Source organism: Spermophilus citellus, assembly GCF_964194105.1.
Source record: "Spermophilus citellus genome assembly, chromosome: 18".
NCBI lineage: Eukaryota > Metazoa > Chordata > Mammalia > Rodentia > Sciuridae > Spermophilus > Spermophilus citellus.
The window spans coordinates 67,535,738-67,647,106 of record NC_138200.1 but is presented as its reverse complement, the minus strand read 5'-3'; the positions used below and the strand labels follow the sequence as shown (position 1 = coordinate 67,647,106).

Genomic DNA, 111,369 nt, shown 5'->3' with positions numbered 1-111,369 from the left:
TGTCCAGCTCTGGGCCTAACCTTGACCTCAGCAGGCAGAGGTCTTTCCCCGGAGGCCTGGCCACACCCCAGGGCTTGGGGCCAAGCCTGGGCTCCTCCTCTCCCTTAGAACCGCTTACTTCCCATCTTTCCACAGAAATGGAAGGTAGAGATTTCTTCTCGTCTCCCAGGAAGGGCGTGGGTGTGGGGGACAAAACTGCCACGGCTTCTGGCGCTTCGAGGAAACCTCAGGTCGGGGTCTTCGGGCCCAGGGTCCCAGTTCACGTTGCCACAGCGCTCGGGGCTGCTGGGGTCGCTGCAGTTCGTGTGGCTGAGGCAAGAAAGAAGGCGAATGCAGATTCCTGTAGGAATCAGGACCTGAGGAGGCTGGTCAAATGAAGTGTTCCTGGATTGGGGCCTTAGAGTCTGCGCTGACTTGTGCTCCCGGACGGTAAAACATGAACGTGTGGGCTGGGGAATCGCTTTTCTTGGTAAATACACAATTAACAAATCCTGTGCTGGGGGGTGGGGGGGGGAGAAACAGAGTGTACAAATGGAGCGTGGGGAAGTGTACAGTGTCCACTCTGTGCTTTGGGTGTGGCCCAGGCTGCTCGGCCACGGCACCTGAGTTTTAAAATGGACGTGTTTCACCTCTTCCTCTCTCCTGCTCCTCCCGAGTCTCAGGGAAACAGGTCGCCCTTTTCCTTTTTCTAGTAAAGAGAACGCTTACCTTCTGTCCACCTTGGCAGCCCACCCCATCTCCAGTGGTCAGTCCCACCCCCCACTTCTGCCTTCCTCTTACTCCCGTGTTGGTCACTCATTGCACTTAGAACCCCAGGGCCCTGAGGTCTCTGGGTGACCCCTCGGGGCTTTGAGAAAAAGGAAAGAGCAGGTTTGTGGCTTTGCCAGCAAAGGAGACCCACAGGGGCTCCTGTCCCAGAGGCTGATTCCGCCCATCAGCAGGACCCGGGGCTGTTAAGGAGGTGGCTCAAAGGCCACATTCCCGGGTCCACTGTTGGAATGTGATTCCCCTGTTAATGTGGGGGACAGTCTTTCTGAGATCTTCTGGTGCCAAACCCAAAGTCTGGATCACTGGGTCCTGGGGTGGGTGTGTGCTCAGGGACAGAGCTCCGCCGACGTGGGGAAGAAAGGCGACCTGTTTCCCTGAGACTCGGGAGGAGCAGGGGGAGAGGAAGAGGTGAAACACGTCCATTTTAAAACTCAGGTGCCGTGGCCGAGCAGCCTGGGCCACACCAAAGCACAGAGTGGACACTGCGGCTCTCCCCACTGTGACTGACAGGGGCAGCCTCACCCCACGCACCTGTGCGCCTGCCCCACTGCCGTGTCTCCCCTTGGAGCCCTCCTGCCACCCCAGGCTGCCCCTCACAGTCCCGAGAGCCCGGGTGGATGGTGCACGGCGATCACTAGTTTTCATGGCACCTTCTCTTAATCCTCGATTTAGGCCAGAATGTTGCTGCGTCCACCCCGTAGGAGAGGAGAGGGCGGGCCTTTTGTGTCACTGTCCCCTGGGCTCCCCACTTGGGGCTTGCTGGTGGGGAGAGTGCATAAAACGAGGCCAGCAAAGGAGAAAGAGGCCAAGAGAATCACCCGTTTCCACAGCAACAGGAAGGATGCAGTCCTACGGGGGAGGGAGGGAGGGACCCTAAATGTCCCTATCTTAGATGTCCAGCCAGGGCAGGCCTTCCCAGGGGACACTTGGTAATGACGGCTGCTGCTTTGGGTTGTCATTTTGGTTGCAGGGAGTGGACGTGCATTCGGGACCTAGCGGTCGAGACCAGGAACACTGCAAAACGTCCCACAGAGCACAGGACAGCCCCAGGGTTACAGCCCAGACGTCAAGGCGCCATGTTGAGAGACCTGATGTCACTCAGGCCCTGCTCTGACTTTGACCCCTTTCTGTACGCTTTCCTGTCCCCACTGCGGCCTGTCTCAGTCTTTGCTTGGCCACTTCCAGTGACGGGGAGCTGGCCACCTCTGGGAGCAGCTGGCCCAAGGTGCCGAGCTTGGCCCTGGGGACACAGCCCACGGTGACTCCCCAGCCAGGGGCGCACGCAGGCTCCCTGGAGGGCTCTGACAGGAGAGGACCTGGAGACCCCAGCTCCACTCTGTCCCCGACCCTCCTCCACAGAGGGGCCTTCAGCATCCAGGCCGGGGAAGAGGTCAGCCTTGCAGCTGTTGGCCTGGGAGCCCGCAGCCTGGAGCTGCAGGTGGGAGTGGGCAGAGGCCAGGAGGCAGGACTTGGTCATCCAAGTTTCCAGAAGTGAACTCGTGCTTTCTGAACTATTAAAATCTCGTCGTTAATGATATGCATGCTGAACTATTTAAGGGGATGGTTATGGTTTGGAAAAAGATAAACCATAAGATGGGTGGGTGGATGTATGAATGGGTAGATGGTGGAGGGACGGATGGGTGGGATGGAGGGAGAGATGGTGGGCGGTGGATGATGGAGGGCTGGAGGGCTGGGAGGATGGTGGGTCGGTGGACAGGTAGGTGGTGGAGGACGGATGGGTTGGCGGATGACGGATGGGTGGGTGGGTGGCTGGGTGGGAGGATCCACAGATCTGTGGTCAAGCAAGCTCTGTGGTTACATCTGTCTGCAGTTAGGGAGGCAAGGGCCAGAGCAGTTGGGGAACCACTTGGGGTCATCCTGTCAGAATATCACGGGGCCAGGATTGGAGCCCAGACTTGGTCACACTGCAACCCACCCTCTAGGGCCATGGCTGCTCCAGGATTTAAGTGAGAGAGGTGACCGGGTAGCAATCTTACCAGAAGTGGGGGCTTGTCTTGAGCTGCGTTGGCAGGACACTCAATCCAACAGCCTTGACGGTGCTGACCAAGGCAGTGGGGTGGGGCCAGTTGTGAGGACGCGTTTCCTGTGGCCCTGTTGGGGAGTCAGGTTCTGCCCGGCAGAGCTCACTTGGGTGCCGGTGCAGCCTGGGTGTTCGAGAGAGCTGGGGCAGCCTCTGGTCTGCTCACCATGGCTGCTGTTTTCTGGCGCCCTGTGAAGCAGGGTCCTGGCATTCTGGTGAAGCGGATCCTTTCTCAGAACAATGTTTTCGGTGCACCCACAAAATGTGAGTAGGGCCGCTGCCTAAGGGGGAGCCATCTGCACCAAGACCGAGTGACCCCACGTCTGCATCAGCAAGCCCCGGCACCTCGAGCAGGGTGCCAGCACCTGCCTGGCGGGCTGGGGTCGGATGTTCTAGGGAGCTCCCTGCCCGACTGGCCAACACAGCCCCATCTCGGTCTGTGAGCCGCAGCGCCACGGCCTGGCCAGTCCCTGAGCCCGGAGCCTCCCTCACCCTAACGGCAGCCCCAGGGTTGGTGAAGACAGGGTGGAGGGTGGAGTTCTGCTGTGTCTGAGGTCGCCGCCTGTGACCTCACGCCTGGCCAGGCAGGAGGCTCTGGCAGGGACTCGGGGCCCGTCCTCGTCCTCCTCTGAGCAGGGGGAGCTTTGAGGCTCTTCAGGCCACATGGCTTCCAGAATTCCCGCCTGTGGGAGGCCATGGCTCTGCCCGACCCTGGGGGCCAGTGGGCTGGCGTTCTGCTTTCTGCCCCTCTGGAGGGGAAACAGGCCAGTGCTGAGCTGGGAGGGGTCGGCAGGGTCACTGAGGCCGCGGCCCACAGCTGGGCAGTCCTGAAGCTGAAGAGCAGCTGGGCTTCCTCTGAGCCTGCAGAACCCGGGGCCCAGCTGGCCAGGACGGCCACGCAGGGCAGGGCCCGGGAATCACCAGCCGTCCAGCTGTTTTCCTGAAAGTCCTGGCAGGGTGGGGAATGCTGGCCATCAGCTGTGGATAATCACAGCTGTGGCCAGAGACCTAGGGCTGGGCAGTCTGCACGGGGAGGACCTCTGCCCATGGCCTCCCTGCCCTGGGCCTGCCCCCTGTCCTCCATACCCACCTCCTGGGCAGGCAGTGAGGGTGCTCTGGCAAGGAGCAGCCAGGGCAAAGACCTAGGAGGCCTCTGACCAGGTCTGCCGTGCGCTGGACAGCAGGGTCTGGCTTCGTCCTCACGGATGCCCTGGGAGCCAGGTGTGTCTCCCCAGCCCCGAGCACAGAGCAGGAAACGGGGCCCGGAGGTGAAGTCAGCTGAGCACTTGTGAGGGGCCACGACGGGATTCCAGCGCTGGCCACTGCCTCAAAGCCAGTCTCACAGCACGGCTGGCTTGGAGCACCACGCAGGCACATCACAGAGCCAGGCCGGAAGGACAGGCGCGCTGTGTGCACCCAGCGCCCACCCGGAGGTCTGCAGGCAGCACCTGTTCCCCAGCCCAGAGGCGCCCACCTGGCCCAGGCCAACACACCTGCCCAGCTGGGCCTCAGAGGACACGGGAGCCGGGGAGCCGGCCCTCAGTTCCTGGCTGTGACAAGGAACCAGAGCTGGGAGGCTTCAGAGCCAGAGATGGGTGTTTACAGTGTGGAGACGAGTCCAGGGTCAAGGTGCCATGGCGCCCTGCTCCCGCTCAGGCTCTGGGCTCCCTTCCTGCCTCCCCCAGCTCTTGGGGCTCTGCGTGTCCCTCGGATTGTGGTCACTTCACTCTAACCCTTGGTCTCTCTTCAGGTGGCCTTCTGTGTCTCCATGTCTCACTCCTCTTGTAAGGACACCGGCCGTGGGGTCAGGGCAGAGCCACCCTGCTGCAGTGTGACCCCCTCTCCACTGGCCCTTCTGCAGGGACCCTACTCCCTAATAAGGTCACGTGGGTTCTGGGGTTTGCCCTGAACATCTTTTGGGGGAATGCAACTTAAACACTGTCACCCTCAAAAAAGAAAAAAGAAAACCAGGGATAGGCCCGTCGAGGCCCTGAGTGGAGGGGACCAGCACCCCTGCAGAGTGTCTGACACCTACATTTTGGTGAACTGTGACAATCATGGCCACACCTCGTAGTGAAGGAGAAGAGGCACTCGCCCAGGGCCACACGGCTGGAGCAGGGTGGAGCTGTGGACGAGCTGTGCAGACCCCATGCCCCACACTCTGTCCACGCAGAAGGACCTTGCCCACTCAGCTGGAAGAGGCTGGACTCTCAAGAGGGTTGTGGTATGGGAGGATCGAGAGACACATGGAGGTAAGGGCGCAGCCTCAGGGGACACAGGTGGCCAAGCAGGGGTCCTACGGCAGACTGAGTGGGGTGTGGGGTGAGCAGCAGTGTTTCAGGGTCAGGTGACCCCATGGAGCGTGTCCCTCTTCCCTCGAGATGAACGAGCTTGGGAGAGTCCATCAGATTGGCTCACTTGGTTCCCAGCCCCCAGCACAGAGCAAGGGCCCCCAGACATGGGACCTGGAAAGAATTCCCCTGTGTGCAAGGGGAAGGGGAACCAGCCTCAGTTTCCCCACCTGCACCAAGGGGGGTCGGCCAGACCTCCTGTCGCAACCTGCCCAGGCCACGCCCCCTGCTGGACATCCAGAGTAGTGCACCAGGTGGACTCCCTTGGGCAGAGGGCAGCGCAGCGCAGGGTGCTCACATTGCCTGCACCCCGAATGTGTCCTTCCCTTGGGGTCAGTAAGCTCAGGCAAAAGAGGCTGGGACCCCACTGCCCCTGCCCACCCAGGCCTGGGTCCCGTGGCAGAGCTTTCTGATGCTGTGACAGGGAGAAGCCCCGGGCGGGGAGCCACCTGGCAGTGGCCTGCACGTGGGGACCCTGAGTACCGGGCTCACACACAGGCACTCACCTTCACTGTCACCACACACCCCTGCACACCCACAGCTCACACCACAGCCCCACACCCCCACATGCTCACACACGCGTGCACGCCTGTCTCCCACCTGGCACACGACCCCCTCGTATGCTGGGTCCGACCCGCTCTCCCATCCAGCACCGCATTCTGGCTCCTCCCCAGGGGGCCCCAGCCCCTCTGCACACCGGGACCCCAGGTGGCCCCGCAGTCCCTCAGCCCAGTGGTGGCAGCAGCCCAGTGGCACCCTCCTCAGGTCCCTGCCCGCCCACACCTGGGGTTGTGCTCGAGGGAGCTGCGTGGGCCACCTTTCTCCGGCAAGCCCCGTCCCTGTGAGTGGGGTGGCGATGTCCCAGGAAAAGCCTGACAAAGCATCGTAGCACATGTCCTAGCAGGTGCCGGGGACACTTCCAGTAGTGACAGCTGTGTCTTGTGGTTGGACCGTTGTTCTCAAAATAGGGTGTCATCAAGATTTACAAGCGTGTCTGCAGCTGGGGCCAACCTGGGAGGTCACCCTGCCCCACCCTCTGGCTCCACATGGCTCTGATGGAAGCAGCAGGGGGCATGGCCAAGGCAGGGTCCAGGGCCCTCGCCAAAGTCCTGCAGCCCTTCACCAGGTCAGAGGAGGCCACCTCCTCCTGCGGCCCCAAAGTCCAGCTCCAGGAGAGCCGGGCAGCGCCAGCGCAGGGACGGGCGTGGCCTGAGCCACCTGGAAGGGTCTGACCCTCAGTCCCCAGGGGGCCTCGGAGCCAGGTGCCCTCGTCCATAAAGTGAGGACAGCGCCTTCCAGACGGTGCTTGTGCTACGGTGGACAGGTGCCAGCTCTCAGCCAGGGTCAGCTCTTACAGCTACAGCTGGGCAAGTTCCTTGATCCCAAGAACCAGGGCTGAGCGTGTCCTTTGAACCCAGGGAAACAGCTCCACGCAGAAGCTAAGGAGCCATCGCAATCTCCACTGCTCTGCTGCACAGAGAAGGTGGGGGGCTTGCCCAGGGTCACACAGCAGGAGCAGAAACAGACGTGGCCACAGGCATCTGAGTCTTGTCACACATGGGGTGTGGCATGCATCCCTGGGCTGGGCCTGAGGTGTCCCTCTGGCCAAAAGAAACAGCACCCACGACCATCTCGCCATGTAAGACTCCGACTTAGTGGCTGGGGCCAGAGGGGCCCTTCTGCTGGCCTTAATGTAGACAGTGGCACTGCGGATGCCTGGAGGGGCCATGCAGCAGGGACCTGAGGGTGGCCTCCAGCTGACAGTCAGTAATAAAACCAGGCCCTCCGCCCCATGTCTGCAGGAAGTGAGTTCCACCAGCAACCCCAGTGGACCTGGAGGCAGACCCTTCCCATTGTCCTGCAGCTGGCCAGCCTCTGAGGCCCCAGCAGGAGGCCCCCCAAGGTGACGTCCACTTCCCTGCCCCACAGACCAGTCACCAGCCTCCACTCACCACCACCCTCCACTAACTACCTCCCTCTGTTCTCCACCGCCCTCCACTCACCACCACCCTCCACTCTCCTCCGCCCTCCACTCACCACCGCCCCACACCCCGGCTGCCTGGGTGGGCACCAGCCGGCAAGGTTTTCCCTTGGCCGTCCTGAAAGGGCTTCTAAGCAGCAGGGCTCACCACGCACGGACTGGGTGTCCTGACCCAGCGGCCCTGTGGGTGTGGCAGAAAGAGCCTGGGGAGCACAGGGAGCCCCAGGTCAGGAGCTCCGCCAGCACCGGGACTCCCTTGTCTGAAGGCCTGAGCTCTGCAGCATGGACGCCAGGAATTGGCTGCCCAGTTACTGCCCAACACACGCTTTACGCTGGACTCACACACTCGGGGGTTAAGCTCACGGGCAGCTGGAGCTGTGTGCACCCCTGCAGACGACCTGCCAGGCGCACACCAGGCTGGGGGGGATGGGTCCTGTCTGTGGGTGGCCGGGGACGCAGGCCTGCGCCACCTGGGTCTGGTGCAGCGTGGTCCCCCCCACCCCCCGCGGTGTGTTCCTCTGCCGGAAGGGGCTGCACTCTGCACTTCAGGACCCCAGACGGCCCAGAGTGTGGGGGCATTTGGTGAATAGATGACAATCTGCAGATGCACCGTCCCTCAAATTCCCAGCTAGGGAGCTGCTCTCCCCGTGAGCCAATTGGAGCAGAATCGATTTGAACCGCGCGGCTGATGCTGCCTGGCTCCTCCCAGGCTCCTGGATCCCTTTCCCCATTTCTCTGTCCCAAGGCTCTGGTGTGTCTGCACCTACCACGGCCAGCACTAGCAGCCTGCCCTGGCTCTTGGCCACCCTCACGAGTGGAGACATGTGGGGGCCTTAGCCCAAAGCCAAGGGCCGTGGGGGCAGGGAAGCCCAGCTGTGACCTCCGGTTGGGACACCCTGGGCGTGACGCACACAGCAGTTCCCTGCGGTCAGGCACACCTCACACCCCAGGCTCCCACAGGCAGCACCAGCCTGTCATCCCCAGGCCTCTGACGGCCAGAGCGACCCAGGGCTCCTGCTGGGAGCTGCCCCTCACGGCCTCCGCTGGCCCCGAAAAGCTGGGAGCCTGCTGCATACCCCGTTGCCACAGCAACAGCACAGAGTCTCAGTGCAGTTCAGGTCTATAAATAATTTTTAGATCAGTCAAACCACGTGAGTGGGGTGGGCTCGGCAGGGCGGTTCGCGGTCGGTCGCCGTGGCCAGGCTCGGAAGTGACAGCTGGCTCAGGCCCCAGCTCCCGAGTCTGGCTGGGCTCTGGCCCGGCCGACTGGGCACAGTGGCCTTGCCTGGGAGGCAGGTTCTGCTCTGGACAAAGTACCTGTGACGTCCCATCTCGTCTGTGGATCTCAGGGACAATGACGAGAGCTGGCTCCCTGGCTGGGGTGGGAGAGTGGAGGGGACACAACTCCTCCTGGTGACCTGGGGACTGAGCAAGGCCAGGGCTCATGACAACCGCTGCTGCTTCGGGTCGGAGGAGCCAGCTCTTGGTCTCTGGCTCCCTCTGCCCCTCCCTGCCATGTTTGAAGGGTTGTCTAACAGTGTCTCTAGAAAAGGGCTCAAGTCCCAGGGCCAGGGGCTGAGAAAGCCGGATTCTGAAGCCAACTGGAGCCAAGTGGACTCAACGTCTCTCATTCCCCTGGGGCCCCCTGCAGGCACTGTCCCCTGGAGGCAGTCAGATGACACCTCTGGCCTGGGAGCAGGTGTCCTCCCTCAGGGGATTCTGCATGCCCAGGGCACTGACAAGTGGGCAAAGGCACAGGGCAGCGTGTCCACCGTGTGCACTGGAGGCTGAGAGCCGACGGCTCTGGTCAAGAAGACGGGACAGTGCAGCTCTAGGCTCAGGCAAAGCAGAAGCTCTTCGGAGGAGCGCACAGTCTCCAAAGGCTGTCGGAGGCAGGAGCGAGGGCAGGCCAGGGCCTGGGCTGCTGCCTGGGGTCTAGGAGGAGCTGGTCGGAAGAGACCAGGGTCTTGCACGCACTCCAGGACCGGGCTCGCTCCCAGCACGGCTGGCTTCGCCTCTGGAAAGGAGGGCCCGGTCCCTGCAGTGAGAGAGGCCGGCCTGGGCAGCTGTCTGCACTGTCCTCTGCCTTTGCTCCCCATCTGCAGGTTTTGGATTTCAAATATGAATTTGTGAATGGAAGACAGGAGCCAGGATGGAGAGGGAGGGAACGGGCAGCAGGAGTGAGCCGGGCACCCAGGAGCGCGGGCAGCAGGCCCTGGCCAAACCCACTCTGCGGCTCCCTGATGCGCAGGTCACTGGACCTCCCCACATGCCACCTCCTGCCCGCTGAGGGGCTCAGGAACAAGTGTCCTAAGTGGGGAACCCTTGGCAGCCCGCTCTGCTCCCCACAAACGCCCCTGGCTCACGCTCGCGGCTTGAGCCACGCGGCAGCCCAGATCCTGGTCTTCAGTTATTTGAGTCCTGAAGCTGCTGGATCTGGCTCTCGGGGCGCCCGGCCGGCAGATCAGAGCGCTGCCCGGCCCTGGGGCTGCGTCCAGGCACCTGCGAAGGCCCACGCGGTGCAGCCAGATGTCCCTGGCCTCCTGGGAACCTCTGGTTCCGGATCAGTGCTCAGGCTGTTGGGAAATGGTTCTTGGGCAAAGGGCGGCAGGGGACCCTGTGCTCCCTGACGAGGGGGTGAGAGAGCAGCTGGAGGCGGGAGCCCGCCTGCTGGCCGAGGGGAGGGACAGAGAAATGGCTCCAGCGGGGTGAGACCCTCCTGTTCCTCACAGAGGAGCGAAGGCAGGCGGCGGACCCTTTGGCCTGGAGAACTTTGGTGGGTGACCGTGGCTGTGTGACAGTGGAGCAGGCCCAGCCTCAGGGGCGAAGGTCAAATGTCAAGTGTCATCACATGCAACAGAGAGGCAGCAGAGGTGGCCTGGGCGACCCTCATCTCACACGCTGGACGTTTCTGCATCTCCGGCAGAGAGGACGGGGTCCAGTCTGAGGAGGTGCTCGCCAGCCCCTGGGGACGACCTGGCCAGGGTCTGTGGTTAGCCTGACCCTGAGCTGATGAGAAGTTTCCCAGATTCCAGGGACATTGCCCCGAGCACTCCAGGCTCCCCACCGCGAGGCTGCCCCGGCAGGCCTGGGTGGGCGCAGGGACAGGCCCAGCCAAGGCAGGAGGACGCCCAGGCGGGCAGCAGGGCTCATGTGCCCCAGGGGCAACAGGACGGTGCGTGGAAAGGCCAAGTGCGGAAGAAACTGACCCGGCCTCGCGTTGTGCTTGGAGTCCTCTGCCACCTCCGGGTGTCGTGAGCCTCCGCAGAGGGTGCACACCACGTCTGCTGCGCATTTGTGGCCGCACTCACACTGCGTGTCTGTCCCTGTTCCCAGCTTTTCTCGGCTACCCACCACTGACCCCTGCCGCCGCGGGCTGCACCGTGGGCCCCCAGGTGACTCACCTGGAAACACCCTCGTTTTGATTGAATTTTGAGGTGGCCCTGTGACAGTCCCTATAAGAGGAAGCACCTCAGCTCTCGCTGTCCCATCTCCCTCTCTCCCTTCCTCTCGGCCAGGACAGAACCTGTTGGTCACTTTTCGTTGCTGTGACCGACACCTGCATAAACGACTTGGGGGAGGTCAGGTTAATTCTGCTCATGGCTCCAGAGGTCCAGCCCAGGTCAGCGACGCCCTGGCTTTAGACCTGAGGGGAGGCAGGACGTCAAGGGTGTGGCCGAGGAAGCTCATGGCGGCTGGAAGAGGAGAGAGAGGAGGAAGGGCAGGGACCAGACCTGGACCAAGAGCACACCCAGTGACCTGCTCCCTACAGCCACACCCTGCAGCGTCCACTCAGCCACCCGCTGATGTGGTCAGAGCCCTGTGGCCCAGGCACTGCCCAGGCCTCACCTCTGGGCACTGCTGCCCTGGGGACCAGGCCTTCAGCATGTGACCCTGGGGGGGGACAGTGCAGATGGCACCACATCAGGACCCAAAGGGGGACAGAGTGCCAGCCAGGAAGGAGCCCCAGAAGTGCCACGTGCGCCAGCCTCGTGAGGCAGAGCCCCTGCTGGACTGGGTGGCCCTGTCCCTCCCAGGCCCCATCACCAGGCTGGTGCTCCGTGGCCAACCTGGCCGAGGCCCGGGCTTTCCTGCAGTGGAGGACGAGGCTGCTGCTGAACTGGGGGAGGCTGGGTGCGGGAGGCTGAGGCCGCGTCCGTGGGAGCGGTTCCCTCACGGCGGTGAGACCCTGGGTACTTCCTGAAGGAGGAAGCTAGTATTTCGTGAAGACTCGGAGCCCTTGGTCCAGGGTCACCTGGCTCTGATGTTCCCGGGCCTGCAAAGACGAGGGACATCATGGCAGGAGTGGGTGGTGGAGCCAAGCTGTGGGCTCCTGGCAATGGGCAGCAGAGAGGAGGGGGCGGGACAAAGAGCACCCAGCCAGCCCGCGAGGCCCCTTCCCAAGCCCACCCCTGGGGCCGTCCAGTCCTGGTCCTCGCCCTACCCCCCCACCGAAGGCCTGGTACAGCAGCTCCAGGGACATCGCAGACCCACACCTGACAGGTCCCCCCTGTGATCTCACAACGGGGTCTCACCTCTCCTCCCGTCCATCATGGGGTCTCATTTCCTTCCCTTGAACCTGAGAGCGTTGTGACAGTGGCCCACGTGACCCCGTGAGAGCTGGACACAGCGGCCACAACTCTAGTCCCAGAAACAGGGGAGGCTGAGGCAGGAGGAGGCAGCCTCACGGCCAGCCTGGGCAACTTACAGAGACCCTGTCCCACAGTGAGAAATAAACAGGGCTGGGGACGTGGCTTGGTGGCCCTGGGCTCATCCTCCTGCACCAAAACCAGCAAGAAGACCATCCGGAGCCAGCGCCAGGCGGACGTTGAAAGGGGCATCTCAGCCAACGGCCGCAGCCGAGGTGTCCCCAGGCCTGGGCGGGAGAGGACCCTCAGGCCCACCTGGCTCCCAGCTGCCGACTCATCCTGACCCAAGGAGCAAGGCAGAGCCGAGCCTTCCCGCCAGCCCTGCTGAGTTTCCCACGGGCTCAGGGGCTGCAGGCAGCGGGCGTGTCTGGAAGGAGAGGGGCTGGCTGTAGGTGCTTCCAGAAGCTTCCTCTGGGGGGCGAGACCGAGGAGCAGCCACGTTGCACGGAAACGCTAACCTGTTGTCACCGGGGCCAGGCGGGCGGCCCCTGGTGTCCAGCCGACTGGTTGCACACTAGGTTGCTTAGAAGGGACTCGGGAGAGGCACCGGGAGAGGCCCACCAGGAGCGTGAAGCTGAGGCTTGCAGGGGACACCAGGCAGAGGTGGCTCCCTGCCAGGTGGCACCTCTGCACCACGTTGAGGCTCAAATGCCCCACATTCTTGAGCCGACGCTGGCCTTGGGCACGGCTGTGCTGTGGCCACTCTGAGGTGGCTTAGCTCTGGTCTAAGTCGAACTCCTACAGTCCCTCCCCTGGCTCTTAGGGACAGGACCCTGTGAGACACTTTAAAGCTTTTTTTTTTTTTTGAAGATTCAGGGCTTCGGGTGGACGGCTTCTCTGGGAATAACGCAGTGCTGTTTCTCCAGCCCCGAGGCCTCTGCAGGAAGCTCTCTGGGCAGTGTTGGGCCACACGGTCACTCTCCTTCGTTTCTGCTTGCAGAGAGGCTGCAGGCTAAAGAGGCTCTCAGGGCTGGGGTGCCTTACGCCCAGAGGAGGCCTGATTTTGTTCCTACCTTGCCAGGCTCTTCTCTAGGAGAAAGGGGGTCCCAGCCACTTCTCTCTGCTCTGCAAGGACGGCCCCCGTGGGCACCAGGCCCTTCTCCTTCACAGCTGCCAACGCCGTGAGCCGCAGGACCGTCCCTGAGGTCAGAAGCCCTTGCCTTCCTGGGTCAGGAGCAGCTGCGTGTCACTGGGGGCTCTGCACCTGGCCTGCAGGGCGCTCTGGCCTGGCACCGTCGGGTTTGGACCTCAGGGGCCCCTGGCCTCGTGGAACGAGGTGAGGATGCCCCTGCTCGTCCCCTCCGTTCCTGGGAGGGTCTGCGTTGTGCTGTGGGCTCTGCGAGGCTCCCTGGCCCTGGAGTTTCCTCCTGGGGTGACCTTAAGCCCCGTGCAGCCTCGTTAGTCCTTTCAGGATCCTTAGACTTTCATGTTCTCTTGCTTTGCCCATCCCCTGCCACCCGCTGACCTGGAGCCTTTTCCTGGCTCACCTCTGAGCTGCCCTCTGCCCTCTCTGGAAGCTCAAGCCTCCCTGGCCTCCCTGCCCACGCGGGTGTTGCCCAGGGTCAGCGGGGCTGTGAGGAACAGGAAATTGGATTAAAGTGTCCGCGATCTCACGAGGCATCCAGAAGCAGGCGGCCCCGACGTGGTTCCCAGAGCAACGTTGCCACCTGCCACCGGGAACCCAGACTCTGCCCTCGGGCTTGGCTCCACCCAGTGGCGTGACAGCGCTGCAGTTCCAGGTGGGGTGTGTGGGAGACAGAGACTGAGACCGAGAACACCCAGGAAGAGGGCATCGTCCAGGGTGTGGCTTCCACTGGGAAGGACGTCCCCCCTCCCAGCAGATCCCAGGGTCTATTGGCTGTGGCCTCAGGAGAGGCCGGGATGGGGAGGGTAGGCTGCTTCTGAATCCATGTGGGTGGCAGCCTTGCCACCCAGGACTGAGCTGCGGCTGGTGGCAGCACCTTGGGTTGATCTCCTGGACCGTCCTGCGTGAGCCTCTCCCCATGTCTCTGGCCTGTGGCCACTCAGGCCCGCTGACAGCGCACACTGCCCTGTGGTGTGCTGGACAGGTCACCCGGGCTTCCTGGGTGCAGGTCGGGATGAGCCCCAGTGTTACTCAGCTTCTCATTGCTGGGACCCAAAAGGTCTCTTCAAGGCTCACGGTTTCCGAGGTCCGGTCCATGGCTGGTCAGCTCCCTTGCTCTGGCTCGTGCGGAGGCAGCGAGGGCTCCGCTCCTGACCAGAGGACGGCTGCTTGGCTGGTGGCAGCCAGGAAGCAGAGAGACAGAGCGAGAGAAGTGCCAGGGACCAAACACGGTCCCCAAGGGCACACCGCTGTCCCCAAGGGCACACGGCCTTTGCCAGCCAGACCCCCCCCCGGCCTCAGTCACCGCCCAGGACAGGAGTCCTTCAGGTTACTAACCATCAGAAGGATCGGCCTGCAGGTTAGGCCACAGCCCCCACGTCCCATGGCCGCCCGGGGATGCTCCTGCATTGTCTCCCATGAGCTTGGGGGACCTCCTGGTCACCACAGCAGCTCCCAGTGGGAACCCTCATGCTTCCGTTGAAGTGGAGGACGGACCTGTCCACCCACCGGGGAGGCCTAGGCCCACCGAGCGCTGCAGGACAATGCAGTCAAGGAGACAGCGCGTGCTGATCCTGCTATGCATCATGACCTCGGGGACAGGGCCCGGGGGAGAAGCTGGACTCGGAACACCGTGTTGTGGGGTTCCACTCACAGGACAGGCCCAGGGGAGGCAGGTCTCGGGGACAGAACAGTGGCTGGGGCTGCCCGGGGCTGGCAGGGGAGGGGAAGGGCAGGTTCTTGGGAATGTCCTGGCGCTGGACAGAGGTGAGGGCTGCACAACTGGAGTGGACTTGAAGCCACCGAGTTGCAAAGCCAACCCACCAACAGGAGGAGACGGGAAAGCGTCTCCCTGGCCGAGCGCCTCCCTCCAGGCTGGGACATGTACGTGAGCCTCTCGCGCTCTGTGCGTGGGAATGTCCACCGCCGGGATTGTGCCAAGGAGTGTTTTATGTGCATCTTTCGCACTGAGGACTCCCACCCTGTGAGTTGGGGGGATATATTAGGCCCCCCTGACAGAGAAGAGCCCTGAGGCTCCGAGAGAAGGTGAGTAAGTGGCCCAGGGGCACACAGCCTGGGCAGCTGGGACTTGGCCGGGCCCACCCGATGCTCAAGACATTTCTGTCGCCACCTGCAATGGGGTCTCTTCAGGTCCATGTTTCCCTCGTCCCCCCTCTTCAAACTTAACTTTCCGCGGCGGGGCGGAGCGGGGAGAGGCGGCCCGGCCTGCGCGGCAAGCGCCGTCGGAGGGGGTCTGCTCGCGGCAGCGGCCAGCAGCGCGGTCCCGTGCGGCGGGCGGGCGAGCGGAGCCCCCGGAGCCACGTTACTCGCGGGAGCGGAGAGAAACCCTGGAGGGAAAAGGGGGCTGGAGCGCAGCGTGGGCCTCACTACCGCCGCCCCCGGCCGCAGCCCCGCACTGCGCTTAAACCGGCGACGCGGCGCGGCGCCGCTCGGCCCCATTTCTTCCTCTTCCCCAGGCTCATCCACAGGCCACTACCTAGAAGCTTCTCTGGTCTAGAGGTAGCCCCGCTCAGCAGGACGCAGGGACTGAGTCACGGAGGGAACAGGCTGTGCTGAAGTGGCCGCCTCCTGTGCCTTCAAGTCCCCGCCCGGCCAGGACGCCAGGTTCTGCCGCGCAGCTGGTGCTGGCACTGCACCGCACCCTCTCTGAGCCCTAAACCACCGGAGGGCCGGTCGCTGGTCCCAACAGGGGCAGAGCTGCCCCCAGGGGGCGCTCTGCAGACTCGCAGGGGTTCCGAGAGCTGACAGCCCCCGAGCCCAGGACTTCCGGCTTCCTGATGTCCAGAACTTGACGCCAACAAACATCCCCTGAGGACTGTGGTCTGCAGCGAACCCCATTTCTTTGTTTGCTCTTTGCATAGTTACACTTTGGCTATTCCGGGAAAGCAGCCTCCGCGTGAAGAAGTCGGTTTTCCATCCGGGCGGCCACTGCCCCGCTCTGCATCGTGGAAAATGAGGGGCAGCTGCAAGGCTGCGGGGTCGCCAAGGCCCTGGAGGACGTAGCGGCGACTCGGGAGCCTCCCTTGGCACGGCAACCCGCCATGCCACCGGCCTCTGAAGTGGTCAGCTCCTCGCCTCCCTCCTGGCATCTGGCCGTTTGCTGTGGCCGACTCTCCTGGTCACTTTCTATTCACAGGAGGGCGTTATATCATTATTAATTCATTATTATTATGATGATGATTATCATGTGTGCAGGGTCATGCTTTCTACGAAATTGATTTTAGATCGATAAAACGAGCATCACAAATGCTATAGAAGACAGTGTTGGCCTGGTGAGGTCCGGATCCTTCCAGCCTCAGCTAACGCTTCCCCGGGTCTCAGAAAACCACGCACAGGCACCTTTTAAACAACCCCATGCAGCCTCCCGCCCTGTAGCCGCTGGGTCAGAGGCTGCCCAGAGCCTGGCCTGGGGCCTCCCCTCCGTTCCTCTGTCCACGGGTCTGGACTCTCAGCAACAAGAGACCTGCCGTGTTCATTGCTTCCCCCTCAAAAGAGCGAGACATGCGGGCGGCCTGACTCTGTGCCCGCAGTCTTCGAGCCTCGACCTGCCAACGTGCCCCGGGGACGTTTCCTCCTTGTGGAAAAAGTGACCCGTGATCAGCCCCCGGAGGCTCCGGCGCTGATCTCGGTGCGCTCCAGTGAGATCCTGTTAATCATGGCTCCCGGGCTGATCTCTCTCTCCTCCCCAGGCTCTTCCAAGAGCAGCTCGGGACATTCCAGGCAGGCACCGCCCTCCCATCCCAGTGGGGACACTGTTCACAATGGCTGGTGTAGAGACCCTGGCAGAGCGGACAGGAGGAGGACAGGGCAGGAGTGTGAGGTGAGGGTCAGACTCCACCTGGGCAGGATGGGGACCTGCAGCCAGAGGTGCTCAGAGCCCAGCCCTGTCCCCGAAGAGCCACACACACCCAGGGCCCCGGACATGCCCCTGCCAGGGAGTGAGGTGTGGAGGGGGTGGCCTGGGACACAGTGGGAGGGACTCTTCACAGCAGAGAGGGCACCAGAGGCAGGCAGGGAGGAGCCGTCAGAAGACCCAGGCCGCGAGCCACCGGGCGCCAAGGACTGCCGGAGCCCCAGGAGCAGAGGGGCAGAGCGGGACACTTCTCTGGAACCCTCGGAGGCACGTGGCCCTGCCCCAGGGTCACAGCGGTCCTCTGGCCTCAGCGTGGGGGAGGGGGACACGCTCTTCTTGTCTTCAGGTCCAGGCCTGTGGCGGCCACAGGAAGCTCACAGAGGCATGCGACACAGAGCGGATGAGTGAGCTGCTCCCCCTCTGGGCACCCCCACTGTCCCCAGAAAGGCCGAGCAGGGGTTGGGAGCTTGAGCATCTTGTGACAGGGGGAAGGCCCGCTGCTTCTGCGCCTTGCCCACGGTGGGGAGGGGGGTTGGACGGCACCCGGGCGTCTTTTAGCACCACTCCACAGTCCCCTCCCCACGGGCACACTGGTGACTGCAGCGGTGGCTGCGTGGAGCTGTCCCGCAGTCCTGGCCCTGCTTGGGTGCACAAGGGCCAGCACACATGTCCTCCGCTGCACCGATGAGCTCACTCACTCTGTAAGGGCGCTGTCCTTCCCACTTGTCTCTCACTGAACAACGGGCGCCGTTCAGCTGCAAGAGGCTCCTTGACGTCACGTGGCTTCCGCACGACGTCAACTAGAACCTCGTCACTTAAACCATCGGCTCTGGAGAGCTATGTTACCAGCCCAGAAACAGAAGTGTGCTCGGTGGTGAGGAGTTCCAGCTAACCCAGGGACAGCCAAGGTCACACCTCCCGGAAATGTGACTGTGGGGCCCAAACGCCCACCACTGCACCGTGCTGCCTCTCGTGTCACCGTCCCTCCAGCCTCAGGTTCGATCGTCTCAGGCCACGTCTGCCCCTGTCGTTCGGTTCCAGCCTCCCCTTCTTTCTTCCTTTTATTTTGGTTGGTGGCCCTGGGAATAGAATGCCAGGCCCTGCACCTGCCAGGCAGGTGCCCTACCACTGAGCCACATCCCCAGCCCACTACCCCGTCTTTCTTCAGCTTTAGAACCCTTGGAGTGCATGACCACTGGCCGAGAACTATTTTCCTGCCTCCCTTGCAGCTAGACATGGCCATGTGGTACAGTACCACCAACTGGATGTAAGCAGAAAGCTGAGTGAAACTTCCTGGCCTTGTCCTTATATCCCGTCTACCTGGATGGAATGCAGATGTGCTGGCAGGAGCTGGAGCAGCCAGCTTAGATCTCATGATGGAAACCACATACTGAAGTTGGCAGACCAACAAGATAAAAGTAAAAGAGCACCCAGAGTATCCTGCTAGCTTGAATTGCTTAATCGAGGGTGTTTCACAAGAAAGGAACGAAATTCTACATTGTTTAAGCCACTGTTGGTTTGGCCTTTGTTCCAGCAGTCAGAATGTCACTCTCGTGAATGTCTCCATCAGGTGCCCCTGTGGCCCTGGGGCCTGGTCCCTGCCCTCCGAGGGGCTCACTCCCACTAAATGGAGTGCATGTTGAGCACTGATGCGGCGGAGTGGGGCGGGTCCTCCAGGAGCACCGGGCACCACATAGTGCCCACATCTTCTCCCCTGTCTCCACTCCTACCCACGCGTGCCAGGGAAGGGAGCCGCTCCTGTCCCCTGGGCTCCCCAACCCCTCATCACCTGTGCCCACCAAGGCAGTCTTCTTGAGGGCAGCTCTCAGGAAGCCCCAGACCTGCCCGTCTGCACCAAGTGGGCCTGGACGTGTCCTTCCCCGAGGCCCGCCTTTCCCTGGTGACTCCCCACAGCTCCCACTGGGCCTGACGAGGAAGACTCTCTGTCCCCCACTGTCTCCCAGCTCCCCAGCCAGCCAGAGCTCTCCCCAGCATGGTGAGTGGTTTAGGGCTGTGACTGTCACCGAGACTGAATGCCTTGTAAGGACTGATGGGTGGGGGAGGGGAGGGGAGGGACACTTCCTCTGCCACCCTGTGGTGCAGGGATGTGGCTGCATGACCAGTCACCCAGCGGGAGTCTCAGAAGAAAACGGCAGCCCTGCTGGGGGGCTCCGTGGTCAGCACCAGGCGCACCCAGATGACCTTTCTGCTCTGCCTGGTCTGGGGCCACACCTGGGGGACGCCATGCCAGAGGCTGGGGGTCATCGGAAGGCTCAGGGTCTCTCTCCTCAGGCAGCTGACGCTCGGTGCCTCGAGATGCAGGCCTGTCCTTGCAGGTTCTCCGCAGAGGTTGGCTGGGTTTCCTCACAGCATGGCTGCTGGCTCCCCAGGGCCAGCAGGCCCACACAGCACACCAGGTAGCAGCTGTGCTGTCCCTTAAGATCCATCTTGGAAGTCACATAATGTCACTTTTCCCCAGCAACACACACACACACACACACACACACACACACACACACACACACGGTTTTTCTTCAGTGATCAGGGCTGAATTTTTGCTGTCCACAGCCAAGAGTCCTGAGCTCCTCAAGTGCTCGACTGAGCCAGGACTGGACTGGACACTCTGTTTGCAGCACTAACTGATGCATGGAAGCCACCGTCCTCCTCTGCCCTGGCTGGCGAGAGCAGCTGGGCCAGCAGCACCCTGGGTGAGCTGTGCCCTGCCCTGGAAGGCCAGGTCAAGGTCAGTTTTTTGTTTGGTTTAATTTTAAGTAGCCAAAACACTTCCTTCCCACCACGAGGGAAGCATCCATTTTACAGCATCTGGGAAATGGCCGAGATCCAGGGAAGGGCAGGGGAGGGGACCAGCCCTCAGGACTGAAACGTTCCTGGCTGGGTCCGGGACGCAGCACAGCCGCGTGGCTGGGCGCGGTGTCATGCCAGGCTCTGACACGCCGGGCGGGCACCGTTTCAATAACCCTGCGAGGGAGGCTCCGTCCGGAGAACAAAGGAGGAAGCCATGGCTTTCCGGGTCCTCCGGGAAGTCTGGAAGGGACTTGTGGCTTCTGGCTGCAGAATCTGAATTCTTTCAGGCCCAGCTGGAGCCTGGAGGAGCCCAGAGAAGGGCGTTCCTCCAGGCGGAGCCCACAGCCCGGGGCTGTGTGGGGCTGGATTCCTGGGGCCGAGGGGCAGGGAGCCACTTGGCCTCTGGTGGGCCGAGGTTCGGCTGCTGGTGGATGGCTGCTGCCCGACTGCCTGCCAGCCTCTCCCTGGCCTGGCTGGGAGACTTGGTGACTCACACTCCCCACTCTGCTGAGCACCCTCCCTGTGCCTGGGGCTCAAGCTGCCCAGAGCCCTGTGTAACCAAAGTCAGCAGCGCATAGCCCGAGGGCAGGATCTGGAAAGGAGAGTGAGACGCTCCGGTTGTGAGGACCTGGTCCCTTTGCACGGAGGACCCTGGTGGCCTGAGCCTGTCCAGAGCACCCCACAACCAGAGGTCTGAGTGCCTCCGTGAGGGGGAGACACTGGTCCCAGCAGAACCCCCCCCCCAGGCTGGCGTTAGCTCTTGCCCCACCCCTGTCCCCTGCAGCCCTCCCGGGGTCTGGTGGTCACCTTTCTATTCTGTGAGCCCTCAGATCTGTTCAGCCAGCCCTGCCTCTGCCCCGTCATGGTCACCAGAGCCTTCGCCACTCCAAAAGCCCTAGCTGTGCCGTGGCTGAGGCCTGCGCTGTGACGCCCCACCCCTGTCTGCTGCCACTTCACGGCGGCGTTCCAAAGCGGGCAGTGTCGCTAGCCATCCAGCCTGCTGTGGAAGGGTTCCCCGTCGTGGTGGCCGGAGCCACCCCTGAGCCAGCACCAGCCCCTGGCAGGGACCCAGAACGGGAGGCGGTGCTCAGGGTCACACTGTGCTGCTGGAGGAGGAGCTGGGGATGTGTGTGGCCACAATGTCAGAGCTGCTGGGGGTGCCAGGCAGGGTGCAAGGCGGTGGGCGTGACAGCGCCCGCCCTCACCTCCCTGCCGGAGTGGCAGGCAGCCCCTTCTTTTTGCTGCAGCCATGTCGCCTGTCCTCCCCTCAGGAGTGCTGACCTGCAGGGCCCACCACCTGCAGCCGCCCGAAATGCAGGCCTGAGGCGGAACTCGGGAGAAGGACGAGGCACCCTCTTGTGCTTCGGAGCACGTGGTTTGTGGGAAATCTGTCCCTGGCGCTAGGAAGGCCTCTCCTGGTGCCTTCTGCTCCGTGACGGAGGGGACAGCCAAAGCTTCCACTCTGCAGCCCTGCTCAGCAGGCCTCAGTGCTGGACATCATGATGCCCGCAGGGCCTCCCTCCCCTCCCCAGACTGAGCTGAGAAAGCACCCTCCCTGGACCTCAGGTTCAGCCTGGCCTGAAACCGGAAGGAGGGAGGCTGGCCGTGGTCTTGACCAAAGGCCCCTCGTCCCTCCTGCGACTGAGTCCAGGATCCCAGTGACCGTGCTTCCTGCCAGGCCAAGCAGGCAGCGGTCAGTGGTGAAGGACTGGGAGGAGCCGAAGAGTCCCAGCTCCAGACCTCAGGGAGCCCAGGTGGCCTCTGCAGACATCTCCTGGGACCTACCCCTCGTCCCCTAGGCTGGTACCTCGGACCGTGCGGCCCTGGTTCAGGGGAAGGCGACCAGATGCCTCTCTCGACATTGGTTCTAAAACACGTTCCTGTTTCAGAAACACTGGAAAATTATACACTGTGGCCAAGTATGGGGCTCAGAGGGGACGTTCTGGACGTAGGTTTCAGCTGGAGGGAAGTGGGCTAAGAGAAAAGGCGCCACTCTCCCCAGAAGGGGCGCTTGGGCGCAGGGAGGGACAGCCAGGAACCCCGGGAAGGCCGCAAGTGCGGGCACGGGTCCTGGGGTTCTGAGCACCTCGGGTTTTCTTCTTGGTGTTGTTCTGCTTCTGATTTCCTGAGGTTGTACCCGGACAACTAACAAACAGGAGCTGCCAGCATCTTCCCACATCAGCACTTCACACTTTGAGCCTCCCAAGAGCCTACTGGGACAGGAAAGCTGGGGATCGCTATTTGCAGATTAGAAGTCTGAGGCTCAGAGAGATGGACCAATTTTCCCAGGGCCACACAGCTATTTCTGGTGGAGCTAGGATCAAACCCTTCATTCTGACCCCAGAACAGAGGTCCCAGCCGTCCCGTGACAGACGACACCCGAGGGGCTGATTTTTAAGACCACAGGTGAGTTTAACTCAAAGGAGCAAGAGAGCATCCAAGGGAGGTGCTGCTGTTGGTCGTGTTGACCACAGTGCCTGCCCCAGCCCTCTCCCCACTCCAGAGACCTAGGGCTGGAGGCAGGACCTCCAGGGAGTCCCAAAGAAGCACCGTGTCTCGTGACCTGAGCACCATGACGGGGCTGGGAAGGCCAGTGGGGAGTGCTGGGCCACCAGCCCTGCCCCGAGGTGTGCCCGGGTGGTGCTCAGCCCCTGGAGGCCGGGGAGGAGCGCCAAGGCCAGGCACCTGGTGCTGCGCAGGGCTGGGTGCCTGGCCTTGGGGCTGGGTCTTGTTTTGTCAGCGTCCTCGGAGGTCACCCTGCAGCATCGCTTCTCGGCTGGAAAGCCACGGGAGCTGGGAGCCCCCCACACACAGGGAGGGCAGGGCCACCTCCTGGGGCCGAGCTGACCCTCTTTCTCCAGGAGACCCCAAGAAACCACCCCAAATAAACAAAGAGGCTGCTGGGACACTGAAGCAGGAGCTCAAGAATCCCGGGCCCCAGGGAGGAGTCATGGTCCTGGGCACAGCTACCCCAGCAGGCTCCTCGAGGCCGGGTACTGCACACCCCACCTGTGCATTGGCAGGACTGTCCCCAAGGTACAGATTGGGGAGGCTGAGGCTCGGAAGCAGGTGTCTCGGCCCAGGCAAGAACCCTGTCCAAGCTTGGGTCACACCGTGGCTCCGGTAAACTGCCAAGCCTCGGAACCCTTCAGGATCTGATAAAAGTACAGACTTCCCTGTAAAGACATGGTCCCTGGCATTTATGGGTGGAACGTACGGAAATTCAGGGAGTCCCTGCGAATCGCTCACCAGACGCTCAGAAGAGCCCCTGCCTGGGGCTGTCCAGTCCTCGGGACCAACACTCCCCACGGGGTTGGGAGGCCCCGGCTGCGCCCACGGCCTGGCTGCTGGAAGCTCCTTGGCCAACTCAACCGTGCAGGACCCGGGCTCTGGGGAGGATGGAACCCTTCTGATTACAGTGCACCTGCCGGGCAGCCCCCTCCTGTTACAGAGGTTGTCCCCATCTCTGCACCGTAGCAGTCCCTTCCTGCACTCCTCGGTGGCAGGAAACACTGAGCACCCAGCACGTGCAGTGCTCCTGCCTGTAATTTCAACCTCACGAGGGTGCGGAAGCCACACCATTCTATTCTGAATTACCTTTCCCTGGGCCAGGCTGTCTTTTGTCCCCGGGCAGAAGCAGTGAGCCCAGCCTGCCTCAGCTGCGTCACCTGGAGGCTGACAGCCTGTCCACACTCTCTGGTGGACAGTGGTGCTCATTAAATGCACTTTCTGCTTAGGGTGCCTTCCACGTGGAATGGGTTTGCCCGTGTGCCCAGTGTGTCTGCGTTGCCATCAGAGCCGCGGATCCTCAGGCTGCCTCTCCAGAGCGTTTTGATCATGGACCCTCAGAAACTTCCCGAGGACTGCATGTGAAGTATGTGCACTTATTTTTACTTTTTAGTTGTAGGTGGACACAATATCTTTATTTTATTCGTGTTTTTATGTGGTGCTGAGGACCGAACCCAGTGCCTCGCACGTGCAAGGCAAGCGCTCTGCCCTGAGCCCCTGCCCAGCCCTGCAGTGCAACGTGCGGACACATCACGGGTCTCATATTCTAGGCACAACAGGAAGCTCCTATCAAAGCGTGAATTCTTCCCATTTTTTAACTTGGTGCATCACAGTGGTGCGCACTGGAGGGGCTCGGTGCTGCGTGACTGTACCTGCGCCCAGTGTGACAATGTGACCTGGCAGCGTCCCTCCCCCAGGCCCTCCCCCCAGGCCCTCTCCTCCCTGATCTCCCTTGGTTCCAGGAGACCCACCCCCACTTTCCTTCCCCTTTTCCTCTCCAGGTTCCGCATACAGGAGAGGTCCCGTGTCCCCGACCTTCTGAGTCTGGCCAACTTTGCAAACACGACAGTCGCCAGTTCCATCCATTTCCCTGCAAATGCCACGATTCCATTCTCTTTATGGCTGAGAACACGCCACTGTGTATTACCCCGTTTCCTCTGTCCACTCACCCAGTGAGGGCACCTAGGCTGGGGCCGCAGCTCGGCTACTGCCCTCTGTGCTGCTGGGACCCAGGTGGGCTGTCTCCCTGTCCCACGTAGGATGTCCTTGATCCTTCAGCGTGAACACTGAGGCGTGTGCCCCGGGTCCTGGGGTGGAGCCTCCACACTGATGTCCGTGGTGGCTGTGCTCACTGACAGTCCACCCACCGTGTCCAGTGCTCCTACCCCCCGCTGCCCCCCAGCATTTAGAGTTACTCGTGTTCTTGGTGCAGCCTCTGACTGGAGTAAGATGAAATCTCAGTGTGGTTTTGATTTGCATTTCCTTAACTGCATTTCTCCTTTTGAGAAGCCTTTTAATTCGTTTGCCCATATATTAATCGGGGTTATCTGATTTTTTGGTGTGAAGTTTTCTGAGTTCTTTATATATTCCAGACACTGCCTGTGTCTAAAAGTGGAGTGGTGACCCTACGTTTTCTTCTAGGAGTTGCCTAGTTTCTCGTCTATTTGAGTTGATTTTCGTGCCGGGTGAGAGGTGAGGATCCAGGCTCCGTCATCTGCCTGTGGACAACCAGTTGTCCATGTATTCAAAAGGCTGCCTTCTCTCCAGGTCAGTGTGTGGCTCCTTCGTCAGGGGTCAGATGGCGGAGGTGTGTGGGCTTGTCCCTGGACCTCCTGTCCTGTACCAGTGGCCTGTGTGTCTGTTTTTATGCTGGTACCATGTACTTTTGTTATCAACGCGGGGATTTTTAAAATGCTGAGTAAAAGATGGAGCCACTCTTGTTAGTGCTAATTGTGATGGTTTCCATCATTACCGGCTCGTATCTGAAGACGGGACAGGAACGTGGGGTGAGGAATAGGTGTACAACGCTGCACCCTCCACCTGGGTTATGGAAGACTCCTTGGGCGCGTGCGGGTGCGGGTGCTGACCCCTTTGCTGGTCCACTGAATGGCAGGCTCTGTTTAAGTGTCTGATGAGGAGCACAGCTCAGGAAGAAGATGGTTGGTTCTGCCATTTTCTTGGCCTCCACTTGCGTGTGATTTGTGGTGTTTTGGCCTTTGCACTGTTTCTTTGCAGGAGTCTGTGTAAGGCATGCGTCCAACTCAGGGTCAGCCAGGCAGACCCACTTTGCTAAAGTGATACTTAACATCTGCGTGTCGCCGTATTCCAAGGGCCAGCAGCCGGCTGACAGGACTCAGGTGTGAAACTCCCTCTCTTCCCACAGGACTTGCTGGGTGACTGGTGAGCAGTGGCCATCCACAGCACGGCCAAGCCTGGGGCAACAGGGCTCCCTGCTGCCCTTTGAGTCCCTGGGCACTGGCTAGTGCCCCGTGTTAAGTCCTCTCTGCCAAGTCGGCCACTGTGTTTTCTGGTTCCTGCCTGGACTGTCCATGTAGAGAGAGCCAGCGTCCACCCAGAGGCAGGGTGAGTGAAGCCCAATCTCATTCCTTAGTCTTAAGTAATAATCTAGCAGTGGACACAGCCCAGTTGGTAGAGTGCTTGCCTCACAGGCACGAGGCCATGGGTTCAATCCCCAGCACCACACACACACACACACACACACACACACACACACACAAAATACAACCAGAGATATGAAAAATTGTGCAACATGAATCGAAATGCATTCTCTGTCAATATAACAAAGCAGAATAAAAAGAAAAGAAATAATCTACTCCTTCTCCCTGGGCAGCACAGTCCTCAGCCCATCAGCTGCCTGGTGCCACCCTGGAGTGTGGAGAGCAGGGGGCGTCTAATGCAGGTTTGGTCACTTCCAGGCAGGCTTGCTCTGAGCCCACTGTTGCAGGCGGAAGGTGTCCCCGGAGATGTCCCCGTCCTACTTCCCAGAATCTGTGGACGTGACCCTCACTTGGTAAAGGGGACACGGCAGGTGTAATCAAATTAAGGATCTTCAGGTGAGGGGACTGTCCTGGCTGTCTAGGCCTGCCCGATCAAAGCATAGGAGTCCTTAAAAGAGGGACACAGTCCAGTGGAGGCAGGGCTGAGCATGTGCATCGGACGCTGGGTGGACTCTGGCTCTCTGAACATGACAGTCTAGGCAGGGACCAGAAAACACACTGGAACCAGGAGCCAGGAGCCAGGAATGCAGTCCAGAAGAAGGAAACACAGGACCCAGCCTGTCCTCCCCTCCGGAGCTCCAAGGAGAGCTGCCCTGCCCACACCTTGGTTTTCAGTTCATGGAAATCACTCGGGACCCTTGACCTCCAAGAGGTAGAGAGTTTGTGTTGTTAGACAACGAAGGCTTACGCACTTGTTATGGTGACAGTAAGGAGCCGTACACCCAGCCGGGGGACACGTAAATCCCTCAGACTTTCATTTCCAGTCCTGGACAAGTGGGAGCGCTCAGAGGACTTCAGAGCCGCTCCCATGGGGATCACAAGTCGCGCTGCAGAGGACCCGCAGGCGCCAGGCTGTGGGAGAGCCAGGTCACCACTCCAGGCCGACGCAGGCCACACGCCAAGGCGTGAGAAGTGGGCAGAGATGGCCAAACCCAAGAGCTTCACCAAGGAGCCTGGACTTGGCCCCGTTGTCCTGGCCCAAGTCCAGGGGTAATGACAGTGGAGTCACCCTCTCTGGAGCCAGCTGCATGTCAGGTGCTCCGAGTACCTCCTGGTCCTCGAGGTGCCCAGCCGTGTGGTCCCATTCCACAGAACAGGGCGAGCCAGGCAGGAGAGCACCAGCGGCACCCGGTCACACAGAGGGGGGACGCGGACACAGGTCTTCAGGGCCCTGGGCTTTCCTCGCTGCCCCTTACTCACATCCTCAAGCCCCTGCTGGAGAGGGTCAGCGTGTTCTGGCACACCCTCCTCGTCCCAGGCCAGGCGGTGCCAAGGCCATGGTGAGAGGACAGTGCTGCCCCTGGCGACGTGCCTGGTCCTTGGGTGTCCTTGTCCTGGGCCAGCTGTGGTCAGTTTGCAGCCTGCCCCAAACTTCCTCCGATGATGCTGGGCCATGCTGGCTCCTCACTCCCTCAGCCTCACACCGCGGATGAAGGGGAGAGGAGCCAGGAGAGGCTGCCCGACCCGCCACCCACTGGCCACCTTTCATCTGCTGGGCGTGGCGGGCAGCCCATGGTGCTGGAACAAGCTGGAGGCCCTGGGCCACTGTCGGCCCTGCCTGGAAGAAGTGATCGGGGCCCTCAGCACCGCATGGCAAGTGGCCCATGGAGCAGCTGGTGACAGGGAGGGGTGGTGACACCTGTGGTGTCAGCCCTGCCCCGTCGGCTGCGGGGGGACCCAGAGGACAGGGATTTGGGGTCAGAAACCTGACACTGTCGCTTCCCTCATGCCACAGTGCCCTCGCTTGTGGGCAGGACCTTGGCCTGTGGGCACCCAGCCCCTTGCACAGCCACAGCCTTCAGGAGAGGCTGGCTCAGGTAGCCTGAGGGGTCAGGGGTGGTCCAACGACCCTGTTCCTCTAGTCCGTGGTGGGCTTAAGCATACCCAGGTGACATAATCCAGCCAGTGACACATGAGGGCTTCTGAAGAGGGGGCTCGGGGAGAGTCGCCTCTCAAAATTGATGCCCAAGAGAGACAGGCTTTCTGCTGCTGCTGGATGTTGGGTGAGACCTGGAAGACCCTGGTCACTTGAGAGCATGAGGAGGCCAGCAGGGCTGAGGTGGCACCCCAAGGAGGCAGCACAGCAGGACAGGCAGAGCGGGCTCCGTGGCGGCGTCCTGGATGAGTTCCGACTCAGGACCTCCTGGGAACGGGTTCCTTGTCGTCTCGTCTGAGCCTTGGAGTTGGACTACCTGCCATGTGGCCAGAAGCATCCTCTGCGATAAGGGCTGTGACAGGGACTAAGTCTCTCTGAGTCCTAGACGCCCACCAAACTGCTGGGGCTCCGGGGTTCCCCTTTGAGAAGCAAACACAGCAAACCATGGCGTCTCCGGTTACCTTGGTGCGCACACTGCATGCTCTGCCTGGAGGCCTGAGCTCTATGCAGGGGCACGATGTCCTACAGCTCTCGGCCACACCCCGGTCAGCCTTATGAGCACTCTGCAGCTGACCCAGGTGAGCATGACCCTGCTCTGTCAGTCACCCATGCTGCAAAGCACTGGACTGAAGACTCTGAGCCTCACGCCTGTGCAGGGGGGCTGCAGGTCAGGCGAGCCCGTCTGGAGGCCCGACTCCTCCAGCTGGGACCTGCCAGACGTCCCCGTCAGGCTGGGCTCTGCTGGGATGGCTCTGCTCTGCACGTCTCCTTCTCCTCTTGGGGCCAGTGGAGAGCGGGGCAGGTTCCCTGGGGTGATGGCCGAGGCACAGAGCTCTAGGATCGCACAGACCATCAGCTCCAGCCCACTCTCTTTCCTCTTCCTTGCAGCCGTGGATGGCCACTGATTAGTGTTGGCAAATTAGATCACAGTGGGAATCTGTAGAGGGCTCAGGGGGAAGGAAAGCATTTGCCTTTCCTTGTATGAGGAGCAACCACTAGTATTATTCCATCCTCCCCTATTCCTACACTGAATACACAGTGTGATGTCTGAAGCTGTAGCCACCATATTGCTCCTATAAGGTAAAGTCAAGAGACTCACGCACAGTTTTCCTGTTGCTGGAGGAGCAACGTGTCTCTGGATTTCTTGTCCTGTGAGGAAAAATAAACCCTATATGTTTATGTTACTGTTAATTGCAGCCAAGAACTTTTCTCACTAAAACCCTGAAGCAACTCATCAGCATAATTCTGTATCTGCCCTAAGTGGATTATCAGAATTGATGAGAAAGTAAGATACTGCATTTCAATTCAGGTCTCATGGATCACTCATTAACAAATATGTGCTGTTCACCTTCCACGTACTGGTCACCAACAGCAAGCACCCCTGCCCTGCCCTCTGAGAGCCTCTCCTAGCAGGTGCAAGATGTTACCAGAACGGCAGCACAGAGTATCTTTGTCAAACACACACTTGATCCCAAACTGAAACGTTGAGGATCACATCAATGATTTTCTGCACCAGCGGCCAGTTCCCAGAACAGGCCAAGGAGTGGGCTAGCTGGATGGCCCTGACAGTCCCTTCTCTTTTTAAATTTGCTGTTTCATTTGCTAACTAAAGAGTTGACCCCGATGACCACTAAATTCTCTTCCAGGTCAAGGCTTCCCTGTCCTGGGATAATTGCCATGGGATAAGGAAATATTAACGACATTTTGGAAAAACTCCACTTTGCAAGCATTGGGGTAAAAGCATAGTTATACGTGACAAGTCAAAATCAGGAGAGGAGTGGTGCAGAAGTTAACAGAACACCCTGATCCTTCTTGCTTGGGGGAAGCGTTGCAGAGTGGGATTGGCAATTGTTTAATAAGCTCCAACTGATGCTGTACATAGCATCTCTCGAGCAGGAATCCAGATGACAGCACCCCACTGGCCTGCACTTGAAGAGCGTGGAATTCACCAGGCCCCATGTGTGTGTGCACTGGGCTGGCCTTCTGCGGGGACACACCACTGTGACTTTATGGTGTTTTACAGCCAGTGACGGTCCCAGTGGCCCCCGCAGGAGCCCTGGGGAATGACACCCTACAGGAAAGCACGTGGGCAGGGGGCAGAGAGCTGAAGGTGTGCAGGGCACACAGAGCCATTCGGGGCAGTGGGCGAGGAGATGTCAGGGCAGCAGTCCTCCCAAGGACTTGAGCTGAGGCCAGACTCGTCTCACACAGACATCCACACAGGTGTCCCAGAGCCACGATGGCACGAGGGTCAGTGGGTGCGGGGGCCACAGACTGTGTAATGGGGCGCTCTGGCTCTCTGCCCTGGGCAGTGGGCTCTCCCAGGCTCACTTCCTCCGCTGTGGACGGGTAAGGGGAGGTTCTACTTGCAGATGGCGGCAGGGACTACTGCAGTGTGGCTGGAGGGGCCTGCAGCTGGCAGAGGCTCTCGCCCCAGTGCCAGATTCACCTGCATGGCCAGTGCCACGGCCATATGCTTGCCGACCGGCGCCAGGGGCCAGGAGCCCTTGGTCTGAGGTCCAGCCCATCAATATCCAGGAGCCTTCCCCACGGGCCATCGCCTTCTGCGCGGTGAGGACAATGATCTATTGATTTCAAAGCATGTCACGGGGTGAAATGAGGCGTGAAAGGACGTTGTGCCCTGCGCTTCCACACTTCCTGCTCTCGGTGCCAAAAAACGCGCCCAGGCCCCGCTGGGCAAAAGGAGCAGCCAGGGGCCACCTCCAGCCCAGCCTCGCCGCTGCTTGCTGTCCGTCCTCTGCCAGGGACTCCTGGCTCCACGCCCCGTGCTGTCACCCGCCCATGAGGATGAGACCCTCCTTTGTCACCGGAGTGCGCCCCAGAGGAGCGAGACCCCGCGAGCTCAGACTCCCCGGATGTGCGCGACCCACTCGGCAGCGGGGGACCATGACGCGTTCTCTCTGGAGAGTGGAGCCAACTCAGGGGGCGGGTCCGCACGCACTCGAGGTGGGAGGTGCCTGCTGGGCATCGCGAGAGCGATGCAGGCGCGGGGACTGCCTCCCCCTCACACGGGCTGCGTGAGTGCCCAGTGCGGGGGTCCCTGCTGCCCAGGGCAGAGCATCAACGGGCAGTCAGGCCCTCTGCCCTGCTCTCCAGCCCTCTGCGAGGCGGGTACTTCTTATCTCCTCTCCACACAGCAAGGCTCAGGGGCCGAGATCCTGGGCCTGGGCGATTTGGAGGCAGCCAGGTGAGGACAGAGGTGGAGGCCACTGCAGTGACACATCTGCAAGCCGAGGGCCACCAAAGATGGCCAGTGTGCCCGAGCCGAGGAGGCTGGGATGGGTGCCCCCAGACCCTCAGCAGGGCCAGCCTGGTGTCAGACACAGTGGCCAGAGCCGGAGCTGGTGTCCACCATTTTAAGTCCCAGTTTGTGATCACTTGTTCACAGCAGCCTGGAGAACTACTGAAGAAAAAAAAAAAAAAGATTTTGGGGCTGGGGATGTGGCTGAAGCGGTAGCCCGCTGGCCTAGCATGTGTGAGGCACTGGGTTCGATTCTCAGCACCACATAAAAATAAAGAAATAAAGATATATTTAAAAGGCCTCTCAGGGCCTTTAAAAAAAAAAAAGGTTTTAACCTGTGATGGACCCCAGGCCTCCTCACCTACTGCCTCCTGCCCCCAGCACCTGGCTGGCTCTACAGCATTCTAATTGGCAATGCCTGGTTCAGTCAACGAACTTAAATAAGATGGATTCTGAAAGCAGATATCTATAAGAGTGAACGTCAGAATGTAGAAAAGGGAACCAACAGAAGAAAGTCCGGGCTAATTCCTCTACCACCTGAGTGTAGAGAAAGACTGTCTGACTGTGACTCCAGATCCCGATGTAATAAAAGAAAAGATGAACACATGTAATGACATTAAAGTTCATCGTTTTCGTGGTACAAACACCATCAACAGAATCAAAAGACAATCGGTGGATGGGGAAAGAACATTTCCAATGTAAATGTAGATAAAGGGATAATGTGACTTAATACCTAAATGATGAAAAATCAAAAATTTGAGGGAAACGGGACAAAAACCTGATTGAAAAATGGGTAGGAAGTGGGGTATATGGTGCATGCCTACAATCCCAGCAACTTGGGAGGCTGAGGCAGGAGAATCACGGGTTTGCAGTCAACCTCAGCAATTTAGCCAGGCTCTAAGCAACTTAGTGAGGCCTTGTTTCAATATATAAAGGGCTGGGGGTGCAACTCAGTGGTGAAACTACCCTGGGTTCAATTTCAATCCCCAGTACCAAAAAAAAAAAAAAAAATAGCCAACCATGCACAGGCAACTTAAAGATACAAAGTGACATTCCCTCTGTTTCTCTGACCCTGTTAGAGACCCCAGATCCTGTTATCATTTGATAATTGTTTCTGCTCAAAGTAGATCTGCTGCAATGTGCAGGTGGTGTGGGCTATTTCCAGATATCCGCCCACCTATAGGGACAAGGGCTCTGCAGCCTACAGTGCACACCAGCCTCGCTCACACAGCTTCTGGAGACCGCCTTAGAGGACCTCATGGGACGCGTTTCATTGTAACAAGAGTATCAGCTTCTGCTTAGCTACTTGGAAGGAGGGAGCCTGGCCGGTTGGCTGAGCTCTGGTGTGCTTGTTTAAAGAGAGACCTCGGTATTCCGGAGTCATACCTTGCTGCCCAAACAGTGCATTATCTGCCTTTGGAATGTGTTTTTCACCCACAGTGAATCTGCATGTGTCTCCTCTGGACACTTCCAGCAAGGCCTGTGGCTTCGCGGGAGGGCATACCGCTCTGAGACTCGATGCTACTCTGACCCCTGCAAGCCAGCAGAGGGGGCAGATGTGGTTCAGCCTGGATGCGCACCACCAGGGGATGGTCAGTAGGCCGTGGTTTACACAGACTAGATTCCAAGCTGTCCTCCAGCCATGATGTAGAGTCACTGACATAGAAGGACATTTGAGAATTCACAAATACGGAGCACTGTCTTACTTTCATAGAGTAACCCGGATTCTTACCATTTTTTTTTTTTTTTGGTAAAAGTATGTACACATAAATATATAATTGTCTAGAAGAACATTTTTACGTTGGTGGTGACTGAGAAGGTGTTTTTGTGACTTTCTATTACTTCTCAGTGAGGTATGATATCTTTACAAGGAGCATGTATTCCCTCGAGAACAGACAAAATGACAATATATAGGTTTTTAAACCCCTTATTTACTTGAAAATACTTCAGAAAGAAAATGTGTGATACAAGTAGGAGCAGGACCACAGGTGGAGGGGACTGTCCTCTGGGTCTGCTGGAGCTCACACTTGCGGCCCCAGCGCGCCCAGTGGACGTAGGAGGACGGTCAGGGCAGGGCTTGGGCCAACTGGGCTGCCTTGCTCGGTCTGGGCTCTAAAACCGATCTTGTCCCTGCTGAAGCTGCCCTGTGGTGAGGGGTCACTATGCTGCTCCTTACCGTTGGGGCATGTTTGGAATTTTCTATAATAAAAAGGAAAGTGAAATGGACCACTCGACGCGGAGCACAGTGGATCGCCTGTTGACTGTCAGAGGACACCTTTGCTGTGGTGCAAGAGGCAGGGACATATGAGAAGCCACAAGCACCCACCACAGCTGGGTCTGCCGCATGCCGTGGTGAGAGCCAGAGCCACCGGCTGGTGGCCCCGGGTTGGTGGTTTACCCTTGCTCAGCCTCCACTCCCCATCTGTAACCAGGCCTCCATGTATACAGGAAACTCTAATTACTATCATGATTGCTGTTGTTAATCAAAGCAGCCTAGGGGGGCTGGAAGCAGCAGAGCCATGCCCCAAGAGCTGCTGTCACACGTGTGTGTCGGGACCACCAGGTTGCTAGCACAAATGCAGATTCCAAGGCTCTCACTGCAGGGAGTGCCCCTCCTTCTCTGGAATCAGCTTAGGATTCTCGATTCTAAAGAGCCCAGATGATGCCCTGGATGTTGGCATCCAGCCCAACACTAGACACCCCAGACTGCTGTGGATAAAACTGTCACTGGTGGAAACCAGGGCTTGGCATCACTTGGGGACAATTGCCCAATTATGACTGCAGGTGGACTTTGTCAGTAATCATGGCTAGAAAAACTGGCACCAATAAGACACCTTTGGAGTCTCCAGTTTGCAGAAATAGCAAATGAACCATGTGTCCTGTTTGTGATTTCCTTCGGGAGGGACAGAGTCTGTGGATCATTGACCTAGGTCAGGCTCCAGTTCCAACGTGAGCGGACAGCATGGCCTGAGCAAATTCCTTGACCGCTCCACACCCATAAAATGGGAATAAGGATGGAGGCAACAGGACCTGCTGTATGTCACGGCAGTGACCCCACGAGGGGCCAGGAGCCCAGGCAGGGAACGAGAATCGTCGCAGGAGAGCAGGGTGTAGGCCGTGGGAAAGAGGGATCCCGAGAGGTCACACCCTGAGGATGCACCCCAGGAAAATTCAGTAGCAATCTGTGCAGGGAGCTTCCCCAGGTCCTCCAGGGAACATGATGGACACCATGTTCACAGGGCACTGATCTCAACTCTGCCTCTCTTGTCCCAGTCCCCACTGGGCCTCCCCAGGTTTCCTCCTGGGCTGGACTCTGAGTTAGAGGAGAAACAAGGTGTTGGAGTCAGGGAAGGACTCTGCACTTTGGAACAATGGGCTGATTGATTTATAGTCCCTCCTGGTCATCACCTGCAACCATCGGAGTAAGAACTGTCAGTTCAGACACCAGAAGCAACCCCATGCATATGTGTCATGCCTTTGTTATAAAATAATCATCTGGGTGGACTTGTGGCTTCTGATCTCAAAAATCAAGCAAGTTATATTGCATTCCAGCCTGTGGAAGGGACAGTCCCCCTTCTCCCCACAGTCTTGTGCCCAGAGGTCGCCAAGGACTAAAGATGCAGACAGGGGCTGGGGATGTGGCTCAAGCGGTAGGTAGTGCGCTCGCCTGGCATGCGCGGGGCGCTGGGTTCGATCCTCAGCACCACATAAAAATAAGGTGAAGATATCGTGTCCACCTAAAACTTAAAAAATAAATATTAAAAAAAAAGATGCAGACAGACTGGCTGCCCTAGATTAGATCATGCTAATGTCAGCACAGCCCCCTGCCCAGTCAGGCCCAGGGCAGCTGGGGCCCGAATGCCCAATGAACTCAACGCAGTGTGCTCCCTTCTGCACACCCAGCCCCCTCCCTCTCCTTGCAGCCCTGCTTTCCCAGAACTGGCTTGGAGGTGTGCACAACTTCTGACCTGGCCCGAGCCCAGGGCCCTCTGTCTCTGCCCAGGATCCCCAAGCCCTCCACCACGCCAGTGGCTTCTGCAGAAGGCGCAGCAGGTGGGGAAATGCTGAAACAGTCAGGGGTCACCTGGTGCGTGTGCAGAGCTGGGTGAGAGAGTCCCGGAGCCCCAGTGGCAGGGGCTGTTGGGGATGGAGCCCTGGGCTTCAGGGCTAGCACTTGGCACCTGGCACCAGCATCCAGAGCCTCAAGGCCATCCACCCTTTTCCCGAGGAGAAGCTGATGGACGAATGGTCTCAGGCAAGGAGTCGAGGTGGTCAACTCCCATCGGTGTGCAACCTACCTTCCAAGACCCCCAAACCTGAAATAGAGAGGTCTGATCTTGGAGGGTAAGGATGTAATATCCATTATGAGCTGAATTAAGTGGAGCCGAACTGAAGTTTAGGGGGATATGACACTGAATTGGTTTCCTGTGGGTGCTCTAAAGAAAGATGGCAAAGAAGTGGGGGGGAGCTTAAAATAATGGATTCACCCTTCCACACAGCTCTGGAGGCCAGGAGTCCAAAGCCAAGGTGTGAGCAGGCTGAGTTCCCCTTGAAGGTTCTGCAAGACCCTTCCTGCCTCTTGGGGTGCACGGTGGCCTGGGCATCGACCCCTTGGCTCCAATCTCTGCCTCTGTCTTCAAGTGGCCTTCCCCCTAAATCTCTGCAGGCTCTTTTCTGTCTCTTGTAAGAAGAGTCCCATTGAATCTCCAGCCTTTGCTAATCCACTGTATTCCTGATCCTTACCTTAATTACATTCGCACAGACCTTGTTTCCAAACAAGGTCAGGTCCCAGGTTCCAGGTGGACATAGAATTCGGGGGGGTGCTATTCATCTCAGTTTGACATTAAATATCAAACGGCACATCAAGAATTAACAAGAAGGCGTTGGGAGCTGGGTGGACCTGGACCAGGGGTCCTGCAGGCAGGCCTCTGCCCTCTCAGGTCACACGGACTCTGGTCAGCACTGTGACTTCTGCCGCAGCTGGCCGCTGGTTCCTGGCTCTCTTTCACAGATGAGCAAACTGAGGCTCAGAGGGGTTGAATGAGTGCCAGGCCAGAGCTGGGACTGGAATCCAGGTGTGCATGGTGCCCCGGGGGCTGGGCTTGAGAAGCCTCAGGCAGTGAGAAGGTCCAAGATGCGTCCACTCAGGGGGGGCCTCCTTTGTCAAGAGGACAAGTTGTTCCTGGCTTACTCAGATCTTACATTTTGGAATGTGACCACTTCCCTGGAATCCCATAAAAGAATAAGGCCCAAGAAAACAAGGAGGAACTCAGTCACTGGTTGTGGGGGGCACCCAACAGTCCCCTGATGGTCCCTGTGCCTGCTGGGAAGCCACCTGGCTCTGACTCCACGCCTCTTCTCCCAGGGTGATGAGAGCCCTGGGGTGGCTCCTGGGAAACATGCCTGGCGGGTGGGGGCAGGAGAGAAGGTGCTGCTTCACCAACAGGCCTCCCCAACACAGGTGCGTCTGAGGACCCAAGAGAGAACTTCCCTAGAAGTTCTCAGCACCCTGGACCGTGCCCTGAGGAACCCACTCACTGTTCAACACACCCCCGAGCAAACCCCAGAACCAGGCTGGGGGCTCTGCCCAGAGGGCACCCCAAGGCCGGCACATCTGGCAGCCACCAAGGAGATGGGCCAGGCCTAGATCCCCAGGACATCAAAAGGACATCTTCTGGGGGAAGGGCGCGGGGGAACCCACCCACCTCGCTCTGTCCTGAGTTTCTAGAAGTGGAGGATCCTGAAGTTGTGGGATCCAGAGGTGGCACGTCACCCGGGCTCCCCTTCCCCCAACCACAGTACGGGCCAATGCAAATTCCCGGGCAGTGGCTGCAACCTCTGGTACTTCCTGCCAGGTTCTCCCTGACCCTTGGCCCCTGTGTTTGCATTTTCTCTGTTCCACAGGCCGAGGAGGTGGCCCGCTGAAAGAAGATGGACTGATGATAGACGACTGATAGTCTCCTCTGGTCAAGGTTTTTGGAGAAGGCTTACTCCTCCCATCACCCCACCCCCAGGCAGGCAGGCCGCCTAAAAAATGTAGGTGCCGGCCCTCTGTGAGCTCACCACCTTCTCACAAGCCCCCTGTGGTGGTTATTATTACCCTTATTTTTCCGGGGAGGCGCCCAGGGCTCAGAGAGGCCAAGTGACTTGCCCAAGGTCACACAGCTCAGCAGGGGCAGATAGAGAGTTGGAACGCGGGTCTCCAGAGCCCCGCTCCAGTAGCTCTTTCTAGACGGCCGCCACCTTCCCGGGATACTGCTCAGGAATAAAGCAGGAAGGCCCAGCTCCTGGCTTTCCCCCAAAAACAAGGCTCCGCGCAAATCTGCGGGAACAAAAGCGACCAGAAATCCGCCCCGGGTTTTCCGCCTCGCCAACCGTGGCCCACCAATCGGGTGGCGCCGGCCGCCGAGGGGCGGGAGGGGGCGGTTCCAACGTGATCGACAGCCCCTGCGGAGGCGTGGCCGAGGAGCAGGCGAATCGGGTGGCGGGGCTGGAACAATCCGGGGCCGAGGAGCCTCGGCAGGGCCAATCAGCGCGGGGGGCGGGCCCGGCCGGCCCGGGCTGTCGCGAGAGGCGGCCACCCCGCCCACTTGTGCTGGCCGCCGCCGCCGTGCGCGAGCGCGCTGCTCCTCGGCTCCGACGGCCCGGCCGCCGCGCTCGGCCCGATCCGTCCGCGGCAGCGTCGAGCCGAGCGGCGGCTGCGGCCGGATCCCTCCGCCGCGCCCGCGAGCCCGCAGTGGCCCGCGGCCCGCGCTCCGAGGCGGCGACGCCGCGCGGCCCGGGTTAACGGCCGGCCTGGGCACAGGCGCGGGCGGCGGCATGGCCGGGGCGGCTCCGTCGGGGGGCGGCCCGCAGTGACAGACCCTGCGGCGCGGGGGGAGATGGGGGCGGCCGCCTCCCGGGCGACGACGACGACGAGGAGCAGCCGCCGCCGCCGCGCACCGGCCGCCACTGGGGACGGGCGCGGGCAGGGAGCCTCCCCGTGAGCGGGGGGCCCGAGGCCTCTCGCCGCCCCCGGCCGCCCCGGTCCCGGCCGCCCCGGGCCCCCCCGGCCCGCGCGCGCCCGCCCGCCGGCCCCTGGCGGGGGGCTCGCCCGGCCCGCGCGCGCCCGGCCCCCGCCCCCGCCCCCGCCCCGGCCCCGGCCCCGGCGCCGGCGCGGCCCGCGGCGCCCGCCCGGCCTCACCCAGCCCCAGCCCCAGCGCCGGCCTCGGCACGCGCGCCCCCGGCCCCGGCGCACCCCGGCCGCGGCCCCCCGCACCCCCCGGCCGCCCCCGCGCGGCCCCCGGCCCCGGGTCGCGGCGCGGCGCGGGAGGCAGCATGGTGGAGAAGCGCTGCCCGCTGCAGAGGGACGGCGTGTACCGCTGGTTCTCGGAGCTGCCGTCGCCGCAGCGCGTGGAGTTCCTGTGCGGCCTGCTGGACCTGTGCATCCCGCTGGAGCTGCGCTTCCTCGGCTCGTGCCTCGAGGACCTGGCGCGCAAGGACTACCACTCGCTGCGCGACTCGGAGATCAAGGCCAACAACCCGGCCGACCTGGGCAGCCTTACCAACCTGACGGACGAGGTGGTGCGCAGCAAGCTGCTAGTGTCGCTGGCGCTGTTGGGCTCGGAGCAGCGCGAGGCGGCGGGCGTGCTCTACCGCACGCTCACGCACATCGACTCCATCATCCACAACTACGGGCTGCAGCTCAACGAGGGCCGCACTGGCGATGAGTTCCTGCTGCTCTTCACCATGGCCTCTAACCACCCGGCCTTCAGTTTCCATCAGAAGCAGGTCCTGCGCCAGGAACTCACGCAAATCCAGAGCAGCCTGAGCGGCGGCGGCAGCAGCGGCGGGGGTCCCGGGGGCAAGAGCGCTCCCGGGCCCGGCGGCGCTCTGCCCACCTGTCCGGCCTGCCACAAGGTGCGTGCATGCCCGCGCTTAGGGGGATGATGAGGACTGGAAGAGGCCATCCCGATTTTGCACCCAAGCCCGTACTTATGTCTGCACCCCAGGCTCCAATCCACCCCAGATCTGCACCCTAAGGCCCCACTCCTGGCCCCCATCTGGGACCCCAAGTCTGTCCCCAGTTCTCATCTCGCATCCCAAGGCCTTATCCCAGGCCTTATCCCGGCGTCCCAAGCCCGCATCCCAAACATTAGTTGCCCACCCTCTGCGTGACCCTCTGGGTTGCCACAGAGTAGTGAGCGCTTGCGGTCAGAGTTTCTGGCCTTTTTGTCCTGTTTCATGTAATTTCTGGAAAGGTGATAAAGCCTTTGTCCCCTTAATCAGGCTCTTGGGTGACAGATAACAGTACATTGTGTCGCCTTGGTTTCTCCAAATCTGATGTTTATTACCAGAAAACGAAGGATTCTGTCCGTGCCAGAAGTCAGGGCGAGATGGGGCTGAGAAGGCGCTAGAACCTTGGTTGCCACAGGGCCTGGTCCCTGCTGCTGGGTCTGCCCGGCACAGGTGTCCGCGCCTGGCGTGCAGGCAGGTCGTGGCAGGTTTGCTTGTGTGCAAGCGAGCGCGCGCGCGAATACTAGGAGTACGATGTGCGCGTGGACGTGTAAATGTGGGTGCGTGCTTTGTGTATATCTGTGTGTGCATGCGTGCTGTGGATGTGCATGTGTGCTGTGGATGTGCATGTCTGGTTGTCAAGAACCAGGCTACTGTAAGAGAGATTTTGGAGCCTGGACTCCATCCTGCTCAAGAGTTATTATTGGCACCCACCTTGTCCCGGGATGGAAACCCAGGTGGACCCAGGGTGTTAGGTTAACTTATAGATCTCGTCTCCACATTGAAAAGGGAGGCCAGCTCAGGTCATCCACTCAGAAATGCAAACTTTTTGTTCAAATGTTTCGAAAGTGCTTAAATACAAAGTGTTTGGGGCTCACACCATTTTTATCACACTGCCCCCCCCTCCAGCCCAGTGCCAAAATTTTGCTGTTGGAGAAGAGGCTTCTCTGACCAAGTGTGGTGCCTTAGATTACACCCTGGGTTTCTTTGGAAGGTAGGAGGGTCAGCCAGGGCCAGTCTGCCCAGTGCCCTTTGCAGCGTCTTTGAGCTCTTGACGGGACAGCCTCTGTGGAGTGGCAGGGGACACTGTCAGTGAGTGGGGAGTCCTTTGAGTCCTTTGGGCCTGAGCTTGTGGCTTTTCATCCCCCGCCTTCCTCTAGGAAGTGGTTGTGGCCCATGTGTTGGTTTTAATTGCTGTTGAATCATTTTGGTGGCACTTCCCCCTAGACTGTGGCTTTCTTTTTACGTGTGGTTCTTGGATTCCATGTTGAGTGTCAGGCAGACAAATGGCGTCCACATGAACAGGAGGAGTGGGCCCTGGGAAGTGTGGTTGCTGGTAGTAAGCTTCGAGGTACCAGTGAGTTGTGGCCTGTACTTACGGCCTCCCCTTGCTGTTGGTCCTGTCTCCGTGCTGGCCCCTGATGATGTGCCTCTGTGAGGGGCTGCGTGGTGTGTGCACCCCACTGTGAAGGCAGTGGAGGAGGGTTCTTCTGGCGGGCAGTGAAGTAAATCTAGAACAGAAATGTCTTTTATAAGAGAGTGTTTCTGTCAAGTAGGAGTCTCCTGGATGAGATGAGGGGTGATCTATTCCTCCTACACACCTCCCCCCTTGGAGGCCTGAGCACTGAACTCACCAGCTTTTGTGACCTCTGCCAGAAAGCTCCCTGTCTCAGCGTCTCCCTGTGGCTCTGCAGCAGGCCTGCCTTGAGGACTGTTCAAGTGACAAGTGTAAGGCCCAGCCATGGTCCCCGGTGCTTCCCTCTTCTCCCCGACTGCCCCAGCTGATGAGATTCATTTTTACAGAGATGCGCTCTGCATAAGTTGAATGTTTGTATCTTGCTGTGAGTGTTGATGTTGAGGTTTTTTACGCGGAGTTTTGAAGAGTTGCTTTGGAAGAGTTTTGAAGAGTTTGCTTTGGTTCATCTCTGGAAAGTTGGAGAATCCTACTTGAGCTTTGATAATGAAGGTTATAACGATAACTCAGGGCATTGTTTGCCTGTTTCAAAACAAGTGCGGTTTCTGGTTGTCCCCGTATCCTCCCTGCCCCATGGAACTGCGGTTGGCTGTTCCTGCTCCTTCATGACTTGAAGGTTGGAGCCTGACGCTGAGGAGCCCCTTGGCCTGGAGTGGGCGGCAGGTGAGGTCAGCCACCCGGGTCTCCTCCTCTCAGTTCCTCTGCACCTAGCACCCTGAGGAAGGGCCTCTTTGCGTTCTTTCTTGAACTCTGAGCTTAAGAGACTGTGCCTTTTCTTTTAGACATAAAGATTTGGATTGCTTTATAAGTTCTTTGTCTTATATAAATTTTTATTTCTTCTGTGTTTTCTTTGATATTTATTATTTGCAATTTTTTCTCTAAACATCCACTGTTTTTCTTTAAAAATGCTATTGCTTAAAGAACTTCTAGAAGAAGATTAGAAGCAGAGAGCTTTTTTTAAATTAAGTAGATGTTTTACTTGCAGAAAGGAAAATATAACCGTAACAGTGGTGGTAGAGGAAAGTGATCTCACAGCGCTGAGTGTCTGCTAACTGCTACAGGTGGCTCCTCAGACAGGGCGTTCCAGGGTGCTTACCACGAAGGAGCCTGGGTTTGGACCCACCACTGCTAATTGTTTTTATTTAAATAGCCAGAGATTTGGAAACAGCTTGAGATCAGGCCTTTGCAGGCCCTCTGGTCAGTGGCGGGTGTGAGGGAGCTCCCGCACTGCAGGCTCACCTCGTGCACTGTGTGGCGCCTGCCTTCAGTGTGGTTGGACTGTGCTGCCATTGCCACTGTGTGGCCTCCGATCATTTGTGTCACCCAGAAGAGACCCTGGTACCCATTCTCCTTTCCCGCTTCCTAGCAGCCACTGGTCGATTACCTTCTTGCTCTCCCGTGGAGGTGTCTCCTGGTGATTTATATGAATGGAGTCTTGTGTATTGGCCCATGTGCCGTCACTGAGCGTCACGTCCTCCTTGGCCTTCTGCATGGTGGCCTGTGTCAGCTCCTCACTCTGTTTTGTGGCTGAGGACTATTCTTTGTTTACACTAAGTTCATACACACTTTGCTCATTCCTGAGTGGCTTAGGTGTGGGTTTTCACGTGCTCCGTTTTAGGTTTTTCTCATGGCTGACTCCCTTTGACCTGGCTCCACAAATGGCCCGGGGAGCAGTCAGCATACAGCTGTCTTTAGGGAGGGACCTCTTTCTTGCGATCCATTGCTGCCTGGCAGGTTGCTGGGCAGATGCTGTGCGTGTGGCACTCAGGGAGAGGCGGCGGAGCACACTACAGTGGGTAGAGACCAGGCCTGGGCCTCCTGTGCCCACTGAGCTGCCCCTGCTGCCTCCTGATGCAGATGAGGTGTGCATTTTTAAGATGGTTCTCCAAGTGCAAGGTGCAGGGGTGTTTTGGGGCCAGTGGTCTCCCTTGGGTGTCTGTCCTATTGTATGCTTCTGGAACTGTCTGCTCTGGTTCACATGTGTGCCCAGTGTGGCTCTGTGGGGGTTTTGGATTTACACAGATACTGTGACTAAACCTGCTAATCATCTCCTGTTGAAGGTAACGGAGCTTACACGTGCTGCTTTCGTGAACTCTTAAAACCTTGCAGCTCAAAGGTGGAGCATTGGACAGTTTGTCCTGTGGCTGTTGTGTGAGGTATAAGGGGCTTCACGGGTTTCTCCTTTGGCTCTGAACCCTCTTCTTGCAGCTGCAGGCACCTGGCATTCCACGGAAGTAGATGTCCTGCGCAGCAGCTGAGGTTGCCGCGGACAGCTGTCGGGGAGCTGGGACCTGCGGGCACCGTCTCCAGTGTTAACGGGTTCCTTGGGCAGCTGATGTTCTGCCAGTCCCTGATCTTAGGTCTGTCTCCTTGCCTCACTGGGGGCTTCCAGGAGGGGATGCCTTCACAGGTCTAAAGGACTGCCCTGCCTTTAGAGTGAGGCACATGCGGGAGGCATTTGAGCATCCTGGAGTGCAGCTTTAATTGCTTTCTTGATGACAGCAAAGCCTGCTCCCATCTTGGAGCTGCAGAGCCCCGCCTCTGCCACACGATGGCTTAGACTGATGGCTTGGACCCTGTGACTGTTTCACTGCTGTCCTTTGCCCTCCCATAGATTCAGGCCACTGCCTTCCATGTGAGCTGGCGTGCTCGCCTTCCCCGCAGCAGGCCCGGCTCCTGGTGTGCAGTGTATTCTGGGTGTTGTGTGTGAGACGGGAAGTTTGCGTCACGTATGATGAGTAATGTGCCACTTGCACAGGGGGCAGACGAGCCCACTGTTGACCTCGGCTTGCTTTGGCCTTGTGTCTGTTGAATTGAGACTGCGACTCTGTTTTTAGAGAGGAGATAGGCCTAGGAAAAGCAATTGTTTTCGTACCCCCTGTTGGTGGGGTTAGGTTTAGAAACAACTCTTTCTGGTGGTGGCCTCGCAGGGGATTAGGAACTGTGGCTGAGGCTATGAGTTAGATCTCCGGAGGAGGCTGACTTTGGACTTTAGCCTTAACTTGGACAGTTTAGAGATCACTTTTAACCAGGTGGTTTTTCCTCTGGTCTCTGCAGATGTTTTGGTTGTGGAGAGACCTGACCCTTTGTAGAAACACTGATATTGAAAGTGAAGGGGTGCTCAAAAACTACTAAAACAGGTAGATTGTTAGCAGTCTCCATCTTGTTCTGGTCAGGAGGTCTGCAGTTATCTGAGGTGGGACAGGACCAAGGCAAGATAGTACCTTTCAAGTAGTCAGTCATTTGACAGCTGTGGGTAGTACGGTGGGCAGGATTGGGCTAGAATGTGGCGCCCACGGGGTTGCCAGGGACGGAGGGGCTGGGGTGGCATGCTCCTGCCCCTGCACACCTACCTGTCGACCTGCTCTGGATCTTATGGACCTTCTCCAGGCTCCTAGGAAACCCTGCCTGTGAAATGCCTCTAGTCCTCTTTGCTATTCCTTATCTAAGTCTAGTCTTTTGCCTCGCCTCTGTTTTGCTCCATTCCTGTTTCCTCAGGGACATTGCGGGGTCAGGTGTCCAAACTTGCCATTTCCTGTTTCCCTCCTCCTCCCCCTCAGCAACCTTTGACCGCTGCTGTTTTTCTGCTTGGCCCATAAATGTGTTCCTGGTTCCCCGAAGGCTTTAGAGCAGAACAGAGCCTGCTCCCCCCCCCCCGCCCCTCCCACGGGTGCCCCTCCCACGGGTGCTTCCATCAGTCTGCACTTCCAGGTGGGCCACGCAGATGCGGCAGGCGGAGCCTGCATGCCAGACACAGCAGGTCTTCTCCCATGCACCTCTGGACAGCCCCCCAGCTCCCACCCTCAGTTGCCCGTCCACTGTAACCACCCTTTGTTCTCTGACCTCCTTGGCTAAAGTGGTTTCTAATCAAGGAAATTCAGTACTTTCTTCAGAAAAACTCTGGGTAGGTCATAGGATCAGGTGAGAAATTGCCAAGGTACGAAGGGTGTTGGTGAGAAGCTGGGGCCAGGCAGCGTCTGGTCCTTTACCTGGGCTTGGATGGGTTTGATTGTGCACTTAAAAACAAGGTTCCTTGCTGGACGTGTGGTGGGCACACCTGGGATCTCAGTGACTCGGGAGGCTGAGGCAGGAAGGTCGCAAATTTGTGGCCAGCCTCAGCAACTTAGCCAGACCCTGTCTCAGATTGAAGGGCTGATGCTCTGAGCACCCCGGGCTCAGTCCTCAGAGCTGCCCAGAGGAGCCCGGGGTTCTTGCCTCTCCCCCTTCATCCAGTCTCCTCTTCGCAGACCACACAGTGCCTCGTGGAACTCCCTGGAGACGTCTTCCTCCACGCGTGCTTTCTCCCCTTTCACGTGGTGGTCTGTGGGACATTTGAGTGTCTGGGTCCCTCCGTGAGAAGCGTCCTTGTCCTGCTGCGTGGCTGCCCTGTCTCTGGACGCTGTGTCCCCATCTTAGTGTTTGAAACAGTGTGGTGTCCTTTGTGTGCCATGAGCACGCCGTCCACGACATGACGGGTGGCCTTCCCACCAGCGAGGACTGGTAGATCACCTGGGTGCCGGTCCAGAGGTGAAGGGAAGGATCGCCAGGTGGCAAGAAAGGAAAAAAACAAACCCACGTTACCATGCCCTCAGGGTGACCAGGAGGTGTCACGGGCTCTGTGCCCTGCTCCCTCTGCTGGCTCTTGGTCTTTGTGTGGCAGAGCCTTGAAGCTCCTCAGGGGCAGTGCTGGGAGTTGCAAGGGCTCCTCTCCCGCAGTCCTGTAATGTGACTTTGACATGCAGTTTCTTTTTTAATATCTTTTAGTTGTCTGTGGGCCTTTATTTATTTTTAGGTGGTGCTGAGGATTGAACCCAGTGCCTCACGTTGAGCCCTAGCCCCTGACATCGGTTTTTAAGGTTGTGTGTACCAGTCTTCGTTGTGTGACTTCTGGGCTTCGTGGCAGGAGCACGTTCGTCACATGTTGTGGTTTTCATGGGACACTTGTCGCTCCGTGTGTGCGTGAGTGGCCATGCGTCACCAGCTCGCTTGCGAGGGCACTCCTGTGGGTCTCGTGCTCCAGCCTTCCTGCAGCCTTTTTGCACATGAAATGGAAACGGCTGGAGGTAGCTTGTTGTGAGGTGCAAAGCTGGGTTGAGGTTTTCTGCCGGTGACCTGCCCTGTGCCCTGTGCCATCTGTCAAGCGCCCTCTTCTCCCCCCGGGGCTGGGGCTGCCTCCTGTCATGGTGCCTGTCTTCAGTGTCCTGGACCCTGACTGGTCAGGTCGCGGATGCTTCTGGCCCTTCCCCTCTTGGACTTGCTGTACACTGGAGTCCCTGTGGAGGTTTTTGGGTTTTGTTCTGCATCAGTGTGGCTACAGGTGGCTCCTAGTGGTGGTTGGCTTTCTCCAGCGTCCCTGAACTCTTGTCCCTGTCCAGTTTGCTTTCCTGTACTGTGGGTGGGCAGTAGTGTTCCTCACACTTCTTCCCTCTCTTCCTCTTGCTCTGTAATCAGTGGTGTTCTCCGCTGTGATTTTTGCCAGTCTCATGGATGAATTAAAACCGTCCATGCAGCTGGGTGCAGTGGCGCACACCTGTGATCCTAGTGAATCGGAGCCTGAGGCAGGACGATCGTGAGTTCAAAGCCAGTTTCAGCAACTTAGTGAGGCCCTAAGCAGCTCAGCGAGACCCTGTCTCTCATCACCTGGCTGGGATGTGGCTTGATTAAAAAAAGGAAAGAAAAAAACAAACCCATGTTACCAGCCAGAGCGAGCTCCCAGGAGGCCTCAGGTGGCCAAGGCTGTGCAAGTCCAGCGCCCTCAGCCCGCTCTCCCCGCTCCCCGCTCCCCACTCCCAGAGCCAGTTCTCCCACATGGTGTGGGCCCGAGTCCCGCGTCACTCACAGGTTTGTCCTTCTGACCGCACGTCCTGGCCTCAGCGAGGCTCTCAGATTCGCAGGCCTGGCTTCTCCCCCTGCCTTCGCTCCCATCCACACTTGTGTGACAGTCACATGTATGGCACGTTTCTTGTAGGCACACTTGGCCTTGGGGCATTCTGCCAGGGGGTCCGGGCACGGATTAAAATAGCGTTCAGGGAGCAGGCATGACCCCAGCCCAGTGTAACCACTGTCCCAGGTCAAGCACACGTTGGAATGCAAGCCAGGGTCACATCCGCTAGCACTGCGCTGATGTCAGTGATGACTTCTGTAAGGGACAACTTGGTAGCTGCTCTGTTTGACTTTTTAATTAAATTACCCCAAAACTGTGGTGCCTTAACTTGTTTTAGAAATGACAGTGACGTGCCCAGCTTCTGACCTTGTCGTGGGTTTGGCCTTTGTGCCCGCTGTGCCCTGGCCCCACTCCCACCCTCACTATGTCCCTGGAACCCCTGCAGTGGTCTGGTGAGATGCGCTGTGCAGGCCTCTGCACCCCTGCCCGCACCTGCAGTTCCTGCTGTTCCCGCTCCTCTTTCTGGGCCTGAGCCTTTGCAGATGCTCACCTCTACCTGTCCCACTGGTCCTTGCCCTGGGTCCATGTGCTGTGGGAGCACAGGGGTGCTCCTCTGTCGTGAGCCAGACCGCAACTCTCCCAGCCCCACAACCTAGTGGTCCCCGTTTTCCGGCCTCTGCCTTGAATGTCAGGCACTGCAGCAGGAGGAGGGCTGGACGCTGAGGCCAACACTTGGTCTGTCTGTCTTTGTGCTGCAACTGTCCTGCTGTTCCGTAGCGGCTTGCGCTCGTGTACTTTAACATCTGGATTCACAGATGAGAAGGGAGAGTCGGGGAATCCTTGCCTGATATTAGGCATGTTTACATAAAGGTGTCAACAGAGTTACAAGAGAGAATTCCTGTCTGCAGGTGCCTTCCCGACTCACGATGAATCTAAGATCCTCGGGAACCACGGTCTGGAAGGGTTGAGCTGTTGGGGAGGGCAGAAGCAGCCCCTCCTCAGTCCCTGGCCATCTGCGTAGAATGTGCAGGCTTGGGAGTCGCGTTGGCTCCGTGGGCAGCTCTCGGCCAGCCCTTGGGGTGCAGAGGGGAAGGTGCCGGGCACCCTGTGTGGCATCTGTCCTCCTGATGCTGGTGTGGAGACAGCTGCTGGCCCCACTCTCACAGCACCTGGGTGTGGGGCCTGGGAGGCTCTCACTTGGGAGAGCATGAGGCAGGCAGGGACAGGATGCTGCCCGCAAGCACATCCACATGCTTGGCGTGTTGGTGGCTCAGCAGTGAGTGAGGGGACACAGTTAAGCAAAGATGGTGTTGCTAAGTGGCTCTTTTCTTTGAAGACAAGATTGCATAGGTACACACATACGTCACCTCGTGGTGAGGTGAGAGGGGCGTCTCGAGGCAGGGGACGGGAGGGCACCAGTTCCCTGTGACTGGGAGGTGGAGGAGGGTGTGGCCGCTGGCCAACAGGCCCTGGCTGCTTCTCACCGCAGGCTCCAGTGTTCTGCAGTTGTCTCATTTAAAGTAAAAGTTACGTTTAGGGAAATGTTCTTGTTTTAGATGGGTCATTTGTGTTTTGACCAGTGTGTGGACCTTTGTGACAGAAAGTCCCCCCATTCCCCATTCAGTCCCGCCTTCGCCCATCAGGCCCCTCCTCCTGTGCTGCTTCCGTGGCTCCCTCCAGATGCTTCCTTTAGTGGACCACAGAATCCCATCTTCTCTCTCCGCAGCCTTCACTGCTGGCCTGAGGCTGACCCGGTCCTGCCTCCAGGCCCTTCTGAGGGTGGGCTGGATTTCACCTGTGCTGGCCCACCGCCTGCTTCCCGAGTCGTGGGGAGAGTGCGGCCCCCTCTGTCACCCCGCCCTGTCTCCTCCCTGGAGGGCCTGCCACCGTACCCTTCGTCCTGAGCCTTCCCTGCCATTCCCGTGGGCTTGGGGGGCTAGCAGGAAAGCCCTGGTCTGCTTGTGCCCTGCTGCTGGGGAGTGTTGTCAAGGGTGCAGATTGGGGTTGGGGATGTGTTCTTGTAGCTCTTTCAAACAGCTGTGTGGCCGTAGCCGGCCTTGGACCCAGGGCGTCTTATTGTCCCTGTGTCGCTGTCGCTGTCTTGGGTCAGACGTGGGTTGTCTGTCTGCCTGGGCATGTGAGAGCTTGACTGTGCTGTGTCCAGGTGTCCCTGGAGGTGCCCGAGTGTCTCTGAACCTGGGGCCCGAGCCCTGGCCGGCTTGTGCTGGGTGTCCCCGGGCTGTGGCGAAGGTGTGCACTGCAGACACGGCCTGTGGGTCCCAGACCCTGACCGTCCTCTCCAGGCCTCTCGCTGTCCTTCAGATTGGCTTCTTTGATCCATCTCCGGGTTTGCTGGGTTTGTGTTTCCACCAGACCGCGTTCAGCGCATCAGTGGTTCTCGGTTGAACAGCGCATTTCCTAGTTGTGAAGTCTCCATCGTAAAGCCCGTAAAGCCCGTTGCGCGCTGCGCAGCTCAGCAGCCCCGGCCTGCTGTCCCCACGGGACTGTGGGGCTGGCTTCCAGCAGCCCCTCCTGCTTGCGGGTCGCGCCTTTGTTTGCTGGTGTGTCTGGGAAGTGTGATTTGTGTCGTGGACCTGGGAGCCACATGTGGTGGGCACTGGGGCCTTGCTCTCCTCCTGCTGGCCTCGGGGGTGGGACTGGCGGGCTGGTCTGCAGTCCTTCCCAGTGGTGTTGCTGGACAGCTGGCAGTGTCCATGTTGTCCTTGTCTGTGCTGTGTGGTGCCCCTCCTGAGGGCTCACAGGCAGACCTGGGTGTCCCTCCCAGCAGGGAGGGAGGCCTCACTGTGCTGCCGAGGTGCTGTCTGAGCCCCTGGGCCTCCTGGCCCTCTGACTGTTCCTCTGATGGGCACTGGGCGCAGCCTGCAGACCAGGAAGCCCACCAGGTGCTCATGCCTGTCCAGTTTAAGCTGCGCTTGCTCTCTGCCCGCTGGGTTTGCTGTGGACGTCTGGGAGGGGTCAGCACCGCTGCTGGCGTTACTGTGGTGGGGCCAGCTGCTCTTGCGGCCTGCAGGCGGCGCTGGACATGCCCCTGTGCACTCGGAGGGCCCAGCTCTCCCTGAGGAAGGGGCTTCTCCCCTCCTGGAGGGGCTTTCACAAGGGGAAGACGCTGCAGAGAAGCGGTGAGGTTCCTGGCCTCTGAGTCAGAGAGTCCATTTGGAGAAGGTGGACGAGCTTGTTCTGTAGATGTCTGACCCCTCGTGGTGCTCGGTGATGAGGAGAGGTAGCCATGTGGGTAAACCTGTGGGAGGAGGGAGGACAGGAGCCATTTGCCTGTGGGGTAACGGTCTCATCACAGGTGACCTGCCCGTCTTTTCTGAGGCATCGTTAGAGGCCCCCCCTTTCTGATCTCTACCTGTGTGGCAGCGCGCCAGGGGGCTGGTCTGACCCTGGGCAGGGTTGCTGGTCACTCTGGGCATGGACCATCTTTGCTGGTCCTAGGAACCTGCAGGGTGTCGTTTTGCCCCAGAGGGACTGTCCCCAGAGGCCATAAGCTTGCGCTTTAGTGAGCTGGCTGTTTGAATGGTCCAGTCTGGTGCAGGAAACCCAAAGGGTCATTATGCGTGGTTTATTTACTGCGGTTCAGCCGGTTTCTCCAGGAAAACCCCAGTATTTGAACGTACTTCTGCGCTGGGTGCGGTGGCATGTGCCCGAAGTCCAGCTACTTGGGACACTGAGGGAGGAGGATTGTGTGAGCCTGGGAGTTTGGGGCCAGCCTGGGCAGCACAGCGAGACCCCGTCTCAGAGAGAGAGAGGCAGACAGCCAGGGAAAGGAAGGAGAAGGGGGACGCGCTGGCCAGATGAGTGCAGTGACGTTCCGTGCTTCGTCTGTCCCAGTGTCATGGTCTTGGATGTGCCGACAAGGAGTGCCCACTGTGCCCACTGCGCGTGCAGTGCCCGGGAATGGCAGCCACCCAGTCACAGCTGTTCTGGGAGGCGCGTGGTCCCCCCCCCCAGCTTCTCCTGGGGCACTTCAGTGTCACAGTGTCCCTCAGGTTGTTCCCGTACACTGGCCTGTAGCGTGGCCTGTGTGTCCCCTGTGTGTCCTGTGGCGCCTCGCGGCAGCACCTGGTCTTTCTCCAGCCGTGGCGCCGCTTTCCTCTGCCCCAGCCCCTGGCTGGGAGTAGAAAACACAGGCCCTGGAGTGCCAGTGGATGGCCCTGGTGTGCTGGGCAGAGGCCCTTCCCGCCTGCCCTGTCCTTGTGGTGCCCTGCCCGGAGCTGTGCAGCAGTGGATGGAGCAGGTTCCATGTGACAGGTCCTGTACCTTGGGGCCACGCCCCGTGCCAGCTGCTGTAGCCCACTGTGCTGCAGATGTGGACACACGGATATGGAGAGGGCGGTAACTTGCTGTGGTTGCATGCAAGTGCCGTGCCCAGGCCTCTGCTGAGGGTGCTCTGCAGGCCCACTCTTCAGTCCTGGGGTGGCCGGTCTGCAAGATGTGTCCCATTGTCCACTGAGGTGGAGAATTTGGGACACGGGTTGGCCCCAGGCAGAGTTCACAAGTGTGGCAGGGCCCAGACGTGGGGTGCTGCTGCCTTGGCTCCTGCAGAGGCTCTGGAGGGGTGTCCTGGAGCTGTGGCCACGGGGCTCAGATGGGGGCAGCGGGGGTCGGATCCCTCTGCACCAGCAGGGCTGCACTGTGCCTGGCACCCGCCCCCTCGTCCTGCTGTCTGAAACAGGAGAGCTGAGAGCTGCAGAAGTCGTAAAAGGCAGGTCTTTAGGTGGACAGTCTGATTTGGACAGCCTCGGCTCTGGGTTGGCCTGTGTCTGCAGACAGCTTTCACTTTTAAGTTGTTTTCTTGTTCAGGTTTTTAGAGACACATAATGACTATTTTAGTAAAGTGCTTACACGTCACTTTTCTGTTTATTTATTTGTTTTTTTGCATCGACTTAGGTGTGTGTAGCAGGTGCTGCTCCGGTTGCATGGGCTGGGAGACCTGGCATGCGGGTTGTAGTATGTGACCGGCTGGCAGGTGCCCCCAGCCCCGGCTCCCCTCAGCACCCCCCAACACAGACACAGCTTGCAGCCTGGTGGGAGCAGCAAGGGCCGAGTGGCGGATGGGCTCCCGTTTCAGAAATGCCCGTGTGACTTAATCACAGGCTTTTCCCCCAGTTATAAAAAGGAGTGACTGTTGTTTGTAGAAAGGTTGGAAAACAGAAAAATACAAAGTGAAAATCACTGGGAGGGTGGTGCTGTTGATATTTTGGCTCATTCTTGTCTCTTCCTCTTCCCGCTGCTCCCCTCCTCTGCCTCACCTGGGAACGGGCCGGGCTGTTCTGGAGTCTCTCCAGGGACACTGGATCGGCGTTCTGAGGGCAGGGAGGTTAACACGCCTGCGCAGGTGCCACCCTCAGCCAGGCTGTCGGTGGGTCTCCTTGCACACAGCCCGTGCCACAGGTTCCTCAGGTGGGGTCAGGTGGGCACGTTGCGGTGAAGTCTGTGCTGCCAGCTGCCTCTGCTGTGGGTGGCATCACGCCTGCCTGCTGAGAGGGTGAGACCGCTGCCCGTGTGCCGAGCCCAACTTGGACTGCAGGCTGGGCAGCGGGTTTCCAGCTGTCGCTGGTCTTGGCACAGACATGCATCTGTCATGGTGTAGGCTCTTTTTTATCTTTTTAAAAAATTATTTAAGTTTTTTTATGTATCAAGAGATTGAACCCAGGGTTGCTTAATCTCTGAGCTACATCCTCAGCCCCTTTTATATTTTACTTAGAGAACAGAGTCTTGCTGAGTTATTTACACCTCACTAAGTTGCTGAGGCTCACTTTGACCTCGAGATCCTCCGCCTCGACACCCAAGTTGCTGGGGTGACAGGCTGTGCCACTGCACACTGCACCCTGTGGTAGAGCCAGGCTGTGTTTAAGTGGGTTTGCCTGGAGGAAGAGAGACCTCTGCATCCAATTATGGGAACACGGGACCCTGGGTGGCTGTTTGGTGCCCTGCTCAAGCCCCTGGGCCACGCAAGAACAGGTGGGAGGCTGGAGGGCTAGGAATCTGCTGCCTGGCCAGAGGCAGAGGTCCAGCACCCAGAAGAGCCTGCGGGCTGCAGTGGGCCTCACTGGGAGACCCTGTGTGTGCTGCCCGCAGGGTGCTCCTGAGCTGAGCGCAGCAGGCGGGCGTGCGGCTGCTCTCCAGTCAGCAGACCCCGCAGCGCGTACGGTTCATCCTCCCAGAAGCCCCGTGAGGTAGGCACTGCCACACCTGGGCTCAGAGGGGAACGTGAGGTGTGTGTGAGGAAGGCTCCGGTCAGCACCTCAGCATGCCAGCGGCTCTGCCCCCTGCCATGCATGCCCTGGAGTGTATTCTGCCGTGCCACCAAGGGGGCAGGCGAGGAGCTGGGTTTGGTGTTCCTCCTTCTCACGTGGGGATGACGTGGCCTGTGTGCAGAGCAGCTGCTGCTTGGGCTGCGTGGACTCCTGCCCAGCAGGCAGGAGCTGTGTGCAGCGTCCTTGCCCACGGGGCTTCTCAGTGATGCTCCTCTGTGGCCCGGCAGTGTCCTACGGCTCGGGCCTGCGGTGTGCAGCTGGCTTGGAATCTGGGTCTTCCCTGTCTCCCCGCTTCACAACTGGTTGTGTCCAGCGTGTGGGTGTCATTGTGTGGGACCAGTTGCACGATGGCACCTGTCCTCCTGTCTCACAGTGGGACGGTGCTGTCTCAGTGGCCTTGCGCAGATGTCCCTGGGAGTGTGAGGGTGGCACCTGGCACTTTGCAGCTGGTCCCTGAGTTGACGTTCTGGGTGCTGTGGTGGAAGTCCCCATGGAGAGCCTGTGTCCTGCGGACAGGGTGGCCTTGTGCTGCGCCCATCCCTTCAGCGCTTTGTCCCACCGCGCAGCACAGCCAGGTTTGCTGGCCAAGAGGTGGCTGCTTCTTTGCCAGGGTTTGCGTGAACTTCTCTGTGCCGCTTCCAGTGCATTTTTTGCCCTCTTGCCTACCCGCCCACCCTCTGCCTGCCTGCCTGCCCACCTCCTTTCAGGCACAGTTGGCAGATCACAAAAGGTACGTGTTGAGGTCCGTCTTCAAGAACTCAGTGGGCAGGCACGTTGCTGCGTTTCAGATGGGATGGCACTGTGCTCGGTGTGAGGGCTGCCTGGGCATGACACAGTGGGGACAGACTTTGCCTGTGGACACTTGGGCTGGACTTGGCTGCAGTTGGGACAGCGGAGGCTGCTTTGTCTGCATGGCTTTGGCCCCCGGAGAGGGCTTCTGCGCTCTGCATGCACAGGGCTTCCTGGGAGGCTGACAGTGTCCCTGGCCTCTGCGGGAAGTCAGTAGAATACCCATCTCCATTAAGACCACCCAGGTGTCTACAGATGTCCCCTCAGGGACAAAGCTGCTGCCAGTGGAAAACTCTGGCCTAGAGAATAATGGAAAATTAGACTTCTTGCTTGAAAGGACAAAAACATGATCCCAAGTTTAAGGCCCATCTGGGCAATTAGACCTTGTCTCAGAATAAAACAGGGGCTGGGATGTAGCTCTGGGAGCACCCCTCATTCCATTCCAAGAACTGCAAAACAAAACAAAACAAAGCCCAAACAACCACAAAGGAAACAGGAGGAGTTATGGGAATCATATCACATCGAGTTTTGAACCGCTGCAGTCGGTGGTAGAGAGCTGTTCACAGGCATCAGAAGAACTGGGAGAATCCACACGCATGTGTTTAGGTGAAAAGAACCTGGACCCTAGAGACGGCAGGGATGTTCCTATCAGGACTCCCCTGTGACATGCTTGTGTCTGGCTCAGTGGCCAGTGCTCCTGAGGAGGGGAATGGCCAGGGCTTGGGCCAGGAAGGGCTCCCATCCTGAGGGTGTCCCACAGCAGTCTGCCCTGATGGAAGATGTGCCCGCAGCACTCGGAGACTGAGTGAACATGTTTCCAAACTAGGCCAACCTGCTGTGACCCCTGGGGCTTGGAAGGACATGACCCAGCCAGTTTCCCTGTCCCTGAGCAGGCCCCTGGCTGTGGGGGTGGGGACTGGCCGCAGTTGTGTTTTCTCTAGCCTGTAACTGGAATCTAGCATTTCCTGCAATTATGAAAGCAGACAGAAACCCACAGCAGTCCCAGCAGTGCTGTGGCCTGTCACAGTGGGATCACAGGCATCTGGGGTCACTGTGGAGTGAGGCATCGCCCAGTGCTCCTTGGAGGTGACCGTGGACTTGCTCTCAGTGGTGGAGGAGCTCAGGCGGCTGTCCCCAGCCTCACTGCCTGGGCTTGCAATCCGCCTATCATGCATCTGAATGTATTTGTGGGGAAGGGTCAGTAGATGTCCCTGGATGGCTGCAGGGTGACCAGCACAGTAGGAGGCTGAGACCCTTGCTCTGGCAGCCTGTTGCTGTCTTCCAGGGGCCTCTGGATGCCTGCTGGTGGAGGACAGCTGGCTTTGGAGGCCCCAGCCCTGGTCATCCTGTCTCTCGTGGCCAGTGTCTGTTAGCATGTTCTATTTATAAATGAAATGGACTGCTAAAAATTAAATTTCTAAAAATTGTGCTTTTGGCTCACAAATATTAAAGTGAATTTTAAACACAAAGCTTTGACGAAATTCACGTAGTGTTCTCTTCCCATGCAGTGTCGCTAGCTTTCCAGAAGGTGTTAAGTCTGAGGGTGGCGCATGACCCCAGGATCCTGCCCAGGGCACTGGGCACGGGCAGTGTGGTCCAGCTCTGAGAGTCTGTGTGGCCACCACGCTCTAGTTTACCTTGAGATGCTCTTGCAAGGTTCGCATCACCTGGAATAGTTGGAGATGCAGAACTGCAACCCCCCAGACCCAGCTTGGACCCATGCCTCACCACCCCCCAGGGGCACTCTGCACCTACAGGTTTGGGGCAGCCGCTCATCTCCACAGCTGTGACGACAGGTGAGCTGCGGAGCCCAGGTGTCTAGACCGCATCCCACAGGGCACCCCAGGTGTGTGGCAGCCCTGGAACCACAGGTGGAATGTGCCCTGTGTACCTGGTAGTTGCTCTGCAGCAGACCCGCCTGTGTTGGGGGGCCAGGATGGAGATTATGAAAACTTGACTTTGAAGTGGAGGTGCTTCTTTATTTATCCTGGTTAAACTGGATGGTATGTATTTTACAGAAAGATTGGCACCTGCTTCCTGGCAGGCCTGTTCTCAGTTCAGGGGATCCTGCGGTGAGCAAAACGAGATGCAACAGACCCCTGCCCCGGCTGGACCCCAGGAAGTTCTGTGCCACGGTGACCAGTGCGTTTGGACGGGAGGGCAGGGAACAGCTAGGCCCCGGCAGGTGGGACACAGCGTCCTCTTTGGGAAGAAGGTGATCCGTGGGCCAGGCTGCAGGAGTAGGCAGCAGGACCTCAGTGGGCCGCGGCAGGGCCAGCCCTGGTGAAGGAGGGTTGGCAGCGGTACAGGGCCACGTGTCGTCATTCCCTTGGAAACAAAGCAGGAGACTTATCCAGAGAATCTGGAGCTGGGGGACGTCTGGCCAGGGGGAGTTGGGCTCTGTTGGCCTCTGGGCAGAATCGGAAGGCAGTGCTGGGACCCGTCAGGCCTGTCTCCTGCACCTCCAGCTGCCGACGGGCATGTGGGCGAGTGTGAGTCAGAGAGCATCTGAGTTGAGCTGCGTGGGTCACGTGGGCAAATGAGCCTGACCAAAAATAACCCAAAACAGCATTTCTGGGAATCGCAAGTGAAGGCAGCTTTTAATGTAAACAAAGGAGCAGAGAAAGACGAAGGCCGTTGGAAAGAATGGACGTCTGCAAAGCTGAGAAGAACTGCTTTTGGGAAAATGCTGAGGAGGACACGCGTGGCGTCCAGTGGCTGTGGTTTCGCAGTGTTTCCTTTTCTTCCTCACATCAGAGGGAAGCGCGCGGTCTGATTGGGCAGCTTGCAGCTTCCCCAGGCTCCAGGCGGTGGCAGGGACCAGCCTTGGGCCTTCCTGTTGACCCTCGGGGAGCATTTCCTGCCGTCCCTGTGGGCAAGCAGTGCTGTCCCCATGTGAAGCCTGTGCCTGGGTCAGCCTGAAGATAGGTCGGCACTGCGCACAGAGCACAGAAGGGCCTCCCAGAGCTCCTGCCTGGTTGCGTCCCCATACCTCAGGGCTCAGTGCACAGTAGGGTTGAAGGCCACTGCTCAGGCCTGGGGTCAGGGTCAGTTTCACTCCGGTCTGGGCAGGTGCCGCTCTGCTGGCCAGCCACACTGGCCCCATTGTCTCCGTTCTTGGGACCAGGTGTTGAGGCTCCACACCAAGTGGGTAGCAGAGCCTGCAGGTGGAAAGCCAGCGGCCAGGGGACCGAGTTGGCTGCAGTTGAGTTCAGGTATCCTCCGTGCTGCCCCCGGCCCGTGTTTCCCGTTGGCAATGAGCTGGCTTCGCCTGGGGTGGACTCGTGCCCCGCCTCTGCTTGCTGGGTTGTCTTGGTTGCTGGGAAGGGTTCACCTCTGGAGTGCTCAGGCGTTGGCTGAGGAGGGGGTCTTCTGAACTGGAGGAGCCCACCCTGCCAAGTTAGTAGAAGTCAGTAAAATGTAACTTACTTTTGTTTTTCCTCCACAGATGTTTATTCTACTTAAGGTATCTAAACTTATGAAGTCCTGTGTTTTAGTGTACAGTGAGGTAACACTCCGCAGCACAAAAGAACTTACAGAAATTTCTGTCAAGTGAACCTAAAGAATTTACTTCTATCAAGTAAACCTAAACACTTGATTTTTACATTTGTGTTATTTGAATCAAAAATATGCTTTATATGTAAAAAACCCTTCACGTCCCATTAGATGTTGGAACTTGACACCTACTTCAGTGTCATTTAACCTACTGACACTTGGTTCTTAGACATCTCAGACTGCTAGGTTCTTGATGTTTTCTCAGATTTGTGCTATTAAGTGAAAAATCTGTAGTGATGTTCAATGGAATAAAAGACTCCAAAGATCAAGTGGAAGTCTCATTTTATATCTGCAAAAGTAAGCTTATGAAAGTATAAAAAGAATTATCAAAAGAAATTTTGATAATATACTTATGAAATTATAAAAATTTAAAAAATTATAAAAATTTTCATAATATACTTATGAAAGTATAAAAAGAATTATCAAAGTCAAAAAATTTGACTTTCTTGAAAATGCCTTGCGATGTTATCCAGAGAGCCGGCTCTCTGGAGGAGGCTGTGTGCCTGGGATTTGTTTTACGGAGTTCCATGAACTTAAAACTCGCCTGGCCTGGGATGTGCGGCTTTCCCAGTCGGGCCCCTGTAGCTGTGTCTTTGGGTCTGTCTGTAGGGACCGAGGCTATTTGCAGATGCTCAGTGTCGACACTGGGTCTCGACGGGTCTCCCCAGGGCTCTTGGTTCACCAGCCCTTGAGACTGGAGATAGCCGCTTGCGCTGCCCAGCCAGCTCCGCGGGGTGCTGCTCTCTCCCTGCCTTTAGACATCTTCTGTCATTCAAGGTTTGTAGCGGAAAGTGTCCGGTCCTGTTGTCATTTGTGTTCTAGAGAAGGGTTTTGTTTGAAGAAATATAAAAATAAGGTTTTGCTTCGGCTGGAGGTTTACAACTCATGCCCCTGGGCTGTGGGATTCTGTCTTGTCCGGTGAACCGCGGCCCAGGACAAGCCCCTGTGGTTGGGCTGTTCAGTTCTGGTGGAGAGGAATGGAGAGGTGGAAGTTCTGTCTTTCTTGGGAAGTATTTATCCTTACAGTAGTGGTTCCTGTTTTATTAAAAAATTGAAACCAAGGCCGGAGGCATGAAGGTCATTCCAGGTTAGCTAAATGGAGAAAGTAAGATGGATGTGTCTCTTTCCCCAGATGGCTCCGCGACCGGAGGCCCCGCTGCATGGCGTCGGCAACAGCCTGGAGAAGGCGCTGCACACCTCAGCACATTCCATGGAGGAGGCGCTGCCCAAGAGGCCTGTGGGGAAGCACGGCAAAGGTGGGTCACCTGGGCTCCTGCGGGCAGGGGCGCGGGCGCTGGGTGGTGCTGCGTCTCTCGGGCCCAGGCAGGGAGCAGTCTCTGATTCTGCAGGTGACACTGAGCATGCTTTCGCACACTGCTGTGCTTATTAAGAGGAAACGAGGGGACCCAGCTCCTTCCAGCCCAGAGGAAGCCTTGGGTTCTGGAGCAGTGCTGGCCCCGAGTGGCCTAGAGTGTGGTGCCCTGCCACCTCCTGCCATGCCAAGTCCTGCTTCTGCCTGGACTTGGTGTTTCTGGGCGCCTGTGCCCATGGCCCCTGGTGTGGCAACGTAGCCCAGGGCATGAGGCTCGGTAGCTGGTGGGGCTGTTGTGGGGGCGTTTCAAAGGGGGCTCTTGGTCCTTGTGGCTGAATGTGTGACTTCTGCAGCCCTCAGAGAGCCACAGAGCCACGCTGTTGTAGATCAGACTGGCCGTGGGTAGCACGGGTGCCTGAGAGAGAGAAGGCGCTTCCTGGGACCAGGCGGGTCCATAGACGTCCCCGGGGTCTGAGCAGAACTGCCAGGGGAGATGAGGAGGCGTGTCTTGATTGGGTCCTGTGTCCTGTGGCCCTGCTGTGACCGGCAGGGTCCCTCTTGCCGTTTGTAAACATGTTTGTCTCCTGCGCATGGCCAGCTGTGGGGGGCAGGCTGCGCACTTCCTTCTCTGCTTCCTTGGTCCCTGGGTCTCATCTCACAGCAGCGTGGTAAGCGTGCATTTCCACAGAGCCCTGTGCCCACCTGGTCATGGAGCTGTTCTGCCTTGGTCTCGGCCTGGTCAGCTCAGGGGAGAAGCAGCTCCTTGGCAGCTGCCCATGTTCTGTAGTGTGAGTGCATCATGGGGCGTGGGCAGTGGCCTGTGGCAGCCCTGTGAGGCGGGGGACCCTGTCCTTTGAGTCCTGTGCGGCTGTGTGGTCTAGTTTTGCCTTTCACTCACTTTCCTGTGGTGCTGGGGAAATGCAGCGTCTCACGTGTGCTAGGCAGCTGCTCTGCCCCTGAGCCATGTCCTAGCCCTTTGGTCACAGTCGTCTGAGTTGCTGTCCTCCTGAGAGACTGTGACCCTTGGCCGAGACTCTCCTGTGTCTCCTCATCCTGGTGATGGAGTGGCACTCCAGAGCCGGCATGGAGAGTCACCCGGCAGCACGGGAGCGCTGCACTGGCTCTGCCTTCTCCTGCGCATCTTGCAGGACACGGGCCGCCTGGAGCGCTGCCTCTGCCCGCCTCTGCCCGCCGGCAGTGCAGCCTGGGAGCCCACGCCGCAGCCTGGGGTCGGAGGGTGGCTGCTTCTGTACTGTAGTTGGGTTTTTAAAAGATACATAGTTTTCGTGCTGGGGTGTGGCTCAGTGGCAGAGCGTGTTAGGCACTGGGTTCCGTCTTCAGCACCACTATAAACAAACTGAGAAATAAATAAAAGCCTTGTGTCCATCTACAACTAAAAAAAAAAAAAAAGATATATAGTTTCAAAATATGGCTGCTGTGTTGATACTTTGGTGCCAAAAGGCAGGGACCATGGGAACAAGCCAGTCCCGACACCAGCTGTGGCAGGGCAGGAGCTGGAGGCTGATGTGATGAGGCCCTCGTGTCCCTCCACAGCAGTGCTCGGAGCTGCTGGACTCCACAGCGTCCCCCCTGCAGCCCCAGGTCCTGGCCGGCAGAACCTGGCATCCGGAGTCACCCTCGCGGTCTTCCTCGCTGCCCGTAGGGCTGCAGCTCACTGCTGATGGCCTCCTCCCCATCTTCTCTGTGTCCTCTTGTGTTTGGGTTTTTCTCTGCCTCTTTGGAAGTCTAAAGTGACAGGCTTCACTTAGGTCAGACCTTGGGACGCCCTCCCTGTGACAGAGCAGGGAGCTTTGGTCGGGGGCTGCCTTGCTGCTCGAGGATCGAGGCAGGCCGGGTCCCAGGTTCCAGGTGCCACCCTGCTGGCTCCGGGACCTTTCTCATCACCTGGCACCCTGACCACACATTGTTTCTAACAGCAGTCCTTGAGGAGGTTGTCGTCCCACGTCACAGATGAGAGCCGGGCCACAGGAAAGCTGGGAGGCAAGCCTAGAGCTTATGCTCCACGCTCCCTTTCCCCTTGGCTTCTCGCCATGGAGATGGTACCCACTGGCAACCAGCTGCCGCTGCCGAGAGCCACAGCTCACTCTGTGCTCGTGCTGAGCGGGTGCCTGGGAGGACCTTGCAGACTGGGGTCAGTTTCCCAGCTCAGCCGTCTGCTGTCAGGGAAGCCCAGAGCTCTGCCTGAGGAGGAGACTCTTTGGAGAATGACACAGGGAGGACATCTTGGGGCTTTGCTCTTTGGACCCAGGGTACCTGTGACCTCCCTTCCTGCCATCCAGCAGTCACCAGGCCCTGGGCAACGTACCTGGGGCTCTGTGCTCTCAGGCCCCTCTGCCTTCTTGAAAGCTGGAATTCCGAAGGCTCTGAAGTTCAGGGCATCGGTCTGTGGATACTACCTTCACACGGAGGCGTTTGGGTTTTGTTTTGTGCCACTGAGACTTTTGCATTTGTTATAGCGCAATCATAACAGGAGATAGCCTGGAGCCTGAACCGCAGACGTCTTGTGCTTGTGTAGGACCAACTCCACCAGGTCAGCGCAGTCCTAAAGGGCAGGACTTAGAGTGGAATCTGGGGCCACCTGGCCAGCAGCATGGGGTTTCAGTGTGAGGTGGGGGCTGAGGACCTTGCAGTGCCAGTTGCTCTCAGGTTTGTGCTGGGGACTTCCACATACAAAGGAAATTCAGAGTATTTTGCAGTGAGTTCTACTAAACTTCGTTTTACTTTTCTTATTATTTTCATATAATTTTTTTTCTTTTTTTTTTTTTTTAGCTATAGTTGGACACAGTACCTTTATTTTTATGTGGTGCTGAGGATCGAACCAAGCACCTCGCAGGTGCTAGGCAAATGCTCTACTGCTGAGCCACAACCCTAGCCCCTTCATTTAATTTTTTCCCCCATTTTTAAATTTTTTGCATTTCTGGGGATGAGCCCAGGGCCGTGTGTGTGCTGGGCAGTGCTCGCTGACCTTTGAAGGCTGGGGGCCTGCCTTGCTGCTCGGGGCAGGCCGGGTCCCAGGTTCCAGTGCCTGAGATCCTGTCTTTTTCTTTTTAAAACTCTTTTACCTTTATTTTTTGTTTATTTATTTATTTTTATGTGGTGCTGAGGATCGAAGCCAGTGCTCCCCACCTGCCAGCCTCCCTCAGCCCGGCTCCTCGTGGAGCCATAGGATACAGCTGTTTGAGTGACTGCTTCCTTGGCTTTCCTAAGGAAAATGTGTCTAGAGGCACAGGGATGAGGCCACTTCACCTCACACTTGGGCTCTTCCATGGAGCAGACGGGTCCTCGCGAGGCCCAGCTGAGCTGGCCAGGCACAGAGCACATCTCCAGCTGCCCAGGCTGTACAGATGGGCCCAGGGCGCCAGGCAAGGCCTGCCCTTGGTGCCGCAGCTGTGTGGTGCAGAGCTAGAGCTCTGTGCACCCTGAGAAGGTGCAGGTCTGCTCGCTGCTGGGCCGCCCTCCGCCTCCTGGCGCTTGGACTCTGTTGTCCCTGCAGCTGGCTGGCCTGGCCCTCCAGTGCTCACTTACTTAAGATGGTCTCTGTTCTGTGACTTCGTTTGGGCCGAGGGCGAGATGCTGGGTGGGGAGTCGAAGACCTCCCGTGGGTGTCCCGCTCTCCTCCGCCTCTGTTGAGAGCTCTGCTGGTGGCGACGGCCACGTGCTCTTTCCCTGCCGCTGCCGCGTCCCTGTCCGGCTTGCCTCCAGCATCCCCAGAGTGTTTGCTTGTCCTTATTCCTTCTTGTCTCTCACTGACTTTGGGGGAGCTCTCAGCCATCCTGAAATCCTGCTCACTCGCTCGGCTCCCCTCTTCACCGAGGCTCCGGTTCCAGGCGTGAGGAGCTGGCGGCGTCTCTCAGACCCTGCGGTGCTGGGCCTGGTAGGGTCACTGGTGTCCTCGCTGACATCCTGTCTTTTTCTTTCTTAAACTCTTTTTACCTTTATTTTGTGTTTGTTTGTTTATTTATTTATTTATTTATTTATTTAGAGAGAGTGGGGGGGGAGAGAGAGAGAGAGAGAGAATTTTTAATATTTATTTTTTAGTTCTTGGCGGACACAACATCTTTGTTGGTATGTGGTGCTGAGGATCGAACCCGGGCCGCACGCATGCCAGGCGAGCGCGCTACCGCTTGAGCCACATCCCCAGCCCGTGTTTGTGTATTTTTATGTGGTGCTGAGGATCACACCCAGTGCTTCACACGTTCCAGGCTCAGCCATTTCCTATCCATTTCTTTATTGTAACACTTTTTAAACTTTCTAGATTCTTGAACATAGTTATAATAGCCGCTTTCAAGCTCTGGCCTGCTACCTTCAGCAGCTGGGTCGTCTGGGGCTCAGTGTCCCTGGACGGAGACTGCTTTTCTCTTGAGCTTTTCTGTTTTGGTCAGTGACTGTAGGTGGACTCCTTACACGTGACAAGTGGCCGACCTCGTGGGCCCTGATTGGTTCTCTTGCAGGGTGTTTTCTCTTAGGGCAGGGGATATTGGCTGCACAAGGTCAAAACTCCCTCTTTCATGTGGTAGATAGCAAGCAAAGTCCCTCCTGTTCTTTGAGCTGTACCTTGGCTCCGTGGGGTCTTCTCCACCGTGTGGTTTCACCAACCCCAGAGGGCTGGGGCCCAACGTGCCCACCCCACGCTGGCACGTGGGCCTCTGGCGCTGCTCTCAGGGGGAGCCGGAGCAGCTCCTGGTGGACACACCTGGAGGGTCTTCACCTGACATTGCAACCTCCCCTAACTCTGCTCCCCCACGTGCCTGTGCCCCTGGTTTCCTGAAAGCCTGTGCCTGCCCTTCCTCTTGGCCCTCGGCTTTCTCTCGGCACTCCTGTCTACCCCAGGTGGAGGGGCCCTGAGCTCCCTTCTGCCCTCCCAGCCCCTCTGAGTGGTCTTGTCTAAGGACGCTGGGGTCTGGAGTCCAGCTGAGACCTCCAGCACTGCATGGAGGAGTGGGCAGTGCTCATGACCACTGCCGCGCTTGGCCCTCGGGCAGCTTGGCTCCCCTGCCTGGGGGTCTCGTCCTCAGGAGACCTGGCAGGTCTGGCCCCACAGGCTGCTGGCTCCTTTCCCTGCCTCCTTCACGCCTGCCGCCTGCAGGTTCTCCTGTCCCACCCAGCTCCTCTCCAAAGGGACCAGGCCACCTCTGAACCTTGGCAGCCCCTGCCTGCAGCTGGAACCCTGCGTGCACGTCTGGGCCTCAGTCCTGGGAGGAGGGAGCCAGTGTGCCTTCTGTTTAGGTGAGGTGGCAGTGCCCGAGGCCGTGTGCAGGGAGGACCTGGGGCAGGTCCCGGGCTAGCTGCAGCCTGCGTGCCACCACACTGCTGCCTGTCTCCCTCTCATTTCCCGTCCCAGTCGCCTCCTGTGTGACACTTGCCTCTCGTGTTCATGTCCTGCCCTGGCCTGGCCCTGTGCCCCTGGCCCCCAGCAGGCCCTTCTCTTTGAAGTCAGGGTAGGCCTTGCTTCTGGGGACCTTCCGACTTTGTGTCCCTTCTGGCTGACACTGTGCCTAGTACTTACGAGTACTGAGTAGAACGTTTGTCCTGCTAACAGCTAAGTGACGTTGCTGAGGCCCGGAGTCCAGACCGTGTCTCTGGCTGCGTGTGGGGAGAAGGCAGTCTCCCGATGCCCCTCAGGGTGACTTGTCACTTTCTCTTCACACTGTGGACTTCCGTGGCTTCTCCCGCCATCTCTGGAGAACCGAGCGCCCAGTCAGTGCAGGGCTGCGGGATGGCAAGACGCACGAGGATGGGTCGGTCTCCTCGGTGCATAGTGAGGGCGGCGAAGAGCTGGCCTGCCCGACTCCCACAGCCCACCACGTGGAAATGGGAGAGGGACGAGGTTTCGGGGCAGTCTTCAGGGAGACTTCTCAGGATACTTTGGTTTTTAAGTGAAACTGGCTTCCAGGAGGCTTCCGGAGGGCTTTGGGAGCAGTGTCCGCACCCACATGTGACAGCCTTGAGTGGGGGGTGCTGGGGAGGGGCACTTTGTGCTGGCTCTGTGTCTTCCTCCTCCTCTGTCTCAGTCCTGCCGCCTTCAGTGGACCTCTGGGGATTGGTTCTGGGATGATGGAAGTGGTTTCCTGTTGTTGGGCCTGTACAGCTCAAATACTTCACCAGGAACCTCTGTGTTTAGTCAGCTTTTTTGCCACTGTGACCAGAAAGACCTGACAAGGACGGTGCAGAGGAGGGAGAGTGGATCTGGACTCCTGGTTTCAGGGGTCTCAGCCCATGGTCGGCTGACTCCGTTGCTCTGGGCCTGAGGTGAGGTGGAGCATCACGAGGGGACACTGTGAGGGACAAAAGCAGTTCAGGACATGGCACAGAAAGCAGAGGGACAGTTACCAGGGACACAACATAAACCCCAAAGGCGGGTGCCCCCACCCCCACCCCTTGGTCCACCTCGTCCAGCCACACCCTGCCTGGCTGGAGTCACCACCCAGTTAGTCCTTAGCAGTGAATCAATCCACTGATGGGGTGTAATGCGCATGATCTGGCCTTTTCCCCTGAGCACTCTTGCTGTGTCTCATATGCGAGCTTCTGTATGACCCCGATATCTAAACCATCTCGATCATGTCACTCCTGCCCCCAAAGCTCATGCCCATCTCACAATGCAAAATACATTTGACTCATTTTCTTTTAAATATTTTTTAGTTGTTGATAGACCTTTATTTTCTTTACTTGTATGTGGTGCTGAGAATCGAACCCAGTGCGTTACACATGCCAGGCCAGTACACCATTGCTGAGCCCCAGCCCAGCCCATTTAGTTCATTTTTTTTTTTTTTTTTAAAGAGAGAGTGAGAGAGGAGAGAGAGTGAGAGAGAGAGAGAGAATTTTTAATATTTATTTTTTAGTTCTCGGCGGACACAACATCTTTGTTGGTATGTGGTGCTGAGGATCGAACCCGGGCTGCACGCATGCCAGGCGAGCACACTACTGCTTGAGCCACATCCCCAGCCCATTTAGTTCATTTTTAAGATCCCATAGTCTTAGCAGTTTCAGCATTGCCTGGCCATCCAAGTTCAGAGTCTCCACTGAGACTCGAGGCCATCAGTGCGAGATCCTGTAAAAATAAAAAACAAATTACGTGTATCCAACATATAAAGGAACAGAGTAAACATTTTTATTCCACACAGAGAAATAGAGGCACAGAAAGAGGGGATAGGAGCAAAGCAAGACCGGAATCCAAATGAGTCCCCCTCCAGCATCTGGGCACAGGCACTGCCGTCCCTCTCCACAGGGCTGGCTGGCTCTGTCCCCGTGACCCGGGTCCCGGCTGGTCCGCTCCCTTCCTGCAGCTTCCCTCCATGGGCTTCCCTGTTCCTGGCATCTCCTGTCTCAGGGTCTCCGTGCATCTTCAGGTTCCTTCTCCTCTTCACACCCCTCAGGGGCTGCTGCAGAGACTCCAGCCTCCTACGCTCTGCCTGCCTCTCGGGCCTTCCTTTGAAATCCCAGTAGAAGCCTCATGACTCCCGACCCCAGCATCCTCTGATCCTGCCAAACCAAACCCATGTGGTGATGCCGAGGTCTGCTGCTGTCTTGAGCAGGAGCCAGGCTTCCTGGGGCCGTGGCTACAGCAGCCTCTACGTTCCTGGGCAGCTGAGCACAGGGAGACAACAGGGTGCCCACTGGTCTTTTCTCAAGCCTGAGATGAGTGTGGCATTACCAGTTCCTGAGATGACCTCAAGCCATCTTGCCTATTGTCTCTGGGTAAAGTATTTAGCATCTTTAGCCTCACTCACAACTTTCTTAGCCTCACTTTTCTGGCCAAACTTCAAAATTTTCAAATCTTCCTACTTTGTTTTTTTGCCCCCCCCCCCCACAACTTTTTTTTTTTTTTTTTAATACCAGGGATTGAACCCAGGGGTGCTTAACCCAGCCCTTTTCAATTTTTATTTTGAGACAGGGTCTTGCTAGGTTGCTTAAGGCTTTGCTAAATTGCTGCGGCTGGTTTTGTACTCAGAACCCTCTTGCCTCAGCCTCCCAAGGTGCTGGAATTACAGGTGTGTGCCACTGTGCCTGGCTGTTTATTACTTTTGGCTATCACAGCAAACTTGGCTAAGAGCTGCCAGCAATACTCATACCATCACCTGAATGCTATGCTGCCTTGAAGTTTCCTGTACCAGATCAACTAATACTCACCTTTAAATTCAGCCTCAGAGAAAGTCTTGGGACATGGGCAAAATCTAGACAACTTCTTAGCTAAAACGTAGCATGAATGGCCTTTAGTCCAATTTCCAATAGTCTTCCTTCACTGAAACCTCATGAGCCCAGTCTTTATTGTCCACAGTCCTGTTGGCATTCACATCTTCTGAGCTCCCACCAGAATTGCCCACTAAGTTCACCTTACAACAATTGGAAGCTTTTCTAGCTTGCATTTCTCAACTTTTTAAAATTCCTCCCAGAAATTCCAGAAACTTCTGAACACATGGTCAGGTTAGTCACAGCAGCAACCCCACTCCTTGGTACGAATTTCTGTTTTGGTCAGATTTCTCGCTGCTATGACCAATAAGACCTGACGAGTACAACGTAAAGGAAGGAAAGTTTATCTGGGGTTCATGGTCTCAGAGGTTCAGTTCCCAGTCAGTTGACTCCGTCGTTCAGGGTCCAAGGTTATGATTGGTTAAGTGAAGGCTCTCCTAAGCCAGCTGTTTCATCTCTGAACGTTCTTGTTATCTCTCATGTGGGCTTCTGACACCTCACACCTAAACCCTAGCACATTGGAAGCCCCTGAAGGACACACCTGGAGAAGGCTGCCACCTCTCAGTGTCGGGGGAAGTGTTCAGAGAGACTCCTTGTCTACGGGTGCCATCCTCCCCGAGCCCCAGTGTTACGTCTGCTCTTGAAAATCTTAGTGAAGAGATTTATAAGAGCAGACCCTTACCGACAGCATTATCTGCTGAAAGACCCCTGGGCTGAAATCGAGAGCTGGCCCTGGTTCCTGTGTCTGACTTGCGGCCAGTGTGCCCTGGCTAGACCTTCAGGAATGCCTGTGCGGCTGGATTATGGTGCCCTTGGCCTTCTCTCCCCGCCCCTCCCCCAGCATATCCTGTGTGTCTCACTCAGTCCTCCCTGACAGTCCCTAAGAGGGACTGTCGATATTGTGATGATCCCTTCTGTCCGCTGGAGCCTTTGTAGACAGGCTGGCTTCCGACGACTGTCATTTCCATCTGCTCATGCCTGGAAGAGTGTGAGTGCAGTATTTCTGGGATGGCCTGCCTCGCTAATCCTTCAAGCTGGTACACGTTGGCTTTCTGTAACATTCTGTTTCAAGAACCACATCTAGGTCTAGGGTCTATCTTGATACCAGGCCTTTAGGAATGGTAGCGCACAACTATAATCCCAGCTACCTGGGAGGCTGGTGCAGGAGGATCACAAGTTCCTCAGGCCAGCCTCAACAACTCAGTGAGACTCTGTCTAAAATAAAAAGGGCTGGGGTGCAGCTCAGTAGCAGAGCACTTGTCCAGCATGCACCATGCACTGGGGTCAGTCTTCCGTATCTCACACGCACAGCCATGGGGGCAGCAGTGTGCTTCTCTCACAGCACGGAGGGTACCATGGGCTTAGAACCAGGTCCTCCTGGACACTGAATGCAGGAAGGGCCCAGGCTGCTTGGTTTGGACCCCTCCTGGGGCTGTTGGGTGTGCTCAACTCCCCAGCATGCTGGGGAGAGAGGCCTTGCGCCTTTTCTGGGTAGGGTTCCTGTCCTGCAGGCGGCCCCCAAGGATTCTGGCTTTGCCTGCTGCCTGGCCTCTCCCTGCAGTGGGGCTGCCTGCTCTGATCCCCCTCATCGCCCCCCTGTGTGCTCCCTTCCACCACCCGTCATCCTCTGACCTTCACAGGGAAATGAAAGTGTGTCCAGTTCCAGAGAAAGGATTTCAGGTAGCCCGGGAAGACGCTCGGACCACACCTGGGTAAAATGCAAGTGGGCTGCACTGGTCAGCTTCTGCTGAGAGGGAAGACCTAGCGGTGTCATGGCAAACACGATGACATCTTCCTCACAGGTCTTGGTCTTGGACTGTGGCAGCCAGGGTGGTTTGTCCTCCTTAAACCAGGGCCTAGCCAGGCCTCACGGCGGGAGGAGGGAGAGTGGGAGCCGGGACGCCTCCTCAGCTTGGCTGCGGACCACACACTGCCCTCGTGCCCCTTCTGTGGCTGCAGCGAGTCCCAGGCCAAGTGCAAACACGGGCAGCTGCACAGGGAGGCAAAGCTGCAGCCCCACAGAGGGAGCAGCCCTGGGCGCAGAAGCACAGCTGGCCTTTGGATGGACACCATACTTGGGATCCCCTGGGGCCCTCCCAGTGCCGTACCCCAGGAATCAAGGAACCCCTGGGGAATGAGGAGGAGCTCCCAGGACCTGCATGTGATTGCAGGATAGCCAAATCCTGACGGTGTCAGGAGGCCACGCTCGCCCAGGGTGTTAAAGTACAGGACAGGAGACACTGCAGCAGCAGGTCCAGCAAGGGGGACCCCCCTGTCTGGCCAGTCCACAGGAAAGAGGAGGTGGGATGTGGCAGAGGGGAGCTCAGAGGCCCCTGCTGGGTGCACGGAGCCAGCACCAGACCCACAGTGGGTGGGACGCCGCAGGACCGTGGGAACTTTCCCAGTTCACAGTGAACATGACTTTGATTCCAAAATTCTGTAACTAAATTATCAGTCATGCTTGAAGGCACAGTAACCGTTTTCAGGTTTGCCCAGAGGCTGGTGAAATTTTGTCATTCAGACTGTCTGCAGAACTTCTTAAGTACAGGGATGCTTCCCTGCCACCAAGGTGGGTGCAGCGGGAGAGGGAGCATGGGGTGCAGACAGGGCAGCTTGCTTCAGAGCCCAGAGGGTTTCGGGAAGGCCCGAGTGGCGGTCAGGAAGGTGGTGGGTGGGTGTGACCACAGGGAGTGTTTGGTAAGGCTGTCTGCAGGCCGACAGAGAGTGGTTAGGCCAGCAGGCCGGGAGAGTGCTGGGGACACAGGCAGCCGTGCAGTTGACCTAGACACAACACAGTTCTGTCCAGGACAGACAGAGTGTGATCTTGAAGTAAGAGGTAAGGAACGTCCTTAGCCATCAGGGAAGTGCCCATTAAGGCCTCAGTACCGCATGGTCACTTCCACAGAAATGACCAAGGGAGCAGCAGGCACCTGGCCAGCAACACCAGGAACTTGATGTGAACCTGGGGAGCAGGAGGACGCAGGCATTTACAACTGCTGGAGGCTTCCTTATATAGCAAGACGCGCTTGCCCAGTGTGCCAGCCCTGTCAGGCCCAGCCCCTCGGGCTCCTTTGCCCCTGTAGTCGGAATCCCACGGGCCATTCCAGAGAAGTGAAGTGTGCGCCCCCACCAGTACTCGAGTTTGAAGGCTCAGCTCACCCCAGGCGAGATGCAGCCACCCATTCCGGAGTAGGAGAGGCCACGCACGAGCAGACTGCCGTGTGGTCTATGCTTTGTGGAGCTGGGCTGGGAGGGGACGGTCACCTGTGTTGTTGGAGTGGAGTGCTCGAGGCTGCTGTCCTGCCGGCTGCAGGGGAGACCTGGCTCTAGGTGGACCTTTGCCCCAGACTTCCTGAATTGTACTCTTAGGGCGTTTGCATTTGCTGGATGTGAAATTCGCCCCAAACTAAAAGATGGAAAACAAGACCCATGGGATAAAGGGTGAGCTCTGCCCCACTCACGCAAGACTTGGGCTGGCCGTCACTGCCTTCTCTTGGCCAGAATATGGCTGGCTGGCGGGCAGCGGGCGGGCCTCCCTGTCTGTGCAGGAGGGAGTGCACACCTCCTCCAGGCTCTGCCTGAAGCACTCTTTCTGGTGTCTCTCCTTCCTCCGCTGGTAGAATTGTTTCTTCTCCTTGAGTCTGAGACAGCATTTTCACTATTCTAAGCGTGGAGCTGCTCCCGTGGTCCTTGTGGAGCGTGGGTTTGCCAGCTTTGGGGGAGCAGAGTTGGTCCCTGGCCTCCCTCAATGCTCTGATTTGGCAGTTGACAGGTCTTTCTGAGAAGGAAAGGTAGTAGGTCTTTGCTCTTTGTGGATCTTTTAGGACTCAGTCACATATTCTGTTTTTGTTGTTGTTGTTGTTGTTTGTTTTTTGGTACCAGGGATTGAACAGGGGCACTCACCCACTGAACCACATCCTCAGCCCTATTTTGCATTTTATTTAGAGATGAGACAGGGTTTCATTGAGTTGCTTAGCTCCTTGCTGTTACCGAAGCTGGCTTTGAACTCTCCATCCTCCTGTCTCAGCCTCCCGAGTCACTGGGATTACAGGGGTGCATCATGGCTTCAGTCACATCCCTACTGTATTTTTAAAACCTTTAAGAACATGAAATACTTTCATACCTTTCAGACTGTACTAAAGTGGGCAAGTTTGGTCTGGGGTGATCCTTGTTATCTAAATTATTTCAAATATAAGAAAGATAATGTCACTGGGCATGGTGGCACACGCCTGTATTCCTAGCAACGTGAGAGGTTGAGGATGGAGGATGGCAAGTTCAAAGCCAGCCTCAGCAACAGTGAGGACCTAAGCAACTTAGCAAGACCCTGTCTCAAAATAAAATGCAAAACAAGGCTGGGGAATGTGGCTCAGTGGTCAGTGCCCCTGAGTTCAAACCTGCCCCCCCCCCAAAAAAAAAAAAAACGTAAAATGTAGACTTTTGATGTTTGAAGTAACTAATCCCTAAGTATTTTTACAATAGATCGATTTCCAAACATCATCAGTAATTAACTGTAACTTTTGGAAGTAAGTTTCGTATAACAATCATTAAGTTTTGGCATCTGAACAGCCACACCTAATGTCCCCAAGGTGCCAGTGATATGCTGGGCCTCCCTTTGGCAGTCCCCAGGTCCAGGTCTGGAGGCGGCCTGCCTGGAGCGTGAGGCGCTTGGACTCGCACCCCGCTGGCCGCTGCCGCCCCAGCACTTGCAGTCCTTTTCTGGCCAGAAGACCAGGCTGTGGTCACACAGTTCCCCTGGGAGGATGGCGGAAAGCAGCGAGCCTCGCCAGCATGGTGGAGTGGCCGTGCTGGACCTGCCCCGGGACCCCACCAGCCCGCAGTGTCTGGGCTCTCGGGGTTCCATTGCTGCCCACCTTAGCCCAGTAATGTTTTTTTTTTTTTTTTAACATTTATTAATTAATTTTATTTAAAGTTTTTTAAAAAATTGACAGTAGGCCTTTATTGTAGTTATTTATATGCAGTGCTGAGAATGGACCCAGTGCCTCGCACGTGCCAGACAAGTGCTCTGCCAAGGAGCCACAGCCCAGCCCGGCACTGGGTTTACAGATCACATTAGTCAGGTGTTTCTGAAACGCGTTTGTCCATAAAGCAAGAGGAAAGCGCCAGCACCTGATTCAGTTCAAGTGGACGTGATGCTGCTTGCCTGAGGTGGGCTAGAGCCGGTCGGTGCTGCAAGGCCAGCTTTGTTGTGGAGGGCGCCCCAGGCAGGCCCCTTTGCTGGGGACCCAGCTGATGATGGACAAGACTGTGGTCATAAGAGCACGTTCCACGGACTGTGGGCGGGCAGGCTGCCTGGGGGGAGAGCTGAGCCTGGGGTTGAGGGCTTGCTCTGGGCCACTGCCCAGCTCTAGCTGCTGAGCCTCCCTTCAGCTCTGCTTGTGAGATGAGTCCCTCTCAGGTCTCCGCTGGGGGCTGCTTTTCCCTGGGGACTCGCGGCCCAGGTGTGTGTTGGGGCGTTCTGTACTGCTGTTTTGAATTTGAATCTAGTGGAAGTGATGAGAATAAAACAGTAACTGTGAGAGGAAGGCAGCAAGATGGGCAGGAGACACCGTGCACCTGTGGAGCAGGCTGGGGAGGGGCGGTGGTGCTCAGAAGAGCGCCTGGCAGCCCCAGGGTGCTGCTCCAGGGAAGGCTTCCGGTGGCCCAGTCCACTGAGCCTCATCGGATGTGGCCAGTGGCCACAGGATACTCCTGGTCTGCGCTCCCTGACACCCCTGCAAACCCCGGGTTGCCGAGGACCTGCCCTCTGTCCAGCCGTCAGAGTGCTCCACTGCCCGGAAGAGAGCCGAGCACGTCAGCCTGACGGAGGCCTTGCCCGTGGCACCTGTACCACAGCTCCTCTCGGTGGGCTGTGGCCAGTGTCCATGTGCACAGTACAGTAGCCTGCAGTGCTCGTGGGCCTCGCCTCCATGCAGATCTGGGGTTCACCCTACAGAGGTGACCGTAACCCGGGACACCTCCATCGTTGCGGATTGAGCTCGGTTTGTGGGTGGGTCTGGTTCACCTGCAAGTGTTTCAGGTGGGCGCACAGCTGCTGAGGCAGGATGCCCCATGGTAGGCTGCACAGCAAGGTGAGGGGTGGGCACCGGCCACTAGAGCGTGGGGCTGTGAGCCTGCAGGAGTGACTGTCCCACTCCACAAAGGACGTCCAGTTGAATTTTAGGGCGATCCGTGTTCAGCGCATGTTCAGCGCAATCTCCTGAGGAGCCCTGCGGTCTCCCCGGGCCTAAGCTGTGGATTTCATCCCGTGCACTGAGCGTGAGGCTGCTGTTTTGTGGACTTAAATACGTGAAGCTTGCAGGGTGTGGCAATGCATGTCTGCGATCCTAGGGGCTCAGAAAGCTGAGGCAGGAGAATTGCAGGTATGAGATCAGTCTGGGCAACTTAGTGAGGCCCTGAGCAACTTAGCGAGATTCTGATTTTTATTTTATTCTCAAAATAAAAAAATGGAAAGGGCTGGGGATGTGGCTCAGTGGTTAAGCTGCGCTGGGTTCAATCCCAGGAACAAAAGAAATAAGAAAAAGGAAAACAAAAGCAAGGTAAGTGCAGCTGCTGCCAGTTAAACCGGGGACTGCTCTTCACTCCTCACCCTGCTGTTGGACGAGCGCGTGGAGACTTGGGTGTGGGGCTTGAAGACCATGGCTTCTTGGTTATTTGAAGAAAGGAAGAAAACCAGAATAAGTCAGAGGGCATCCCTGGGGTTGTCAGAGCTGCCACGCCATGCCCACAGCCTGCACACGGGCACCCGCTACTCGGGGCTCTTGCTGGCTCGCCCCAGCCGCCCCGTCTGCTGGTGGCAGGCTGTGACGACCCTGCGCAGCTGAGCCTGGCCAGCAGCAAGTGTGGGCGGCCAGTGATCCAGAGCTCGTGCAGACCCAGGCCCTGGAGTGAGAGGTGCATCCCCGGAGCCACGCCTAGGGTAGAGTTGAGGCGCTGGCCCCAGGCCACCCTGCTTGGCCTGGTCAGTTACGCTAGCCTGCGGGCTCTTAGGTGGGGTGTTGACTGCATGGGAGGCGTGAGTTTAATGTATTCGCGCACTTTTATTTTTTAATTTTTAATTTTTTGGTACTGAGGATTGAACCCAGGACACTTGACCACTGAGCCACACCCCAGCGCTATTCTGTTTTTTATTTAGAGACAGTCTCATTGAGTTGCTTAGCGCTTCTCTTTTGCTGAGGCTGGCTATGAAGTCGCCATCCTCCTGCCTCAGCCTCCGGAGCTGCTGGGATCACAGGCATGCGGCACCGTACCCGACTCATTTGCCCTTTAAAAAATATTTTTTAGCTATACAAGGGTGCAATATCTTTATCTTGTTTGTTTATTTGCTGAGGATCAAACCCAAGGCCTCACATGTGCCACTGAGCCACAACCTCAGCCCTCACTTGTCTTTTAAACAGAATCATATTCATGTTACTCACCTGCGATTTAAGTTAAGAAGGGTTTTTCACGTGGCCTTTTTCACCCTGCCTCTCTTCCTTGTGCTGGTGCTGGTGTGCAAGGTGAGCGCTCTGGAGCCCAGCCTCACCCTGGAAGTGCCTCCAGCCTGTCCCACCAGTGGGCCGCCAGCCTCCTCTGCAGGCTCCAGGGAGCGGTCCCGCTGCCCTCTGGCTGGGGCTGAAATGCCTCTTTACAGGCAAACACTCCTCTTCTCACGTGGGGACGCGCTGGCGCTCAGGGCAGGACAGACGCCAGCTGCGTGTCTTAGGCTCACTGACGTGGTGCCTGGTGCTCAGAGACCCGAACAGCTTGGTCAGGGTGACGGCACTGCTCTGGGGAAACCCCTGCTGCAGCCTGCCCGTGCCCTGAGGCGGTCGGGGTCAGGTGAGGACTCTGGGCCCCTCGGGCAGGGCAGCCCTCAGATGTGGCCTTGTGTTGAGGGGGGTGCACTCTCCTGCAGGGCCCGAATTGAGCTCAGCACGTCCCACAGTGCACACCACCCGCAGAGCTGGGCCGAGTCGGGGGCTTGCCACAAGCAGGCAGGAAGGACGAGCACCCCAGGCCACCGGTTCCTTTCTTCACTACCCCAGCACTGGGGTGTAGGTGTCCGAGCAGCGCCTGCCGCGGGGCCCGGCTGTGGCAGAAGCTAATGGGAAAGGGCTTAAAGCTCGGCAGAGAAGGCTTCTCTGCGTGGTCTTTCCCCCCTGCCTGGGGGCGGGACGCATTCTCTGACTGTCATGCCGAGGAAACACCGGCTCAGAAGGGTGCTTGAAAAACAGGAGTGCCTGCAGCAGAAGCAGGAGGCGTGGGGGGAGGGTGGGAGTGGGAGCCCCAGCACATGGGGTCTTGAGCAGACGGTCCCTGGAAGTAGTGCTCAAAACCTGGGAACGTCCATGCCTGTGATTCCAAGCAGTTGGGAGGCCGAGAGAGGAGGAGCACAAGTTGGAGGCCAGCCTCAGCAGCTTAGTGAGGCCCTGTCTCAAAAAAAAAAAAAGTGGGAAGACTGGGGATGTAGCTCAATGGCAGAGCACCCCTGTATTCAATCCCTGAAACACTCCCCCTTCCCCCAAAAAGAAAAAAGAAATGATGCTCATAACAGAATGGTATTGCTTTGTTTTTGAGGAGAGCAAACTTTGGAAAGGGAGGAAGCAAGAGAGTTGATAGCTGTGGCGCTCACTCCCTGTGGCTGGGTCCCCGGGACACGCCCCCTGCTGTCTCTGAGGACGGGGTAGTAGTCCCTGGACTGGTGTGGAACCCTGCTTCTCCTGAGGTGGGGCTGACAGGGTGGACAGGGCGGTGGCCCTGCTGGGGGCTGGCAGGTGATGGGAGACGCAGCCTGCGGCCAGGCTCCCTGCCCTTCTTCCTTTCCCAGTTTGGTCTGGCCTCAGGGCGCCGGGAGGCTTGTTGGCAGTCTGAGGCTCCAGCTGCCCACGGTGGGGATGCGCACTGCGGGGATGCCCACCGGGCTGCTGCGCCTCGAGCTCTCACTTCACCTTGTAATTCTGCTTTTGTTCTGTTTGTTTACTTTTGCAGTGAGTGTTGAAAAGATAGACCTGAAGGGATTGTCACACACACACAGTGACAGAAATGTTGACTGTTCCTTTGAGGTAAGATGCTAAGTTTTTTCCCTCTCCTCCAAGGGATAGGAACAAGACATTTGCCACCAACAGGCACCCACTTACCTGAGTAAAAGCCCAGAACAAATACTGAGTGAGGTGGGCCAAGCGAGTGGGAGTGACCAGGTGGGCATCCCCAGGGCTGGTGGTTGGCTCCTTACCGCAGACCCCCAGTTGGGTACCGGGCAGGGCTCTGGAGCCGTCCTGCCTCTGTCACAGTGTGATGGGGACAGTAGCTGGCCCTCTGTGTCCCCACCTCCCCTCAGCAAAGGGAGGACGTTGTCGTGGGAACCTTGGGCCCTGGGGAGCAGTCGGGTGGGAAGCTCCCAGCGAGGAGTCTGTCCTCGGGGGCAGAGCCTTGGCTCCAGGCGGAGGGCACGAAGGGCCTGAGCTGGAGCCAGACGGGTCTGAGTCTGGGCACCTGCCATAGAGTGTGATGACGTGGAGGCTCAGCTCTCAGTGCCCAGGGTCCCGGCCTCCTGGTGAGCTTCTCAGCCTCCCGTGCCCCCTTAGCTCTGCCTCAGGTGTCCATCTGGGCAGCAAGAGGCAGCATGAAGAGGGGGAGCAAGGTCACCTTTCAGTCTTTCTTTTAAGAACTATCAGGCAGGAGGAGCGTGAGTTCAAAGCCAGCCTCAGCAACAGCGAGGCCTGAGCGACTCGGTGAGACCCTGTCTCTAAATAAAGTACAGAATAGGGCGGGGGTGTGGCTCAGACATCTGCAGTGGTCCAGTGCCCCTGAGTTCAGTCCCTGGTACAGAGAGAGAGAGAGAACTATTCCTGAAAGCAGCTGCTGGACCTTTTCAGCTGTGAAAGAGGCTGGGAAGGTTTTTGGTGAATGGTGCCGCTGTCGGGTTCTGTTACCTACTGGGCGTGTGGTCTCAGGAGGCCAGCTGTCAGGGAGACCTGCCTGCAGCCCATGGAGTGTTCACGAGTGAGGGCGGGGTTGGTGCTCCGTGTGTGCACTGTAAGCAGTTCACGGGGTTTCAAGGGCTGTGCCCGTGTCATACACCCTAAGGCTGTTGCTTGGGACGGATCCTCCTGGGATCTGGGAGGTCCGCGCTGTGAGACTTGGCTCCTCTGCTACAGAGGGGTCCTTTGAAAATGCAGGGGGACCTTAGAATTTGGAGGCTGTTGGCTGTGGCAGTGGCACTGAGTCTTGGCCAGCAGAGCCCCTGAGTTCCGGGTCTCAGGGTTGTGCGGGCCAGCAGGCTGCAGGGGTGTCCAGGACGCGGCACCCCTGGCTTCTGTCCTTCTCGGGCATGCACGGCCAGGCTCAGCACGCACTGTGTGTGGCAGGCTGGTGTGGGACACCGTCGCGGGAGAGTCAGCTCACCCTCTCCGTCTGGCTGGTCGTGGCAGGCTTTGATTTCCCTAGTCCACGATATGGTTATTTGTGGCAAGGAAAGTGGGCCACGTGGCGTGAGAACTGGTGACGTCGAGAACCAAATGTGCCTCTTCCTCTCCCGGGAAGACTTGAGCTTCAGTGACAGGGCGGGGCCCTTGCCACCTCCTCCCGGCGCTTCTGACTGAAGAGGAGCTGCCCACCTGCGCCATCCCCGCCTGCGGGACGCCTGTGCGCTGCGTGGGCAGACTTGCTTGTGCTCGCCTCGTGGCTCCCACGCTGCCCCGAGGGTTAAGCGGAAGTGGAGGACTTGGAGCAGGCGGGCGGCTCCTGGCAGCCTCTGCCTGTGCTCAGAGGGCACAGCCAGGCTGCATCTGTGGGGAGCCATCTGAGGCGCACAGCAGGGGGTCTTCATCGGGACCTGAAGACGTCTTGGACGAGTGCTGGGGTCCATGGGGGGCCGAGCCCAGCCAACTGTTGTGCTGTTGGTGAGGCACACTCGCAGGGCACACACTGTCCCGTCCTATGGGAAGGAGGCGCTGTGCTCCAAGGGGGACACTGGTGTCCCCCTCATCTTAGAGTTGGACACCTGCTGCTGACCTCCAGCATCTCCCCTGGTCACCAGAGCCCCTGGTGGTCAGAGGCCACGGCTCTGTGAAGAAGATGGCTCCACACCCCCCCACTCAGCTTCCTCTGGTCTGATGCACCCCCCCCCAAAAAAAAAAAAAAACCATCCCAGTGGGGTTGTTCTGTGTCGGTGATGAACAAGTTGACTGGAAAGCTGTGTGTCTGCCACATCACAGCGCAGCGTCCCGTGATCCCAGGGCCTGGGGGCTGAGGCAGGGGGTCACAAGTTCAAGGCCATCCTGAGCACTTAGCAAAACCTTATCTCAAAATAAAAATTAAAGTGCCAGGTGGTGGCCACGCCTGTCATCCCAGCAGATCAGGAGGCTGAGGCAGGAGGACCTTGAGTTCAAAGCCAGCCTCAGCAATAAGGAGGTGCTAAGCAACTCTCTCTCTAAATAAAGTACAAAAAAGGGCTGGGGGTGTGGCTCAGTGGTAGCATGTTCCTGGGTTCAATCCCCAGTGCCAAAGAAAAAGGAGAGCTGTGTACAGAGCTGGCGTCGTCAGTAGTTGTGACCAGAAGGCGCAGCTGGAGGTCCATGCTGCCTGCTGTCTGCTGCTGCAGCTGCAGCACCCGGCCTGGGCCTCTGGAGACTGCCAGGGGCCAGGCGCAGGGCCAGGACCCCGGGAAGGTCCAGGAAGGCCTTCAGGTCTGACCCGTGAGAGCTGCTGGCACAGGAAGGTGGGGTGGCAGGCAGCCCGACCTCCACCTCCCCCTGGGCCCTGAGCCCCACAGCTTCAAGAGGCAGGCACAGGAACCTCGTGACACCAACCAGGGGACATTGTCTCAGCGCAGATGTGTGATGCAGGAGGAGGATGAAAGGACAGGCACGGTTAGGAGGGAGCTCACGCTTCCCAGGTCCCATGAAGGGTGGCATTCAGAATATATATGAAGAGCCCCAGAACTCAACGGTGAGGCAAAATGGACAGAAGATGAGAACGGCGTGGAGGAGGCGGCGGGAACAGCGGTCAGACGGCGGGCGCCGACCATCTGCAAGTGCTGTCAGAACCAGAGGGCGTCCTTGGCTGTTGGCAGGACCAGGGGGAAGAGTCTGGCTGTGGTGCTGGCCAGGCTGTGGGCACTGTGGGAAGCAGCTTGGCGGCTTCTTTAAAAACTGGAAGGTCTGGGTGCAGCTCAGTGACGGGGCACTGGCCTGGCGGGCACAAGGCCTGCCTTTGAGCTCCAGCCCTGCAGGAAAAGCCACAGACACACAGCGTGAGTGCCAGCTCCACACAGGCTCAGCCCGCGCTCACAGCTCTGGGTGGCACCCCGGACCAGCTGTGAGCAGCACCCCGACTGTCTCCAGGAAACGGACAAGCAGATGTCGCATTCTGTCCCCACGTGGAGTGTTCTCCGCCACACACAGGCATGAGCTGCTGAGCAGTCAGCAGTGCCAGGAGTTGTCACGGTGTGGAACCAACCAAGTACGAGGCAACTTCTGAGCAGGGTGTCCCCCAGGATCCCGGAGAAGGCAGGCCTGTCTCGGCCATCAGAGGGCTTGGGTTTCCTCGGGAAGGGCCGGGAGGCCTCCAGGAATGGTCTGCTAACTGTTGGCATGGGTGGCTTTGCGAGTGGCCCCTGTTAAAATGCAGGTGGCACACCTCACCTGTGGTATTCACTGTCACTCTAGCTTGGAACTTTCTTTCCTTTTTGGGGGTGCCACCAGGAATGGAACCCAGGGTTTGCACATGCTCAGCAAGCCCCTTCTCTCTGAGCCACACCTCAACCCTTGTTTAAACTTTGAGGCAGGGTCTCGCTGAGTGGCAGAGGCTGCCCTTGTACTGCCGGCCTCGGGTCAGCCTCCTGAGCCGCTGGGATTGTGTGCTACTAGCCAACATGCTCTCAGAACTGTTGAAGAGTCGGGGTTTCCCTGTAGCCCACAGGACCCTCTCATGGAAGGTAAGCAGATTGTCGAGTCAACGAGCCGTGCTGTGAGTGGACGAAGAGCGTCACCTGGGAGCCGACCACCAGGAGCTCAGGGTGGAGGCCTTGGCTAAGTCCAGTGGGGTTGGAAGCACCTTCCTCTTGGAGAATCTTCGCTGCCCCCGGCAGTGTCCCTAGCCTGGCCCCACCAGCCCCATGGCTTTGTCAGTAGCACACAGGAAGAGGTTCTGTTGCGGGGGAAGGTGTCAGCAATGGATTTGGGTCACCTCAAGATACACGTGTCTGCCTCTCATGGGATTGGGCTCTCTTCTCCTGTCCCACAGGGTTGGTTTTGTCCTGTGACGCTGTATTGACAGGTACTTTAGGAAACCAATCCGCGTGCAAAAAGTGAGTAATGGAATATTTTGATATTTATCTTTTAGTTCTCGGTGGACACAACATCTTTGTTGGTATGTGGTGCTGAGGATCGAACCCGGGTCGCACGCATGCCAGGCGAGCGCGCTACCGCTTGAGCCACATCCCCAGCCCCAGAGTAATGGAATATTTTGAATATGAAATTCATAACTGTGCACATGTGAAGTGACTACATGCTACCACCTTGTCCAGATTCACCATTCAGGAAATGACATCGCTCAGTCGGGCTGGGGGTGCGGCTCAGTGGAAGAGCGCGCGCCCGGTCTGCGTGGGGCCCTGGGTTCGATGCCTAGTACCATAAGAAAAAATAATGAAGTAGCTAAAGCCGTCCAAGAGAAACTTCCCTTGTACGTGATGAAAAGGGAGAAAGATGCGGAAGGGTCCCAGCGTCTGAGACACCTGCGGTGCCTGAGGAGCTGCTTTGACTTGATCACTTTAGGAAGGAGAGCTCTGCGTGCGGAGGTGCACCTTGACCCCAGCTGTTCAGGAGGCTGGGCAGGAGGATCACGAGTTCCAGGCCAGCCTCAGCAAGCTGGCCAGACCCTGCCTTAAAATAAAAAGGGCTGGAGGTGGGGCTGGGCTGTGGCTCAGAGCTGGGGTCCTCACCTAGCACTGGGGGCGGGCTGGGTCGCTGGGTCCAACCGTCAGCACCACATAAAAATAAACAAGTAAACAAGAGGGGCTGGAGGAAGCTCAGTGGGAGAGCACCTCCATGCTGTCCTGCCTTAAAAGTCCATTTTGCATCTCAAAGCGTTAACTTCCTGAATGTCTTATCCTAGCAGCAGAGGATGAGTCTTGACAGCTATTTTTGTAATTGAGTTTTTGTTTTATATCAGACTGTGTGTGCGTGCTCGTGTGTGTGTGTGTGTGTGTGTGTGTGTGTGTGTGTGTGTGTGTGGTTTAGATGTTGGCTTTGATGTCGCCTTGGTGACTGGATGACATCTGGATGGCCGTGAGGGTCCTCTGGCCAGGCCTGGCCACCCCTCTTCCTTTCTCACAGGGCATCTTGCAGCTTTGGGGTCGGGGCAGCCTCGGGTTTTGTTAGTGAGAGGCCTGGAGCACCGCCCAGCAGCTGCTGGCCTCCCTCGGCTCCCCTTCAGTCCAGGTGCAGGAACCTGCTCTCCCTGACCCTGGATCTCTGAGATTGGTCTGTGTTTTGGGAGGGCTCTGGTGGTGTCTGGGAAGGGCACTTAGGGGTAAGACCCTTTTGTGAGACTTCCTGTTAGAGTTCTCTTTAAATGTCCAGCCTGACGCTTGGTAATGGACTTGAGGCTGGCCGCCATCATCTACAGGAAGCTGGAGCTCTGCTCTCTGCTGCTGGTTGCCTTGCGGGGTTGCAGTGGAGAAGCGTCTGTTCTGGCTCCTGCCCTGGGCCGAGCGTGGCCACTTCTGTACACTCTGGAGGTTCCGGGATCCTCTAGTCCCAGGGGTGTGTTTCCGGGAGGTGAGCTTTGGTGCAGGTCTGCCCCATACATCCTGTCGGGCTCTTAGCCTGAGACTTGGGTCCATACGTGGAGACCTTCCCTTAGTGACTTCTCATCTTTCTCTTCTCCTTTGCTGGCCTGCTTAGAATTCCTGCTGTCTGCGTGTGGCCCCCCACATTCCCTCTGTCTCCCTGAGGCTGCCCTGTCCGTCTGGGGTCTCTGGGGTCTTGTGCTCTGTTGTGTGGAGAATCACCTCATCTCTGTCCCCTCTGCTGCCCTGGGTTTCATTTCAGAAAACTCTTGGCTCAGCCAGGCACGGTGGTGCACGCCTGTGATCCCAGCAGCCCAGGAGGCTGAGGCAGGAGGATCGTGAGTTTGAAGTCAGCCTCAACAACTTAGCAAGATCCTGTCTCAAAATTCAAAACTAAAAACCCAGCTGGGGATGTGTCAGTGGCCAAGAGCCCCTGGGTTCAGGCCCTGGTACAATAGACAAAACCAAACAGGCCGTTACTGCCCTTCTCTCCCAGCCTCCCGTTCCTGGGTCCTGTAGCTCTTTGAGAACGTGAAGGGTGTTTTGTGCTTTTAACAAGAGAAGAGGGTCTGTGGCTTCTCCAGGTGCTTAGTTCTATTGGTCAGCCTCACCCTTCCCTTGGGACTGGGGACAGTCGGGGCCCTGGGCCACCTGCTCTCCCAGGGGTTCAGTGTGAGCTGTAGACAGGGCCTGTGACCAGGGGCACCCCCGGGGTATCTGGCTGGCCTTTTGCTGGTGCAGAATGGGGCTCCAGAGGGTGGTGCTGTGTGGGGAAGTGACACAGGAGAGCGAGGCCCTGTGTGTGACGGAGCCCAGGCGTGTCTGTGTGTCGGGTGACCTCCCATCGTGTCAGTCTGCATGCTGGTTCTCAGGAGGCAGTGGGGAGCCCTGTGGCCAGTGGTCAGTGGGTCTTGGGCTGGGTGACAGAGGTCAGCTGATGTGGCATGCGTCTCTCGCCTCCATGGCCCTCCTGGGGCTGCCCGCCTCATTGCTGTGGGCTGAGTGGGCAGCGGGGCCAAGCGTCAGGGCCGAGGTGGCCCCAGGGTGGTGGGCTGGTCTGAACCCTGCTGTGCAGCGCCCCTGCAGATTAGGTTTCTGTGCCCCATGCTCTGCTGGGTTTCCTCTGTGTCCACCTTGGGCACTCGTTGAGAATAGTAGTGTTACGTGTGGAGCAAATTGTCACTTTACACATGAACGTCCGTGCCAGCCTTGTCGTGTGGCTGTTGCCTCCGTGTGGTGTGGGTGGGTGGGGAGCAGGAGGAGGAGTCTGACTGCAGCCCCCCCCAGCACGGCAGCAGGGCTCTGCCAGCCCCTCCCAGGGGCACAGGTGTCGGCCCTGCTGTGCGTGGTGCAGTGCAGCTCCAGGTCATCAGCCGGGGGCACGCCTGGCAGCAGGCAGGCTGGGGCATGTGTGGGGACTGCGTGCTCTGGGAGGCCCAGGGCCCTTCCTTTCCTGCAGTGCATGATGGCGTATGTGGTGGGAAGAGATTGGTGGGACCGTTGTCTAGGGGAGCCCTCCAGGCCCTCCCAGCCAGGCAGGGAGGCTCAGCTCCGGGTGCTGTGCGGAAGGGTGACAGTGGGGTGACAGTTGAGTTCTCTGCTCTGAACCAGGGCAAATGCAGTGTCTCAATTTTACTAGAAACACTGGGTCGTTTTATTGCCTGCCTGGGGCCCTCCAGTGCTTCTGGACCTGGTGAAGTTTGCATTTGGTGGTGTTCACTCTTGGCCACCTCTGTCCCCCCGAAGCTGCCCTGTCTGTCTGACCCTGTGGCCACTCACAGTCAGCACGTCAGCTCGGGCTGCTCTCTGTGGAGAGGCTCTGGCAGCCACAGTGCCCCTCGTTCAGGTCTAGTGGTACCCAAGCCAGCTGCACTGGTCTCACCTGGGATGACACGAGCCACCAGCCCATGACGGGAGCTCCCTGGGGCTCTGCGTTCAGGCTGGCCATGGGCCGGGCAGGAAGAAGGCACTCAGGGTAGACATTTGGCCACTGGGCACACAGACCTTCTGCCAGCTAGCCCTTTTGGGTCTTCCCACTGGACTCTCCAAATTGACTTGTCCCTGTCCCTGTACTGCCCCCACTTCGTGGAGTCCTGGAGTCATGGATGTACTTCCATGTGACCCCCCTGGTTCTGCCAGTGACCCAATGGACTCATGGAGTCCCTGTGTCTACAGCACCTGCTGCAGCCCGGATGCTTGCTTTCAGGTGAAGGGGCCGAGTTCTGGGAAATTGCTGATTGGCACCCAGTGTAATGTGGAGGCCCCTGGAGGACGCCTGCCTGCTGTGGGCAGAGCAGGCTGAGACCCGGGCTGGCACCCTGTGGTGGCTTTTGAATATCGCATAAAGCAGGGTGCTAAGCTGGGCAAGTCGTGGTGGCAAGGGGAGCAGGCCCACGTGTTCCATTTTCCCCAGGTACTTGCTAACCCTGTGCCACCATCAACACCTGGTCATGTGTGCTGCGAGCTGAGGATGTGGCGTCTGTTTTCAAGGTTTGTTTGTTTGTTTGTTTTTAAGGTCTTGTGGTCTGATTCTTCAGTAACATCAGTAACCAAATCTTCCTCAGAAGTGACTGAATTTATTTCAAAGGTAAGGTGATTCAGGCTCCTATAACAAAGGGCTCCTTTCCCAGTAGCTGTGCATCCTGCAGAGTGACTGCGGGGTCTCCTTCTGTCCTGTGAGCAGCAGTCGGGGGTCTGCTTTGGACAGGCTGCAGCAGTGAGCCCCGGCCTGGGCCCTGGAGCTGGGGAGACAGGCAGAGCTGCCCCTGGCATGGCGGCTGGGGCGCTTCTGCTTTTTCCACCCAGGTTTCTTGGGCACAGACTGAGGGCGAGGGTCCTGCTCAGGGCCTGAGCAGACAGATGCCCCTCATTCTGACTTTTACACATGGGGTTCTCCCTTTTCATTTTTAAATTGGTTCAACAAGTGACTTTTGAGCAGAAAGCATCACTGCTAACAGACGCCTTGGGCCTGCACACACATGTGCTGCAGCGTGCTCTCTGGCACTGGCCAGGGCCAGGGCCAGTGCCAGACCTTCCCTCTGCTCCCTTTCAACAATGGGCGGCACATCCAGGGCATTTCCGAAGTGGCTCTTGCACTTCCATTGTGAAAGCAAGGCCCATCCCTGGGGAGGACACTGGGTCGCAGGCCACGCCCTCACTGCAGGAGTGGGAGATGCTGCTGGTGCTTGTTTGGTGGCCCGCCAGGCAGCAGGAATGCAGGCCTGTGCCCTCAGGTCCAGATCCATCCCTAGGAACACACATTACCCTGCGTCTCCTCCCCTGTGCCCTGTGCCCCGCTCCCCACTGTGCAGCAGACACTCCTCTGTAGTCACTTCTGTCCCTTGACCCTTGGCTGGTCGCGGGGTGTTTGCACCACCTCCAACGTGCTCTGAGAGGTTCCTCCTCGGCACCTTCCCTTGGCTCTGGGGGCCTCCTGTCTCCTCCTCAGGCCTCTGAGGCCTCTGCTGTCCTTGCTCTGGGCTGGCTCCGGGTTGCAGTTTGGTCAGTTTCTCGTGCTCAGTGCTGACATCTGCTGAGTGTCCCTCACCCTGTCCTGGCTGCATGGAGCCTGTTGGTTTGTGTCCCCTCTTGGGTCAGGCTCGTGTCCTGTTTGTTGGCCTGCTTATCTGTGGCAGGGCCCAGCCCTCTGTGGAAGGCGCCCTGTTTCGCACGGTCCTGTGGGATGCTCACATGGCTGCTCCGGTCTGCTCTGGGTCCCCCGGAGTCTGGCCCTGGTGATGGCTTTGTGTCTCCTGTTCAGTGTTGGTGCTGGGCTGCACCAGGGCCGCTCTGCCACTGAGCCGCGTCCTTGTCTCTTCTAGATTTTGTCTTGAGACAGGGTCTCACTAAGTTGCTGAGGCTGGCCTTGAACGTGCATCCTCCTGCCTGGTCTCAGCTGGACCACGGGTGGCCACCGCGCCTGGCCAGCTCTGTCTTGAGTTTAGCCCCTTGGCTTTCCTCTGTGCCCTGCACCTCTGGTCACTGGGCATTTTGGTGGCAAGTGTGAGGCTGAGGAAGTGGCACTTGTGCCTGAAGTGGGCCTTCTTTCCTGCCGGGCCCTCAGGAGCTGGCCCTGGGGGTGTCACCATGGTCACCCTGGGGCAGCTCCAGCACAGGGCCACTTACCTGGGGTGTTGGGGTTCTCCTGGCCTGCTCCACCCTCAGCTGCTGTCACCTGTGGGGCCTGTGGGGGGAGGGCCCTCGTCTGTCCCCAGCAGTAGCTGCTGCCCTGTGTGGGGCAGGGTCCTGGGCTGGTGGGGGATTCGTACCCCTCCACCAGGGCCAGAGGGCGTTTGCTTTTACCCTTCTTCCAGGGCAGTGGCCCTTCCCTGTGGCCTGGTGACAGAGGCAAGAGCACATTTCCTCATCTCAGCCCAGAGGCTAGATGTGTGCTTGGCCCCGGGCCAGGAGCACTTCTTCCCTCCCTCGTGGTTAAGGGCTCTTGCCTTGGACAGAGAGGCCAGGGGAGGCGCAGAGGTCTGGTCTGTGCGTCGCCAGCCTCTTTGGAAAGAGAGCTCCTGAGTGAGGATGTTCTGCTGCTTGGGCCTGGCCACCCACGTGTGACCTGCTCACCTGGGGAATGTGCCGTCGCAGCCGTCTTCCTCTGTTCTGCCTGTGTGGCAGCCCTCTTCCTCATGCCGGGCCACTGGGGAGACCATGGCTTGAGGGTCCTGTCTTTCCTGAGGGGTGGTCCCTGTGTGACCCTGGATCCAGCAGGTGGTCCTGCTTCCCAGCCTCTGCAGGGCTCCTGGAGAGGAAGGGCCAGGGGACTGTCAGGCTCTGCGGGCTGGGGATGTCCTGCAGTGTCTTTCTGCTCCATAAGTGCATGGAGGATGCCAAAATGGCTTGACTGGTGTCAGTCCTGTCTTGCCAGCAGAGGACTTGTTGGGTGGAGCTCTGCGTGTGTGGCTGGTTCTGATGCCCCTCCTGGCCTGTCCTCTATTTCAGTTGTCTCAGCTCTGCCCTGAAGAGAACTTGGAGAAACTCATTCCCTGCCTGGCTGGCTCAGACCCCTTCTACGTGGAGAGGAACCACGTGGATCTGGAAGCGGGCCTGAGGTGGGTGAGGCTCCTGGCCAGGTCTTTCGGGGGCCTGGGCAAGCCATTGGCCACGCGGCTGCCCCCAGGTGGGTCTCCGCTGCCTGCAGGATTCTCCTCAGTCTTAGAAGGCTCTGGACAGCCTCTGGGCGACTTTGAGTGGATGAGTGAAGGGATTTTGAAGCCTGCACCACCCCTTACTGTGCCTTTGAGAGCCTCTGAATGTCGTGCGTGTGCGGCCACTGAGTGCACGCTGCCCGTCACGTGGGTCCTGTGCAAGGAGCTGCTGTCCTGCTCCCGGGCCGCCATCCTCATACCCTGTGACCTGGCCGCACACAGGGGGCAGTGGGTGGAGGCTGGCTTTCATTGCTCGTGTCACTAGGCTCCCGGCAGCAGGCAGGATGTGGGTAACGACATGCTGCCTGTTTTTTCTCAAATATCTATTTTTCTTAATTGAAAGTTAAGACCGTGCTCCCAGTAGTGACCATTAATGCCTTTTTGACGATAAAGCCCCTTTGCTTAACTTGTAGGTATTTGGCTTCATTGCCTTCTCATGTATTGAAAAATGACCACGTTAAGAAGTTCTTCAGCACTTCATCTCCCACCCAACAGCTTCAAAGTCCAAGTGAGTTTGTAAAATGATTCAGAAAAAACATAAACATTTCCATTGTCTGAATTTCTCTGACACGTCTTTTTCTAACTTGCAGGTCCTGGCAACCCCTCCCTTCCGAAAGTGGGTGCCGTGATGGGAGTGTCTGGCAGGTGAGTGGGGGCAGCCACCCCACCTCACACCTGCCCTGGCTCTAACTGTGCCAGCAGTTGCAGAGTGAGGTCCTTCTCAGTCTGAGTCTTGAACGGCGTCGCGAGGACTAGGGTAGAGATGGTGTGATTCGTGATGTCCTCAAAATGCTGAGTAGTCACTGTGGGTTCAGGTCTATCAGTACCTTCTTGTTATTTTTGACTAACAAACTAGGCATCCCAACCAGAGGTCCGTTGGTGATGGACATGTACACAATGTGCATGCACATGGGTATGTGGGTGCACACAGGTATGTGGGTGCATGTGTCTCTGTTGCACACAGGGCACCCCATAGCAGTCTCACCATAAGCAGGTGGTTGAGGTGGGGGCTGGAGAGGACGCTGGTATTTCCAGAGTTTATGGTAGGCTGGACATCGTGTGCCAGGCAGGAGTGGGGGCCATCAGGAGAGTGCCCGGTGCCGCTGAAGTCTTGGAAAACAGTGTTTCTGTGCCCCTGCCTGTCTCCTGTCCTGCAGGCCTGTGTGTGGAGTGGCCGGAATCCCGTCCTCCCAGAGCGGCGCCCAGCACCATCTGCAGCACTCAGCCAGCGCAGCTGCTGCCTTGCCTCACTGCTCCCACGCCGGGGGCTCAGGCTCGGCACTGGCCTACCGGGCCCAGGTGGACGCCCCGCCTGCCATCCTGATGCCCTCCAGTCTGCAGGCCCCTCAGCCCCAGGAGCAAAATGGGATTTTAGACTGGCTTAGGAAGCTGCGCTTACACAAGTATTACCCTGTCTTTAAGCAGCTCACCATGGAGAAGGTACGCAGGCTCCTGTGTGGGCTGTGCCCGTGTGGGCAGTGCTCCTTTAGCTGCCTGTATCCTGACCTTGTCCCTGGAGGTCATGTGGAGTGGAGGAACTAAGGTAGAGATCACACGGCCCGGATCTGTTGTGAACAAGCAGGTCGCTGCATATGTAGTTCCAGGGATCCACCCACAGCACCCTGAGACCAGCGTGGCCCCATGCAGAGTCCCGCTGTGGACAATATGCACCACCCTCATCTGTCCACATCCTGTGTAGCCCATGCCCTCAGCCCAGTCACTGAAATGGGGCAGGCTTCGAGCAGTGGATGCAGCTTCTTTGAGGCATATTCACAGAATTGGTTTTTATAATAGAGCAGTGGATCAGGAGCATTGTTCCCTTGTTAAGATTCTGAAGTGTTTCTAGTCTGCATGCCACTGATTAAATTAACCCATGCAAGGTATCTGGACTCTGAACTCCCCCCCGCTGGACAGGACAGGTTGGTAGCTGCAAGTTTCATGTGTCCAAAACCCAGCTATTGAACCTAGAAATCAAGTTTTTACTACAAAGCAAAATCAAGGTTTTTTTTTTTTTAAGTATATTTGTAATACTGTCTGTTTTGGATTTATAAATGTCTTAAAAATGAGATCCTATTACCTGGGGGTGGTGGTACAGCCCTGTAATTTGAGCCATTTGGGAGGCTGAGGTAGGAGGATCACAAATTCAAGGCCAGGCTGGACAACTTATCAAGGCCCTGTCTCAGAAAAACAAGCAAAAAAACAAAAAAAAACATAAAAAGGACTGAGGATGTAACTCAGTAGTACAGCACCCCTGATTCAGTCCCCGCCCAAAAGAGAGAGGACTGATCAGTTTTAAGTCTTTCTAATTGAGCATGTGGGTTGAAGTGGCCGGATTGCAGAGCAGGTCGTGGTGCGAGGCGAGAGCTAGAGTGCCTGCTGCCCCGTGGACGGCCCCTGCAACCCTGTGGAAGTGAAGGTGCCCTTGAGGGAAGACCGTCTGCTTAGGCTGGTGCTCCCGCCGCAGAGGCTGGCGCGTGCCCAGGGGACCGTGTCTCCCTAGGGCTGTCCCGGGGGGTGGGGTGCTGCTGCCAGGGGCAGCACTGTAGCAGGTGGAACTGTGACTTCTCCAGTCATTTGTCCACGTAGCTCACCCATGCTGGTGACTGGCCTGTGCCGAGCAGAGGGCCACATGGTGCCCCTCATGCGGCATCTGTGTGGGAGGTAAGCAGAAGCCCGGGTCTCTGCTGAAAAGGTGTGTGAAATAGTGGACAGTTCACACCAGGTCACTTAGTGAGGGGACGATGTCCTGTCCCCAAGTCCTCTGTTAATGGCTTAGGCTTGATGTGTCAATAGGCCCCGGCCACGTCACTTTCAGCCCCGAGTCCTTGGTTTTTGGTTCCGAGTCTCAGTAACTCTGTAATTGGCTTCTCCCATGCAAGTTTTTGAGCCTTACTGAGGAAGACCTCAACAAGTTTGAGTCCCTGACCATGGGCGCCAAGAAGAAGCTCAAGACTCAGCTGGAGCTTGAAAAGTAAGCATGGGGTGGTTTTCTAAACGTGTCTTCAGTGACTCGGGAGGCTGAGGCAGGAGGCCTGCAAGTTCAAGGCCAGCCTGGGCAACTTAGCAAGGCCCTGTTGCTAAGTTGAATAAAAAATAAAAAGGATTGGGATGTAGCACTTAGGTTCAATCCCTAGTCCTGTGAAAACAAAAGAAAGCACAATAATGATAATAGTATATATTTTAATAATGTGATGATAATGATAATGAATTCATTAAAAAAATTAGAATTGTACAGGTGTGGCCTTGGCATGGCAGGAAAATCAGAATCCCTTTTAGCCTTCGGCGTGGGTCTCATGGAGCAGAGGTCTGAGGGTAGTGTGGGAACCAGGAACCCAAATGGACGCTCACTATTCCTGCACCTTGTTCTGCAGGGAGAAGTCAGAGCGGCGGTGCCTGAACTCTTCGGCCCCGACCTTGGTCACCAGTAGCGGAGTGGCCCGAGTGCCCCCCACCAGCCACGTGGGGCCCGTGCAGGCCGGGCGAGGTGGCCATGCTGCAGGTGCGGAGGGCTCACAACTGGGCCACCCTTGGTGTGCAGGTGGCGAGGTGCCTCACGCCATGCTGGCCCGCCACTGGCAATGTACTCTTCAGGCCAGCCTTTCTCTGTTTGACTTCCATGGGGACCAGGAATGACAGGAGGGAGGCTCATGGGGACTTGCCTGAAACCGTTTGGGTAGAAGAATTAGATGCGCAGCTGCCAAGCTGACAGGAGCTGGGGAGGTGGCCAGGATGAACCTGCCCGGGGCTGTCTTCACGTGACCACAGGAGCCAGCCCCCCAGCCATGCTCCTCTCCCTCCCTCTTTGGGAAAGGCTGGGACACCTGTGCGGTGGCTCATTGTCGCAGGGTGGAATGGATTCTCCTTCACCCAGTACAAGTAGCAAGAGTAGCCTGAGGGAAGGGCAGGTGCCAGGTCTGTTCCCAGCTGCTCGGCCTGGTCTTCTGTGGAGGCCAGCAGCACCCAGCCCTGCAGACATGTTTCCATGGTCCGTGGGGAGCGGGGCACCGCCCTAAGTGCTGCCCACCACCCCACAAGGCCGTGGGCAGTGGGAGGAGGAGGCTCCGACTGTGGTGGCAGTTGTCCCTGCCTTCTTGGGTGTGCCCAAAGGGCTCGCCTCCAGGTGGTGGCTGAGAGTGGGCTGGTGCTGGCTGGCATCCTGCCAGCCCCCTGTGCTGGACATGGATGCCACCCTGAAGGTGACCTGTGCCTTCTCCGCAGAACTGCGGGTGGAGGTGGAGCCGCCCACCCATCAGATGCCCCGGGAGGGCAGCTCCTCAGAGTACTCGAGCTCCTCCTCCAGCCCCATGGGTGTGCAGGCGCGGGAAGAGAGCTCGGACAGCGCGGAGGAGAACGACAGACGTAAGGCACCCGCTTGACCAGCTGTGCTGCCCGCCCTGTCCTGGTTTGCATGGCAGTGACTGCTCTTTTCTGTCCCCAGGTGTGGACGTGCACTTAGAGGGTTCTGATAAGGAGAAGCCCGTGATGCTGCTGAGTCACTTCCCCTCGAGCTCTGCCCGACCCACGGCCCAGGTCTTGCCTGTGCAAAACGAGGCTGGCTGCGGCCCGGCAGGCCACCACCCTCTGCCCCCACAGCTGTTACCCACAGCCTCGCACCTGGCACCCATCAGAATGCTGAGTGCAGTGCACAAATCGGACAGAGGGGGCGCTGACGGGAAGCTCCTCTCGTCCTCGGTGCACTCGCTCTTGTCTTTGGAAGAGAGGGGCAAAGGGCCTGGCCCGAGGAGTGGCATTAAAGTGGACAAGAGCTTCGGCAGTGCTGTGCTCGACGCCCTGCCCTCGTCCACGCCCCATCCCCCCGTGCAGGTCCTCTCTGGACTCTCAGAGGGCAGCTCCGTGTCACCCACTGTCTCCTTTGGGCCCCGGGCCAAAGTTGTGCACGCAGCCACTCTGGACAGGGTGCTGAAGACGGCGCAGCAGCCAGCCCTGGCAGTGGAGACCAGCACAGCGGCCACAGGGACGCCCAGCACTGTCCTGCACGTGGCCCGGCCGCCCATCAAGCTGCTGCTGTCATCCTCCGTCCCTGCGGACGCTGCTGTCTCCGGGCAGACGTCCTGCCCCAACAACGTGCAGATCAGCGTGCCGCCTGCAATAATCAACCCCCGGACCGCTCTGTACACAGCCAACACCAAAGTTGCCTTCTCCGCAGTGAGCAGTGTGCCCGTGGGCCCTCTGCAGGGCGGCTTCTGTGCCAACAGCAACACTGCCTCCTCCAGCAGCCACCCCTCCACCTCCTTCGCCAGCGCAGCCACGCTGCCCAGCTGTCCCGCCCCCAGCTCCAGCCCCGCGCTCTCCTCCACCCCTGAGAGCAGCTTCTACAGTGGTGGTGGCTCTGCAGGAAACATTCCTTCCTCAAGTCAGAGTCACCACCACCACCACCACCATCAGCAGCCCCCGGCCCCCCCGGCCCCCGCGCCGCCCCCACCCGGCTGCATGGTGTGCACGTCCTGCGGGTGTAGCGGCAGCTGCGGCTCCAGCGGCCTCACCGTGAGCTACGCCAGCTATTTCCAGCACCCCTTCTCCGGGCCCTCCATGTTCACCTTCCCGTTCCTGCCCTTCAGCCCTGTGTGTAGTAATGGCTACGTCAGCCCCCAGCAGTACGGGGGCGGCTCCACCTTCCCCGTTGTGCACGCCCCTTACAGCGGCAGCGTGACTCCCGACCCTGTCCTGGGCGGGCAGTCCACATTTGCTGTGCCACCAATGCAGAACTTCATGGCCGGGACAGCAGGGGTCTACCAGACCCAAGGACTGGTGGGAAGCAGCAACGGCTCCAATCACAAAAAGAGTGGGAATCTGTCCTGTTACAACTGCGGGGCCACAGGGCACCGCGCCCAGGACTGCAAGCAGCCGTCCATGGACTTCAACCGGCAAGGTAAACACACGTGCCCCTGGGCACTGCACCCAGCTGGGCGTCCCAGGGCAAGCCACTGCCCGCGGCCGGCAGGTGCTGCAGACCACTGGAGAGAGACACGTGCTCGGCTTTATGAAAATAATAGTCACCTCTCTTCTTTTTAGTTTTATTCATTTGTGTCTGTGTGTGTGGTACTAGAGAGGGAACCTAAGCGCTGTGTCACTGAGCCACATCCTCAGCCCTGTTTATTTTATTCTTTTTATTTTTTATTTTTTTGAAACAGTCTTGTTAAGTCGCCCAGGCTGGCCTGGCACCTGTGATCCGCCTCCCTCGGGCTTCCCAGGTGCTGGGATCCCAGGCATTTGCCACTGCCCCTGGATTACACTTCTTTGTCTTAGAGCTGAAAGTAATTTTTAAAACCTTTTTGAAACAGCATGAAGATGTAGATGATGCCGTAAGAGCCCCAGAGGGGTATCCTGGCTCTAAGTGTTTCCTCATATCTGGGGCCCTGTGGGCTCTGGGTCTTGCCATGGGAGTGGTTAGGATGTGGCAGTCTAGACCCAGGGGCCCTGCCGCCCTGCTGTCTGCGCCTGGGGTGTGGCTGTGTGCTGGTGGCGGGTGGCCTCTCGCCAGGCTGTCCCTCTTGCCTGCCTTGCTTTTGTGTTCCTTGTTTCCTCTAGTCCTTGATCTCACGTGGGTCTGACGTACTCTTTACACCAGGTTTATTCTTGCTATGTGTTTTGGAAGGGTTGGCCTGGGGCCTGGGAAAGCTGGTCCCGGCTCTGACCATGAGGTGCAATCTTGAGAAGTCACTGTCTCTCTAGATTTCCAGCACCTTCTTTTGAGGTTGCACACAGACCTGCCTGTTTGTCCTCACCACCCAGAGAGCTTTCAGAAACCAGCACCTGTAACCTGGGAGGTCTAGTCACAGGCTGGGCGGTGGCTGTGGGCTCTGCACCTGCATCCTGTGCCCCACCCCCACCTCAGGGATCTCCTAAGGCATGCCCAGCTGGCCGGGCCTCCCCGTTTTCTCTGGCCCCTCTGTCCCTGGGTGGGTCTGAAGACTTGTGAGACGACTTCATTGTGTGGGGGGTGGGAGAGGCTGGTCAGGCTGTCCACATCTCCAGCCCCAAGTCCTGCCTGGAGACTCTGGAGGCCACGGCACAGGTCGGTGGTCTTGTGATTCTGCAGTGATTCAAATTTGCCTCTTTTTTCTTTCTCTCCAGGTACTTTTAGGTTGAAATATGCCCCTCCAGCAGAAAGTCTGGACTCCACAGACTGATATTTTTCTCTGGCAACAGAACATTATTAAGCCATGGAGACATAAGAAAAGTTAAATACAAAACTGAGACGTCTAGTTGCTGTTGAGCTTAATATTTTTAATCCAAAGGTGCTTTACTTTACTAGACTGGATAGAAAATCTAGTGTAGAAGTGCATCAAACCCAATTTTATTGCCAAAACCCTAGATTGGAGCTTGATGTCAGGACTTGCCTCGGGGCACCTCCGTGCCCGTGTCGGCGACTTGTCCACCTCCACCCTGGCTACAGTGCAGAGGCCTCCTGTCTCCCAAAGAACATCGCATCGCTGGTCCTTCCAGGCCCACACAGTTCCAGGGCAGCTACGTGCGACCTGATCAGACTGCAGGTCCAAGTCCCCAGTGGGTCCCCCAGATGGACTCGACACACCTGGGTTAGGGAAAATGTCAACTTTGTTTTGCTTTACTTTTTTCCTAAAGTGATAGGCACTAATCTCTGGGATTTCTAAGGATTGCACTACAGAAGAATGTACCTGACGTAGCCCTCTGCAGACTCCTGAGTCCCGTCAGGGCAGACCTGGCTGCGGGTGGAGTTGGCACAGCGGGTACGTGCCAAGCATGCAGCCAGGTCTTAGTACGTCCTTCCTCCTGCAGACAGATGTAAACGATGCTAGTGAGTGGAAACTGTTCATTCTCAGCTCCATTTCTAAAGGTCCAAGTCCCAGGAGTCGTTGCTGAGGCTCGAGACTGGCCCTCCCCACCGCACCGCGGGCGGCTCCGAACTGCTCTCCACAGAGACAGCAGCAGAGCAGCCCGGCTCTGTGGGTCGCGTTCCCAACTCCACTTGCTCGTCGTCACCATCTCACATGGGCTCCAAGGACCCGGCCCCAGGGCTTCCTGCTGATGTGTGCACACTCAGTGGGACCTTTCAACAGCAGTCCAGTCCTGTGGCTCATGAGCAGAAGATCTGACCTCTCCTGTCACTTTTTTTTTGTTTTTTTAAGGCTGTGTAATGATAGCTAATTCCGTTAAAAATTGCCTGGAAAACTTCAGTATAAGGCAAAGAGACAGAGAGAGCACAGACCAGACGCAGCCTGGGACTGGGAGAAGTCCTGTTTTAAGTAGGAAATAGCGCCCCTTGCTCTAGATGTCCACATCTCAGCCCTTTGGAATGGGAGCATCTGGGGACTTACCCTCGAGGATAAAGGGAATCTCCTGCTCATGTGACATTATTCAACCTTCAGTAGTAACGTTGGTCGGCAGAGTCTTGCCAGGGATTTTCCAGTTGAATATTGAGAAGAAAAATCACAATATTCAGACCATTCTGTATTAAAATGGGACAATCAGCTTCATACAAAATTAGTGTAAATCAAAAGAATGCCCTAGAATGTAAGGCATTTGAGTATGAGGCTTCAAATTTTAGATTAGTTTCCTGGCTTTGTGGAAATTAAAGCAGAAAGTTGTTACATTTTTTATGAAAGGCTTTTAGTAGAGTTTTGTAGTATTATTTTAGTAGAGTTTTATTTCTATGCAATGCAGAATTGACAGACCTCTGTATTCTTCTCTATTCATGGTACACAGTATTACATACAGTTCTGGAAGTAACGGTGATGCCTCTTATGACAGCTGTTAGGGAAGGCTTCACAGATCTCTTAACCCAACACCACAAAACATCAAATATCAAGAGCTGACACAACTTTGCCTTAAAGAGCACCAGACTGGAGTTGGTCCTGTTGTGTTCAAGACTAGAGTGTTCATCGATGTTTACGATTTTAATACTTCTGAAGGCCGTCACAGCGGCCTGGATATGTGCTGAAAGCCAAACTTTTAAATATTTTGGTTTTTTAAACAAAGAAATATTTTAAATAAATCCTATTTCAACATAGTGAAATTGTTGAGAACTGTCTCATAGCAAAAGAAGAAAACCTTATTTAAGTTTTTGTTTTAGTGTCAGTATAGTGGAATGAAAGTGTTGTTGTTACCCTTAGGACTGTTTTGATAAATATTAGAGGTTAACCCCAATGTAACAAAAACTTAGAATAGAAGCTTCCGTCTGAAGTGTGACACTCAGTGTGCGGTGCGTCAGTCCTGACCTGGCCATGGCTGGGTCCCCACCTCGGAGCACCCCGGTTGTCTTTGAAGGTGAGTGTGTGGTGTGAGGTCGTCAGGAGGCTGCGCAGTCAGGAACCAGGAGACCCAGCGTGAGAGCAGCGCACAGAGGGAATCCCGCCCACCCACAAGCCCGTGCCAGGGGCAGCCATGCTTGGACACGAGGACCTTGGCTAGCAGTTACCGCTGATGAATCTTTCTCCAAAGCAACCAAAGTCAGTAAGCCCGAAGAGCACCTTGCACTTCACCGGAGTACTCCACCATCGGTCGAAACCATAGCATCCTGGCCCTCTGGAGCCACCCTGCCGAAACCGGTGCCCAGAACCGGGTGGGCGAGCGTGGCGCTGTGCTCTTGGGAGCCTGCCATGTGTTCAAGCTTCTGTCCCTGTTTTAGCTCCAGGAATGGAGACAGTGGAATGTACAGATCTAAGTGGAACAGTGCCAGGACAGAACTGTTCAACCTTTCTGTTTTTTTAAGCAAAATACTCGATTTTCTACCTTATTTTCTAATTTTTATTTCACAGTAATATGGAAAATTGGAAAGTGTTTAATGTTAAACTCCTAATTGCTGAAGAGCACTGAGGAAATGGGAGCTAGCACTTAAAATGACACTTAAGACAGAGCATTCTCTTGAGCGCACAAGTGACTGGGTGTTAACAGGCCAGCATCGCCCGCGTCTCCCGGAGGGAGTGGGCTTGTCCACACCGCAGCTGGGGCCTGTCTTCATTCAGGGTGGAGCGTGCCGGCCCTCTCTGCCATCAGGCTCTGGTGGTGCTCCTTGTGGGCACAGGCCCCCGGGCCCTTTCCGTACCCTTCCCGTCCCTCGCTGCTTCCCGGTGTTGTCTGATCTAGTCCACCTCCAGGTAACTGCCGGCCATGAGGGAACCGTCTCCTGCTCAGCCTCGTCCCTAAGGATGCTCCTGTGGAACCTGAGCAGCTGGCTGTGCTTCCCAAAATGCAGGTGACTTCCAAGGAACATGTCAGGTGACACTAAAAGCCATGGGTCTGAGGAGGCTGATGCTGGACAGTCCCAGGCTGAGCGAGGTCTCTGGTCCGCTCTTGCAATACTCCAGAAAACCACCTACTGTGCTGGTGAAGGCCACGAGGCCGGCCACCACCCTGCTCACACGGGTCGGGAACGGCGGCCACACGGGTCATTCCTCCTGTGCGCAGAGATGAGGCGTTGGTGCCGAGACTGAAACCTCCGCAGCTTCTATTGGACATGCTTTCTTTTTAGGAATGAAGGAATATCTCCCATTTTTGAGCCATTCTTTTGTCAATTCTACAAAATTGCATGTAACTTTATAAATATTTTTAAAAGATATAGTTTTGTAAATATTTAATATTCCGCTAATTTGATTTTGAATTGTAAATGTCAAGTATTCTGTTTTTGGGGTTTTTATGTTTTATTATACTTTGTTAAAAAGGAAAAATTGTACATTTTTAGAATGTTTTTATGAGTAAATCTAATGTACTGAAAAAGTCTCAGCAGTTGTATCGGGTCTCTCTCTTATCCTAGAACACAGCACACACATCCTTTCAGACGGTTCAGTCCACCTCGGGGCTCTCCATCTTTTTCCCAGAGTGACAGTGTGGACACTGGGTCTCACTCATGTCCACCCATACGCAAGCGCTGCCGCTGGTTGAAGTCCTGCTGGAGGGGCTGCCTGGGGCCCACTGGCTGTCCATGGAAAGAGCACCTGGGAGGCCCCTCTGGCCGTGGCAGCGGCCGAGCAGACCAAGGTACTCTCCCTGCACGGACCTTGACCTGGGGCAGAGTTCTTAAGAATGGTGGCCACTGTTTGTCTGAGGAGAGCTGCCCACAGCGCTGGGCCAGTCTATGCTGCCTGGTGTTTGTTCCCACAGACACCCCCCCACCGCCGCCTCCTCTTGATGCAGGCCCACCCCAGGTTCTCCAGCGACAGGCCCCTGACCAGAGACGCAGAGGCCGCAGGAGGCGTCCCTCCATCAGCCTTCCCATGCTGACTGCAAGGTTCCCAGACAGACCCACGGACCTGAGCGTTGATGACAGTTACTTTCTTCACTCGGTGCCTGAAAACACATCTGCTTACAGACCCCAGAATAAAGCTTGCCTCTGAGAATGTCTTGTTTTTTTTTAAAGAAGCATTAGAGACATCTGACTGCTCACACAGTAGTCCCGAGAATCCCAGGTACGGTGATGGATATGATGGGAACAACGGGCTTTGAGAATTCACATCATGTAAAAGTAGACACCTGCAGCAGGGAGTGGGTGGGGTCCCGTGATGAGGAGCCCAGGCAGCGGGCACGGCCCTGGGCCTCTCCTCCTTGCTGGTGCAGTTCTTGCTGGGTTACTCCAGGCACAAGGGTGCCTGTGACCTGATAAAGTCTTCTGATGACACTCCCCAAGAAGGGAAGGGAGACAGCCCCATGCAGGCAGCCAGAAGAGCGAGGGGCTTGGATCTGGAGGGTTGCTTCCCACTGGACGTGCGAGTAGAGTGGGGGAACCCTAACGGGATTTGACAACTTCTAATTACATTTTAATTACACACTTCACCATGAAAAAGGTATCTGTGGCTTTAAGCCAAAAGGCAAAGGATCACCTCTGAGTGCCAGTCCTGTTTGGCCACCACTATGGTTTCTACTGTGTCCTAAGGGCGGTGGGCATGCTGCGGTCACACTGCTGGTCACTTACAAAGCAAGCACCAGTCAGGTCTCAGAACAGGGACAACCCAAAATAGAAAAAAAAAATGCCCCTTTACTCTGCAGGCTTTAAGAAACTAGATCTACAGTTCAGTTCAAGGCCCATTTCCTACTGAGCAGTGGTGACTTCCTGTGTTGACTAAGCAGAGAGGAGACCAGGGAACTTTCTGGCTTGGGCGGGGGCGTGGACTCTTGGCATGCTGCAGCTGGGAGACGGGAACCTTGAGCCTTGTGCATCCGTGCTTTCTGCACAGCCCCCTTGGCCCTGTTCTGTGAAAGCAAAGGCATCTGGGGCCTGTGCACAGAGTCCCCTTAGGGAGACTGCTCTAGCTGAGCAGAAACCCTCGTAGGACCTGGAGGAGACGGGGCAACCTGAATGCCCTGCACGTTCCTACCGGGGAAAGAAGAGCAGAAAAATAACTTGGAGGTCTATTTTATTGGCAACTTAGGATGCAAAGTATTTTATTCTTAAACATCTAAAATTTGAAGACAAGATGCCTAGGTTAAATAATGAGGTTCCCAAAGCTGAGTGTGCTCACTTGGAGCTCCATTTTTCTGCTTGAAATACAAAAACAACCCCCAAAGCTCCCTCCCAGGTGGAACACAAGTGCCCCATGGCCTGTGACTGGGCGAGCTCACGAGTCTCAGTTGGCGACATCCCTTTTTCTCCTTGGCAAGGGCTTGGAAAGCTGGACGCAGGGTCCTGGTCTACTCGGCCGACCCGCTCCCGAACGTCTCCTGGGAGGCGTACACCATGTACAGGAAGCCGTCCTCGTCCTTCTCCCTCTCGTACACCTCCGACACGGGCGTGGACACGCTCACCATGCTGTGGCCGTTCACCAAGAGGAAGAAGGCCTGGTTTGCGTTGAGCTGCAGGCGCCTCCTATTGAAAGAAAGCCACGTGAAGAGGGGACGCCAGCCTTCACGGGGACCTTCACACCACAGAAGCGCAGATGGAAGAGCTTGCAGTTGCTGCGTCTAGCTACGTAGGACCAGCATCCCCCTCGCAGACCGGCTGGCCCTTCCTGAGCACTCTCCCCACCCTGCAGCGTGAGGAGTAGACTGGTGGGCACCAGGATGCCACGCTGGGTGCCATCCCCTGCACCCCACCGAAGACGGGATGAGCCGTGATCACTGCCGGGCCATCTTTACCACACGGCCAAGGGCAGTCTTCAACTGGCATGCCGTCCACACAGCCCTGAGAAAAACGGACGTAAGCCTGTACAGATGACTGTCGACATTTGTTTTAGTCATTTTGCTGAACCCACTTAAGTAACTGTGACATTTTAAAGAAACAACATCTGTACTAGATGTTATGGACGGATCAGAAGGGACCCAAGGTTCTCCACCCAAGAAACAGGGAAGAACTCAGTGGTTTCGTTAGGCTGGCAGAGCCAAAAGTGGACACAGCCACTCAAGGAGTATGAGACCAAGAAAGCAGCAGTACCTGATTATCTTGATGAGCTCGCTCATGTTGACGTGGTCGGGCACGAGGAACTTGGTCTTGTCCAGCACAGGCAGCTGCTTCTCACCCTTGTATCTTTCTATTATCACCTAGAGAAGCCAGAGGCGACGTTCCAGCAGCAGGAAAGGCAGATGCTTCCCAGCCGCAGCGGGCACAGGCCTTGCAGGCTCCGCCCGGCTCTCCTGAGCGAGCGAGCGAGCGCTTCCCGGCTGTCTTGGTCTCTGGCGGGATGTGCAGGAGAGGAACCCTAGAGGAACCGGGGCCACCACCAGGTGGGGAAAGCTGCTCTGCTTGAATTGGGAGCCATACAAGATCAACACCTCGTCAGAAAAAGGCCCTCGGCCTCACACAGGGGCACACGCCTGTCATCCCAAGGACCCAGGAGCAGAGGCAGGAGGATCACAATTTGAGGACAGCCTTAGCACCTTAGCAAGACCCTGACTCAAAAATAAAGGGTTTAGAGATGTAGCTCAATGGTAGAGCACCTGGGTTCAATCCTCGGCACCAGAACAAAATACCAAAAGCTACAGAACGTGGAACTACGCAGGCAAGGAAACGGCTCCATGTTCGGGACTGATATTAGCGTGTTAGTTTCTCGCCACACTTCCAAGAGGAAAGTTTTCTTTTTGTTAGTTCTGAGCTGCTACACAATCCCACCACAGATGGGCCTTTGAGCCTTGTCACCATCTGCATTCACCAAGCGCCAAAGACTCTCTCCTTACATGGTGCTTCTACCTGTCACAGCAATGGCAGAGAGACCAGGAGAGACTCTTAACATAAATGCTCTTCTGCACGCAGATCCTCAGAGGGGACACATCAGGCTCTGCGCATAAGGAGGCCACTTGGGCTGCTGTCCCCTCTCTTGCCAGGATCCGGAGCACACACACAGCCCTGTGTTCCATCCCCAGCACCACGCAAGAGGGAAAAAAAATCAGCCTAGTCAGAAAAAGACTGACAGGTGACATCCACAAGGAGATAGCAGCGTGCAGACGCCACGCGCCTGGGTCTACACGGCTGTGGAGGACCCCGAGGCAGTGCACGGCTCTGGGGTCTTGGCTTAGAAGAGATCAGAGAATGAGGTCAGGACCTCGGCAGCCTTTGCTAAAGGAGCGCTGCTGGCTGAGGCCAGGCCTGGCTGGCCACCCAGCGAAGACACTTCAACTAAGATCTGCGGGGCCACGTTTTGGCTCTTGTCCTTTTCATTTCTATCTAACTGGGGAGAGATGGGAAAGCATGGGGTGAGAGCCTTGGCCAGGTCTGAAGAGTGGCCCAGGAAGCAGTTCACTCGGGGTCAGCTTCTGCTCTCGGGCATCTGCACAGAGGGTCTGAAGCTGCGCTGCCAGAGTTGCTCTGACTGCTCTGTTTTCCAGGCACCACCCGTGACAGCTTGGCTCACACCTGCTCAGGTGTTCCCAGTGTGGAAGTGCAGACAAAAGTTTGTGCCAGGAACTCGGTGCTGCAGTAGGACAGTCGGCCATCAGCGTACACAGGCTGCAAAAGTCCTGGAGGGCTCCTGGCCAGCTGTCTGCTTCCAGCTGCTAGCAAGTGCCAGTGTGCAGACCCCGGGTGCTCAAAAGCAGAGCAAAGCTTCAAATCCACAAAAGCCTCCTCGATCTAGGAGGGCTCTGCTTGGGGAGCTCACGCCTGGGGTGACTCCTTACCCCTGAGCATGAGGACAAAGTGCAATGTCCACCCAGCACAGGGAGACACAGTGTGTTGTTCTATACTGCAGTGCTGTGCACCCTCGGGGCCCAACCCTCAGAGGCACCATCTTCCCCCTCTCAGTTCAGTATGAACTGACCAGTGAGAAAGTCACACGTGAAACTAAGACTACCTAGAAGCTGGCAGTGGGTATAGCCAACACTGGGCACCCAGGGACCCAAGTCATGGGAACACGTGCAACATCTGGGCTCCTCTGGCATGTTAAGAGGAGGGCACCAGGACTTCTCCCAGAATCCTAGTAACCAGCCACCAGCCCCTGGGAACTCTGCGTCGAGGCCTGAACTGAGCCTGTCTAGACCAAAGGTGGGCTCTTTTTGAATGGTTTTGCTCTAGACCTCATGCCCAGAAGCCCGTCCAAGGTCTGCTGCCAGAGGATGCAGCTAGGAGATACTGCTGAGCAGGCAGCAATTACACCAGAAGCGCCTGAGGGTGCAGGTGGTCTCCGCCTTCTGCAGGCAGCCAGACTAGGGAGGGGCCCCTGAGGCACCTGCAGGCAGCAGTCTTGGTGAAGCCCGGGGCCCACTTTCCCCAGCAGTCACCTGGCCAAGCCTCCAGTAGAAGACAGGGAGGACGTCTTGGCATAATTAAATAGTTGGCTTGGCTGGGCCACAGGCACTGGCCCACGCCTGTAAGCCCAGTGACTTGGGAGGCTGAAGCAGGAAGACTGCAAGTTCAAAGCCAGCCTCAGCAACTCTCAGCAAGACACTTTCTCTAACTAAAGTACAGAAAAGGCTGGGAATTGGATAAGTGCCCCTGAGTTCAATCCCCAGTACCAAAAACAAAACAAAGAAAAAAAACAGAAGAAGTTGGCAGGGCGCAACGTAGGCCCCGGTGCATCCTCAGTACCCAACAGGAAAAAAGCCTAGGTTGCAGCCCCCCTCCCTCCCTTCTCAAATAAGTACACTGGGCTTGTGGAGCGTGAGACATTGAGGCAGTGAAGTCAGATTAGCAGGAAGAATGGGACCTAACCCCAGGCTGCACCTGGGGTCTGTGTCCGAGGACCCCTGAGGAGGCCCTGTCAAGTGGGGCATGCGGGCTACTCTCTCCTCCCCCAGAGGACCTACCGGGATCTTGGTGGGATGCTGCTCGCGGATGAGTCGCACGTCTTCTACTCTTTGTTCTGCAGGAAGAGGAAGAGAGGAGGAGGCATGAGCACCGACTGAACCCAGGGGCACTTAACCACCAAGCCTCGTCCCCAGCCCTTTGTTAATAATCAGATACGGGGTCTCGCCAAGTTGCTTAGGACCTCACTGAGTTGCTGAGGCTGGCTCTGATCCTCCTGCCTTAGCCTACCGAGCTGCTGGGATTACAGGTGTAATCACCACACCCAGCTTAAAATCAATTTTTGTTCAGTTTTCATGATTCAATTTGGAATAGGAATCCATTGTAAACCACAAACTATTCAGAGAGGTTTTCTTTTATCAATTCTAGCTTTTCAGTGACCTAAGGGAAAAGAAACTGCGCAAGAAAAAAGGAATATGGAAAGGAAAAGTACTTGAATTATTTGAGTTTTTGACAGTTTTGCTCAGTACCTAAAGGAAATCAAAGCTTAAAGTACAAAGCCTTCTGTTGAATATTTTCCAAGAATCTCGCTTCTCCCTTTCAACATAATCACTTATTTCTACTTTTCAACAAGTGCCAGGCTCTCCGTGCGACTGGGTTAGGGTCGTGGGAGCTCTTGGCAGACCTGACTCCAGGGCGGGAAGTGGGCAGGGTGCCACTCAGGGCACAGCAGTGTTGGTGTGTGTTCTATCCCCAGGATGGAGGACAGACATTCCAAAGCAGTGCACAGACACAGGATCAAGATGGCATCACCCGGGGCTGGGGATGTGGCTCAATCGGAGCACGCTCGCCTGGCATGTGTGTGGCCCGGGTTTGATCCTCAGCACCACATACAAACAAAGATGTTGTGTCCTCCGATAACTGAAAAGTAAATATTAAAAAAAAAATTCTCTCTTAAAAAAAAAAAAAGATGGCATCTCCCAAAATCTTCAACCAAACCTTTACAAAATGACCTCAATTTTGAATAGGATTCATTCTCATGGTATTTGCAATTAAATCTTATGAACTTCTTGAGGAAATAGCTCCAGAAAAAAGATGGGTTTGCTCTACCAACACAAATTCATTCCAATACTGCCCATTTCATTTGGATGTAAAAAAGACTTCAGCATCACCTTTTATGAAATCTATTGAAGTACAGCACAGAGGTTCTGCTTTCCCCTCTCATATTTTAAAATCAACTTAAGATAAGTTATTAAATATAAACGTGTTTTCCGTGGACAGGGAAGCTTCGAACCCCTGAGTGTGAGTATGCATTCCCGCCAAGCAAGCAGCAAGGCCAAGATGCACTCAGCCATTGTTAAGAGCGGACCCAAGAGAAAGACTACAAAAAAAAAAAAAAAAAAGTGAGCCTCACAGCTTCCACCCTGAACCACTCCGTTTCCCAGTGAGGGGTTCCCCATCTGTCCTCCCCAGAGAGGTGCTGGCCTTCCAGGTTGACTCCTGTCCACCCTCCAAATCGTCAGTGGGGATTGCTCAGGACGCAGGGAAACCTCAATTCAATTAATCCACTCTAACAGACTGCTCTCAACACACTCTAGGACATATTCACACTTCAAAGCTCATAGTGGTAAACAAAAGTGGGATCAGGAATATAAATAGTAATAAGTGCTGGAGAGGACGTGGAGAAAAAGGAACACGGAAGCTGTCGGCGGGATTGTTAATCAGCGCCATGACGGTAGGAATCGGCACGGAGGCACCTCAGAAGACTAGCCAGGAGCTGCCAGATGGTCCGGCCACCCTACCCCTCAGCATTTACCCTGAAGAATCAAAGCCATCTTACTTCAGTGACCTACCCACACCAGTGTTGGCAGCAGCACAACTCACAACAGCCAAACTGTGGAACCAGCCCAGGTGTCCATCAGTGGATGAATGGATAAAGAAAATGTGGTCTATACACACAATGGAGTTTTGTCAGCCATAAAGAAAAATGGAATTATATCACTTTTAGGAAAATGAATGGATCTAGAGATCACCATGTTAAGTGAAATAAGCCAAACTCAGCAGGCAGGTCAAGGGTCCTACGCTGTATGCTGAAGCAAGACAGAAAGAAAAAAAAGCTTGTACCGATACCTTACAGCACTTCCCATCCACGTGTACAACTGTAATGCACCAATAAAAAATGTGGAAAAAAACAGAAGTGGAAACATTCAGGCTGAGGGGATTTCTTTTTTTTTTTTTAATATTTATTTTCTAGTTATCGACGGACACAACATCTTTGTTGGTATGTGGTGCTGAGGATCGAACCCGGGCCGCACGCATGCCAGGTGAGCACGCTACCGCTTGAGCCACATCCCCAGCCCCTAGGGGGGATTTCTTTAAAAACACCAGAAAACAAGTCTATCTGGGTACGCACAGAAAGGAAGAAATAAAAAGGGTCTTTTCTTAAAAAAGGGTCCAGGACTGGGGATGCAGCTCAACGGGAGAGCCCTCGCCTGGTGTGTGCAAGGCTGTGGGTTCAGTCCCCAGCACCAAAAATAAAAAGAGCCAGGTGTGATGGTGCTAGCCTATAATCCCAGTGACCTGAGGGGACAGGGCAGCAGGATGACAAGTTCCAGACCAGCCTGGACAACTTAGGAGACCCTGTCTCAAAAAGGAAAAAAAGGGCTAGGGTATGGCTCAGTGGGAGAGTGCCCCTGGGCTCAATCCCCAGAACCACAAAATCAAAACAGAAAGCGACTTCCATTAAAGGTGGAAAAGAGGCATAAAGGGACCAGGACTCCCTGGGAGGAAAGCACTGCACAGCTGGCTGAGGTGGGGGAACATGGAAGAACCCACTGGCCTGCAGCTGGAGCCCCTCCTGTGAGGCGACTGTGAAGGAAGCCAAGTGTGACCCAGCACGTCGACACAGGAGGGAATGCCTTCACTCCACACTCCTCCTGGCACTGTAATGACCGTGTATTATCGATCTGCTGCCGCAGACTGGCGGGACAGCCGGGGCCCTGCTCCAGCCACCTCAGTCTTCTACCCATGTCCCCACCACCCCCAGCCTTGCACAGAGAAGACCGTTAATAAGAAGAAAAACGGTTAATAATAAGAGCTAAAGGAAAAGCAGCAAAGTGACGTGAACTACTCCAAGGGCACATGGAGACCCACCCTCCAGTCCTCAGCAGCCTTGAGGGCAGAGGGCAGAGGGCAGGAGTGTGCCTGTTCTACCCAGAGAGCACTTGCAGCACCTTCTGCTCTCACCATCTCCAGAGTGGCTTCACTGAGCAAGAGGGAAGCATGACGGTCCCCAGACTCTGCATGGCTGAGCGCTGTTCTCAGAGTGCCTCTGACTTTGGCAGGACTCTGGCAGTCCGCCTGTCCACTATTTATTCTGCACCAACAACCCTTCCATGGAGAAACACTTCCACCGGTGCAGCCTGAGACCCAAGTTTGCCATCCTCAGTAACACCTCGGCTGAACCTGCCTGCAAAGCAGATCTTTTGCTAAATAAACTGGGGCACCCAGAAGAAAATGGAGTCAAATCACATTTGAGAAGACTGAATCCAATATTATTTGCTCAATTTTAATTTTTGAAATTTGTGTCTTAAAATCTGCAAGGACACACTGCCGACCTCGCCCTGGCCCACTGCGCACAGCCTCGGCGGACAGCGAAGGCTACCTGCGGGAGCTGAGGGAGCAGCGGCCTTGGTGGTGAGCGCCACCTCCCGGGCCCCACCCGGCGACTACACTAGAAGGGAGGGACGGTTTAGGGCGAGCCCTGATCCGCTCCGCGAGGGAACCCTCGGGGCAGCGCGGAGTTGGTTCCCTCCACCGGGGCTTCAGCCCGCCCGCGGGGACGGGGAGCGTCTCGGGCTCCACGGCGGGGGCCCCCTGGACCCCCACCTTCCCGGGGCCGCGGCGCAAAGCGGGTCTCCAAATATTGGAACCTTTCTGCAAAGTGACAGAAAGGCCTTAGACGGGCAGGGGACAGGGGTGACCTAGGAGAAAACCCCCGGGACCAGGCAGACCGGAGATCGCGAACTGGCGCGGCCACCATCGGGACGCAGACCGAGCCTCGCACGGTCCCTGCGTCGTTCGTCCTGCCCTTCCAGCTCTTCCTGGCGGCCTGGGAGCGACACTCCAAGACCCCCGGGGACGGGACGACCCCATCGCGGGGGGAAGCGGGCCTCGGGCGCCAGCGTCGCCGGCCACTGCGCAAGGCGGGAGGGCGCGGGGCCGCTGCAGCCCGCGGACCCCGACGGCAGCCGGCACTCAGGGCCCCCGCGACCCCCAGGACCCCCGCGACTCCCACGACCCCGGCCCCCGCAGTCCCCGCGACCCCCGGTCCCCGCCGCCCCCTGCGACCCCCGACCCTCGCGGCCTCCACAGCCCCCTCGACCCCACAGCCTCTGTGGCCCCCGCTCCCCGCCCGCCCGGCCCACCGTCCGCGGTCCCCCGGCTCCCACCGAAGGTGCGGCGCTGCTTGAAGGTCTTCTCCGACGGCATGATGCTGGAGGTCCCGGGCTCGGCGGCTGCGGGTCCGACTCTGGCGACGGCGACTTCCCTTGTGTCTCCTCGGCCCGCAGCCGGGTCAGGTGACCCACGCCGCGTCATCGGGGGCGGGGCCGGGCCCCTGTGGCCGCCATGACGGGCGTGGCGGAAGTCGTGGGCCGCGCGCAGCTCAGGCTCGGGGTCGACTGCGCGTGCGCATCGCAAGAGGTGGGGCGCGTGCTGTGGCCGGGCAGGTCCCGCGGGAGGTCGCCTCCGGGCTCCTTCTCCGCGCTCCGGTGTCCCCCTGCCACCTGTCGCCCCGGCCCACGCTGGCGGAGCCCCACCCAGCCGGTCCAGGCGTCCGCATCAAGTTCCGCCCTGAGGCCCCGCGGCGCCCTCCGCGGGCCGATGTCCGAGCCGGCTGGTCCTCGGGTCACCCCGGCTCCGCGCCTCGGCCCCGCCCCGCCGCGCGCTGGTGCCCCAAGGCCGCTGGCTCGGTGCCCGGCCTTCCTCGAGCCCCTGGTGGTGTGTCACAAAGTAACCGCGCCGCGCCCTGAAGCGGGCCCGTGGCGGGGCCGTGGCGGGGCCCGGGGGCGCGCTCCCGCGCAGACCTGCCCGCGGCTCCGCCCCGGGGCCAGCGGAGGATGCGGCCTCCCAGGGCAGCCCTTAGCTGGACGCGGGCGCTCCCCCGACCTCCGCTCGGCCCGAGGCGGCCTGGCCTCGGCAGCCCCTGCTCTGTTGACGGGGGCGGGTTTGGGGGAGGAACCCAGGCCTCCCACTTCCCAGGCAGGCGCTCACCGCCCAGCCCCTCCCCGACCCCCTGCTCTTCTCTGCTGCCAGGAATTGAACCCGGGGCGCTTCACCGCCGAGCCGCCTCCCCAGCCTTTTCACAGTTTGAGACAGGGTCTCCGTGGTTGCTTAGGGCCTTGCTAAATTGCCGAGGCTGTCCTCCAACCTGCGATCCTCCTGCCTCAGAGTCCGAGTACCAGCATTATGGTCACATGCCACCACACGGTTTTTTGTTTTGTTTTTTGAAGAGTGTATGGTTTTTGTTTTTGCTGAGGGCCATTGCCAAATAGGAATGACGCATCGAAATTTCCTTGCCAGCGTACCCCATGTTAAATGGACTTGCCTCGGAATTTCGCTGTTGACCTTGCTTGTGTGTTTGAGAAAGGTGACCCTGCTCAAGGACGAGGGTGGATCCAGGTTTAGGGTGTATCCTGCAGGTTTTAGGAAGTATCCCGGTTTAAGACAATCTGGGTTTAAGGCAGTTCCAGGTTTAAGGTTATTGCTGCTGGGAATAGGGTGTATCCTGCTGCCTGAGTTCCCGGTGAGTTCTCGTGGAATTGAGAAAGTATTTTTGGGACGTGAATTGTGCGGCAGAACTTCGGATTTCCCCAGAGCATGTGTAGAGGCCGGTGTGAGTTCAGGAATAAAGAATTGCTGTTTGAATCTACAAGGTGTGTGGTGGCTCGAGATTCTGTGCCCAGCCAAGACTGCGGCATGTTTTGTTCTTTTGGAACTAAGGACTGAACCCTGCGGTGCTCTATCACTGAGCTACATCCCTAACCCTTTTTATTTTATTTACAGGCAGGATCCTGCTAAATTGTTGAGGCTGGCCTCAAACTTGGAATCCTCCTGCCTCAGCCTCCTGTGTCACTGGAATTAAAGTGCTCATCACCACACCCAGCAAAGGAGTCATTTTTCCGTTGTTTTGTCTCTACAAGGCAAATAAATTTGAAATGACCAATCTAAATAAACTAAGATCTTTTTTCTTGCCAGGTGTGGTGGTGCATGCCTGTGATCCCAGCTACTCAGGAGGCTGAGTCCAGAGCAGGAGGATTGAAAGTTCCAGGTCAGCCTGGACAGTTTAGCAAGACCCTGTCAAAACAACAAGCAGTTGAGGCTGGGTGAAGCTCAGGCAGAGTGCTCCAGGGTTCCATCCCCGGTGCCCAGAGGGGGTGGGGTGAGGCACTGACTGCTGGCTGATTATTTTTCTGGACTCATGATTGACTGGTGAGCAAGTATGGACTGGTAAGTGCTTTCTTGGCTTAGTTGCTACTTTGCAGGAGATGGGTTTTTCCTTTCTCTTGCTGGACAACTGTTCCAAATGTAAGAGAAAAAAACGTCAATATCTGGCAGATGGAGGTGGGGGAGGGAAGCAGGGATTTTCTCTCTTCCCTGAGGCCTCAGGTTCATGGCCGGAGCGCCAGGTGGTGGTAGGTGAGGGCTACTCTTTCTGTTCTTTTTTTTTTTTTTTTTTTTAAAGAGAGAGTGAGAGAGGAGAGAGAGAAGAGAATTTTTAATATTTATTTTTTAGTTCTCGGCGGACACAACATAGATGTTGGTATGTGGTGCTGAGGATCGAACCCGGGCCGCACGCCCAGGCGAGCGCGCTACCGCTTGAGCCACATCCCCAGCCCCCTCTTTCTGTTCTTGAAACTCCAAGTTCACGTTGGCAAAGCTGCTTTGTTCTACCCCAACCTGTTATTCCAACCCTGATCTAAAACCAATGTCTCCACAGTTCTCAAGACGACCCAAAGTGGTCAGGAGCACGAAGGTGGCTGATGCTGGGGCAGCATTGAGGCAAGAGGATGGTAGACCCAGGCCGGCCTGGGCACCTTGGCCAGAGCGCTTGCCAAGCAGCTGTAAGGCCCTGGAATAGCCAGCAGCACACTTAGTAAAAATAGCACACTTTTGTCAACAGTATAGAGGTCACACCTATGATGGTTTTTGATTCACGTACAAAGAGACAATATCATGTAAAATTCCAAACAGAAGTGCACTTGAGCAGGGTGACACATTCCACGTGACTCGAAGGTTAATTAGGTGAGAACTATTTGGAATGGCCACTATGAGTTGTATATTCGTAGCATGCGCACCGAGTGACTCATATCTAAGTAATACTGCCCCTGAGATAGTCCCCATAAAGTAGAACACGTCTTTCTTTGACTTCATCCAGTGCTTTCTCTACGAATTTCGTGGTGCTTTAATACTGTCCATAGCACATTCTAGAAAGCCAGGCAGAGGAAGCTTTCGTTAATCCGCACCCTGTTTCTTTTTTTTCATACCACGAAAGGGCCATACCGTGGGCGGAACCACGTAACGCAAACTGCCTGAGAAGCTGGGGCACTTGGCGGAGACGCGACCCAGGCTGGCCCGGCACCAGCAGCCAGCGGCAGGTGCCCTGCGCAGCCCCGCCACACTCAAGATGGAGCGCGCGGCTCCCAGGCGCTCAGGGCTGGCCCGCCGCCTCCTCCCGCCCCGCCTGTCTCTGATTGGAGGACACGGCCCACCGGCTTTGTTGTCTGCGCGGCTATTGGCCAGCCGTCCGATCAGTCGCGGCACCACCCCCGCTCCTCGGAACAAGTAAACAAACAAGCCACTCGGCCCGGCGCCGGCGGCCTCTGCGAGCTCTGCGTGCCAGGTCGTTGGTGCTGCCTCGTCCGGAACCAGACGGGCCGGGGGCAACACGGTTTCGGTGGAAGAAGTGCTACTTTCGGCGACTTTCCAGGCAACTGAAGGATGAGCCCCGCCCACATTCTGCTGTTTTGCTGACGTTTTCTGTCCCGTGAACCGAGTTCCCTCCCTGTTGCAGAGTCACGGTGTTGGGACAAAAGGACTCCTGCGTCTCATTTCCCAAGAACGCACCCGCCTGGTTCCTTGTCAAGGGGGCGCAGATGCGCTCAGTGCCTCGGGGCTGGGGAGAGAGCTCGGCGCGGTCCAGGCCGGCTGCTGTCACCCTCCGAGTGGGACCTCCCAGTGTCAGCTCCTGGCACGTCTCTGGGGAGGCTGCAGCTGCCGTCCCTGCTGCCGGTTTTCCCCCTCCAACCCCGTGCTCCCGGCCTGTTGCTCATGCCCACTTCCTATGCACTATTACTACTTACACACTTCCTTTCAAACAGTCCACTTTTTACGGTATTAACTTTGCCACAAGAAGTCGTAATGTTGTGGAGTTATGAATTTGACGTGCTGCTTAGCATTTTCACCTCTGTGTAGCAGATATCAAACCAAAACAGAAGGTTTGCATCCCCCACGTCACAGGCAACCCTGCCGGTTCCCCCGACGCCTGTCATGGCTGTGTCAAGCGTGCCCGAATCGCGGCCAGCCTGGTGTTGCAGGAGAATGCCTTCTGGCCGGTCACTCTCTGGCTAGACCTCCCCCATTCACCTCTGGCCTATCTGTCCCTTCCTGGCTGTGTCCAGACCACTGCCTCGCAGACCCTCTTGTCTTGCTGTGAATACTCACTTAGCCATGGACAACTAGTTGCCCTTTCTTTCTAGAACAAGTATTCCTCTGGCTAACTTCAATTCTTCCTTTAATTGGGAAAAACATAATAAAAACGTTGTGTGTGTGTGTGTGTGTGTGTGTGTGTGTGTGTGTTTGCTGGAGGTTGAACCCAGGGCCTTGGGCTTTTTCTTCCTACAATTAGAAATGTCACATCCTGAAACACCCTTTCTCTGATCATCCAGATGAAGTACACACATCTACAGAAATACATATATGTGTGTGTATATGTCTCTTTTTAAGTGCCAAGTTATATAACTCAAATTATAAATATAGGCTAGTATGACCATTCTTCTAAAGATGAAAATAACTGAATTATTTTTCATTTTATTAAACTTG

At 57.4% G+C, this 111,369-nt stretch overlaps 3 protein-coding genes and 1 long non-coding RNA gene across 9 annotated transcripts; 2 read left to right on the top strand and 2 right to left on the bottom strand.

The window, feature by feature from the left end:
- The first annotated feature begins 19,362 nt into the window (after positions 1-19,362).
- Positions 19,363-28,608, top strand: LOC308637929. Of its 2 annotated transcripts, XR_014019701.1 has the most exons (8): positions 19,363-19,491; positions 20,825-21,959; positions 22,415-22,589; positions 23,291-23,427; positions 23,843-24,074; positions 24,483-24,608; positions 25,225-25,424; positions 25,778-28,608. It is a non-coding gene; the product is annotated as an uncharacterized lncRNA (long non-coding RNA). The 2 variants fall into 2 exon arrangements; XR_014019700.1 differs by lacking the exons at positions 22,415-22,589; positions 23,843-24,074.
- Positions 28,609-34,974: 6,366 nt separating this feature from the next.
- On the bottom strand, positions 34,975-38,038 carry LOC308638267 (uncharacterized protein). 2 transcript variants are annotated; one of them, XM_081275546.1, is made up of 2 exons: positions 36,818-38,038; positions 34,975-35,033 (listed from the first exon to the last, which is right to left on the bottom strand). In XM_081275546.1, the coding sequence occupies exons 1-2, from the start codon at positions 38,034-38,036 to the stop codon at positions 34,990-34,992; spliced, it is 1,263 nt and encodes a 420-aa protein (XP_081131672.1). In that variant the 5' UTR covers positions 38,037-38,038; the 3' UTR covers positions 34,975-34,989. The 2 variants fall into 2 exon arrangements, with proteins under 2 accessions (XP_081131672.1, XP_081131671.1); XM_081275545.1 differs by lacking the exon at positions 34,975-35,033 and adding an exon at positions 35,521-36,638.
- Positions 37,928-96,356, top strand: ZCCHC14 (zinc finger CCHC-type containing 14). Of its 3 annotated transcripts, XR_014019805.1 has the most exons (14): positions 37,928-38,616; positions 57,831-57,954; positions 75,207-75,280; positions 83,525-83,596; positions 85,957-86,066; positions 86,576-86,670; positions 86,753-86,807; positions 87,320-87,602; positions 89,042-89,133; positions 89,534-89,661; positions 90,381-90,521; positions 90,601-92,052; positions 93,258-93,892; positions 94,000-96,356. XR_014019805.1 is itself a non-coding variant. In XM_081275544.1 (13 exons), exons 1-13 carry the CDS (start codon positions 38,035-38,037, stop codon positions 94,023-94,025), a joined length of 3,234 nt encoding a protein of 1,077 aa, XP_081131670.1. In that variant the 5' UTR covers positions 37,928-38,034; the 3' UTR covers positions 94,026-96,356. The 3 variants fall into 3 exon arrangements, 2 of the variants coding, with proteins under 2 accessions (XP_081131670.1, XP_081131669.1); XM_081275544.1 differs by lacking the exon at positions 93,258-93,892; XM_081275543.1 differs by having other exon boundaries at positions 93,258-96,356.
- Positions 96,357-98,495: 2,139 nt separating this feature from the next.
- MAP1LC3B (microtubule associated protein 1 light chain 3 beta) lies at positions 98,496-107,075 on the bottom strand. 2 transcript variants are annotated; one of them, XM_081274401.1, is made up of 4 exons: positions 106,719-107,075; positions 102,330-102,385; positions 99,526-99,632; positions 98,496-98,961 (listed from the first exon to the last, which is right to left on the bottom strand). In XM_081274401.1, the coding sequence occupies exons 1-4, from the start codon at positions 106,864-106,866 to the stop codon at positions 98,787-98,789; spliced, it is 486 nt and encodes a 161-aa protein (XP_081130527.1). In that variant the 5' UTR covers positions 106,867-107,075; the 3' UTR covers positions 98,496-98,786. The 2 variants fall into 2 exon arrangements, with proteins under 2 accessions (XP_081130527.1, XP_081130528.1); XM_081274402.1 differs by having other exon boundaries at positions 106,695-107,056.
- Between the last annotated feature and the right edge of the window lie 4,294 nt (positions 107,076-111,369).

Coding starts and splice junctions, on each gene's coding strand:
- MAP1LC3B (XM_081274402.1), bottom strand. CDS start 106,866: ATGACGCGGCGTGGGTCACCTGACCCGGCTGCGGGCCGAGGAGACACA. Junction 102,386..106,694: donor GAGCCGGGGGACCGCGGACG/GTGGGCCGGGCG, acceptor CTCTTCCTGCAG/AACAAAGAGTAGAAGACGTG. Junction 98,962..99,525: donor GAGCTCATCAAGATAATCAG/GTACTGCTGCTT, acceptor TTCTTTCAATAG/GAGGCGCCTGCAGCTCAACG.
- LOC308638267 (XM_081275545.1), bottom strand. CDS start 38,036: ATGCTGCCTCCCGCGCCGCGCCGCGACCCGGGGCCGGGGGCCGCGCGG. Junction 36,639..36,817: donor GCCTCCCCGGAAAAATAAGG/GTAATAATAACC, acceptor ATCTTCTTTCAG/CGGGCCACCTCCTCGGCCTG.
- ZCCHC14 (XM_081275543.1), top strand. CDS start 38,035: ATGGTGGAGAAGCGCTGCCCGCTGCAGAGGGACGGCGTGTACCGCTGG. Junction 75,281..83,524: donor ATGTTGACTGTTCCTTTGAG/GTAAGATGCTAA, acceptor TTTGTTTTTAAG/GTCTTGTGGTCTGATTCTTC. Junction 86,067..86,575: donor GATCTGGAAGCGGGCCTGAG/GTGGGTGAGGCT, acceptor CTTAACTTGTAG/GTATTTGGCTTCATTGCCTT.